The sequence below is a fragment of the Haliaeetus leucocephalus genome, unplaced genomic scaffold (assembly GCF_000737465.1).
Source record: "Haliaeetus leucocephalus isolate CR32 unplaced genomic scaffold, Haliaeetus_leucocephalus-4.0 Scaffold702, whole genome shotgun sequence".
NCBI classification, from domain to species: Eukaryota; Metazoa; Chordata; class Aves; order Accipitriformes; family Accipitridae; genus Haliaeetus; species Haliaeetus leucocephalus.
In genome coordinates, this window is record NW_010973138.1 from 3,576,040 (window position 1) to 3,720,218 (window position 144,179).

The 144,179-nt window shown below is 42.3% G+C and overlaps 2 protein-coding genes across 4 annotated transcripts; one reads left to right on the plus strand and one right to left on the minus strand.

The window, feature by feature from the left end:
• Positions 1 to 30,583: 30,583 nt before the first annotated feature.
• Positions 30,584 to 94,328, plus strand: ERG (v-ets avian erythroblastosis virus E26 oncogene homolog). Of its 3 annotated transcripts, XM_010580324.1 has the most exons (10): positions 30,584 to 30,655; positions 61,389 to 61,606; positions 75,746 to 75,897; positions 78,895 to 79,098; positions 80,062 to 80,142; positions 82,230 to 82,301; positions 88,107 to 88,175; positions 88,545 to 88,601; positions 90,466 to 90,513; positions 93,328 to 94,328. In XM_010580324.1, the coding sequence occupies exons 1-10, from the start codon at positions 30,638 to 30,640 to the stop codon at positions 93,846 to 93,848; spliced, it is 1,440 nt and encodes a 479-aa protein (XP_010578626.1). In that variant the 5' UTR covers positions 30,584 to 30,637; the 3' UTR covers positions 93,849 to 94,328. The 3 variants fall into 3 exon arrangements, with proteins under 3 accessions (XP_010578626.1, XP_010578627.1, XP_010578628.1); XM_010580325.1 differs by lacking the exon at positions 80,062 to 80,142 and having other exon boundaries at positions 30,608 to 30,655; XM_010580326.1 differs by lacking the exons at positions 30,584 to 30,655; positions 61,389 to 61,606; positions 82,230 to 82,301 and having other exon boundaries at positions 75,771 to 75,897.
• A 38,020-nt stretch (positions 94,329 to 132,348) lies between these two features.
• KCNJ15 (potassium inwardly-rectifying channel, subfamily J, member 15) lies at positions 132,349 to 133,887 on the minus strand. Its single transcript, XM_010580327.1, has 2 exons — positions 133,820 to 133,887; positions 132,349 to 133,495 (listed from the first exon to the last, which is right to left on the minus strand). The coding sequence occupies exons 1-2, from the start codon at positions 133,885 to 133,887 to the stop codon at positions 132,349 to 132,351; spliced, it is 1,215 nt and encodes a 404-aa protein (XP_010578629.1).
• Positions 133,888 to 144,179: the final 10,292 nt, after the last annotated feature.

Below are 144,179 nucleotides of genomic sequence, written 5' to 3' on the forward strand. Positions count from 1 at the left end.
GTCTTATTAAAGGAAGAAAAAAAAAAAGGAAAAGAAAAGGAGGGGACAGGGAGAAGGAGAGGGAGACAATGTGTCTGTCCTGAGAAGCAGCAAAGTAGCAGACACACTCCTCCACATGTGCGTAGTCTGTCAGCCTGGATTCTGTTATCCAGATGTTGGGGTGGATCCTATGGCAGGGACCACGAAGGAAAAGGCTTTTAAAAGAAATCATATTTCAGTAGTGAAATTAATGTTACCAGATTTTTCAAATGCAATCAGTAGTGTCATTTTTCAGAATGCTTTAGTAAAATAACAAATTCTAGATTTAATGCTTTTTACAGAATTACTTGGCAGTGCTTCTTCCAAACACAAGCGTACGTGTGTGAAACTTGTCAATGGCTTTTAGAACCAAGATGCCTTAGAGTAAACAGCATGTTAAAATTGTTCTCAAACCAGCCCTACTGAACTGAAAATTGTTTGTGGAGGGGTTCCCAAAGTCTGATGGGCCTTTCTCAAGGCCCCACCCTCAGCATCAAATCATTTGAGAGCTTTGGCCATCACATCAAAATGGTGCTTATGCATAACAAAAACATATATTTGCAGTGGCAATCAGAATACATCAGCATCAAATAAGATTTTTAAAAAATCCCAAATTTACTTTCCCAGGCGCAGCAGAAAAATAAATTACTTATGGCATTTTTTGGTATATTTGTAACTTGAAACTGATGGCTTCATGTTACTGGGCATAACGCGTGCAGCATATAAACAAACACTACATGAAAAGACAAGTCCCGGCTTTGTCTTTCTGACACTTTGCCTCTGTGACCGGGATTCCACAACGAACGCCACATGTGTATTTCTGCTGAGTTTGTGTTTACGTTGAGCTCAGCTCAGCCTTGTGCTGATCTTGCCTGTGCATGGCAGGATCAGGGCGTCTGATGGGAAACTGGGGTGTGGCGATAGGAGACGATGCGCATGCCTGACCAGCCACGGTCATCAGAAGGGGAAAGGGAGAGCATCTGTGAATAAACATTTATTTGAATGTGTTAAACAATGTGGTTGTTGTTCTTGCCTGTAAATTTTTCATGAGGCCTCAGGAATGCAACATTTACGTAAAAAGATGGTGATATGCAAATGTTACTAAACCTCATATTCATGACTGATAACGAGTCACTGCTTTCAGCTATTGCAGAAAGCAGAATGTGGATACGTGAAAACTTGAAGAGTGGAGTTGTGATTATGTTGCAAATAGAAACAAGGGAATTTTATATCAATATTAGTACAGTGCACTTTGGAAGCAGTCTGGATGTTTTCATACATAATTATGGCTTCAGTAAAATTGTAAATTTATAGAGACAGCTGGTGTATCTTTTCCCATGTTGGAACAGTATCAGCTGAGTAGGTCTTGCGAGAAATCTTCAGTTTGTAGTTTTGGTAAAAGCCAGACTCACAGATGTAGATTTCTTTGTGGCATTTCACCATTGGATATGATCTTGACTCTGCGGTGAATCTCAAAAGCCAGTGGATCTCTGCAGTTCAGTTTTGCATCTGTCACACAAAGTACATGGGGAGGAGCAGCACCACCTAACCGGGGTGAAGAAAAATAATATTTTCCTTCCTGATACAGCCAGGGTGTAGCTCTGAGTGCCCGGCAGAGATAACGAAGCTAGTCAAGGATGGGCCAGCTTTGGTGCTGCCCACAGCAGAGGCACACTGGCGTGACGCTGAGGGCTCGCGAGCTCACCCTGCTTGGCAGCTGCACTGTTTGGATTCAGCATCCCCTCTTGCACCAGGGGAGGGGAGGAAGGGGTCCGTGGCCCCCAGCCCCTGCCCTGCAGGGCCTCCAGGAGCCGAGTGTTATCTCAGACACCCATTAACCTCTCAGTCTGCCCCGGCGTTGAGCGCACGCCTCAGACGGGGCTGGGCTGAGAGCTGCTGGGGCTCTGTGGACGAGAGCTTTCAAGGCGAAGCGGCCCGTCATCGCACACTGCAGTTTGTCAGAGTGAAAGCCTTGGAGCCGGCAGGGTGTGATTCATCCATCCCGGCAAGGTCTCTGAGGCAACTGACATTATTCGGACTGATATCATTAATTAATGAGGGCCGAATGTTATTCTTAGACACTGGATTGAGTATTGGGTAGGGAAGCCTATGAAAGGGCTCTTTGATTTTGGAAAATTCCTGTGGCACTGTCAAATTTGCTAACAAAATTAAATCATCTGCCAACTTTCCAAGTTAAGGAGCACATCCCTTCTGGAGGCTTGACTGAGTCTTCTCACTGCCTTCTTGGGATCAAGGGATTATTTGATTTATATTAGTGCCAAACGAAAATTATAGATAGCCTCCAAAAACCAGTCATATTAAATCTATCAGGCGGGCTTTGGAGAAAGCATTTTTGTTTGCTTCAGCACAGGTTTGATCCTCCCCCACCTTTGTTTGGCCGTGTTTGGTTTAATGTGCTCAAGGTGGAAGGGAGCCAAAAATCAGAGTTTTGTGCAGCCTGGGGGTTGGTCCCCAGGTTGTGCCTGGGCTCTGCCGCTCTGCTGGGGTGACCCGCAGCCCCCCGCAGTGGGAGCGAGGACCTGTTTATGCAGTCATGGCTAACTCAAACAAACCCTAAATTTAATGAGGTTTGGGTCTGGTCCTGAAAAACGTCATGGTGTGCTCCAAAGCAAATGAAGAGAGCGGCTCCCCTCGCTCCCAGCACTTGCGTCCCGGGGGCTGGCACTCTCTCCCCTTCTCCCGACCCTTTTCCTCCCCAGAGCCGCCTCTTGCCCCGGTGCCGGCTGGCCGCCCGCTTCACGGACCTCGCAGGTGTCCAGAATTAGCAAAGCCTTTGCGGGCCTCTGGCGGCAGATATATAAATATAACGCTGTCATTTAAAACCCCAGCCCCGGCAGGGCTGGGAGCACGGGAAGCGCGGCGCACGTGTGGGCTGGCCGGCGATCACACATGGATCCCATTGCAGCCCTAATAACGCTGGGGTGGGGGGAGAAGGGCCGGGGGGATGCTGGCAGGTCAGCCCCCCCCCGGTTCGTCTGTCTCTGGGCTGCTCTTGGTCTTCGTGTAAACAAAGAGGTGCCCAAGCGCAACTGGTTCCTTGGTTTGCTTTTGACACGTTTTTTGGGCAAGGAGGTGGCATGCGTGGCCAGCTGGTCCGCCCAGGTGGCGGGGGCTCGTTGAGTAATTGCCGCGCTGAGCCCAATGCTTTGTGGTTGAATTAATGGGCATGTTATCTGAGGTAGGCACTTTTGGGATGATACCCACATAGTGACGGTAATCATGTCACCAAGCATTTGTCTGCAGTGTGGGTCAGGTTTGTCTTTCAGCTGTAGCACGTTGTCCTCAGGGCAACCGCTGCAATACATGTGCACGCGTGCGCGCACACACACAGCTGGGAGCAGACCGGCAGCCACCTTAGCCGATTAAAGCACACTTACTATTTGGGGGGGGAAAAAAAAAAAATCTGTTACAGATTGTGCTAGTTATAAAGAAGTTTGACGTGGTACCATACGTTCAGCAGCAGAAAGACCTGAGTTATTTGAATCCCCCGTTTGGTTTGGTGTGGCTTGTGTCCATGAACCAGGCTGTAATCTGTAATTCTGGCTGCTGGAGTGAGGATTTTTTTAGGGATGCGTGTGTGTGACTTGCTTTAGATATCTGCTCTAGAGGCGCCCTTAAAGCATTTTGCTTCCATTGCCAGGATCAACAGACGAGGTGCTGGAACAAACTGATAAATTAAATAGCAACAAGTTACCCAGACCTGATGGTATTAATCCAGGAGTTGTGAAAGGCCTGAAGAATGAAGTGCCTGAGCTGCTTACAACAGAAATGTAGGGACTCAAGGGAAGCGGAGAACTTAGGAGTGACAGTCTTTGTACTTACTTCTAAAAACAAACATGAGAGTGGTGCTGGGAAGCACCTCCAAGCCTTACTGCAGGGCAAAAATAACACCTAACTAGTTGCAATAATAAACAATGGTGAAATTATAAATACACCTTCTACATCAATGATATGAAAGAGACAAAGTGGGATGTATTTTCCAAAGGAAAATTGGAAGCCTTTGTTGTACCACAATTTTTAGAACGCACAAAAAAGTGGATTTGGAAGAACAGGTTAATTTTTTTTTTTAAAAGCTCAAGAAGTTTTCTTGTCAAGGGAAAAAGTGAAATTCAGTCACCCATTAAAAATGAATAGGAAAGAGAAAAAAAAGAAAATAGTAGTAAACATGCAGTTTTCGGCCTGGCACCCAAGATCAGCAGCAGGGTATCTCAGATTGCATCCTAAATCTGGCATTGTTTAATACATTTAGTAATCAGCTGGAAAACAGGAAGTGAGGCCCCAGTCAGATTGGAGATGATATGCATGTTCATGTATTTTTTAGGTTATTCAAGACAAGCTCAAGGAAATACAGAATGTTTCACCAAGCCAAGTAGAAAGCACTGTGCTATGACAAATCGATATGAAAATGCATATGAAAGAGTAATGTAGGTAGGAAAAAGCCCTGTGCCATTGAATAACTATGACTGCAATTAAATATACTGAATACTGCTTTTGAGACACACTGCATTAATCTTCTTCCATGCTGAAAACTGGTCTCCTACCCTTTGCTTATCAGTTTCTAATTTATGGCAAAATATGAACCTGCATCCTATGACAACTGTTCCTCTTAAAGTTATTCTGCAGAAAGTCCTGAGCTTCTGGTACCCTTGTATTCTGTCTGGACCAACCAGTGGTGCAATGGCTGACAAATGGCAGTGGCGGTAATTAATACCATAATCAGCTGCTGTAGCTGCTACGATGGGCCTCTCTGTGCTTGTGACTGAGCGTGGTGGCTGGGGTGGATGCAGGATTAATGTGTGTCCTGGTACTGCTTCTCCACAGAATCATTCTTAGTGCTGCTGCTGTTGGTTTTGGTACAGAGTTTGGTATCAGTGTATTTTTTTGAGATACCTGTATAAAATATTTTTAGCTGGCTTACATTTACTGTCTCTTGCAGTATAAAAATATTCATTTTGCAACTTGTATTAAGAGAAGTGAGAGAAGTTCAGCAATTTCAGGAATAGAGAAATGGAATGTGAATAAGAAATACAGAAGAGTTGGTGCTTAGTGACATATTAGAAACCCACTCTGTAGCTCTCCCCTGACCAAGGAAATCTCACTTGTTCTGAGACTGTAACACAAAAGGCCCTTGGCCATATTGTCAAGCGGTGTCCCTGGAAAAATGCTTTTAGTGAGCCTCAAGGTTATCTGTGGCCCCTGCAAGACGCTGTACTATTCTGCGAATTTTCTACTTGGGCATCACATCTGCACTTGCATGAGGATTGGGCACTGGGAAGGGACGGTGAGCCCTGATGACTGGTGACCCCTTTTGCCTGGGAGAACGGTACGGAGCCCGAGGGAGCTGGGTGAGCATCCTTCTGGTCACGTCAGTGCCTTCAGGCACGGCCTCAAACATTCACTTGCAAGATGAGAGAATGGTTTGGTCTCTGCCCCTCTAGGAAGCCTTCTCCTTTCCAGAGGAGACTGCCAAGGTTAATAGCCATGCATGGGTGTAACCTGAGGTGTGGTCAGCATCTTGTTTTTTGGGACCTGGATTAAAACCACCACTAAATAACCACCTGTCTGCTGGTGATGACTTCTGGTTGTTCCCGAGCTGAGCTGGATTTAAAATGGTAATGTGGATGACCCAATCCCTATTTACAGCTTCCTGAGCTCTCCCATGCTCCCAGATATATCTTTACTTGGGGAACTACATAAAACAGTTGCCACATACTTCTTTCAGAGTTTCCATTAGTATCAGTTCTTGCAGAGGGTGCCAAGTCCAGTTCTCGCTTATGTCAGTGAGATCCCAGTGCTCTTTGAGTTCCCTCAGTTCAGGGAGCTGCTGTGGCTGGCACTGGCTGCCCAGTACCATGCATTTTGTGGCAAGTGTTTTCTGCCTTACCATCTTCCACTATTTCTGTCTTCCTGATGTCCTGTAGGTAAGGTCTATGAAACCCTCCTCTGACTTACATGCCATGTCTTCATTACTTTATGTCACTAAGGTCAAGATTCATCTCACCTGACTTTACTCACCTGAAAACTAAACCTATCTTCAGAGCTAAGGAAATAGAGGCATATCCAGAGAGTACTTAATCCCATTTTAAAATAGATTTCAAAGCAGCCTAGGCAACTCTTTTAGTCTAGATGTCAAACTTTTGGGCAGCTAAGGTAAGGTAAAGATAATCTCGCTAAAGGATTTGCATTCATTGCTGCTTCTTGATTCTGTAGTGGAAAGGTGCATTCACAGGCTTGAAGAGTCTCCTTAAACTTAAAAATTAAAATCACATGCCAACTTTGTAACAAGGGATCAGATGGAAAGAAAGTTCTACCAAATATGTTTCAAACTGCTATCTTGGGTAGTTTTAGTACCCAGTTAAAGGTATCAGAGGTACAGGGATTAGCAATTTGGATTTACAAATTACTAAATTTTTTTATGGTTTCTGTGGGGGGTGGGAGGGCAAAAGTGGTTCATGGCCTCATGGGACTGTGCCTTTTTAAAGTTTCGTAACTCACTTTTGTATGTTAATTTTCCTTTCACCAACACTTGTAGGGTTACACATAATTTTAAAAGTATATTTAATCCTGTCTCTTCAGGAGTTTGGCGAAATATTTTGCTTTAATGTTTTGTGTCTGGTTGGCTCTGCCTAAAAATTAAATACACGCTAATCTTTATTCTTTACCTGCCCCAGAATGAGGTTCTTTTAAAATAGGTTCAAATGTACACCCCTGTTACCCAAGTTGATGGTATCGTTCCCAGCTAGGATCCCTGTGCCTCTTGCAGGTTTTAGCTTTTGCTGACAAGAAGGCACAGCATTCCCAGCTATTTGCACCATATGGTGAATAACTGCAGCTTTTATCGTGAAGGAATCACCAAGTGCTTTTCAAACGATTTTTACAGGAGTCACTTCACTCATCACTGAAGCGGAGCCAGTGCTGGGGTAAAACATGGCAACCATGCAGTGGTAACAAGTCTGCAGCATTTCGGAAAAACTGGGACCATTTTGCAAAATGTCAATATTTTTGACGACGTTGGTCATGGGAAGCCAGGTCCTCAGTATGAATAAATTAGAGCCTTGGCTTCACTGGTGTCTGCAGAGTTGCTGTGATTTCTCCCCATAGCAAAACTCGACCTGTCTGACTACTTTTCACTCTCTGAAGCCTCGATTTTACAAAAGCCACTTTTGTCTGATTTCCCAGTTTGTAAATCTTGAAGCAGCTGTCAGAGGAAGCGTCCAACGTTGTCTGGAGGGGACACCAGCATTGCCCCTCGCTGGTCCTCGCCCCTGCTGCTCCCTGATCTCCCCAAGCCTTTCGCAGAGCAATAAACAGCAGGAGGTGGAGGTCCTGCAGCCTTCTCGCTTCAGGATGATGGGAAGAAAAAACAGCCTTATCCTTGGTTTATCCTTATAGCCGACACCGGGTGGGGGTAACGACCCAGGTGGCCTCTCTTGATCTTCACACAGATTGGGCAGCTCTACCAGTTGCCTGCTCCATCCCAAGCATGGCATGAGGTCTTCCTCTGCTTCAGTCTCCTGCCATGCAGTGGGGAGATAGCATCTCACCAGCAACAAAGGAGGCAGCAGTATTTTCCCACTGCATGCATCTGTTATGAGGGTAAATTAATCAAGTAACACAGGGAAAGAGCTGCAAGGTGGATACATAAGTTAAAAACAAACAAACACCAGGTAAAATTCCTGAGGGGATGCCTAAAGCTAGAAATCATAACTTTGTGTCATCACTTAAGACAAATAAAATTAGAGATTTTCCCTATGAAAGTTTTTGAAAGGAAACTCTCTTCTCATGCAGTCAAAAGCCCCTCTTAAAATCTGGGGGCTGTTTGCTTGAGTCAGAGCCATAGGGTCTGGCCTAGTATGCATTGCACTTGCAAATGCAGTGGTCTTCATCAGAGGGAAATCTCACACTGAAGAAATGAAACAGCAGCTCCAAAACAATGGATTTTGTCTTTAAGATTTGCAGATTCTCATGATCTTATAAGTACATACCTTCTCTAGAGGCTCTCCAAGACAGGTTTAACGTGAACCCTGGGATCTGGTAATGCAGGACTTCCCACGGCATCAGCTGGGCTTTTCTGAAAAATATGATAAAAATGAGGGCCATGACATTATGGGTGGAGTTGTGTAGAAGAGAGCGTGTGTCTGACAGCATGTTTTCCAGGAAACTGGACAGTGGGCTTGTGATTTCAGATGCTTTACTAGATACTGCTGGTGATCTTGATGAGCAAACCAGGCTGCCTTTCTGCTGGGTGAGGTTCAGATAACGCCTAGCCCCACTGTTACATACTTTCATGTGGTTTAGATACAGAACATTTAAACATTTATATTGTTTTGAATGACATAGACTTTAATGAGAAGGCAGTTTTGGAAGTGCTGGCTGTAATAGCAGCACTGTTAATATTACTGGTTTTGGCATGGCAGACACAGGAAAAGTCTTTCTAGAGCCAGACATCTGACAGGCTTGACAGGGGGTAGCATCTCTTCTATCTGTCTCGCTCTGCATGTGGCTATAACTTGAAACCATTATTTCCTCTGTGACAGGCAAAAAATTTTGGCTAAAAATTTACTTGGATGTGGGAGACAAAGATCAGCTTCGCACATGTAGGCATAACCTCTTGCATGTCATCTTCCTCCCTCCTCCAGAGAAAAGGTGTGAGGGAGTTTCCTGAAATATTTCAGAGACAGGAGCACAAGACACTTTTTTTGTAAGGAGAGGTGCTTAAAAGGAAGGAATCTGTAATTACATAACTTTCATTTATGCCAACATCCATTTTTAATGATTTTTATTTTCAGGTAGCAAATCAGCAGTCCATTTTCACATAATCTGTTGGCTGCATTATTCTGAAGTATTAAAATGTTTCTGTATCCAATCCATGTATTGACATTTGAAAACAAAACTCCATAAGAAATATCTTTGTATTAGGGTTGGGTTTTTTTTTTTTGAAGCAGCAAAAAATGATAAATCATTTAGAAGGGATTGAGTATATGAATATTGCCATTTTGGAGCTATATATCACTGAACACATTGTCAGGAAAGCAATACAAAATGTTATAGTTTCCCGCGTTGAGGAGTTCTGCTCTCTGAAGGGAATAAAATTGAAGTAATGTGGAAGAATTACCTTGGAAGCGTATCAAGGAAATAAAAAAGATGTAAAATGACTTCACAATTCTTAATTCAAGTAGTGACACTTCACAAGAAGACAGTCACATACAATTTACTGTAATATTTCCAGTCTGCTTCCTTGCACACTGGCTAATTTTCATACTTTTGGGATGCAACCACAAAATGACCAAAAGCAGAGCTCCCTGGAGAGGCTGCCGAGTAAGAAGCAGGGGAGCTGGTCGGGTTGTGACCCATGTCAGCATCACCTCCACACACCCGCAGGGGAGCTCAGCACCGGCACGGCACGCAGCCCGTTTTGTGGCCACGGCCCAGGGGAACCGTCCCAAGGCTGCCTCTGACTGAACACTTTTAATGCCGAAGGCCACCCTCTTGGGTGCAAAGAGCTGATGTGAAGAAGCGGAGCTGGGCACGTAGCAGTGCCGTCGCAGGAGAGCAGGGAAGCAGTGGTGCTGGTGGGTGGCTGCCCCGCTCCAGGCAGAGGACCGTGCGCCCAGGCTGGTCTAAAGAAAAATGTTTCTTCTGGGAGAAGTTGCCTGACTTTAAACAGAGCCTCCTCCTCATGTCATTTAAGGGTGGGGGAAATAGTCTCCCGGCAGGCCTTGGTTGCTCACCGTTCTTTAAAATGAGGGCATTTAAGCATATATCTTACCTCCCCAGGACATTGTTCAAACCACAGGGTCACAGGAAAGCTTAGGATGTGGTGGAGAGCAAAGCAGGGTGACAGGGGACATGCTTTCCTTCCTGGTAAGATTGATCCTCCCTCTCATGCAGGGTTTATGGAGCCAGAAGGTTGGATCTAACCGATCTCAGTGCATCTTGAGGCAGAGATCAGCATCAACAGGTGCTGAATCTCAAAGATGAAATTTTGCGGCCAGTTTTACAAGGACAGAGAAACAGCCATTGTGGACGTGCCTCCAGGATCAGCAAAGTTTCGCAGTAAAGTTTCTACCAATAGGAAATGAAGAAAAAGTTCATATTTCATGGTGTAATTTGGTAATCATGGTAGTGAGGCATTTTTTCTACATGAAACTAGATCTTAAACCAAAATATATAGGCACATATATAGAAATAACTTCATTTTCTGAGTGAAAGTTGGTTACGTGGGTTGGTGGCCCTTGTCATTTTTTTAAATCTGGGCAGCCTGAAATTAACATCTGAAAAGATGACTCCAGAGGGACTCCACTGTCTTCAGAGGGAGCCAGTCTGACTAGTCTAGAGCTTTCAGATAGCTAGCATAAGCAGAAATGTATCCCCTGCTTAAACTCAGATTTAGCCTGGTAGGCCAAAAATTTCAAAGCTGCCAGAAGAAGTTTACTTTCATCACTGAGGCCGTTTTTAAATCTTCCCCCCTCACACACACATGTATTTTGGCTGCTATTTATCACTTTAAATTGTTCCCTATCGAGTATGAGAAGTGTTACAAGTAGCTAGGATGAAGTGCAGGCTCTAAGGAAGACAGTGACAAAACTCCCCTGGCTTCAACGAAGACAGGATTTAACCCTCACCATCATTTTTTTTTTTTTTTTAGCTGTATGTATATACTTTTACTGGTTATGAACTCTATCACTTTTTGCCATTTTATTTTGGCAGAGCTTAATGCCAGATAATAGTATGTAGGTTTTGTGAAGTCAAGTTGCTAGCTTTGTAAAAGGAAATTAAATAATCACTTTGTGGTGGGTTGACCTTGGCTGGATGCCAGGTGCCCACCAAGCTGCTCTATCACTCCCCTCCTCAGCAGGACAGGGGGGCAGAAAATAAGATGGAAAAAACTTCGTGGGTCAAGATAAAGGCAGTTTAATAAAGCAAAAGCAAAGGCCGCACACAGAAGCAAAGGAAAACAAAAGACTTATTCTCTCCTTCCCATCAGCAGGCAATGACCACCTACTTCCCAGGAAGTAGGGCTGCAGTGTGCGCAGTGGTTGCTCTGGAAGACAAGCATCATACTAACGAATCCCCGCCCCCCCCCCTTCATCTTAGCTTTTGTTGCTCAGCAGACATCATATGGTATACAATATCCCTTTGGTCAGTTTGGGTCAGCTGTCCTGGCTGTGTCCCCTCCCAAGATCTTACCCACACCCCAGCCTGCTGGTGAGAGGGGAATGTTGGTGAGACAGCCTTGATGCTGTGCAAGCACTGCTCAGCCATAGCCAAAACACTCGTGTATTATCAACGCCTTTCTAGCTACCAATACAGAGCACAGCACTATGAGGGCTGCTGTGGGGAGAATTAACTCCATCTCAGCCAGACCCAATACAGACTTTTAAGCATATTTAGTATGTTGGGGGGGAAAAGAAAAGGCCACATGTTTGTGTTAAAAACAGGAGACAGTAGAGCCATCCAGAGGGAAGTGACAAGGTAAACTGGTGACCATAGTTGTCCATGAGCAAAGAATTATTTTCTACACGTTGTATGCCCTTTGAAGTAATTCACACATTGCATCAATGCATTCAGGCTGTGGCTTGCTCACAAGCTGTGAATTCACTATGTTGATTTAAAAACTTATACTGGAACTGTATTACCAGTCCAGTCCCTGCATTTCCTGTAGTACATTTTCTGAATGGATAATAAAAACTATCTAAGCTACAGGGCCTGAAACAAATCTGGCAATGCTCAATTGTTTTTCACCAAAGTCATCCTTCAGTACAGAACTTCCATGAATAAAGACACAGTGGAAAGACACTTGTATGCATAGCTTCCAAAATGCCACAGTCTTGTCATAATTTCATGTCAGTGACTTCAAAGTGTGCCACATGGAAAACTGAAAATATGTAAATTTGCACAACTGTGGAATATATGGATTAGCAGTAGTTATTTCAGAAGGATTATGTAGCACACAGCCTGGTAATTCCTTTTCTCTATTGAGTTACAATTACAGTAACTAACAGTGCTACATTTTAAGGGAGTTTGTAGAAAATCCTACTGAATTTTTACCAGCAGTGATTATTGAATCTGAAAGATAAGTGATTAATAATGAGCTTGTGGAGTGCCAGAAGTGCCAAACAGTGAAGATTTTTTAAAAGTATGCAAATATTTGCAGCAATGCCTACATTAATACAAGTATTTTGACACACAATGAAAAAGCATTAGCATGAGGAATACTTTATAGAAACCCGTGATAATCACTGAGTTTCTATAACATTTTGATGACCTTCCAAAATCTAGCCAATATAAACTTTAAGCTAGTAGTAGCGATGGTGTATTTTGTCTTGTAAACATCTTGAGAGATTTGGATGAAAAAACATCAACCTCGGCGCTTGAGTTTTTTTAAACAAGCCACCAAAAAATGTACACAGAAAAGTCACATATCTCAGCTTTTTTGGTAGGCTTCATCTCACCTAACTTCAGACATCTGCAATGTCTACATTTAAGCTCTTTATCCAAAGCTCCCTTTACGTGAACGCTCCTCTCCAGTGGAAGGAAACCATCCTTTTTTAAAGGCAAAAATAATCTCAGCTGAAAGCAGTCACTGAAAGTTAACAAGAAAAAAAAAACAACCCTCATAGAGAACACAGTCCTCCCGATTCCCCCAACGGACGCTCTGGAAGTGGCGTCTCGCTGAAAGAGGAGACGTCTGCAGAAGGTGGGGAGGCCTTCAGGAGGAGAGCAGGGTTGTCCTCGGGCAGGTGTCCCCGGAGAAGCGGAGCTGTCCAGCAGCGCCGGCGCGGCGCACACCGAGCGAGCCGTCCTGGGGGTACGGCTGCTGCTCCGTCTGGCTGAGAGACAACACGCACGTGGGGAGAAAGTCCTACCTTTCCCTTCCACCAGCGAGCGAGCCCCACGCTGGCACGCCTTACAGCTGCAGCTAGTATCGCTTTTGAAGCCTCCTTGTTTGCAGGGACTGAGAAAGTACCGAATGTGTCTGACATCATCCACAAATGTTAAACACAAGTGTAGCTGGGTCGACGGAAGTTCTCCTTTGAAACAAACGCTGCAGTCTTCAAAGCTGGCTTACATGCCTTGTGCTGTGATACACAGCCTTTTGTTTTGCATAAGTGTTTGTTTTAATGAGGTAGTGCAATGCAGCTCATCAAAATCAAAAACATATGATGCACCCTAGGCAAGAGAAAGGCAATAACTATACAGATTTCTGAAGAGGGCTAGTCATACCACAGGCTACCATTATAACAGAAAAAACAACAAGAATTTTAATATAGCTGTCTGGCCAAATATATTAATTTAAATTGAATGGCTTTTTCTGATATTATAGCTGTGAGGCACAATGTTCTACTGGCAAGCATCTTCAAAACCTTTTTTAGAAGATTTGCTTCAAATTATTTCTGTGCACCAGATCTTGATGGTATGTACATTTGGGAGTCTAACCAAAGGAAAAAAGCTTTTGATTAAATCAATGACCTTTCCTGGAGGTTGAATGAAATGGAGATTGTAATACAAAAAGCTACCTCCTCCAAACAGTGTTTTCTTCAAAATATTTACTGTAAGCTCTCCTCCATTAACTTTGCCCTTTTTCACAAATGTTTGTATCCTTGTGCCAGCAGAGAAATATACTTTCCCATTAGCAAATCCTTTTAAATAAATTTTAGTCATTTCCATTATTATTTCCCCAAATGGCTTGCTAACCACCAATTTCCATTCTTTGCCAGAGAAGACTGCCGGGTGCCAGTTACTCTTGGAAACTTGGTCTTTGTTGTGCTCATGCTTTGTTGTGCTTCTTCAAAACCTGATAATACTTGTTTCCCTCAGCTAATTACATCTCTTCCCACATGGCAAACTGAAGACATTTTCCTGCTGATGTGTAGAAGAATGGGTGTGATCATTTCTTCAAAACTATTTTCTGTATTGATTTCACTTGATAAAAATGGTGTCATCTTACCCTGGCAAATATCTTTGCACTTTGTTATTATTCCATGAAGCAGAGCTCTGGGAACCCACCAAAGCAGAGAACAACATGCAACATCAACTGCTGGGGAGGCTGTTAATGAAAGTTGAGTCCCACAAGGAGACCAACAGCTTGTGTGGTATTAGGCCTCTTATTATTAGATTAGGCTTGCTACAAAGCCATCATTAATTTCACAAAAAAGCACAGGCTCAATAACAACAACTGTGCAGAGCTGGTGGAGGAAGATCACTTTCCTGCTCACCTGGGCGGCCTCATTTTCACTTGGTTGTGGGACAACCTACAGTCAGCCCTGACACAGCGTGAAGTGGTCTCTTAGGAGTTCTCCTCATGCTGTCCACGCGGATACTGATTCTCTGCCACCCAAATTGTCTTCTACAGCAAAAGGAATCTTCAGCGACCCCTTTAGGGAAGGCTTTTTGGTTTGGGATTTTTTTGGCCTGTGCATGTCTGATGCACCATAGATCACCTGATCAGGATTTGACAGTCTGGCTCTATGCTGATAATGCAAAGATTATTTTAGAACAGGAAACAAGTCTTTGCTATGTGCTTTTTAGAAAGAGTCTACTGGGTTTTTTTTTCATTCCCACAACACCACTGTTTTTCCAACATGCTTTCCATAATTTTGGAGCCATAAGACTGATTTAAAGCAACCCTGATAAAATCAGTTAAGGAAACAACCTTCTAACAACATTTCTCCCATCCTATTTGCATCACATGTTACAGTGTGCTGCAATTCTGAAAAGTTTCTGGGCAATTCTGAGCCCTTCACAGGAGGCAACAAAATTCTTCAAGACGTAAGAGAAAGCAAATTGCTGTCGCCTTATAAGACAACATCTCCTCTATCCAGAGGGTATGAAGATTGCTAATGGAAATATTAACTAATGTTAATTCCATGATAATAGCTCTGCTGCTCTGAAACACAAAGTAGTGGCCAATCTTTCTGCTAAGTGTGCCCTTCTCCCACCTTTAGCCTGTGGTACCTTTTCTGAAATCACCATGCAATCATCCTTTGCAGTTAATAGGAGTGCACCCCTGAGGCAGACCCAAGGGGCAGCATCCTCCTTCAGTGAGCAGCAGGGAAATAATTTTGGCCAGAGAATTTAGTGGTTCTGTCTTGGTTTCCAGGTTGCATCAGTTGTCTCCCCAGGAAGGTCTGGATGGAAATCTTGCTTGTGGAACACCACTCCTGACAGCAGCACGCAACACCAAGGCATGAAGGGAGTGTAGGCATAGCACTGCCGGGCTGACTATATGCCCCTCAGGCATATAGTTTCACACAGCTCAATAACAGTGCAGATTCACGCTGTTTTGTTTTGTTCTCAGTTACTTCCTTTGCCTTGAGATGTCTCCTTGGAGGCAGGTTACTGTCCACATTTATTTGTCTTGTGCCCAGATGAAAATTCAAGATCCATCAGTTAAACCAGGTTTTGTAAACTATGGGATTGAAGCAGAATTATGGTCAGTCCCCACAAAGACTTAAATGCCCACTCCAACTTAGTGGACTAGAAAGTCTGAATCTGGAACTCAGTGGCAATGCTCAAGACTGGTTCTTTCAGCTGCTCTCGCATATGGGCAGCACAGGGCCCTGATCAGTTACATACAGTCACACTTAGATAAAAGTGGTTCAAATAGGAACTTTTCTTCTCAAGAAGTAGTGCTATGATTTAGCATGATCAGCATTGTTTCATTAGCACAACTAGATAAACAACAGTTTCCTAAAATGATGTTTATTTCATTATCATGCTAAAATAACCTACTGCATATGCAATGACTCTTTTCATATCTAGACAATTTTTGGTGAATTTATCCACTTACCTGAATGCTTCTCTAAGTTTGACTCTACCGCTGGTCACCAGGTCTGGTATGGTTGGAGTTTGGCAAAGCTGTTTTTCTTCTGACTTACATGCATTTCATTACCTGATTTGCTGTTCTAAGTGTTGGAGAATGTCCAAGCCTGTGTCAGATTTGAGTATTTTCAGCAAAATGTTCTCATTTATAAGCCTGGCTTTTATGAAGCAGAGATGTATTTTTCTTTTATCAAGGCCCACAGCTGTTACTCTCCCAGGGCCAGACCTGGGGAGATGCTGGTGCCTCAGGTCACAGCCTGATTTCAGAGATGCCAGTCTCAGCACAGCTTGGGACTCAGCCTGCAGCGTGACGGCCCTTTTATCTCTGCTCAGAGGTGAAAGGGGCAATAAGCAACAGCTGATTGATGGGTGTGATCAGGTATCTCCCACGAATCACCTTGTGGCAGCGTGGTGTGTCTCTGTTCTTTTAATGCCACGTGCAGGGATGATGTTTGTGACTTTGGGTAGGAGACCACTTTCCTTCTAGTCCCGCTCACTAAGGTTTTCTTCCTAGTTTTCTAGAAACTTCCTTAATAATAATTGACACTGTATTAGCTCCCTATCTGTGTGGGTTTTTTTCTTCCACTAGTTTCTGCATTTACCAGTAGCAACGTACATTTCTACCTGCATTTGCCTACTGACCTTGGATTCAGGAAATTGCCTAAGTACATGCTTAACTTTGAGGATAAGCTTAAATTTCACCAATTTCAATGGGATTTAAGAAATGTGCTTAAAGTGATACCTAAAATTAAATGTTCTTCCTGAATAAGGATGTTGTCCTGAGTCAGACCCTGCATGCATTGCCTTAGAATAGATCCTGGCTGTCCCTTGTATATGTTAGACATGCCGGATGCTTTCAGAAGTGGTTAATCTGATGAAAGAATTCATCTCGGAGTCATAAAGAAACCACAAGTTTCCTTCACTTTCAGTCTGCTGCTTTGATATCGTTGGGTCAGCTGCTTGTGCTGCAAGAGCATTTGCGTGGAAAGTTCCATAGTCTTACAGTTGTATGGGTAAGAGATCCACCCGGCTGCTCACACACAAGAAGCAGGTGTGACTTTTATTGCTTAACTTCGTGCAGATAACCCCCTTTGTGAATAGAGGCTGGGCTTGTGTACTAGTATTTCAAAAGTAGAAGTTGTCAGATGAAGACCAAAACCTCCCAAGACTCAAGAAATAGGCACAAAATGATAAAACACGAATACTGCAAAACAAAAAGAGAACAAGAAGTGCAAGGGGCATGTACATCCCCATGACTCTTCTTCCTTGGACAGGCAACACACCAAAAACCTTGAAAAGGGAAGAAATAATGTCAATTCATGGCACACTACCATATAAATGTAATATGGGAGATAGTACCATTATTCCTGCTTGTGGCGCATTGTTGTAAATGGGACATAGCTCTCTGAGTATATAGAAACATTTTGTTTTAGAAATGTTGTACAATGTTTTGACATTTCCTAATTTTCTCACTTTTTTAATAATCCAAAGCAACTCATGGAATTAAACTCAAATTTGCAAATATTTCAGATGGCTCAGAACTGTATTTTGTAAGGGATATATTATTCACTTCTCCCCAAAATATGGGAACAATATCCCCATTATGTTTGCAGTTCTTCTCAAAAACCATTCTCCCCATAAAGTTCTACTCCCTAACGATCTGCTTTACTTAGCCTAATTTATCCAGTGCATAATGATGTTTGTCACCCTACCATATCCTTTGCATTTCCTTAGTACATTTTAAATATTTGGGGAAGGGGGTTCTTTCTACGTCTTGCCCAGGGAATCACCATGTAATGAATGAGATTGAAGCCCAAAACAGCATGGTAATTAGAGCATGAATTTATGTATATAATTTCCATAAGGTACTTTAATGCATGAGATTTATTTTAATCTGTAGGTGTTCCAGCTTGAAAATGGCAGGGTAACTTAAAATAAAAAAAAAACTGTAGGAAAATAAAACGCAGTAAGAAATTTAGCCTGAGGGAGAAAATCCTTCAAATGAAATTTCACCCATAGCAGCTGACTATTTTGTTAAGAGATGAACACACTAAAATCATCATAGTAATTGAAGAGTCAACTGTTTTGACTTCTTTTGTACAGTCTTTAAAATTAATAACATAAATTACTATGTATGAATCTGGATATTCATAGTACACAAAGTTCTGTTGTTTGGTATAGGAAGCCAGCAAAAGCAATCTACTTGTTTTCCAACCTTACTTGAACTAACATGTATAATTTTACTTGTTATCCACTTCAATTTTTTTTCAAAGGACAGTTTCTAGAATGACAGCTTAGTAACATCAGACTTGCTGTAACTTTTGCTTTTTAAATTTTTCTATTAGAAACTCAAGCCAGAAAAATATCTGACTTCTTGGCAGTTGATTAGAACCATTTACTATAATTTTTGATGCTGCAATTATATGGTTCTGTGTCAAATAATACATTCCAAATTCTTTCCTCATGGAGAGAGCTGTGTGGCTGCCAATATCTCGATGGACTTGCTTCGATCATACTTGTGATATTGGCAGATACACAGCTTTGGTTCTGCATATGCTTGGCTTGAACAAAGCCTACACAAACATAACGTTGAGAGAAATGCATTCTTCTATAACATTATTCTTGTGTGTTATTTGTATTCCAATGGCAAACAAAGCTTCTCCAACCCACAGATCCGGGGCTGCCGGTGTGCAGGACCCAGGAGGAGTTTATGATTGAAGGTCCTGATCCAAGAAAGCATCTGACCAAGTGTTGTATCGTAGTTCAGTTTCTTGTAATTCCTTCCGTCCCACTTTGCACGGGGCAATTAAAGAGCAAGAGAGGCCGAGCTGGCAAGTGAGTAACTGAACGATGAAGCTGCTGTCTTGGCAGGTGGCGAGTGCCTCTGGCGAGGGACGGGGGTGATCCGAGTGCTGTGCCTGGGCACGTGCTGGGCTACTGTGGAGAAAGGAGGGGGGCTTTCCCTCCTTGAAAACTTTGAGGATCATGCTCTTCCCTTCCTTTGCTTTCATGACAAGTGCCCTGAAAACATAGTGTTGAAACCACTCAAAATATCTGTTCAGGGGAATGTCCAATGTTTTCAGAGCCTGCTGTTATTTTTGTTCAGGCCAAAACTACTCAGCAAGTTTGTCCTGAACTAGCAAATGGCTTCAGCTGTCCCCAAACCGCATTCTTTGGCAAATAACTGCATCGCCCATAAATAAAAACAGTTTCACTGAACTGTGATGGAAATGATGCATATGGTAAGAGGTCTTTGCAAGGCTGGAATTGCAGCTTGGCCTTGGAGGGGAACAAACACTGTGCTTGAGTGCTAGGGTGTTACAACGCTTGGATATCTTCAATACCTGTGGCTAGTTGGCGAAGTAGGTTGATACGCTGAGTAACTCTTTATAAAGTACTGGCACTAATAGTAGTGTCAGCAGCTCAGGGTAGGAAGGTCAATCCATCTATACGGGATTGTTTTTCAAATGACATTTTTCTGTACTGTTGGTAAGCCCGTTATCAGTATCATGTCTAAAAACAGTCTTTTGAAGGCTATTTTCCACATCAGACAGGAAAGTCCAGGTTTTCTGAAAATTGCCTGCATTTTTTTCGCCTGCTGTTTCGGTCTCCTAAAACTCTGAACATCCGATTACACTGGTAAATCTTGCAGTTGACTGACCTACACTGGTCTTGCAAACCAGTGGCTTAAAGCATTTGTGCCTACGGTATGTGAAGGCATGAATAGAGGCTCAGTTATAGCTAGAATGAAACTTCTCAGAAAAAAGTCAAAATAAAAAAAAAGTCCCAAGCCTGCAAAACCACAGCCATAAATTTGTTTCTTACATTTTATGTAGTCTTCACTGAAGTCAATGAAAAGGTAGTGTTCAATTGTGTAAAGATAAGCCTGTATATAAGTTTTCGCAGGACTCAAGTTCACATCTGTGGTGTTATTTTCAAAACCAAAATGAGATCATTAAAAAGAAATCCAACAGTTACAGTTGCTAAGTGACAACAACGCAGGTACCAGTAGTGTCCTTTGTTGAACCTGAGAACTGAAAAGCTATGAAATACTAACACTTAAAGAAAACATAAATCTTGGTTACTTTGAAGTCTAAGGAGAATTTCCTACTTTCCCTTTCCTGTTCCCTTTTCCTTTTTTTTTTTAAGGCCAGATCATTAGAAAAAATGACACTGACATGAATAACATTTCTTCTCCCCTCTCCTCATAACCAATTTGCCATTTACCAGCCAAACAAAAATTTTACCTTGATTCTCTTGGTTGTTAAAATAGAATTGTGTATGGGATACTGGTTACAACTTTATGGGTGAAAAGAGGATTGCCCCTCCATCAAGGCAGCCATTCAGTGTAGGGACAGATTTGACTGGAGGGACAGTCTGGGACAGGCTTGCCTCAAGTAGATCCTGTCCAGATTTCATACGGAAACAGACCTTTCCGCCCATTCGATGGAAGGGTTGAGAGCTCAGAGATAATCAGCTTTCCATGAGGTTGTGTAGCTCAGTAGGGAGGTGAGGGGAAGAAGTCATCTGCCCACCAAGGGAAAGGCAGGAGTAGTGTTCTGTGCTGCACTGGGTGTTTTGCATTGCATTTGGCCGCAGCTGCCTGGCACATGGGCACCTGCACGGACCCAGACCGGCTACAGCACCCTGAGTCTTGCACAGCATCCATGGGTGACAGGAGGGAGCGGAGTCGTCCTTGGCAGTGGGGAGGAAAGATTAGGGGGCAAAGATGCAAAGGAAACCAAGGGGCCTTAATGCCACAGCGCCTTTTTGAGAAATGCAGTAGCACTTTAGATAGAAATGTTTTAACAAGGAACTTCTTCTGTAGACCAGTCGCAGTACATTGTGGGAAATATTGGGCTAATTCTAGAGTGAGTAAGATCGAGTGATTCAAAGTCAGATCCAGCCCAACAGAAGAAGGGATAGTTTAAACATTTATCTTTCAGTTGATGCAGTCTTTTGAGAAGATAGAGATGAAGAAGTAGACACCCCATGGAGTTGAGTGCCATGCACTGGAAAAGTTTGGCATCTTCTAGGGCCGGGCCCAAAACACAGATCCTTTTAGAATAAATGCCCCATTCTATGGGACTAATGCTGCATACAAAACTTCATTTCTGTTTTACTGGATCCCAGCTAATTGAGAATTGTTGTTGGGAAAGTCACAGGCCACCAAGGTAATTCAACACACATGTTTTAGCAAGTTTTTCACACATGTCTGGCAAGCCTTTCATAGTAGGAGAAGGCTTTAGGGATTCTTTCCCGGGCCTTAAATCATGCATTAAATCCTGTCAATTATTGCTTCCCTCCCTGTTTCCACTTCTGCTCATTTTTTGTTATTGGACAGTACTTTTTGTGTCTTGTAACATGACCTACTTAGAGCCCTTTGAAACTCAGAATTTCCAGTGTGCAGGAAACTGTGATAATGTGTGATTTTGTTTAATTCTCAATGGGTTGAGACCTTAGTCCCACTGAAGCGAAAGTTTTGCCATCCATGTCAGCGGAAGCAGGACATTGTCTTTATTTGATTTTTTCTTACAACACTGTGTAACCTACAAAGTGCTTTAGATACGGGTAAAAAGATTGTGGTGATGATGACAAATCCCAGGTCTGTAAATCTCAGAGTTAGAATTATCTTGGCTATTAACATTTTCAATGCTTTTTTCCAAAATGATAAGCATTTTATGCCCACAGTTTTTATCCATTAAAGTAATTGAGAACTTCTTTGCTCTCTTTCTTGCTGGTGTATTTAGTTCCCAAGAGAAAATATTTTGGTTTATCATTGCCAAGTCCTTTGATTTTACTGTAGTACTTTTAAGATAATAATCTAATTTTCTTGTATGTTGTTAGAAATGTCTTTCTCTAAACATACTGACCTTTAGAAATGTGGTCATATGGAAATCAGATCAGGTAGGACTTTATCAACGTGGCATTTCTTGGGTGTTGGAAATACGTGGTATTTGTCATCAAGCTTTACAGATCCGAGGTACACTATTACTCTTCAGAAGAGTTCACAGGCATTTTTCGTTCTGGTAGTGAAAATTTATTTTACAAACTGCTTGAATAATGCCAAAGGTAGCGAGTTGCCAACAGGCAGTTACTGGGATCACCCAGTTTCCAAACAAAAGTCCTTTCTCCTGCCCAGACAATCCTGTGTGACCACCACTGCAGCTACGGGGTAAAGCTCCCAGACATGGGATCTAGAAGAAGAGAGGAATGAGGGGTTTCATTGCTAGAGGAGTGAGTAAGCTATTTGTAGCATATCATCATGCTGTGATTTGAGACCTATCCTCTCTGCTCTTCAGAAAGCCACAAGAAAACTGCAGTCTCTACAGGCATCTTTGGCTGTTATTTCCTCTCAACATATTTGTTCTGCTCTTCAGAAAGGTGATAAATATATTTAGTTTAATTGTATATCTGAGATTCAAGATAGACCAGTGTTAATTAACTGTGATTTTTTTAAATTTTTTTTTTTTCTTACAAGGCAACTAATATTACTGGGTCTTAGAGAGAGCCAGAAATATCAGATGGTTACAGAAATGTGTGAATCTTATCCTTTTTGGACCACACAGCCTAGCCTTGAGAATATTCCTAGAAGATGTACTATCACATTTTCCAAGTGCTTAATTTCTATTTATTTTTTCAATCTTACTGCAAAATAATCTTTCAATGATTATTGTTTTCATGTTTTAAGTATTTTAAAGGGCAAACTAAATGTATTCTTCTGTCCTAGACAAAAAAGAAAATAAAAGAAAGCAAGTTACCAGTGCAGTGGAAGTAGTTTGCTTTTACTGTATATGTATGCAGCATGCATTTAGTGTTTGGAAACAATGATGGGAAAGGCATCTCCTGCAACCTGAATTTCTCCTTCATAATTTTGACAAAAGAAGAGTGTTCATGGAGGAATCCAATTAGCGCATTGCTCCATCAACCCTCACCCCATTGCTTTTCTAACCATGCCCTGTCACCCACAGCCGAGGGTGGCACCAGGCAAGGGGTCCCTCCTGCAGACAGGGCAATTATTTCAGTTTTAATGTAAGATACTGTCAGTTACTTGGCACGGATTGAGACAAACTAAGTAGACCAAAGTTATGTTTGTATGTCTATTGTTCCTTTTACATCTCCTCTCTTCCCCACTGTTGAAGAATTCACCTTTGGTAGAAGACAGCTGTCTAAATGGAGAGAGATGGATCAATACTGGGGAAAAAGATCAACAGGCAATCAATTTTTTTGCTGTTGTTCAAATCTTGAACTACATCTGAGTTCATAATTAGCGTAAGGATGTATAAAGCTCCTGAGGGTTTCTATTTGTGTCTGTCTGTCTGTCTGTCTGCTGGGGTGGGGGTGGGGATATTCCTGGGTGTTTGCATGTACCTCAAGGTGGTCAAAGGGTGGCAGATTTCAGTTATGAAGAATGATCTGGATTAGCCCTCGTCTTTCTGGGTCACTAAGTTTCAAACACAGATATTTCACATCTGTTTCTTGTTCACAGCCACTAACAAAGAAGTACAATACCAAAAGAGTCCCAATTTTGGATGCATGTCTGGTCCTTTAAGGAATTCAGCTACTTAGAGAAGAAAAAAAAGGCACAGCTATACCTCTTATTCAAATTTGCAGCTTAGGCAAAAGCCCAGAGGTGAAAGGTCAAATAAAACAGTTGAAAGCATTTTCTATAGACTTCCTGGTCGTGGAGGGAAAAAAAGAGTATGCAGTCCTCCAAAGCATGCTATAAAAGCCAGAAGAGTGTGAGAGACACTTTAATAGGTTCCATTCTTGATGAAAATCTGGAAACAGCCTCACTAATATGGTGTAGAAATCCAATATGCTAGACATATTTGCTGTGTGCAAGGCCCATCAATCTAGCGATGGTAGGACCTTGAAGGACAGTGTTCTGTAATAACTAGTTCAAACTATTGTGTAGTTCAGTTAAAATTACCAAAAACATTTGGAAGAAAGTGATGAAAAATGTTGGCCTTTGCCCTCACAGTTACTTCTTTTTTCCTTGCAGAGAAGTTGCTTTTTTAAAGTGTTTTGGTTTGGGGTTTTTTTTTTGTGTGTCCTGTGGTATCATTGTCACTTAACCAGCTTTAAATTAGCATCAAACATAAAACAAATAGCTTTCATATTGGTGGCAACTTTCAGCCGTATTTTCAGCACACTTTAATTATTAATCCATACACCACTCCTTTGGCATTTGGTGGTACAACTGTTAACATTTTGGAGATCGGAAGATTAAGGAGGAGTGAAAGGAAAGTTTAGTTGAGATTCATGTCATGTAAGCAGAGTTATCCAAAAGCTGGGTGTCTCAGGTAATCGTACAGGTTCCCTTTGCAGGTAATAGACAGAGAGTAGTAATTTAAAGGTGCTGTTCATCTCACCTCTTTTAAGTAGCTGTTGTAGGTGAGACTGAATGACATGATGAAGACAGTGGTATTGGGGACTGCAGAAGAAGTCTTGGAGAACTAGCTGAATCTTGACACCTACATTTAAGATCGTTGAAGCCTGATGAAGTGAATCCCATTTCAGCAGGTAGTGAATCAATTCCCTGTCTGCACATGAGCATGTCAGCACTTCCCTGTTATGAAGTACATGCGTTGACTATTGCAAGTAACTCCAGTGTCAATGTAATAGTGACTGTGTCAATGTAATACATGTAAACAGAGCTCCCATTTCATTTCCCATTCCTGTGGCATTTTTTTTTAATGTAGAGAGTATAGCTGGTCTCCAAAGATGATCAGAACAGAAAAGGTGGGCAAACAGTGGTGTAGTCACCAAAAGTATTTTGGCTGATAGAAGCCTAAATAGCTTGCGTCATAGTTAAGGACTCAGAGTTGGTAGTCCTTAGTAGAGTCAGTTTGACTTTCACTTTGAAAACTTCCAGCATTTCATTTCTGTAAAACTTTGTCCATTGGAAACCAATCCATTCTGGATTGCTGTTGTTCCATGAAGTAAAGTTAAAAAAACCATCGCGTTGCCCCCAAATCAGGCTCTCTCCCAACTTTTCAGCTCTGCCAGCGAGTGAAGTGAGTTCATTGCTATGACGGGCAGGAAGGAAGGTGGGGATGGCAGAAAGACGTGAAGGGACTAATTGGCCGAACGGGTTGGAGCAGCTGAAGATAGCGCGCGGGGTGATGGAAAGGGAGCAAAGACGGGAGAGTGGGAAGAAGCCGTTAAGTCGTAACCAGCCCTGACGGCGGCTTCGTGCAGGTCGTAACCGGTGGGTGCCACTGCAGCAGGAAGAGCTCTCTTTTATCTGGTTCTGTTAAAGACTCCCCTTCTCAAAAGAAGTCCTTTCTGACTTCGGAAAGAGCTCTTCACCGCGTGGAGTGGAGGAAAGGCTGGAGCCGGGCTCCCCGTTAGAGGGGCACGGAGCACCCTCTAGTGACGGCCGGCGCCCAGCTGCCCGCCGCTCCCGGGGGGGCTCCCGGCCCTCGCACCGGCGGGGAACGTCGCAGGGAGGAGGAAGAGGAGGAGGAGGAGGAGGAGGAGGAGGTGTTCCTCCTCCCTCCGCTGCGGTGCGAGGCCCGGCTCTGTGGGACATGCGCAGCGTTGGCAATACCGCTGGAGGAAAGGGTGCTTTCCGTGGGACGCGTGCTGCGTTGCCCCAGTGGCCAGGGAGTGATAACGAGTATTAATTATGCGGCTTTACCTGGGCTGCGTGCTTTGACGTAGCGGTTGGAGTTTGGCGAAAGCGGATGCCCCACGTCCCTCGGGGTAGCGCCTTTCTCCCAGAGCCGACCTCCACGTTTCCAGCAATGGGTCAACGGGCACGAGCCCACCCCAGAACTGGACCTCATTTCTCCCAGGAGGTAGTTTGTCCTGTGCCCTCAGACCTGGTGCTGCATCAGACCCACTCAGGTGTGGAAGCAAGAGGTCCCTTCAGAAGGCGCGGCAGTCGTGGGGATGGGGGACGAGAGTCCATCGTCCTGGAGAGCAGCGCCTGAGCTGCTGGCCCTGCAGCCCCTCGGGGCAGGTTGTGAAACTCTGTTCTTACCCCGAGCTCCCCTCTTTGTTCCCCTGCTAAAAGCCTATTTGTGAGAGCTTTCTTTGTGGTGAGGGGAGAGTTTCCCCCTCTGTGAGCAGATTTACTGATGTTTTCCTCTGAGCGAGCTGAAAGCTGTGAATTAAAGGGAGGAAGTCCTGCTGAAGGGCTTGCTGACAACTTGGTAAGAGTGTATTTGGCCCTCACACACCGAGCTGAGTATGGCCAAACTGATGTTTGCAGCTACATTTAAGCAAAATGCTACATCTTTTTGAGAGGACTAAGACCTTCACAGATGTATCTTCATGTGCCATGAAGTAGCATTAATTTGCCTGAATTTCTTAAAATCTGCTTCCAAAAACTGCAATGCAGTCTTTTACTGTATTCAAGTTTTTTGATTTGTAACCTGGTTCTACCTAGAGGAGAATCTCCTTTTTACCCTTAATGTTGGTAGAGGAACAGAGCTCACTTTGTCCTTTCCTTTCCTTTCCTTTCCTTTCCTTTCCTTTCCTTTCCTTTCCTTTCCTTTCCTTTCCTTTCTTTTTCCTTTCTTTCTCTCTACTTTTCTTTTAATACCCACAACTACAGACACTATATGTACGCATACTAAGCATAACACACAAGGTGAACGTGTCTCCAGTTTGCCCGATTATTTACTCATAGTTATTTATAATGCAGAGAAATCTGTACAGTTAAAGGGATGAAGGCCACATTATTAACAGTACTAACAACATTTGGAAAGTAAAAAGGAAAGAAGCTATCCGGGAAGGCTGCTGAACAAGCATTGTGAAAGTAAAAGACATAGTGGCAGTAGTGAGGATAACAGAGCACGCCTCCAGCCTCTTGGTCAGCCCGGGCTGAGCGCAGCGTTCTTGGTTTACCTCCCAGACAGCAAGATGGATTGCAGATCTGTTTACATAGGCAATATTGCAATATATTTCCTATGTCCTAACACTAGCAGATATGATATGAAAAAATCTGAGCACAGGATTGCTTTTTAGTTAGTAGTGGTGTTTCAAATAGCATGAGAAATGGTCCCTTTGGAAATATTTTACATGTGTTTAGGTGAGTACAACATGCATACTGAATATATTTCTAGCACATCCTAGAAAGGATGCAACAAGCAAAACAACTTTTTTCTTTGGAAATTCATCTTCTTTGTTTAGGACCCAGTCTAATCACTTCTTTTGCATGGTGAGACCAAACTTTAGGTCTGTGCAGGGCCCTGTTGGTTTAAGCAGGCTTAGATCAGCATAGATTGGATCCTTCGTCTCTAGTTTAGAAAGCTCTTCTCTAAAGAGGGAGCTCTTTAGTCCTAAAGGTAGAAGGCGCCTAAAGCAGTGTTCAAGCCTGTCTGTATTCAGGAAAGAACTTAAGCACAGCTGTAATTCTAGCATGTGCAAACCCCCTGTTTTGATCAAGAAATTTAAGCACATGTGTAATGGTAGTGTTTTGTTGCTCTGTGGTATTAAGATGCAGGCTTGAATGTAGAAGAAAATTCCAACAGAAAGGAGCCCAGACAAATTAGGGTGACAAGCCTGAGAGAGAAATTAAGGGGTAAGGGAGTGTTAGGTGACTTGTGTGGCTTTTTAATACTTTTTTGTGTTTTCATTCTCTTTGTTGACCAAGCCACATTTTTTCATACTCGCACAGCATTATTTCAGACAATAGCACAGAGTTGCCTAACATAACAAAAACGTATTTTCTTTCTATTTAACCTTAACAAAATGGAGAAGAGAGAAAAATAGTAGAAGTGTTTGTACTATTTTTCTTTTGCAACTGGATGGTGGTGATTTGATAACCCAATATTTTCCTTTCCTTACAATACCAAGGCTCTGTCTTGCAATTGGATCGACATAAGCGTAAGCACTCAGAAATCTGCCTGGGGGTATTAGTTTGAAAGTCAAATAAACTTCATTGAATTCTTTGGCCCAGAATATGTGCCAGTTCAAAATGGCAAAATCCTTACCAGCCTGTGGGCTCTGTAAAACTTACATAATATTAATAGAGCTCAGCAGAGTCTGATACTGCCTGTCTTATACTTCCAAAAGCCTTATATAAATCAAGAGGAGGTTTGTCTACATGGAGGTAGTCTGGAGAAGAATCATTACTAAAACCTGCTTGTGAATGAATTTGTTAGATCCCATCCACTGGAGAGCTGGAACTGATACTTCAAGCCGCTCAATATATTTGAGAAAAAACAAAATATCACGGGCTTAACTGGAGTGGAAGTCACCCAACTGAAACATTATACAACACTTTGAAATTTCAAGAAAAAGGTTCTAATCTTTTGGCTGTCTTGCTCATTGTTTGGAGATGAAAAGGGAGGAAATCAACATCTCCATGAAATACAATTACTGTAAATTGCTTTCTTTTCATACTGTTCATAATGAAAATAGGAAAGTTACCAGAAGTTACCTACTCTGCAGAAGCACAGTAATTCAGTGGCTGTAGACTGCAAGAAGACATTCAGCAGTGCAACACCAGATTTCTACATGAACCAACTAATGGAGAATGCAAACAATTGCATGGCAGTGCTGACTCTGGATTGCTCTGAAGCGACCAGAAGTCATCTTTACAGTGGAAGAAAACAGCACCCCGTAAAGTGAACTATAAAATCAAGCTAAACTTGTACAGGGAGTTGGTCCTGTGGCACCTCAGGATCCAGAGCGGGGAGGAGAAGCAGGGTGGGTGTCTGCTCTCCCCTTCCCAGTCTCTCTGTCAGGATCTGGAGTCGGCTGGAGGCTTGCTCAGCCCCTTGAGCTGGCCAGCGGGGCCCCGAGGCTTGTTTGTGAGGCAGCTGGAGAGGAGTTGGGACACGGGCTCAGCTGGGTGACACACCATCAAGCCTGAAACAGGGTCCTCCTGGGGGCAGCTCTGCCAGATCCCAGTTGCACCGGTCCTGTGTCACTCCATTGTGTCCAGGGATTTCCAGCTCTGCAGTCCCCATGGGGCACCTGGAAACGAGGATTTCCCGGGACCTCGTGGGTGGCAGAGCCATGTCCCTGAGCAGGGGCAGGTGGACAAGCCTTTCCTCTGCCCTGCCTTGGGGGAGATGGAGCGGCGCCTGCAGGACAAATGCCCGATGGCCAAGCAGGCAGCGCTTCATGTCGTCCGGGTGCATCTCTGGAAAAGTGCGTGGCCGCGTTTCACCTTCTTCGGGTCAGGATAGGAGGGGAAGAGTGAGCTGGGACTTGCCGCTGTCATTGTGTACCATTTGGAAAAAATGCATGCCGAATGCCAGCAGTCATCACCAGTTACAGAACAACGCTCAGATTTCCTTTTCTTTTCCTAAGGAGCAGGAGAGGAAGACGCTGGGAGAGGGTGAGGTCATCTGCTTCCAGTAAATAATGCTATGACAAGCCACCACTATTTCTTCTTCTTTTTATCACAGCAGAGTCCCTGGTCAGAGGGCAGGACCTTATGACAGCGAGAATTATCTACCCAGTGCTGCAGTGCTTTCAAGCAACATGTCCATGGTTTGATGTTGTTACAGGAAGCACTGAGAAATCATAAACCAGTTAGAGTAGGACCAGCTTTTAAAAATTACAAGATTATTAAAAAATTAATACATTCTGACTTCTTTTAATTCTTCCTTCAATTTTCGAGAGTCCTGTTTTCAAGCTTTTCTCTTCTAGCTGAAAGCTCAGAATCTCTTGACACCAAGAGCTGTCTTTTACAAAAACATAAAATGTTGCGAGACTCATAAGAGCAAGAGAGTTGTGCCAGCGCTGGAGCCTGAGTGGTTCTTTACGTGTGGACTTTACACTGGCTGGTACTGTGGAAACACTTTGCCTTTCTTATTCCCATCCATTTATTTTTTTCTTTTTTTTAGTTTAGCACTCCTAAGCAAGGGTCTGGGACAGGGACGGTATTTTGTTTGCACAGCTGGTAGTTTTGGCGTGCCCTGTGACTGCCAAATGCTACAAAAGGACAAATAAAAATATAACACTGAATAAAAAATGACTATCACACTCCAACTGGAAAGGGAATCACCAGTGAAACCACCTCATTTTCTTTCATGCATGCATAGAGCTGTGAAGTAAAAAAAGAGTGTGGAAAATTTAAGACTGTTTATGGCATTCAAGCATTTGCTTTTGAAATGTATGTCCTTTTGTGACTTCCTTTCCTCAGTAAGAAAGGGGCATCAAGAAGAAATGAATGTCTCCAATCTACTTGCTTCTTCTCTAAGAACAAAAAAAATGTGCTACATCAGATAGGCTAGAAAGTGTCAATAGCTCAAGAATTCAGGAATGAGGTTAATGGACAAATATAGATGCGGTGTAAGCGGGGCTAGACTTCATTAACATATTTGGAGTTACACCCGCTTATACCAAGTCTGGCTTTGGCCCTGAATCAGCAATTCCCCAGTGAATAGACTGCATGAAACTAGTGCCGAATTTGGCCCATTTCATCTGACATCTGCATCCTGCCTCAAAGTGGCATGTCACACTTACTGCACATCAGCTCACACCTGCCCAGGCAGTCACAGGCAATTGACTTTTTTGTAAAAAAAAAAAAAAAAAAAAAAAAAATAAAAAAATTCAGTCGCATATCATCAAGAAAAACAACATTGTTTTAGGACTCTTATCTCTTCACTCCCAAATATCCTGTTTCTTCGAGCTGCAGTGGCCAGGACCAATAGAAACCTCTTCCTGCCATTGGCTGACTTCATTTCCCAGAGTTAGCACAATCTCATCCGCTCTAAACAACCTCATCAAAACTTCTTTCTGGTCAGACCGAAGCAATAATTATTATTAGCAATTATTAGCAATCAATAATCTTGATCACATTATGGCAAGCACTATTAAGGTAAGAAAGGGGTACCTTTTTTGTTGGAATTTTTTTCAGTGGCGTGTTCTTTGGTTTCCTTTATCAACCTAGATAAGTTAGAATTGGGCAACACCCCCACTGCCACAATAGAGGACAACAAGATTTCCTTTGTACTGCCTAGTAAATTTCCTTTTTCCTACTCCAACCATCCGCAAGGCTTAAAAACTTCAAACTCGGAAAAAAAATTGGGTTTTTTAAATTCACTGTTCACTGCTGTGGATTGCATATGCGAAGCCCTTTTATGAGAGCTTCTGAAATTTCTTGTAGGTATCATTCTGGCAACTTGGATGTGTTTGCGGACTGCCATAAGGGGAGAGGGTGTGCACTGGAAGGAAAAAAAGGGGTTCCTAAGAGCACTAACCTTTTGGATACTTTTAAATGTTTCTGTTGTTGATGGGGACACAAATATTAGCAAGCGGGAATGAGACGCACCAGCTCTTGTTTCTCTCTCATGCAGGTGTTAATTATGTGCTTTTCTAGAAACTCTTATCCTTATACTCGGGACCTTTCTGAATGTTATTTTAATGGTGGCGGCAAGATCTCATGGGTGTGTTCTTTTTTGTTTTAATTTTTTGGACAATAAAATTCTCTTATTGCCTCATAAATTCACCTCAGTGCATGGTTTGTTTTTTTTAAGAATGACTTTGCTGAATTTTTCAGGTTGTGTCACTTAGAAAGTTGAATAAATCTATCTATCTATGTAGTTTTTGCTTCTCTTTATGTTGCAATAGATAGCAGTTACAGATATAGCAATAGCTGTGATTAATTGCAGAAGTATAACTGTAACTAATTGCTTTGTGATAGTGAAACTAATTTTCCGTAAAGAGCAAACCAGCATGTACAGTCAGGACTCTGCGGCGTTGTATTATCAGATTTGGGATCAAGGTAGTTGTTTTCTTCTTGGTATTGTGTATTTCTGTACTTTTCTTGTAATGCCAGAGATTTAGTAAGAGATACGGAATAGCAGCTGTGCCTGGCCATTAGCTAAGTGGATCTGCAGTTTGATTTCTCAGTAACTTCTGCTTAGATGTTTACATTTGAAAGATCATTTGATGCTTTTTGTTATGGTTTTTGAAATCTGAAAGTCTTGCCTGAAGACAATGTGATTAAAAAGACTAATGAACCTTCTCTTTTTGTAATCACTGATGCTTTCAAGAGGCTATCTGTAGAGACAAAGATCTGAATCGCCTGTGCATTGCTGGCCAGTATCTATTATATGCTAAATAGCTCTTGAAAGACTTGAATTCCCTTTGGTTTTGCTGTGCATTTCAGAGCACACAGGACATGATAGGCACTCTGAAAATCTTGAGGTTCAGAGAGTCAAGGTTTGCATTGCTAAAAGAAGGGCTATGTGCTGAGATAGTAATGCTGCTGTTGTGTCTATTAATCAGAATGCACTATCGATGTTGATGGGAAATTTTTTGTCAAAAATGATGGTACAGTGAGATTAAATGTTGTATGCATTTTGAGGAGCTCTTTATTATTTATTTTTGACATGTTGTATTGGCTGAATTATAATAGGGTAAATTATTGTAAACAATATCTCATCATTATTATTTTACCTCTACCTTACTCTTACAAAGGTGAGAAGAGACTGTGTGCAGCTGTGTATTATACAGCCTGGTAATGCAATGCAATCAGCAAAGCCTCCTGAGTGGAAAAACGTACATTTTTGTCTCCTCATCTGGAGCGTGAAACTTGCAGGGGGAAATATGCACCCCAAAACTTTGAGGATTTTGTGCCCAGGGTGCTGGGAAGTCCTTATATGCTGAAGCAAGGATTTTATTTATGCAAGTGCAAAATGTAAAATGAGTGGAAAGAAATGACAGGTGCTTTGCATTCCAGATGCAGGAAATGTACTCTGAGATGAAGCTAAGTCAGTCCAAAGATACATAAAGAAGTCAATTAACTGAGAGGATTCTGAAATAAAGAAATTCCATTTGAAGGCCAAATGGGTATTTGTGCTTTTGCTAAACAGTCGTTTAGTAAATGTTTTTTGCAATTTCAGTATAATGGCCTGTGTTGTCTGTTGGCAACAGGTAGCCCAGCTATCCCAACGCAGGTGACAGGAGGCTGTGGTCAAGGAAGGTGGAAAGCCTTATCTGGGATCTCTGTGCCGGGAATTTACTCTCTTCTTTAGGGAAGCTGTGGAGTCATTAAATGTCAAAATTGGGTTGCGAATGGCTATCTATTTGTTCATAACTGGGTAGAAGTTGCTCTAAATGTACACACATGCAAAGGTGGCCTTCCAGTAAGACTGTTTGATTCATCCTTTTCCCATCACAAACCTGCAGACAGACCCATGGGACACTCGGGGCTCATGAGAAATCAGGCTGGCTCAACTGGGGCTAATCAGTATCTATGAAGGCAAGCATTTGTGTAAGTTTTCTGGCACTGGGTTTGACGTCAGAAGCGTGGCTCTACTGGGAGATACATCTCTTCTCATCCCCTGCCCTCCTTCTGCTGCCCCCTTCTCCTTCTCCCCTGTGATGGGGAAGGCGCCGCAGTGGAAGGTTTCTTCTAAGAAGGACGATGCAGGAGTGCCTTTTTCTTAGGCTCTGACATGGATGGCTTACTTTAATTCTGACTTTTACACTGTAAGAGCGGCCGCCCTCGCTCAAGCCGGGGACCTCTCCCTCTGACCAGGAGCAGGGCTGGCTTCCATGGAGGGCTGCATAAGAAACTGTGGAGAAGAGAGTGGTGGGACAAGGTGTGCGCCTGCACAGCCAGGATTTGGGTTTCGGGACGCAGTCAGGGGGCTGATATTTCTAATGCATTCGCTTCCCTCTACCTGGTGTGTACGCAGCTAACCTCACTGTTACGTTTTTTGGCATTTGAAGGATAAAATACTTTTTTCAAGTAGAGAAAGCCTCCTAGCAGTCAGGATTTCAGTGCTAAGGTGACACGTTTCCTTCTGGCACAAGTAGTATCGGACAGATATGTGCAGTAGCACAATGGTGCAGAGCACTGAAGCTGAGGATTATCAAATCAATACAGCACTGCTAATTATAAGCGTCCCACTAGTTACTGTAAATACAATTTTAGAAAATATCAAAGGCTTTTGAATTAGGCATCTGGGTTTTTTGGTGGTTTTTTAATAGAATGGAGCAAAAATTACTTAAGTGTTACCTTGGGATAAAGTAATAATACTTACCCTGAAGGTCATTTTGGGTTTTTTCCCATTATCCTAGAGTGGAGGAAAGAACATTAAATAGAAAAATACAACCAGAATTCTACTTCCTTGCCATGTAGCAAGCCTTGTTATATTTCTCTCCCTGACTGCCAACGCAATTATACTTATTCTTAGAAAAACTCTTCGGTAAGTTACCTTGGCTTCACAATGACTTATTGATTACACTTGTGGATATTTCTTTTACTCTAATTTACTTCTAAATATGCGCATGTCCACTTTTTATTATTGAATTCTAATGTGCTATTCACATGGAAGCTATGATTTCTGGGAGAAAAAGTCTATGTATTTGATAAAGGACAGGAGAATCTTTGTGGTTTCTAAGGCTTGAAGAGTATGGATATACTGATTAAAGCAGTATATAGTGAAAAGATTTTTTTTTTTTTGTGAGGAATCTTAGTCTGTACTTATCTCTATAGTGTTACTTTTCTCCCACTTTCTTTTAGAAAACCTAAGTACTCACTCAAATACTTCTAAAGCCAAGGAAAGTTGGAGACAGTTAAAAAAAAAAATCTGTTCTTGGCGTATGGAAATGTTTAAGTCTTTGTTTAGAGGACTGCATCTGCACTGAATCCCACAGAACTAATACAGTAATTTGTACTTCTGTTCCTTGCATTAAAAAAATTATAAAGATTATTCTCTTTTCGTTCTCATCTCAGTCAGCAAATGATCCAATGGTATATTTAACTTTAAGCCTGTAAATACTTCCATTGGCTTTGGTGATATGACACAGCCCTCTGAAAGCTAAGCACACACCTGAGTGCTCTGGTGAATCAGAAGCAAGAACAGCAAGAGTGCCTTAAACCACTTAGCCTGATCTTGCACTCCCTAATTCAAAATTTCCACCAATTTAATGAAAATTGTGTTCCAATAAAGGCAGTAGAATCAGACTTATAATTATTTCCAGGTAAAACAGTATTTCTGACTCAAATACAAATGTACAATTTCAAGGAAGAAATAGTCATATAAGAACAGAAGAAGATATTTTTGGGATCTTTGTGTTGTTTTCTTTTGCTTTTAATCAGCAGTCATTTAACTCAATCTGGTTTGTGGCTACATATGCCAAAATGAAGTCAAATATAAGGATTTTGCTTTCTAGAATTAAGTCCCCAGGCAAAGAAGAACAGCTGGAAAATGCGTATGTTTGACTGAGTTGCTTTGTTTGTTTGTTTTTTCTTAACAAGAACTATATTATCTCTTAACAAAATGTTTTTCAGCAAGTTTCATGAGTTACAAAAGGCCTTTCAGAAATAATGTTAAAAGAATCAAGTGCTCTTGGAGAATGACTTGCTGAAAAATAAATACAGAAGTAGTTCTGAGAAATGTGAATGCCAAAAGAAGATACTTATTTTGCAAGTGACAGTTTATAATCCAGTAAAAATATATAATGCTGTTCACCCCAAAAGAAGTAGGCTTCATAATGCAAGTTTCTAAATCAAGCCAAAAGAATTATTTTTAAAATCAGCAAAGTGGAGAGAAGAAAAAGAAAAACTGGGTTGGTATCACTTGTATTATCAATTTTAACAAAGTAAAGGTGATACAGTAGAAAATATCACATGCAGTACCAAACCTTGTCAGGTTAACAAAGATCTTTTAATTGACTGCAATGTGGTTTCTATCAGATTCATCATTAACAATTAAAAAATTAATTTCTTTTGATAGATAATTATACAGCAGAGAAATATGAGCAGCTTTTCACATTGTCAGTAATGAAAAGCCAATGGTTGGTCAAAATGGCATGGGTTCTGCTAGTCATCCTGCTGTCTTTAATATATATTTGTGTGTTATAGAAGAAATGTTGACTGTGTTCAAAACACCAACAACGATCCAGAAACTTTTAAGCGCTTATATGAAAAAGGTATCAGTCCTCTCCTTAAAGGATGGATGTGTCTTTATGGTTGAAGGGGTTATTTTAAATGTTGTAACCAAGCCTGCCTGAGGTTGGCTAGTGCTGTGTCCCTCAATTTATTCCCTCCCCCTGCTCCCCTTAAAAGAAGGACTGTATAATCCTGTAAACAACTCATCACAGTGAACAGAGGGAGAAGTTTCAGGAAACGTGGTGAGATTCAGGCTGCAAACCTGTATCACAAGGAAGTTATCTCTCTCCTTGGCATGCATCCTTAGGCACCGGGTTACTGATTTTTACTGTGCACATAGTCATCCTATTAGAAAGATTAGACATTGCTTTCAGGAAAGGGATATTAGTGGGTAATAAACAGGTAATATTAGTAATGGTTTTTAATAACTACTGTGTACAAACCAGTGATTACCACTTCTGGTAATTATCATGTCATAAATTGAATTTGTTTCAAAGTAAAATGACAACTATTGTCATAAAAATATCATTGAAAATTAAAAGGTAAAAAAGAATCATGAGTAATAGCGATTTTTTAAGGCTAGTCTGAAGGACACACCAAGCAATCGCCCACATACAGTGGACCAGGCAAATGGTCTTTTGGAATGGTGGATTTTGGAAATTAATGAGTGGAAGGAATGGATATGATATGATGTCTCCCTTCACTTGCAATGTGTGTTTATTTGGAGTGTATATCTCAACTGATAGGTGGGAAATGGTGTCACTAGGCTGGTATAACCTTTTCACACTAGGAAAAGATCTGACTTGCTTAGTTAAATGTATGTGTTGCCAGGTTAAGTAGTGCCTGATAGATGGGAAGGAAATACAACAACAGATTACAAGGACTGGGTATATGCAAATACCTGCAGGAAGGGGTGGTGAATAACTATTTATGGGAAGTGGCAGAACTCTTCAAAATGACCTACCTGACTTAAGAGAGATGAGAGAGCGAGATACAGAGAAACAGTGCTATAACTGGGAAAAAAGCCACGGGAGACTGGAAATGTTTTGTTTGACAAACCCCTAATTACAGTTGTGCTGAGAGAAACAAGTAGCAGCATATTAATTCTACATGGAAGATTTTTGCAATGCTAGCCTGTAAGATTTTTTTTTTAACCTCATTCTTTGGAGTTGAAAAACATCTTTTTTTAGACATTATGTTTATTACCTTGATAAACAGTAAAATGCTGCCACAGCAATTACCTTGATGATAAAGAGTCTGTAGACAGATACTTCCTGCGTTCATTTCCTACCCAGATAAGTCGCCAAAATCAGGGACTACCAATACAGGAAATGCTTTCAATAGGGACTTCCTATCTGTTAATATCTAATTCACTGAAAAGATCTAAGACCTTCTTGTTTGATATAAAGGTAATGTTCTACCTGTTACCATTTAAACATTTAAGCCGCAGTACAACACATCTGTTTGTGTAAAAATTTAGGACCAATGCTGTTCCGTTGGACTGTGAAATATCAGGGATTTTCTCTGCAATGGTAGGAAAAGTGCCCCTGCATTTTACAATACTGCAAATCAGGATGCTTCAAAATACATTGTCATTCTGTCAGATGAAGAGCAAGCAACCTCCCTCCAACTCCTTGTTGCCTGCATCCTTTTCTTGTTTGTATGCATCACCAAAACACACGTTTCACTAGCCCTTGAGGTGGACTTCTCCAACAAATAGTTCAGAACATGTTCTGGATATATTAAAGAGTCACAGCCATCTCTTGCAATCCACAGTGACATACATATTCAACCGAAATGACCGAAATGGAAATTTTGCCTCACTCTACAGAGAAATTAAACCATGAGTAACCTGTACGTTTGAACTTCTACTAAGAAAAAGAGAAACCTAGAGCAAAAGAAAAGTAAACAAAGACAGAAAACCTCCATTGCTAATCATAACTGCAGAATAATTGCTTTCAGGCACATGAATAGAATGAATGAGGATTTATAAAACCTGAAGTGAAATTGGCCAAAATGAAGTCAAAAGTATTTGGCCAATGGCTTGACTGGGGCCAGGCTTTCACCCAAGTTTTTCAGGAGCTTAGTCCAAATTTTGTGTGTTGTTTTGCCAATGATTCCCCTGGAGTCATTCCAGGTTTCTGCCACTGTGACTGAGATTGGTATCTTGGCCTTTCCCCAGAGTTGAGTAGTCCCTTGCTATTGTGGCTTCATATATATTGGGCCTTTTCATCTTTGAGGAATAGACCAGTGTTCAGTTATCTCCTCAGACTACTGCGGGAAAGGCAGTTGTTTAAGTTCATGTTGTGGTCTAACCGGCTGGGAATCTGAGGTTGGATTTACAGACCCTTCTGGAGACTGCAGTGAACGCATTGCTTGGAGCACCAGCTGTCGGACAGGAGGGCCGGTCCTGGGGGGAGCTGACCCAAAAGCCCAGTTACTGCAGATGGGTTCTGCTAGTTGAAGTTAGTTTTGACAAGTAATTTCCACAAGGCCATGGGTGAAGAAGCTCTAGGAAGTTGCCCGTCGGTTTTGGGTTCAGAGGGGTGTTAGGGAAATACATGCTTCGTCCTGAAAGCAATGTTCCTCGGACATGGTTAGTCAGCTCTTATCTACTTGCATACATTTTTATTATTGTTAGTCTTTGGCATATTCACATCAGCTTCCCTCATGCGTAAGGTATTCCCTTGGAAGTGCTCAAAATTGTTGCTTTTTACTAATCAGATCAACTCACTGAAGTGGTGGCCAGAGACATTTTTCACATTATTTCCATATGGCCATTACCTTTAAAAAATTTTCCTGTGATTTGCCATCAAGGCACCGTTACGTGTCCCGTTTTCATGGAATACAGAATCTGATTGTTTAGTCTATGTAAAGGGGGAAAAAAGAGGGGGATCCTGTGCCTTTAATGTTGTTTATAACGGTTGGACAGAGCTTGTCAGGTGAAGGTTAATTGCTCTCCAGTTAAAGCAGTTCTCTGCACAGATGGGTTATCAGGGCTGAACACTCGTTACAAGATTAATCTCATTTCCGACAAGACTTCCCTTTCCTTCAACTGATTTTTGCTCAGCCATTGGACCTGTCACCAGCCGTTAAAAGAAGGGTGGGTTACCTCTGGGATATTAATGCTTGTGTGCAGTGAAACAATACAAAGTGTGTGTCATATCGGTGGGGAACATCTTTAGGAGACAGCACATTTCAGTGCTGTTCTGAAGGTCGAGATTCATAAACAACAGAAACAATCAGGAACATTTGTGTTAACCCTCTTAATGAACACAAACTCCAGCCGAACCATCCATAGGCTCATTTTTCATGTTGGTTCTCTTCTAAGTGTGGTATTTTTTAGTTCCAAAGGTGTATTTTTGTTGAGAATTTTAGTCAACAAAATAGGCACTCATGAGATGTGGAACCCAGGACTACGCTTCTGTCCAGTCGATTAACTGATGAATGTGGCCACTTCGGTTAATGCTTGTTTCAGCAAGAGGAAATATATCATGACGACCACTTGAACAAATTAAACCTTCAGGAGTTTTGTCTTGGGCTCAACAGTAAACCTGTTGTATTTTCCTCTTTCTCTAAGCTGGAGTAGATCAGAACTGGATCCACTATATCCAGTGGGCTACAGACAGATGTAAAGTCAGAGGAGAACCGGGCACAACATATTCTTAGCATAATATTGCCTTGCTAGCCAAAACTGCAGCAGATCTGCCAGTTCAGGCTGATCCTGAACTGTTGGATTGACTGAGTTCAAGGAGGCTATGGCATTGAACACAGAAGTCTCACTGGAGTTTTGGATTTATTTCAGGAGTTCTGTTACAACCAAAATAACGCAGCTTGGCAAAAGTCTCTGGCTGCCAGGTTTCTTCCATGCAGCTTTAGTCAGTAAATTCCAAAACACTAAACAAATATTCAAGGCAACAAACAGGGTAGCTCTTGTGTTTCCTCAGAGTTTCCTGTCCTGGCTTCCGATCAGCGTGGTCCTGTCGATGGTGCTGAGTCTTTCCATTGACTAAGGTGAACTTTGAATCAGGCTGAGTTGCCGCAGTCAAAAAAGCAAGCTCTGGAGGGTCGCAGGTGGCACAGTATTCATTGGAAGCTCGTTGTAGATGTGATCCATCAAACCATACAGATGTGTGCTGAACTGAAAGCATCTGAGCTGTTCCACTGATATTTTAGATTAAGAGTGTGCAAACGTGCATCATTGTGCTGGGCTCTGCAATGGCAAGATGATGTCCCCCACTTTCTTTTTATTGAATGAATAAGACAAATCCAGCACATTTTATACACCTGTAAGGACAGAGATGTCTGCACATGTACAGCATTAGACAGGTTAAGTAGTGAGAAGCAATGCTTTTGCATTTTGTTTTCTTACTTAGGATGGGAAGCTTTAGCTCCAGACATTCAAAATGGGATAGCAATGAACTATGAATTGCAAAACTGCATGGCAGGCAAGTGTGGTGCAGATTTGACAGCTGTTAAGTAGTGAGGAGATTTGCATCCAGGGAGACATCAGAAAATTATGTTATTTCTTCTGATTGGGAGCAAAAAAATAGGAAAAGGATACAGAGAGAAAGATCATCGTCTTTGTGTGATAGATGCACAACAAAAATTTGTCCTTGTTCCCATGTATGGGGCTTCTACATACTGAGAAGAACAAATTTGTATGCATTGTTAGTAATATTGGTCAAGAAACAGTTATTCTCCTGAAAATGTTTCGGTGAAGGTCTTTATTGAAACTGTTTATTTTGAATTTATGTTTTATAAACATTTAACAAAACCAACAAATTACATAAAAATTAGTTTTTGTTAGAAAACATCTATCTACAAGCTTCTGACAATTTCTTAATTTTCTTCTTTTTTTTAAATTATTAAAGTAGTCTAATAACCTCACTGCTGAATTCTTAGGGTTTTTTTAAATACTGGTAAGATTAAAAATAATTTTTCCTTTGATTAAAATCCGTGGGTTTTAAGGAAATGCACTCACTACAGTTATAAAGCTGAAACGAAAGGTAGACAGGAATGTAACCTCTGGATGTCATACTCTTCAGCAGTATGCATTCAGAGCCAGAGAAATTCAACTAAGTGGATTCCATTACTGGTTCTAATAAGATAGGAAAAGTGCATAGTAAATCTTTACAATCCCAACTAAATCATTGGTGCTTTATGCCAAAAGAGGCAACTTTAGTAGATAGTCTTTAAATGGACCAGGTTGATTTTTTTTTTTTAAAAAAAGGGTCCCTAAGGTTAGGTTGTTAAATCTCTGCTTAGAGCCCTGAATAAGGATCTTCATTTTTGAAGGTTCTGATCAACTTGAGAGTTCCCACTGTTTCTGCTGAGTGAGGCTTCAGATGGATTTTTGAAGATGGACTGCTTACACACAATTGGAAAGTGTTGTTAGGCCACTCTGCCTCCTTTCACTGATGTGAAAAAAACCCTACTTGTCAACACTACCTTCCTAGAAAAAATAAGGAAAATTGAAAGTGGTTAGATCTTTTTTTCCTAGGAAAAGTCTTTGTTTAGTAAAATAATTGAAAGTTGCAGAAAGACAGTTAGACAGGAGATGAATTTGGGCAAAGTGGCTTTGTTGTACTCTTCTTTCTTACACCTTCCTCCCAACCTGTAGTTTTAACCAGCTGAAATGCTAGAAAACTGCAGTTTTGCAAAACTTCTCCTCTATTTTCCCTCCCACCTTTTAATATACGAAACAGAGGTTGGTTTTGTTTTGCAAAGTAGTAACCATTCCCTTTTAAACTCTTCAAACCTTTAGTTTGGTGGTGGTGTGTTAGGTTTTTATTCACATGGGTATCAATACCATGCTTTTGGACAAAAAATTGCCACTAACTATTGCTACTCATGCGATGCTTTTGCATTTTGTTTTCTCACTTAGGATGGAAAGCTTTAACTTCAAACATTCAAAATGGGATAGCAATGAACTACGAATTGCAAAACTGCTTGGCGGGGAAGTGTGGTACAGATTTGACAAATACAACACCTTTTTTAAAAGATGCATTTAAATAAATGTTAACAATATTTTGAAGTAAAGCACAATCTATAAAATCTATGTGTAAATTGTTGACTTTTAACTCATTCTGCATTAATTTTTTCTCCATAATGGTGCCCAGATCCTTTCCAATATAGCATGAATGTTAAATCTTAGCTGTCTTCAGATTCACTTTTTTTTTTTCCATGTCCTCATCACATACTTAATCTAACCTTTTAGAACTCAGACCAAACCAAATTAAATTCCAGGGCTGTTTCTCTTCTGAGCTTGGGCCTTCGTAGTGCTGTTTACCTCTTTGATAGAGCTTTTGTTTGGCCTCAATCTCTGTCAGTCTCAGCTGCTTCTTGGAGAATGCAATTCTTGCCAACTCTCACAATTGTAATCAGGAGTCTTGTGATATTTAGCGGTTTTCTTAAAGGGCAGTTTCTTAAATGTATGAACACTTGAAGTCTTCAGTTTTCATTGACAAAACACTCTAGTACTGAAGAATCTACCCTAAAGGCTTAAAAGCCAGGAGGCAGATCCAAAGTGCATTGCTTTTGAGTACTCTATTTCTGAGGCCTGACTTAGAACTTTGAACACTTCATGTAACAGGGCTGAACTCAGCACAGGGCAGAGACCCTGCAGAAAAAATACACACACTGCCTGGACATTGCTTACCTGCTTCTTAAGGGGCTGCATGGGGTGTTAGTACCACTTAGGTCTTGACCTCGTGCTATGTGCAGAGGTAGATCTCACACAAAACGAGTACCTTGTCTAAGGGTCTGATGCAGATGAACACTCAGTAACATGGAATTTTAGGGTGCACTTTTTAATTAATAAAAATAATGAGTCAAGCACATTTCTGGTCATGCTTTTAGTCTGTAAACAGGGATTCAGATGGATTCTTGTTATCAGATGTCCAATATTAAGTCCTACTCCTGAAGCTGTAAAGAAATAAAGCTGGCAGTCTAACCTATTGTAGAAATGTATTTTCTGTATAGTAACTGACAAAAGCTTCAGCTCATTTTTTAAACTCTGAAAATATCCAATGTTTGTAATAACACAAGTAAAGATAATGCACCTCTATATATCTTAGTAGCAATTTTCTCTCCAAATAATTGCGATTTAGGGGGCCTGAAGGCTTTTGTGACACTGGAGAGGATTAATTAAGGGGGCTGGTACGTTGCTTGAGAAAGATCAGCTTTAAGTGAGGTGTCTGTGAGCCCCAAGGCTTTGTTTTCCTTTTTTTTTTTTCATAGCTGCTCCTCTGTTTCTTTCCTTAGTGAAAAGAGGAGGACTCAGAGAAATTCAGAAGGTTGAATAAGAAGATGAATTAAAATGTTGCAAAAGGTTCTATATGAAAGTTTCAAGGTGGAGGTAGAGAGCAGTGGGACGCGAGATTGAAATTAAGGTGACAATAAGGAATGTTATAATTTTTGTCAGAAAAAAATATAGAATTCAGAATTCATGAGATGATGACATGAGTTTAAAAATCATGGAATGTCAGGGAATAATATATGTTATATTGTTTAAACCTTGAAATTCATAATTTTTTAGCTGAAATGAAAACTAACAGTCTTAAGTTTTCAGCTGACTCTAGAATTTAGGTCCAAAGGAACCTAAGGTTCAGTAAGATCTTGAAAGTTGGCAACTAGTGCTGTTAAAAAGGAAGTTTGATAAATCCTCAGAATTAACTCTTTTAAAATCTTGGTTAGATAAGATAAAGTAAATAGTATTGGGATGATGCTGAAAATGATACTTCTAAGTTTGATAAAGACACTAAAACTAGATGCTGAGCAGAAGCGGGAACAATGCACTTCAAAATAATTTACAAACTACTGCTTAAGCAACTGAAGCAATAATAATCAGTGCCAGTCAGTGCTGAAAAAAACAAAATGAAAGGTGGGAGAACAAAATCTGTCAGGGAAGTACATTGAGTCATGAAGTATCCTAAGGACAAAGTTTTAGAGTTTTTGAAACTATCAGGTTAGTATACAAGGGACACTAGGAGAAAAGAAAAACAAAGTCATTATGCTCTGAGTTTTCATGACAGTGAGTATAAACTGTAATCTCCACTACTTCAGAGACCATTTGCAATTGCCAGACTTGTGTAAATAAATGAGAGTGTGGCCAAGCAAAGGAGAACAGAGGCCCAAACTTCCAAAAAAGTCTAGCTTTGCAAGCAAAGAAGTCCTATGCAAAACACCACCAAAATTTTCTGATTTTTCCTGAGTTAAGCAAATGCACAGAGAATCCAAAGCCCAAAGTACAAGCTAAAAATTTGCATTTGCTTTTACGGAACAGTGGGCAGTTGTAGAAGACGCTTTTTTTTGCAAAGATCTTCTTTTATTAAATGCGACTGGGGTCAAGCAGAGAGCTCTACTGCGCCCTTCAGCCGCAGCCCGGCAGATGCTGTGCAAAGGCATCCTCTGGGATGATCCTCTGGGAGATCACCACTGCTGGGTGTGCTGCCCTCTGCAAGGAGGAAATGCCTTACGTTCCAGCCAAGTTGTGTCAGGGCAAGGACAAACACTTCCCTACCTGCCTTGTAGTTGGCAGAGTGAGTCGTCTCTCAGTTCTAGGGGAGGTGATGCCTGTGGTGGTCCCAGCACAACTGTGGACACAAGGAGTCCTCAGTTCATACGTGTGAGTGCATTCTCCTTATCACACCTATCGGTTGCTGGGCAGAACATTTAGCAAAAGGCTTAGCATAACATGTCAGAGATTCATGTAAGACTATTTGTAAACTCAGCTGGCTCAGAAGGAAATTGCACTGTGATTCCCTAGTTTGTCCTACTGCTAAAAAGCCCCAGCAGAGCTGCTATGAAAAATGTATTCAACCAGCCACTGTGTTTTTCTAAGCTATATCTTCTGTATTTGTTGTAGTATGAACGTGTTAATATCTATCCATTCTATTCCAGTCTGTTAGCCAACATGTCCGCTAAATACCAAATGTTGATTCTATCTTCTTTTAGGTGATAGAGGACATTTAAAGCAGAAGCTCTCAATAGAAGTGTTCAATTCCCTGACCTTCAATATCTTTTTTTTCCTCCTTTTTCTCTTAGTATCCCTTTCTGATTCACTTTCTAAGCTTCCTAGAGCCTGTGGGTTTGCTGATCAAATGTCAAAACACATCTCTGAACTAAAATGAATATTTTTTTAAAGTTAGTTTTGTACACTGCTCAAAAAAAACCCACCTTATTTGTCTCCATATATTGAAGTCTTAAAATGCTAAGCGATGGACAGTCTGTCATATAAATTGTAACCACTGTGGATATCTTCAGCACACCAAAGCCCTCATGAACATTACCTCGATTGCTTCTGATTTTCTCAGTTCCTCTGGTTGACTTTGTTGTACTCCGTGCCTTCCCAGTGCTCCAGCCACCAGCAGAATCCTCCAGTCTCACAGACTTCAGCCTACTTTTTAATCATCCATATTCTTTCCTTCTCTATTTCTTTGATCTCCTTTAGGACTACTTCATCTCTTCCTCTGTTTTTCACTCAGATTGCAATTTCTCTGCTTTATGTAATCCTCAGTTTCCCTCAACTTCTAAACACACGTTTCTGAAGGACAGAGCTGGTTTCACACTGTCTGTCTCCTGCATCTTCACACAGACATCTTAGGCCCCTTTCCACCAGAAACATGGTTCACCTGCAAACTGTCTTGTTGAAAGGCTTGTAAGAGTAGCTTGCTCGTATGAGAAAATCTTTCCCTCTGAATAATGAAAATAAAGGGGCGAAAATGTCCAAAACCTTCCTATATGTATAATCAGTAGCCTGCTAATTACTCCTGTTGCTGCTTGCTAAGTACAGGACATTTTGCCTTTTTTAATTCCCATGTTGTAAGCCCAGTAGGAACAGTGAGTTATGTGACACCGATGAATCACAAGTTTTGTACATGCATGACCTGATGGCTAACGACTAGGGCAGAGGACTGGAAGGGAAGCTTTTCAGTTATATCCACAGATTCACAGTGTGACTTGAAAAAATCACTATGTATTTTCAGAAACAGATGCTTTTTTTCAAGTTCCCATCTGAGACATTTTCATTGTAATTTTCAGAGCTTCTCTATTTCCCACAGAATTGTTGTCATTACTAACTCTCTGCACTTTTAATCTGGCATCAAATGGGAGATTATACTACTCAGCTGCTAAAATTTCATAGGCTGCCACAAAGCTCAGTTAATGCTGAAGTTGTTCCAGTGCTTTGAGAAATATCTATACATTAAAGGCTGTTAGCTCTTATTTGCAAATAGTTCTATTTATGTCAATAGAAGTGCTCATATAAAAGATCAGCATGGAATGCAAAATTTTTACCTACCATGTTTTAAAATGAGTAGTGTAGTTTTCATTGCAAGAATTGATGACTTCACTGATACCTAAAAAATACTGAAAGAGTTAGAAAAATATCCTCAGGAATTTTACTAGAAATGCAGAATCAGTAGCTTTGGACATGGAAAACTGCATAAATAAGAACTGAATTTTCAGATAACTGATTAAAAAAATTATTTGTGCATGTGATAAATGTAATATTGAGTGTACTCAACATACAAAGCCTATTTGTAGAAAAAGTAGAATATAAGATGTGGCAGGAATTTTAAATGTTTCTAGCAAACATTTTCTCCACAGTCGTGACTGAAGTCTGAAGCTTCAGAGGGTAATAAACAGCTTTAAAACATGCCTGGTCAGTGATGAAATACTCAACATGAGGAAGCAAAAATCTTCCTGAAGCCTTAGATCTGTTTTCCATATTCTTACAAAAGAGCTGGTTTCTAAAGATCTGTTTTAGATTTCAGTCTTACTGAAAGTAGCTTATAAGAAAGCTTTTATATATTTAAAAGACATTCGGAAGAGTCAGTGTTCTCTTAGTAAAACCAATTATGTGTTTCTGTGAACTCTGATAGAGGAAAATTAGTTCGCATTGAACAATAATTTTGTTTTGATAGTATTAGTGGTTGAAATCCTCAGCAATCAGTTTGTATTTGGCTAGCTGCAGAATTACAGTCTTGAGAAGATCATTCTTTGAACAGATGCCTAGTTCAAACATGGATACCTGAGACTGGGCACCTACATGTATGTGTGCATTGTAATTATTTGCTTGACTTGCAAATGTATTGAACATCCACAACTACAAAAGCCTCATTAACTGGATGTGTTCCAGGTGAACTGAATGATATATTAAGAAAATCCTAAGACTTTCCTTGGTCAAATTCCAATCTTCAGTCTGTCAGGCTCTCAGAGGGAAAATAAAACATAAAAAGCCCACCTTCCTGCTCTCATGTCAAGTGCTCTTATTAACTTACTGCTGCCTTTGGCTTACCTCAGCTGGTGGCAGCTCCTGACATTATCAAAAGCCAAGTCCCAACATTGCAGTAGGGCAGGAGGATTCTGCGCACGAGGAGTGGGAGCCATCTTCCCTTTGGTGGGACGTGCTGTCTTAGGGAATTTGCCCCAGCAGGAGCCTGCAGGGCTATTCCCTCTCACCCTGCACAGGGATCTATAGCAAAGTGGGTTTGGGGCTGGCGGGGGAGCGCAGGAGGGCACCATCAGTATTGCACATTGCATTTGCTCCTGCATGTTCTCCCCACTGTGAGGTCCAAGGATGGTTCTGGGCAGTCAAAGGGCATCTAAAAGTGGAGCGATCCCTCCAGTTTCCCCCTTGCCACCATCGTGTTGACACAGAGAGGGAGATCAGCTAGAGCAGAGCCAAAGAAAGCAGCTGCAGAAGGAGCCCGGACAGGGATGAGTCATTTGTGTGGTGTTAGCTGGGTTTGCTCCAGACCGTGCTGAATAGCTCTTTGCTTTTCCGTCCCCCTTCCTCAGTCTTTTCTCTTCGCCTCCACTCCACTTCTTGCCTGCCATGCATAGTAGCCTTTCATTTTTTATTGTCTTCTGTGTAGCTCATTCAAATTGAAAAATAACCTCTGGCACAACTGACAGTCACACTAGCCACCCTATGCGCTTAACTTGTGCTTTGTATCTATTTCCCTCAACTTGTGTCCCTTCTGCGTTAGCTGCAAGTATTTTGTGACAAGGTCAATCTACTGCTTTGCCTCAGCTCTGTGCCCAAGATAGCAGAGCCCATTGCTTTCTTGCATCTAGCGCTGCATAACATTCATGGTTAGTAAATACTATTGAGGCATTTGAACGGTCCTTTTTGCTGCAGTACTATGACAGTTTAAAAGTCCACAGTAGGAAGTCAGCACATCGTGACATGAGTGTTGCCCCATATCTCCTTCTCTGTAAAGGACACCTTTCGTGGTAACGCCAGGTCTTGCTGACACATGGTAGTGCTTTGGACTGTGGGTTTTAATTGCAAGTGACTGCAGTCTGTGGTTTTGCGTCCTTTATCAACAGAAAAAGGAACTTAACCGCATTTTTTCACTGCAAAAGCAGTGTCTCCCTACCCAAAGATTTCAAAGCTGGTGAGATTCTTGATTTGGGGGAAAGCATTCCAGTTGTGTTGATTCTACAAATGTTTCTTTCTTACTTGCATAATTGTCACGGACAGCAAGGCTGAAATAATTAGTTCCTTACTTACTTTTATTCCTTCTTTCTGCTTTTATATCCTTGACAAGCCAAATATGGAAACAGGATTTTAAAATGGCACAGTGACATTTATCGTTGACTTTTATCACATGTGTCTCAATGAATGGTATGCATTATACCTATGGGAGTTTAGTGTATGAGTTTTCTTAGTTTACTGAATACCAGGAACTTTGGAAATTGCTCAGGTCAGCCAGGAACTAAATCAATATGATCTTCTGGTTTTCCCTTCTTACAGAATGACATGTATCATTTCGCTTTATTTAGTCCATGCTTTCATTTTATTAGATTGCAGAGAAGCATAAATGGTGTCTGTTTACGTTCCTCACTGATTCAACTTGAAATTATGACCAAGTATGGCTTGAGTAGTCTATAAAAAGATATGGCTCTCAGACATGTAAAGGTGTTCCTGGAAGCTCAAAACCCAGAGTGCAAATCAGTTAGCCTTCTCGATGATTTTGAAACCTCAAATCCTTTGAAATAGTTGGCAACTTGCCTGTTGCATATTTACAGTTACACAACTCTTCCTCTCTGTGACTTTTAAAAGTTCCTCCTTCCTTTTTTCTTTAAGTCCCTTGGCAGCATCAAAACAGCTTGTCTCTCTCTCCCCCCCCCCCAGTCCTCCCCCTCTAGCTCTCTCTCTCCTTGGTGTGGCACATTGTTCTGTGGAAATGGGTTGTTTTGAGTTCACACTTTGTTTTCCTGCTGTTTTTCTGGGAAGCTGGACGTGGCACAAAAGATGTGGGAACAGCTTGTAGGAAATGGGTTTGTTTGGGGAAACAATAAAAGAGAAACAGCCTGCATACCTCTCCTGTATGTTTGAAAGCATAGCATACAGTATATAAAGACATTTCAGGCGTCATTTTTCAATACAGTCCAAAGAAAAGTAAATAAAAATATTTTCTTTTATCATACCTTAAGCTTTGCATCCACGCAGCTTCATTTCATATAGCAATGCTTATTAGACACTTGGTCTTATTAGCGAGGTATGGGGAAAAGCGTCTTAATGGTTTTTATTGCTGTAGTAAATGCATATCTGAGGGTTCTGGACTTGAGATTGTCTTCAGTTGCATTGACTTTCTCAGTTTGCTTTTCATCAATGGCAGCAGGTGGTCTTTTTTGTCCTTCTGCAGCTAATGTTGGTGTCATTGAAAAATACAGTCAATATCAGGCTGCAGGGCATGGTTTTAGTAAGAGCCAAAGTGTTGGTATTCACTAGTTCAGAAGAGATACTGCTACAGGGTAAAACTGCAGGATTTTTCTTGTCGCCACATCAAAGATATCACCATGTGCATTTTCCTTTTCTTCTTCACATGTACAATTAAAAATGGGCCACAGCCTCTTTCTGCTGCATATGAGATTCAGCAGAAAGCATGGTCACGGAGCTACAAGTTGCATGATAAAGATAAAGGTTGAATTTGTGAGGTAGTTCTCCTAAAAAAGGGAAAAAGAATGAAAAAAGTTCAAAACTTTCTGAAGTAATTGTTTACATTTTGTGATTTTGGATTGGCAATTTTGGAAATGGAAAAAGACATAGCTTAAATTAAGTAATAGGAACTCAGTTTAAAAGCAAAACCACAGGCATAGTTGGGATTAAATTTTTTTTACTATCACAAAGCGAATTTTTTTTGTGTATGTGAGGGTTTCTTTTTGTGGTTGTTCTGTTTTGTTTTGTTTTGTGCGGGGACAAACAAAGTACATTGACTCCAACATTTGTCTGTCATAGGTATGAAACAACATTTTTCTTCTGATCCCTTGGTTTGGCTACCTCTAACTGCAATATATCAAAAACCATACCAGTCTCATTGACCGATCTCATAGTTAACGTTTGAGCTAAAACAACAATATCTTTATTTTATACTGGTTCAGCAGAGCAGGTTAAATATGCTTAAACATAAGCATGTGCTTAACTTTATTGTTATTTTACTAAGCACTCTCCTGTGTTAATCTTTGCACACACAGAAATGACTTAATACTGTGACATTTAACCCTGTATTAATTTCATTAGTCACGTTTTGTGGCAAATGACTAAAATAACGTGTGCTGAAGCATGAATCAAGATATTCATTATAAACAATTATAGGAAAGTATGTTAGGCTATACACTGTAAAGGTTATCATGACAGGAAGTCATATTTTACATACAGAGTGGGCATACTTGGAAAGTTCATTCTGAATTTAGAAAGATTACCCATCTGAGCAATATTCCATATGCTTGTAAGATGGGGAGTACTATGAGAAGCATATAAAACTATATATGTATATATTCAATGTATATATGGAAGATTCAGAATAAAAGGTGGCTGAGGAAAAGGAAGTGGGAATAATGTAAACAAAAGACTTTCTGTTACAAAGTTGTGCAAAAATGGAGAGCCCTCTTAATGTAGTGCATTTTTAAAAAGCAATAGCAATTTGCATTTTAATTCCAGTTATCTAATGCAGAGAAGTCAGTAAAAAATATCAAGTTAAACACATTCGGAAGTAAATAAAAACATCCGTACAAATAAAGATGGCTTAAGCAGTGTTTGCAAAAGCTGTCAAGCAAGGAAATTACTTTAATAAGTGTTGGATGTGATAAGTGTTCTCTAAATAGGAAGGTGAGAATTTTAAATGTGTATGAAGGTAAACACAGGGCAGCATCTGAGACCTTGTCGGCCTGATGCAGCAGGCAAGAGGATCTCCAGCTCCAGGGAGTCCCTGAGGAGGAAGCTGAGCTGCAGGAAAGCAGCTCTGCAGATGCCCAAGAACGGTTCCCCCTCCCTCTCTGTAGGCTGATGGCCATGCCTGGCTGCCGGTTTGAGAGGCCCAGCCAGACTTAACGGGTAACATGCCTAGTGGACACCCTTCTGTTTTCCCACAATCTCTTTGGGGTAGCTAATATTACATTTGGAGCGAAGACCCCCCCCTAACTGCAGTCTTTCCGACCAGAAAGTGAATGACCCACTCGTCACACCCACGTGCACACACACGCACACACGTGTGCGCACGTGCACAAACACCACACACAGAGGCACTACCGGGAAGTGATGGGTCACCTAGAACTTCAGTTCATGGCCATCGTCCAAGTGTTATTTCCCTAATGCTGTCAGGCATTCATAAAAACCAAAGGTTCATTGGAAAGGAAACTAATTTGGATGCTCTTTTCAGTTTTGCCCCTAATATTTAATTCTTTCATCAATGCAATGTCTGTAAAGGTCTCTTCATCCTTCCTATACATTTCTCATCACTTTGCTGATGAGTTTGTCTCTGGTACATACTATGCCTTAGAGAAAAGTATTTTAATGCCTGAATTATTTTTACTTTAAAATTTGTTCAGAGATTGAGGATAAGGTTATCTAAAAATGTGTGTGTGTACATGTACTTATGTGTATATACAAAATGGACATATATAATTACATATACAAATATGTATGTGGTGGATCAACCCCCCACAGTTAACAAATACTAAACTTACTATAAATGTAATGTATAATCTTGTAGTTTTGGCTAAATGGTAGGAAAAGGAGCTGCAAATGTTACCCTTTTGTGATAACACTGGACAAATCTTTTGAATAAGGCAGAAAAAAATCATGTGGTATCTTTATGTTAAGAACTTTCTCAATAGAGTTTCCAAAACCGGAGTACCAGGGCAGTTACCATGTTCAAGCAAAGCCTTTAGTTCTGGGCAGATGTCTAACTCCAACAAACACACAGTAATTCTTGAAGACATCCCATTCAAACTGCTGGGCTACCTGTGATGCCAAAGATTTTAAGAGAAAACATGGAAAGGATAGGATTGCATGCCTACAATGGGATTGGTGTCTTGGTTGGGGCAGCTTTTTTGGTCCCAAGACTCTTTCCCAATATCATGTTGATCTATTAGCAAAAGTTCATAGCAGTTGTGGCACGCAGCCTCAGTTCACTTCCGATTGGGCTGCGGGCCACTTTACAAACCTGCCACCTGTTCTGCCAAACAAATCTTAGCTTGAAAGATTGCCGAAAAAAACCCAGATGTTCATGGTTTTTAACAAAGTAGAGGGTTGGCTGCTCTTTCAGTTTGATAAAGTCCTATACTAGAAAAGCAAGGTAGAAGCAACAGGCTAGCGCTGGGCTGAGGCAGAAATGAAAAGGAGTTTTATATCCCAGTTTTCCCAGTTTTCTAGGCATTTTGAAGCCCTAGAAGCTAACAGCCAAGCATGAAGGAGGAAAAAACTTCAAGCTTTCAAAGTTCATAGTTGACAATACTATCAAGATGAAAAGGAAGAAAAGTCTATTGTATTGACTGAAAAAATAGTCATTCAAACTTCAGTGTTACAGCTCTTTATATGGATGGAAGTGCTAAAATAAGCATACAAAGCTACAGTTTCTTTAAAAATCAGTATACAATATACAATCTGCAGGATACAATTGTATTGTTTTTAGCACTGGTGAATTAAGGTTGACATAATCATTCAGAAATACGTATTCTGAGCCCAACCGATCATTGTGCTGCCCCAGCCCTGCAGCCACCTAACCCTGTTCATTCAGCTGCTGGTGCAGTAGATAAAACTTGGTGTTGCCTCAGCCTTTAAATAGTTTACCAGCACTCTGCTCATGCAGAAGGAAAACCAATACCAGACTCATCACTGTGTGGCACTAGATTGTCTGCTTTATTCCCTAGACTTTTTGATACGGTCTTGTGAATTTTGATGTCCACTTTCATTCAAAAGCCTGGTGCCATTCTTCGGTGGTTGTGCATGGGCAGAGCTGCTTCCAAGCATACTCCTCTTAAGTCACTCAGGCATTGAACATGCGCTGAAGCAGATGCAGGGTGGAGACCTTCATCACTGCTTTTGAACAAGCCCACTGCTTTGCTTAGATGGTGTCCATGGCAAGCGACGTGTATGAAAAAGTTTCCTGTTTCTATTTATTAACTCTTGGTTTGGGGTTAAACTATTAATTTGTATTTTACTGTAAGGTAAAGACTGCAGATGAAATAATTGATTGTGAAATGGCGGCTCTTTAAATCAGGTGCTCATGGACACTTCCTGATCTCTGGAAGTCAGTGGTTCATCAGCTCTACTCAGTGTGATAACTTTAGTGTGTGAGATGCAGGGTAGTCCCAAATATGGCATGGAGCTTGATGTGAGGGAGATATGTTTTCTAAGCCAACACCCATTTTTAGTCATTCTTACCAAAGTTTCCCCATCTGCAATAGTGGAATGGTGATTTTTTCTTATTTTATGAAGCCCTTGGAGACCTGGAGTTGAATGCCTTGTGCTAAAAATACTACCCCATGATGAAAGGAGGTGACAAAAATAGCTTGGGCAAGAATAGGGTTTGCTGGCATTTCAGCAATGACAGTGTATATATTAGAAATTATGATAGAGCACCACAGTCTACATTTGAATTTATAATGTTTCAGAATTTGTTCATTAAGGCACAAAATGTTAAACCTTTGGGCTTACCCATGAGGCCTCTGTTCATATTACTAGACCTAGCGAAGCCGGGAGAATGACTGACTTACACAGAGGGCTGCAGGATCAGTCCTTAAACATCTGCTATTGTTTCCCAGAAAGGAATCTAGCCTGCAATTTCATAACATCAATTTGATGGATGCTTGATTATTCCTTTTTTCAAGTGGGACTGCAGCAGTGGCTTTCCTTTGCTTCCAAACATTCTTTGTATTTTTCTCAGCAAGAGGTGAAGATATCAGATAAGTGGCAGCACGGGGCCTGTATTTGGATTAACATGGACTGTCCAAGTGCTCTTTGCAAATAGGTGGAGGATGTTAACTGAGCTGGCAATAAGATTCTCATGGGTGGAGGTGAGGACAACATCTGTCTTTCCTATCTTGTACTTGCCAAGGCTTTTTGTTGTTCCTGAACTCTCTCATGAATAGAATATGTGGATTTTTGTCTGATCTAATGAATCCAAGACTCAGAGATTTAGAAGGAAAACATATTCCAGATGTCTGCTGCAATTCCTGACTCAGGTGACTGCATTTTAAATAGTAACCTTTTCCAGTATGTTCCACACACCATATTGAATATCTTGAGAAACCACTTCTTTTGCGAATGGTCAGAAGAGAGTTGTAAGAGCATCATGATTAATAAGCTATAGCAAGGCTAAACCATCAGTCATTTGTCTTCTGTTTCACTGATTTTTGCTGGATGCAATGAATCCAAGGCTCAAAGACTTGGCTTTAAAGCAGGACTGCAAATTTAGGCTAGAAGCTCTTTAAGCAGTTCAACCACAGCTTGTTTTATCGTGCAGTGACGCCTGTTGCAGACGTGAGCAGAGTGGAGCAGAGTTTCAGACTGGAAGACCGCCTGCTGCTCTGCAAGGTTCTGGTGTCCAGCCTCGCGTGTGCTCTCTGTTCCAGCGTGGAAATGACATTCCTGGCCTGTTTGAAATTAGGCTTTCACTCCAGATAAACGGCTTCCTAGAGCATCAGAAGATGCAGCCTGAGGACGAATAGAAAGAAGAGTGGCAAGCGAGAAGAGTGACTTGGTAAAGCCTGGAGCGGCTGTACCAAGGTGCATACTGTGTGCTCGCTTGCACACTTTCACTTGTTCTTTCTTTCAGTTACAATTGTACGTAATCCGACTGCGCACATTTTCAGTAACAAATGTTATCGTGTATACAAGGGATACCGGGTGCAAAAAAGCATGGAAACACTTAATAGAGCTAATTGTATGGTCTTAATCGGAACGTTCTTCCCTCAGAAAATGCAGGTCCTCTCCAAATATAACTGTTTATTAGAATGTTTTAACATCTGCAAAACACACGCCAATGCATTACAGTTCATCCTTTTAATAAACTTTTTGGTGAAAGTTTTCATATAACAGCTTTTTGTCTCAATTAAAATGAAAATAAGTCCCAGTATGTCAGAATTCTTCACAGAACAGAGAATTAACTTTTCTGACCAACTGTAGACATCCAACAAGTGATAGGAAACAGCCTATGTCTGAATGGATTGTGGCTGTGAGAAGGTCTAAGCTTGTGCTTACATATATATTCTCATGAAATCAGATTAAAGAAGTAAAAGTTGTTTACATTAATGAGGAGAAATATCATAAAACTGGTGTCAAAATATAGATTATATAAATGCAGTGACATATGGCAGAGCTAATTAAAAGTTTTCAATTGCAGTGTTATCACAAGTCCCCCATAGTCAAGGGTAACAGGTCTGTTTTGGAGTGTGGGAGTGCTGACTCCAAAAGATGACTCCCCAAGCCATAAATTCATTTTACTGTCTGCAGCATCTCTCAATGTGCAATGAGGGTTGTTGCTGTATTTGTGTCTCCTCATGCATCCTCCTCTCTATGTGTAGTTCTTGCCCAGTGTCCTACTGGTTTGTGGCCAATGTTTTTCATCATACTGGTGTGCTGTTGCCTGTGAGGATTTTGACAGTGCTGGCCAGTAAGTTCTTGACTTTCAAAGTTCTTGAAGCATTTTTTTGAGCAGCAAATCACTTGACAGATTTTGGATAGCCAATGGGGATAAAAAAGGTCTGCTAAACCTTTTCTGTTATAGGGATAAAGCAATAAGCCATGGAAATATTTGAAGAAATGAAAAAAACAGAGCTGAATATTTTGAGATATACATATATACACACACATACAATGAGTGTACTACCTGGAGACATGATTCAATTTGATTGCCATACAAATGAATAGAAATGGTGTCATGTCTAAAGTGGAAGCTGGGTTGATGACATGGAGGCACAGTGCACTAATATATTTCACGCACAAGCCAGCACGTTCCCCAATCAGAATTACCTTGAGAAAAAGCATTGCCAGGTTAGAATGGCCTCCAAAGTCTTCTAAAATCCTGCTGCAGTATTTTTTCCCCAGTAGTCATCAGCACAAGCAAATTATGCTAGACAACTGCACACCTTATCATCTTCTTTAACCATTTCTTAAGTTTGATAAAGTTTTAGGAAAAAAAAATAATTTCCTTAGTTCCTGACATTGCATATAAAGGACCGGCCAGCTTGCATATACTTCTCATGATGGGAACTACTTCAATGACATTTCCTGTAACTTCATGTTTCTAGGCCAAGTAATCTTGCATTTGATTAAGTAAACACCTTTGTCCTAATGACTTTATGCCTACTTTAAAGGCGTTGCTGCACCTATTGTTCTACAAATTTGTCAGTCTGTTATTCTTTTTTTTTAAAAACTTATCAGTGAAGTATAAGTCAAAACCAAATAGAGAAGACATTTTGTTCTTTTATCATTAGTACGGAAAGTCCAAGTGAGAAGCCAGGTTTTTCATGGTACAAGTGATTAAAAAAAAAATCATAATGCAGGAACAGATTTTTATGTTTTGCTGATGATATCATGAGAGGAAGTACGTGGAGAAAGGAAGATGAAATAAAGAAAATCCATGTCCAATATTGACCTCAGATAATATTCCCCACAGCTCTACTTCACAGACTTGCATGAAGGACCTTTCCCACTTGCCACCTTAAGCAGTATGTGTTGCTTTCTTCATATTACATTACCCCAGACACTGGTTACTAGAAATGAAAGGCTTCATTTCCGAGATTTCATGAGAATATGTTATTGTCCTGTGAAATGGAGGAAGATGACCCATCCACTACTAAAATTATTTCCATAAAGGTACAAAACTTGGCAAGACTGAAAGGAGCCTTATAATGCATCTATTTTATATTTATTAAGGTTTACCTTGGTTTATCCCGCTTACTGTTTGATGTTGCCAGACGGCTTTAGAAACAGCATTAATATGGAAGTGAAAGAAAGATTAACATGTAAATGAGTAATGAGGAGCATTTAGTACAAATAGAACTGGCACCCATATGTATAAAAACCTTTGCCAAACATTGTCAGTATTAATAGTTTTGTCTGTGTCTGTATGTGGCCAGACCGTGCGGCTATTCTTCACGATGGTGAGAGCTGACAATTTTTGTATTACATTTGGTCCAGGAGCTTGCATTTAGAATTATAGCAGAAAGCACATTTTTAAGTCCCTGTATTTAAGAAGGAAATACGCACATTGCTTTCTGTCAGCTGTTCAGTAGTTTGCTGTTAGAGCCTTCCTTTCACAGCTTACGTAAGGTTAAGGCTTGAAGGCTTTAACTGGTAAAGAGAAAGCAAGGAAAAACAAGATGAAATGATGCAGGCAAGGAGCAGCTGAAGGACAATTTCTATCTGTTTTGGGGATACCAAATTATGCCAGTTATCGCACATTCTTGTATAGCTGAGAAATGCTTAGCATTTCTTGATGCTAGTTCTATGCTTTCCCACAGTATGAGTTTCACGTGAGGTTGTATCGGGTTGCACGAGCTGATTGTTCAGCATCACTGTGTCTTGCAAGGTCAGTGAATTCAGAATAAGATCACTGAGAGGAAGAAAGGCAGCAGTTGCCAACCCTGGACACACAACTCCCACCCGTGTGTTGCAGAAAACTTTTTCCTGTGTGTGAGGATATGCAAGGACCACATATGTCACCTGTAGTGGTTGCTGGTAAATTGACATCAATGGTCCTGGCTGCATTTGAAGGAGAGGACAGTAGGTATGACTGCCTGAGTCCTGGCTGACCGGAGGAGTAGCAGAACAGATGCTAAACATAGTTACCATGTTTTCCACACTGAAACCTCAATCTCACTTATGTGGAAGAGGAGAAAAAAGATGGTTAAAGAGGAAGTATGGCTTATTCTAGTTTAGACCATGCTCTTTAGTTATGCTGACTCCTCAAAATTATGCAAAAGCTTAGATGGCCAGTTCAGCTTTTTTAATGTGCTCAAGGGAGGGGTGATACATGTCCTACTATCCTTCAAGACAGGCCAGCAAAGATCAGTGAGGACTCAGAGTAAAATATCAGAGATACTCACTATCACAGAGTACACGTTAATAAGCCTTCCTCATAAGGACCAACCCAACAGTGTGCAAAGTTGGCAGAAACTCAGTTATTCCTACAGAGCCTTTACAGACCTGTCAGCGTGCACTAACTGATAACTAGCAGGATGGAGTACAGATGAGTGTTTGCTATTAAATCAGAACAAAACTCTAGCTGGCAAATTGACCTGTTTTTTTCCATGAATAACTAGGCATTTTTTCCTGAAATGTGAAGTCTGAGTCTGTCTCTTGAGTTCATTTATGCTTGTCTTGGTTTTGCCATAGTCTTTTAGATATTCACACAACCCTTATTAATTGGGCTCATATTTCCAGCGTTTGATGTCCTCCTCAGGAAGTTCAAATGTGTGTGATTTCCCTCTTTGTGCAACATAATAGGCATCCATAGCACAAGCAGTATTTACTGTCATTAGTAATGCCAATAAATAGAAAACCCATAATTTTTTTGTTTACATTTATACTTAACATAAGTATTCATAAATTAACTTACATTAGGTGGAGTCAAGTTTAATAGGAACCAGAATGAATTTGCTTTGTTTCACTTGTGTGTGGGAGGATGAGAAATATATCCATTATATAGTGTTTGATGCCTGTTTTGAAAAGGTCTATTTGTAAATGGTTTACAGAGTAAAATAATATTCTGCCTGTTGTATTTGCAATCTTGTACCTGCTTTCTCATACATAATTCACACTTTCATGTATTTACTGGAGCTAGCTCTTCCAAAATTAACATTTCATTACATGTTTTATGGTTCATGTATCAGCTCTACAGTGGGGCAGAAAAGAGGGAACTATTCAGTAAATAGTCCCAGGCGTGGGATGCATTGTGGTCGCCTGGCCAGGTTGTGTGTGTGTGTATACATGTGTGTATATATATTCATGAAAAACTCTCATGGAGTGCTGAGAAAGAACTTTTTATTTTCCTTCTAGTGTAACATTTTCTTTCTTTAGTTCTTGTGATATGATCCTTGCTACTTTACTATCCAAGCACAAAAAGTGCCCCTGCTGTCTCTCAGTGCAGCGTAGCCAGGGAGCAATCTTTGGGGAGCAAGAGACCAGCAGCCATCTCCCCCCGCACCTTCTTGAAAAGCAAGAGCTGTCCGCAGGCTTTCCCAGAAATGGCTCATCAGAAAAACTTCAGACCACCTACAGCAGCAGTTTTTAGCAGGCCGGAGACCCACAGGAGTCTGAGAGGCATGGCAAAAAGGAGAGATGTTATTCTGGCAACCTTCTGTCTCGCAGAAGCGTGTTCACACCCCCAGAGACCCAAGAAGCAGCAGTTTGGTAGCTGGGCACAGGTTGGCAGAAGAGCGTGGAAAGCAGGGGTGCTAACTGGGGAGTTAGTATTAATGGCGATAGCCTGGTGGTGACCTTTGCACTCAAATGACATCTGAAAAGCAGTAATGAAATGGTGTAGGTCGCTGTCTGAATTTTGCTTTCTGGCCTGTGCCGGAAAACGTTCGTGTTAGTGATTCAATCACGAGTTTTGTGGCATTTGGAGGGCTGCTTGAGATCCCATTTCCCAAGTCCAGAGATTAAGGAGTGATCTCAATTTTCATGAGAAGTAATAAGAAGAAAGTGATGTTCCAGCCCTTGCGGTTGCAGAGAAAACTATGAATATTAGCAGAGTGCACCCCGAGGGCTCACAAACGAGGCAAATAAAAAGAATGATAAATATATACTTCCTTAAAATGAACAGATGCAACTGCTGATCTTTAGGGCAGCATGCGACTGCCGGAGCTTGTGCAAAGCCCTCTTCCAGCAAAACCGGGGAAGGTAGCAGCCTGCAGGCAGCTGCCCGGCTTCCCGGAGCCGGAGGACTCCCATCTCTCTGTCACACGTCCTCCTCTGCTGACAGGGCCACGCGGTTTTATCGTCCTCCCGTCGGCCGTCAGCAGCAGGGCTGGCGGCAGAGCGGGCCCACACACGCTGCCTCTGCCTCGCCAGGGTGCGGTCGCATGCGGAGCACCCTGCCCCGAATCCTGCTCGGGCTCCCCCCCCGGCACTCCCAGCCTTGGCCCCCGCGCCTCCAGCCATCGCCAGCTGGCCGCCTCCGCCGCTGCTGTCATCTGGTGTGCCGCACGCCGAGCCTCCTCCGCCAGCCCCGGGCAGGGCCTCGCTCCCCGGCTCCCGGCGGGGCCCACCTGGAGGGGAGGCAGGTGCCCGGCTGCACGCCTGCTCCGTTTCCTCTCAGGGCAGAGCCGAAGTGCCCGGCTGGGAGGAGGGCGTCACGCTTCGGGTTACTGTCCCTTTACACCCCTGTGCCCCACCTTCACCCTAAGTAGCCCCTGGAGAGGGGGGCTTTCCTTGGAAGGCTGTTTTGGGAGGGGTGGTTCCCCGAGCCCGCAGCTTCCCTGACGTGCACGCTGTCTGCCCGAGCCAGGCCCGGGCACCACCTCGCTCCCATGAGTTGGGTGCAGATAACGCGGGGAAGGAACTGGTGTCAACGCGACTGCATGGCGGTGGGGAGAGAGGGTGGCCTTCACTCCCTCTGGCGCCTGTCTTGTCTCCAACCAGCCATGATGGCAGCCGCCCTGCCCCGTGATGGCAGGTGAACCCTGCCGCCCTCAAGGGCCGTAACCGAAGTACTGCCATGGCAAGGGAAGGTGGCCAGGGAAGCCCTTCCCACAGTGCCAGAGCGGGATGCCCGGCCAGGCAGCTGGCCAGAAAGGGTTGCCATGAGAGAGAGAGAGAGAGAGAGGCGGCTGGTGGGCCTGGCGTCCTCTTGGGGCCGGTGGCGGGCACCTCTGCCGAAGCTGTCGGCGGATGCTAGCAGAAAGAGCAGGGTCCCTGGACTGGAGGTTGTGCCCAGCTGTCACGGCTCCCTGTCCAGAACGGACTTGGCTTCGGTCCCAGAGGAAGGAAGAGGAGCTCCCAGTGAGTCAGCAGGGCCTGGCTTTCTGTCGCTCCTTGCAGGGGCAGTTAAAGCAGCCATGGCAGCTTGCTTACGCCCCTGGCAGATCTGGCCCTCTGCATCCCTACCTGGGACATGAGAGGCCCGAGCTTCGCTGCTCGTCCTGCCCTCTCCTCCCTCCGGGCTCCTGGCCGCTATTCCGAAGTGTTTGGTAGTGTGTGTTTGTGCATCTTCTCAGCCCATGGTGGGAAGGGTCTCCCCAGTGGAGAGGTTGTCCTCCCGCCATATGCTGACAGTGTGTCTGGCACCGTGGGTCCTCACCCCCACCAACAGCAGTGGCGTGCCTAGAAAGTAATGAGCATTTAAGCAAGTGACTGGCTGTTCATCAGCTCGTGAGATGGACAAGCCATGTTTTCCTTCGGGGATATTGTAATATCTGCTCTGAGACACGGTTGCGCTGACTTCTCTTCTCTGGTTTGCAGGAAGCGTTATCAGTGGTGAGTGAAGACCAGTCCTTGTTCGAGTGTGCCTACGGATCGCCCCACCTTGCGAAGACAGAGATGACAGCCTCCTCCTCCAGTGAATATGGGCAGACATCAAAGATGAGTCCACGTGTTCCCCAGCAAGACTGGTTATCGCAACCCCCAGCCAGAGTCACCATCAAGATGGAGTGTAACCCAAACCAGGTTAACGGGTCAAGGTAATAAGGCCAGTGTTACAGTGGCTCAAGTACACTTTTTCTTGTGACGGCTATAGCTCAGTTGTCTATATCTGTGAATCTAGCACCATTTTAGATGCCCCAAGATATCCCACCTGGCCACCAACTGCTGCCCCAGAAGCCTACAGGTCTCCTGTACATTGTGGGTCACACCTGCCAGCTACGTTCAGGTGTTACGGAGGGTCTCAAATGGTGCTACAGGCACAGTCTTCTCATGAGCTTGTGCAATACCTTTCTGTGTTTCCTCTGACTGTGGATAATTTTGGATGTGAACTTGCGTTGCACACTAGGCATATATTAAAGTTAGCAAAATGTGAGTTTGCTGTAGTCTGAAGCAGCACCATTGATCCATCTAGGGGTGTGGCATATGTGATCTAATACTCAGTGGAAGTTGTCAAAATACAGTAATGTGGGCAGTTGCCTTTGCTCTAAGTATAACCAAACAGAGAAGCATAGGAAGTAAATACTTGTAATGACAGAGGGAGTGAACTATTGATCTTTACTTTTATATTTACTGTAAACATAGTGCCAAAAAGCATAACCTTGGAGTTGGATTTAAGAAGAGCTCACACTGAAGAAACAGGATATGTATGGAGGCAAGCAGGGGAGTAGAAAGGAACAGGAGAAGAAATGTCTCAGCTCAACAGGCAGTAGCTACAGCATGTCAGTGCATTAATTATTGTCTTGGGACTTTTTTTTATGAATGTCACTGTGAAGGAGAATTGTATCGATTAAGTTGAAAGAGTAATGCAGTAGATTTGTGGATATTGACTGGTAGCTCTCCCAAGCATAGGACCACTCTATGGGATTTCTTCCATCTGAAAAAGCACAATGAAGATTTTTTTTTTCAAGGAAACTATCCAAACAAGTGCTTTCCTGTTTAAAATGCCTCACTGTCAAAACAGTTTTCCTTTGGTGTTGCTGAAGGGCAGAGGTCCAGAAAGTCGGTTGCTCACAATTGCTGATAATGTACCAGTGAAGACTGTGCTTCACATCTCTCTGTCACAAACACCTGCCTACTAATCTCATCTCCCAGGATCAGTTGTTTAGAAAAACCTCAGCCATGGGCACTGTGGTTACTGTTCACACTTGCTGCATTAATGTGATGAGCACCACAAGCAGGTCAAAGTGGTTTGACAGCTTATCACACCTACACCTTTCACTGGTAAGGATGGAAATTGTGCTGAAGTCAAATCAGAATTTCCAGTGAATAGTCAAAGATTTGAGATTCATCGAAATAAACAGTGAACTGAAGTTACAAAGAATCAGGGGAAGTCTATGTAAGCCTACTTATTCAGAACTTATTCACAATCCATTTCAGTGAGGGGTTTTTTCTTCTTTTTTTGTGCTAAGCAAATGCACAGACATAATCGCAAATGGAGTATTGATTCAAAACCAGTTTCCGCTGCTTTCTAAAATTACCTCTAAGTATTTGTGCTGGTATTTCTGTAAGACAACTTCTCACAGTTTTTCTCAGTGTAAATTCCATAAAGTGCATTAGAGTAGATAATTAGTGTTGTTACTGAGATTAGTGGTACTCCCAGATCTTAAGGAAGAGTCTGGATGATACAGATCATCATGGTTGGTCAATCACATTTTTTAAATAATCAAGACAGAATCCTGAATTTTTTGTCTTGGATTCCTGAAATACATAACTAGCCTGAATATTAGTGCTCAGTTTGTGAATCACAGGTATTTATTTGGCTGTTGCCATGATGGTTTAAGGACAAAATGGTAGGTAGTAATACCGTCTTTTATTCAGGCAAACCCATGTAGCCTGTGGGTGAGAGCACAGTGTAGAAAATGTGCTGTCACACACCAGCATACCCCAAACCGCTAGAGACTGGTAGGAGTCCTGATTTGGGAACACAGAAATCTCCAGGCACTAAAGCATCTGGCTCCTGCAGGGGCTGCCTTGGTCCACGGAGAACCAGGCATCCTGAGGGACCCCTGCTATTGCGGGGTGCCTGGGAAGGCAGACAAGCCCTGCCTCGATATCCAGAGTGGCCTGAAAAAGTTGTTGTGGATGGATGTGTGTTTGGGGCTGCAGCTGGGAGAGATCCTGGGCTCAGTGCACTTGCTTCTCTCCCAGAGGCTGTGCCATTGTTGGATAAAAACAGAAGTAACCCAGGGAGCGGTGAACCACGGTGCAGCCACCAGAGCAGAGTGTCCCAGCTGCAGGGCTGGAATTAGGCTCTCCATCTCTCGACTGAACCCGCAGTTCATGTGTTGCTGCCTGCCTGGCAGCCCAACTTCAGCAGGCAGGACGGAGCAGGCTCATGTTCAGCTTATTTTACAGCCTGGTGGTGGGGGGCATGCACTCGGGTTGCGGGGAGTGCTTACTACCCATGTCTCCCCAATCTAAGGTATGTTCACCTTGTATATGGGAACTCAAAAATACTTTCCAGGGATGGATAAGCATTCAGAAGCCTTGAATTAAACAGGTGATTTGGACATATCTTCATAGAGCATATCATTTCTCCTTCCTTTATGCTATTTTCTATTAGTGTGTGCATGCATTGAGTCATTTAGGGTGATACTCTGGCTACCTGCACAGTCAATAGTCAGGAACTGACTGCTGGTTTAGGCTGCCTGAGTTGTCCTTTGTGAAGAGAGCTATCTGCCCTTTCCTTCAGAGGTATGCTGGTCTCCACACTATCTGTGTAAAATGTTTGTGCATACGGTCTGCACTGTTACTGGCAGAACAGGCATCTACTTTTGCAAGGATATATAATCTGAGCATTGAGGAATTGTCTTGAAATCAATCTTTTTTGATTAGTCATGAGGCATAATTTTGACTCATACTTTTTCAGCAGAACTGTTAATTGTTGTAAAGATGTGACACCCAGGAGTTGCCAAGGTGTCTGGAACCCTAGTGACACACTTTTGCACCATCCTGACCACCTTTACCATCATTACAGAAATAAAGAGATGAAAAGAAGGAATTTTATGTACCTATTCTCTAAAAAAACATCATTAGGTCTACCTACTCCATCATTTGGACTTGGATCTTAGTGCAAATCAGCTGAGCAGCACATGAAGACTAAGTTCTTCATTTTTCTCTGGACAGCATCACTCAGAGGTGCTTAATGTGGCCATCATTAGAAAATGAACAGCTCAGCTCAGCAGTGACCGTTCTTTCCCAATATGAACCAGCGTGTGAGCTGGCACACGGGCTACGCTGCTGGAAGAGGCTGTACAGGTTACTACTCTGAACGTTTTTGATCAGAACACTGGTTTTCTAAGGGGCACATTCTGGCTGAAAATATAATGGGAAGAAATTGAATTCTTTTTATATTAAAAATAACCTGCAGCATTGGAAGCAGGGTTTCATTTATTAATCTTGAATTTGACAGCCTCCCCAACTGACAGAGCAATGCAGAGTTGCTAACTGGAGGAAACAAGGAAAATTCATACTTCACTGCAATTTCTAAGACATGACATGCTGAAAAAGAAACAAAAAAAAATCACTTACAGACTACCAAAAAAAGAATAGATTAACAGAACAAAAAAAAATTCATGCATATATTGCATGCTTATCCTTAACACACACACACACAAAATATTATTGTAATTAAAATACACTGTTTATTTCATCAGAGAACTGCTATGCTATAAGGCCTAACACATGCGTGAAAAAATAGATCTTAGTATTACACTTCTACTGGAGAACTAACATTGCCAAGTAACAAGTATAAATATGTTGTGGCATTTCTAAAATTCACATACATGTGTGTATGTAATACATATAGTGTTATTACACTTCAGGAACTGGAATGCTTCCTAGTATGTGATATTCCTGCCAGCTGTAGAAGAAAGTGCGTATCACTCAAGTCTTGCATAAACTGAAATTACTTATCAGTAATAAATTATTCCTAAATAATCATATCAAATATTCTGATATGATACTGGTTAGTACTGTCAATATGGAAGTCACTACAGGTCAATGCAATATATGCATCTCCTACAAATCTGAAACCCATTTGTTCCTTCCTCAAGTCCTGCTAGGCCTTTGCCATTTGTATGTTGGTGTTTCACTGGTTTCCTGACAGATTACCTGCTGCTCATCACATACATAATATTGGCCACACTATATATGCACAGATTAGCGGTAGCCCGCCATTCTGTAGGTTACTTTGCATTTTCTTTTCTGCAGAAGCCTTCCCCACCTTGCTCATTTGCAGTCCATAAATTTATTTCCTTAAATGAAAGGCTCCATTCTTAAAAATGCTTCATATGTTAAAAATTAACACATGCAGTAGCTACAGAGCTTGGAGCTGCTTTTCATTTTTAGTAAAACTGTACCTGCTCTGTTTACACCCACTTTAAAATCTGGGTTGTCCCAAAGGAGTCTAAAATACCACAGCCACATTACAGAGCTGCAGAATTGCTGCCCTTAGAATCTCCAGAGTATCCTCTGTAATCGTCTTCCTACGTGGGAGCCTGGGTTGGAATAATACGATGTAAAGAGGATGCAAAACAGGGTACCAGACCCCACAAAGTGGTAACCAGAGAATAGTTAGCATTGCAATTTTTTGCTGTCCAGCTCTCCCTTCTCACTGTGTTAGACTGCTTCCTGGCCATATATTCTGTCGTCTGGAAGGGGGTATAAAATTTTAGGAGCATACTGAACCCCTGACACATCAACAATTAAGTACCCACTCAGAACAGAAATGTACTCTCTCTGCTAGGACTTTCCCCAGACATACTTTGGCTGTAATTGCTCTACATTAAATGTCAAAACATAACAGTCTCAGAACTGGCATTCCTGTGAATACCAAAGAAATAACATTAGAATGAAATTAAAGGGTTATTTTCAGTGTGCTGCAGAGGGATTAGCTACACAGTTTTCTTTAACAGTAACAGTATTTTTAAAGCTAAACCCTGTGGCACAGCACCAGAAAATATAGCCTAAGGGCCTACCTTAAATTAAATAAAGAAAGAAATGTTTAAATTAAAGCTGTCATTTACCTTGCTGCTGTTGCATATATAATGCAGATTGTCACAGGTGGTATCAAATTGAGTTTCTTCAAACACATTGTGTTGGTACAGCCATTATATTTCTTCCAGGTACATAAATCTAATGAGACCTTTTGTGCCTCCACATAGTCAATCTTTCACCTGAATGCAATAATATCGTTTCCTGCTATTTATTGCTCTTGAGTCAGACCAAAAGATTCACCCTGTTATAGTAGGGCACTATAATATAAATCTGGAGATTGCATTTGTCATACTGTTACTTACTTTTCTGTTTATTGTTCTTTACATATTTTATCAAATTAAGTATGAGCAATTCCATTACAATGAATGAATGCAATTCATGCATTTAGGGTGACATTCACTCCTGTGAAAATGCTCTCATGAGGCCCTAGGTACTGCTTAAACAACATTTAAATCTGTGGATTGCTTAGTGGTCTCTGAATACACTCACCCACAGGACTCCACCATGCCCATGGGTGGGACTATACAAAGGTAGCTTGGAAGAGCTACGTTTACTGGTAGGTAATCAATCTTTTTAAGGGAGGCTGAAGTGGAACATAGAGTCTTATTGAGGCCACAGATAAATTTCACTTGCCGTGAGCAGTGTGGTGATTTCATTGAAAAAGCGTTTTGAAAGTTAGCTGCAGTGAAAGCACAGCAGAAGTTTTCCAGCATCAGCTTGGCTGATACAGAAGTTTTAAAGAAATGCCAGAAATAATTAGTCGTCATTAAGATTTAATCATGTGCAAAATATTGATTTAAGTGCTACCAACTGTTGCTTGAAAACCATTTGAGAATGAAATTATCACTTAATACATCGTTTGTGCTGGCTCTTTTGGGAAATACCATTTTTCTTTGCATGTTACTGTTCTAAATTTTCGTTAAATAGCCTGTGTATTAGCTGGGTTGAGTGCATCTGACACACAGGAGGACTTTTCAGACTCCAGAGTGACCTCAAGTTTTTGTTTGTTTTTTTGGTTGGGTTTTTTTTTCTTTTCCCCTTGATGTAATGTCTCCTAAGTGGTAGCTATTTTGTGCTATACAAATCAGTTAATTTGAATGGGTAGCACTTCAGGTATCTTGTGCAGTCTAGCCATGTGCCAGCTGATGTGCCCAGCCACTAAGGAGGGTGCATTCATCAATATGGGGGCTCTGTATTGCCACCACAACAGGACCATCATGCTCCTAGGATCCAGGCTGACGTGCATTAAGCTAGATGAGGCACCTCTGCATTATGCTTCTGTCTGTCGTATGATGCTGGTGGAGCTAGTTAGAGCATTTGCACACCTTGCCTTTGTCCAATACATGGAGAAACAGAGTTGGTCTTGCAGTAATTACCCTGACATCACTTGTTTTTCAAGGGCATGGCTTTTTCCATCGCTGGAGCACAACCCCGCGGCTGAGGCTAAGTGCCATCCCTTCCACATCTGGTGGTGTACCACCGGCATGCAGCCCTGGTATTCTTGGTAAACCTCAGCTCAGACTAAACAACAAGCGTGGTCCAAAACCCATGGCAGTCAATGGGTCTCTCTCCTCTGTCTCCAACGGGGCTTGAGTCAGCCCCTACGTCAGTCCACAGCAAAGCTGGGAGATCTGTCTTAAGAGGATGACTTTCCTAATGCAATTATTGGAGCTGCCTATATAAAGTAACATTAATATTGGGTAAAAAGATGTGGTGTTAGTTATCTCACACTGATAATCTTTTTTCCCATTCACTGGGTGGTTGGTGGAGTGGCTGCCTACCAAACTGGAAAAAATGCAAATTCAGGATCTTCTCCATGTAGGGCTTTATGTGTGACTACTTCAAGAAGTTCCTCTTCGCTCTGAAAATCCACCAGTTTAACATTAGTGAGTGTGTGTGTGTGTGTTTGTGTGTGGGTGCATGGTTTGGCTCTGTTCTTGAGGCAAACATGTTGTCAAGGAGAAAAACAAACCCAGCTCAGCACTACTATAGCTACCATTTTGCAGCTTTTTGGGGTGTGCTGGGCTGGCAGGTGCTAGCTAAGAAGCTTTTCACTCTAGGATAATGTGTTCATTCATAATTGGCATGGTTACATTTTGGATTGACCGCTGGTGCTTAAATTGCGTGTTTAGCTTCAGGAGTTTAAGAGGGAGGTGAGGATAGCCAGAATTTCAAAAGTGCTAAGCAACCAAAAGCTCTTGTATGGGTAGTGAAATATAAAATTAGTCTTCAAATAATGACATAGGACCCCACAAGAGTTATGATCACTGTCATTATTTATGACTATTGCTATCGTTACTGCTTTATTTCCAGTACAGTATTTACTGTGTCTAGAATGTTTAGAGCCAATGATTGTAGTGTTCCCCCGGGCTGGCACGGCACAGGCACTGTCAGTATGTAGGTTGTCTCTGACCCAGTGCATTTGCAGGTGAGTCTTCTCCTTTTCCCCCTTCATTAGTAGGTGTTTTATTTTGATCGGGGTAGTATCAGTGGGGCTGTTCAGTATTTAAAGTTTGAGAATAACATTTTAAGACAAAGCAGAAGGTAAGAAAAAAGAAAAGTGGCTAATAGTTGGCTTTACCATTTCACACTCGTCAGCCTCACAGCTCGATAATGCTAATCACGAAAATCAGCAGACATTCCACAGACACGGGGGATTATGGTTTCCATACAAGATGTCACTTCTGTTTATGCCTGGCATGCTCTACTTTGCTAACTTTCTATATGATCCCTGCCCACAAAAGAAGGCATATATGGTTTGGGAAGGGCCCTGCCTCCCGGTATTTCATATTTTATGAAACCACAAATACAACAGTCTTACAAGCTCTTGAAATAAAATACAATTTGAGAAATGTAATCCATTACCATTATAATAGAATTTCTATAAAAATAATAAAAGAAAAACAAGAGAAAATAGGTCCTGAAAGTTATAGGCCAACTGGGAAGTCATTGTGGCTTTGGCCTAGCTATCACCATGTCAGACTTCAGCCTTCTCCCAGGCAGCAATCTAATTGTAAATTATGTATATACAGAACATCATTTCTTAGCTTTGGCTTTTAGTGACCCCCTTCCCTTCTTTCCCTTTCTTCACTCCAACCTCACACATAAGAAATATTGAAGTGTTTGCACTAATGGAGAAATGACAACGTGCAGTCAAACTTAAACCAGCTGTTTCCCCACACTGTGAACACAAAGAGCCAGGCTGGTAATATTTATAGCTTGACTGGCCTCTAGTGAGCCAGACGCTGACTGCCTTAATTTGCCATGATGGCCTTAAGGCTTGAAGCAGCTGTGGACTTGCAAGATAGCTGGGGAAAGTTAAGCAAAAAAAAAAAAGAAAAGAAAAGAAAAGATTGTTTCAATTAGCAAAAGTTATTGTTTGATTGAAAATGAATGGCTGCTGCACATACAACTCAATAAACAAGCATCTTTTGTTTTGCTTACAGAAAGCCAGCAATGTTGCATGTGTTGGCATGTAGTGTTTGCTTTCTGCTTTCGCTGGAGGAAGGAACCGGAGGCACCTCTACGTGCCACGCTGTGACATCTCTGAGCGATCCCTGGGCCAGCCCCATGCAACCCTGAGCACCTACCGAGCCCGGGGCACCCCACACAGCAGTGTCTGCCCCTGTTTTGGACACTGTGGGCGTGCGTTAGCGTGGGGCTGCCCCAATCCCAGCCTCTCCGCAGCCCTGGTCTGTTGGGGCTGTTGAAGACCGTTTTGGTTGCCCCTGAGTAGCCCCACACGGAGCAGTGCACTCCCATGACGGCGTGGCTCAGTGAGGACTTCAGTTTTCCTTTTTTCTTCTTTTCTTTTGTCTTCTTAGGACTGCTTTTGACACTCACCTTATAGCAAAGCTAAACAGACTGTCACCATGGCTTCAGCGTCAGTTTAAGCCAGCTTTAGTCAGCGGTACAGGTCCCGAGGGGCTTCCCTCCCTTCCACAGACCTCGGCAGCTCGCTCCCACCCTGGCCATCCCTTTTCCTGTGGGCGAGCATCGCCTTCACACAGCCGCCCCATGTGGGTGGGGGAGTGACTCAGGTTATAGCTAAGCACTGAGTTACTTACCCACCCACCCATTTATTTACTTATTTGCATACTTGCTGGGGAAGCAGCTCCCCAGCCCAGTTCACTCAGCAGTTGTGTGAGAGCCTGTGTGAGCACCCTAGGGATATTTCAGACTTCTGGCATTTTAATGCCTCTGTTATGCTGGAGTCCTCTGCAGGGAATTTTGCACTGCTTTCACAAGAAGCCTTGGAAGGAAAAATAAAACCTGTTTTTCTTTCAGCAGGTTAAGTGTGGTGGTGCTCCCGCAGCAGGTTTAAGGGCAGGTGCCCGCACAGGAGCAGAGGGCTTGGTGCGCTTGCAGGGCTTGGCCCGGTGTATGCACAGAAGAAGCCGGGCAGCCGCCTCCAGCTGCGGTGCTGGGCGATGAGCGTGCGTGGTAGAAACTGAGCTCTGTCAAAACAAGCGTTGGGGCCTCTGATACCGCTTTTCAGAGTCTCACTTAGCACTCATGGGGATCACCATTGGTGCCAGGGAAGCAGCCCCTGGGGCTCTGCAAAGCTTCTGGTGCAGCCACGCTCCCGCTCCGGTGGCTGGGGAGCGTGGGCTCCTTCTCAGCAGAGAGGGTCGGGCTGTCCGCAGTGATTGCTGCCAAAGTGGAACCCAAAGGGTTCCCCGCAGGACCCCTCTTTGCATGTCAGTGCTGTGGCAGGTCTCAGCAGATGTGAATCCCACTGATTCAAGAAGAGGAAGAGGGTGTAGAGAGGGGCAGGGAAGAGAGTTTAGGGCTGCAGCTGTGTAACCCTTTGAGTTGATATTGTAGACTAAAGTATGTCAGGTGTGCTTTAAGAAACAGCAGTGTACATCAAAGTAAGAAATCTCAGGGAAGTTTTGGGTTTTCCTTCCTGGGCCACTTTTTCAGTGACAAGCCATTTTGGGGGGGGAAGTGCTGACCAAATCCACTACAACTTGAGTAGTTGCAGTGAATGGAGATGAGCCTGAGCATGCTTTGCAATACACTCAGTATGAGTGGACCTTTACGTGATGTCATTTTGGCTAAATATAAATTTACATATGTTGGTCCAAATTCTCTGAGGGAGCTGGCTTTGCAGAGTTCTCCCTCTTGTATGTAAGGACAGGGTGGGGACATCACAGCCCTGCTGGGGCCATTCCCCTCTTTCTCAGATCACTGGCATTACGAAATGGGAGAGGAGAGGTGAGGAGAGGAATCTGTATCCTGTAGGACAGTGTCATGGTTTGTTCTCCAGAGCCTCACAGAAGAGAAGTTCCTGGTAGCTCAGCGTGTCCTCTGACGTGACCAGCCACAGGCTGGATGGGGACCATGCACAGAAAACTCTTCACAGATATCCTTACACCACTCTACTCTCCTGAGACCTCTTTTCTATAAGTAGCCTCTGTAAGGAAGTTATCCAAGCTGTGCTTATTAAATAAGCTTATAAAGTTATGTAGATATTTGGAGAATACAATTTTTCTCATTTGTTTCCCTCTGAAATTCAGAAATATTAAATAGAGGGGTTTATATTATGGGAATGTCACAGAGATCATGTAAAATTTTGCTCATTCCTAATCTGTGTTTCTCTGGCACCTTGCATTTTAACACAGCACAGGTGTTTTATGTCACATGGGGAAAATAGTAGCATAGCAAAGAGGAAAAAATGTGTTTCATACACTTATTTATGAACTTACATCTGCTTTCATCAGAGTCAATGGTTGGCAAAACTCCAATCGGCTTCAGTAGGAGTGGGTGCTAAATTTAACCATCAAATCAGCTTGATTCTAAGTAAGTAACCCTGAATAAAGGTGAGGCTTCCAGGTCCAAGGACCCATGGAGAAATACTTTCTTCAATAGACATTTATCAGCAATCAGAGTTGAATCAGCTCAGGACTGGACAAAGTGCTCTTGGGTAGCATGATTGTAGTCTTTCCACTTTTATTTTTTTTTGGTAAATTCCAGGTGTAACACAGTATATTTACAAAGAGTAAAAATAACATGCAGCTGTGAAGAAAAACATCTCAGGTTTCATTTCAGACCTGGAGCTGAGGATGAATCACTGCAAAGCTGCACCCTTTACACTGGGCACACTTTCTGAAAGCTGCTTTTCCACTGCCCCTGCTCCCCCGGTGGTTCAGAAATAAAGCAGACTCACAGAAAGCGCCTAAAAAAAGCCTTTGCAGACAATCACTCTCTTGTTGTTCTGGGCACTAAAAATACCATTTTCTACTGTCTGCTTGCATTTTCAGTTTTGCTTTCTATACTGTAGAAGTCCGTTCCAGCCATTTGAATTAAGCCTTGGTTCAGTGGTATGCATAAACACACGCTCAATTTGAAGTACCTGAGTAGTCCTGTTAGCTCCCATGGAGCTGCTTACATGCTTGAAGTTAAGCATGGTCTTAGAAGATTTGCTGAACTGGGGATTTGCTTGTCCACCCAGTAAGCTAATGGGACAAAACCCTTGACCATCTGCTTCTGGAATTTAATGAAAAGTTATGACTTATTTATGATCTTCTTCCCCACCCCCGTCTGTTTATATTCAGATCAGAAAACCAGCTCAGAAGCCCTGTCAGATTGCCAAAAGCTGTGTGCTACTACTGGATCTTTCACATCATTTACTGTTCAGTGTTTACAAGAGTGTTTTTAATGCACAATTGCCCATAAAAGTGGTGTAGGCTAATACTGATGTGATATTTCACATCAGCAGCAAGACTTTAATGTCCCTATATCCCAAGTTCCTTTTCACAGAAAAACAAAATAAGGTAACTGTACCAGTTAGGCCAAAGGATGCTGCTAGCTCTCTGTTTCCCAAAAACATCCCTAAAAAGTCAGTGAATGGGCTAAATGGTTCTTTCTTTTGTCTTTGTAACATAACTGGCCTTGGGAGCCAGGGTGGGCATCTGCACAGGTACAAGGGCAGGAGTTGGATGATGTTTCCAAATATATGTGATTTAGTATGCAAACTCACTTATGCATATATGCCATTTGTATTTGTTAAAGGTAAACAGAAAAAGCCAAAGTTTTAGTCACAAGCAATCATCACAAAAGCTCTTTTTCAACATGTTTATATCTGAAAGAACAAGTTACTTTGTTTTGCTTAGCTCTGTTTACACAGAAATAAGCTGTATCCCAGAATTATATTTAGAGGTATGTAGAGGGATAGAAAAGTTAAACCTGAGAGAATAATGCTCAAGTATTTTGATTCTGAGAGGAAAGGCTAAATTCACCACCACTCAATGACAGGCAAGACCATGTGCTGACTATATCTTGCCTTGTGGTTATTATTCAGTCCTGTGGCTGAAAAAGCAGTTGTAGGACCTTTACACAAGGCAGGTTTTGTATGTGATATGTTACACGGCACCCAAGATGTTTTATACCTGAAAAAGGTATGTGAAGCCAATGTTTCCCAGGCAACATTCAAGGCCCTGTTTCTTCTCCTAAAGAAGATGACAGTACCCATTGAATGGTTTCTGTGATACATTTTATTTTTAAACTAAAAGCCATCAGCAGTTAATTTTTTTAAATATATACATTAACACAACATGATAAAATTAGTAGTAACACGGCACAGAAGAAACCCTATATACTTAAAATGTACTTCTAGTATTTAATATGTATACTAAATCTTTTTGGCTTTCCAAGTGCTAGTTATTTTTTAAACACACACATGTGAGAATTATAACTGCATTAGTTCCTGACCCATGGTAGAGCTGAGCAGTCAACTCAACTGAGTCACTTGGGCATTGGATAAAATACCTGCCACATCCTTTTGACATATGTTGAGCAGACAGTAGTCCAAACTGTATACTATTTTTCCTCTTTTGTCCTCAAAACAATAGCAAAACTCTTCTGGGAAAGCACCTGTATTCTGACTGCTGGTGGGCTTACAGTGACACTGCTGCCCAACACTTGCAGCAAGAGCTGGGATTTCTGAGCTGGGGAGAGCAAGAGGCCCTGGTGAAACACCTTCTTGAGGGGCAGGGAACAGATCCTGAAACAAGCTTCCAGGAGTCTGGGTTTAGGAGGGTCTCTTGGTTCTCTGGGCTGCAAATTAGTTGGTTTGCAAGGAACCAAAACGAAGCATCGCAACCTGACTTGCTGCTTGTTTAGTAAGACCATAGCACAGTTTCAGGAGTTAAATGGCAGAACTAAAAGAAAGTTGTTAGTAGTGTAGTATCACTAAAGAAACCAAAACCCAACCAACACCCTCCTTCCCTTGCCAAACAGCCTCTTTACATTTAAAGGTATTCCCTGTGGCTCTGTTCTTTATTTTGATTTTTGTAACAATTTTTCTCTCTCTGATGAAACACGTTGTAGACATTAAATTAAGGGACAAATATGTCTGTGTCTGCCAGAAAGAAAACTGTGATGCAATTAAAATGCCATTAGGGAACCCCCTGTGGGATGTTAAACCTAAAGACTCTATTCAGAAAGCAAAGCCAAAATTAAAGAGGTGTCTGGTTGCAGATCGTCTGCAGATTTCCATTTCTTGACTACAGTACCATGGAGACTGTGCTAGTCAGGAGCTGAAAGGTTTTTCCAGTCATGCGTGTGGTATTTTGTATCATGGCTTTGGCAAATGTTCCTTTTCTGTAAGCCGTACGTAGAAGTGTGTCTACATTGCATGACATAAAGTGCAACTGAGTGTGGCCCACATGAAACAATGACAGCAGTGGAGGTGGGAAGCTGTCCAAGCCTTGGAGAAGCCTTGTCCAATGCTTGGACAATGACAAATAGTGATAGTTTTCCCTCAGCAAATTTGCATTAAGTGCATCTCTGGGTTTGCTGAGTTGTCTGTGAGATATTTGGAGAGAGAAGTGCAGCTACTTGCAACCATCAGGCTTAGCAAGCTCATGAAAAAGCCTCCATTCTAGCCCAGTCTCTGGAAATAAATCGTTAGTGTTTATGTGTTTGGAGACATATAAGAGCATGATCCTTTGAAAATAAAAATAAATATATGGTCCATTGAGGCTGGTCATTTTTTCTGAGGCAACTGAAGGAATCAGCAGAGTTGTTGGGTGGTAGGTACTGGGTTTTCCAGTGACAGCCCAACGCTGGTGCTCAAGTCTCATTTTTTTCCATTTCATTCAGCATTACTCTTTGGTGAGGATATTAGTAGGGACTGGAATAATAATAGAAGCACATCTCTCTTCTCTGTCTAGGAATTCTCCTGATGACTGCAGCGTGGCAAAAGGAGGGAAAATGGTTAGCGGCTCAGACAATGTTGGGATGAACTATGGAAACTACATGGAAGAGAAGCACGTTCCACCCCCAAATATGACTACCAATGAACGAAGAGTCATTGTGCCAGCAGGTTAGACCCTCTACACAAAAATTTCAAGCAAAAAAATGCATTTCTCCTAAGTCTACTAACATTATTTAAGAAGATGTGGAGAAAAGTGGCAGTGTGATACAGGTGATCAGAAAGAAAAGAGCAGTAATTTCCCAGGGTTATTAAGAGAATGAGCTGGGAAATGTCATAGTGAAGCCACCTCCCCAACCTGTTCTTCCCATTTCAGCAGCAGAACTGGATGATTACAGGCACTCAGATCTTACCTGACTTCTCTAGCTCCTTTTGGAGTATTTCACCCTAAAGTGTGCAAAATGAAGAGCCATTTCCATTTCTTAACACCATGGACTAGCTGGGTGCAGAGTGTGTGGGAGAGAGAAGGGATCACTGTACCACATGATATCCCTGCAAATACCAAATGCACTCCAGCTCTCAACATGCTAAAAACACAGTAGCTTCTGTGAAATAAAACAGTGCATGAAAAGCATGTATCTAGGTTATCCCCTGAGTTTGGGCAGTGTAAAACATTTTAATAAGCAAACTGACAACTTCACTGCAATATAAGAGCACAATTGAGAAATTCTTGGTTAGTCTTGGCAAGCTTGGTTGTGGGATTCAGCAGTTAATTGAACAAGAAGGCATTCACTCCTGTGTGCCTTGTCCTCCAAACAAACCTCTGCTGGAAGGTTTATTGCCTCAGTTTGCAAAATAATTAGTATGCCTATTTCCGAAGTCAAAGCATTAGACCATCATGACATATGTGGGTGTTTATAAACCACTGGATATACACAGCATAGACACAACACCTGCAACCTGCAAATAAAGGATTTGCTGCTAGTTCCTCTCCAGCAGAGATGTGCCTATCTGAAACATTTCTGCTACTGCTATGTTGCTTAATATTCTTACAGTTTTTCAGTTGCTAAGATATGCAAGAGTACTAACTGTGGCCAATTTTGCAAGCTGTGATTATTTCAGTTATTTGTCAAGATACGTGTGGACAAATATGTTGCAGTATCCTTTGCAATGGTATTGACAGTTCTATTCTGAAGACAGAAGAGTGATGCACTGAATAATGAAGTGTCCTGCCAACTGGAAGCAGACCACACTGAAATTCATGACATTTTAATGTTCTTCTAGAATATTTGTCTTCTTGGTGTTTGGCACTTTTTTTTAGTCTTTTAGTAACCCTTACCATGGTTAGCTCAGCAAGATCTTTATTTCTCCATGTATTCCTGGAGGTGTGTTTTGAGGTGGATTTGAGTGACATTTGTGGAACAAGATGGTCACAGTCACAGCCTTGCTATTTTGAGGTCTCTAGAAGAAATGTATAGGTAAAAGTCAGTTGGTTTTGTTTGACTGCCGCATAGGCAGTGTGCAGCTCGTGTGGCAATGTTTAGGAATAAAAAAAGAAAAATTCACATTTCCAGCTGTGGTAACTTTCTAGTTATCATAAATAAGAAACCTTTAAAAAATATAGGCATAATCAAAATGTTTTGGTGAACTGGTGTTTGGTTCTTTACTTCAAATCAAACTGAATGTATATGTTGGAGTTCTTTGCTGTAGGTATGGGCAATCTCATCCAAACCCTAGGTTTACCACCAGACTTGCATCCCTCTAGTTTGCTACCTATTTCATACCAGATGGAGGGGTCCTTTTAAGTGTTTTTTGGTGCACTTCAGAGAACAGAGAAGCCCTCTGAAGCTCCAGAAGATTAAATATTCTGACTTGCAATGGCTTAAAATGCCAAGAGAAGCATCAGATAGCGGGAGGCTTTCATGAGTGAAGGATTGGGAGTGAGCTACAGCATAACAGACTCTGAATAGTTCCTAGCCTATGGAAAGAGGACCCCACCTCTTTCAGACCAGCCTGAACAACAATCAAAAGAGAGGGAATGGCACTGATGTTAAGCCACAGAAAAGCTATTTAGGCTGTCATTCGAGTCTCAGCCCTTCTACAGACTTTCATGTGATGGATTACAGCCATTTGATCTCTGTGTGCTCCATTCTTAGTCTTCAGGATATCACAGAATCACAGAGTCATTTAGGTTGGAAGGCACAAACTCTCAAGGAGTTTGTTTCCCCTTGGCTTTAATCATTTCTCTGCAAAAAGTATACATTCTTCGTGGTAGGAGCTGTCTTCCATTATGGGGATGTGCACTGCAGGTCCTTAGGGACCTTCATGTTGATGGGTGCTTACTGTAACTCAAGAATAGGGAAAAGTGGAATGGAAGAGAAACAGAAAAGGAGTAGTTTAGCGGCAAAAAAAGAAGTTCAATTTTTTAAATTCATTTAAAAATTATTTTTAATCAAGGATTCATTCAGAAACACAAGGTATTTAGCCTAATGTTTTGCTGAAGATCTAGACTAGTTCTTTTTTTTTCCCCAGATGGTTTTGCCAATACTTCATGTAGTAAGTAAAAATCCACACAGGTGTAGCAATGTACACAGGTACAGCACAGCAGTCTAGGAAATAAAGTGCAGAATATTTTCATATGACCCACTAGTTTATGAAATAACTAGTGAAATCTCTGAATGCTTACTGAGCCTATGCCCAAGAAACAGTACTTCTGACGTGGGTGGAAATTTCAATTGAATAAAGTTACAAATTCAACAGAGAGCTTTGAAAATTGTTCAGATATAAGTCGTAGTGCTGTTAGTGGGCTCTCTTAAATACTCTTCTTAAAGAGTATTCTCTGCATGAGGGCAGGAGCCTATGTTAATCTGTGGATAATAATGCATAAAAATTACAAGACAAAAGAACTAAATGTGAGAAGGACTTCAACAGCAGAGGGTTTGTTGTTAACAATCAGAGCTCACAGCTCTTCCCTAATAGTTTTTCACAGGCAGTTATTCTCCTTTGCACTCAACAGGCCAAATTAATTCCTCATGTATCTCCAGCAGTCGGTAAACAGGGGATTAAGGTCTCTCACAGTTTGACTGTGGTGTATGTCTATTTTGTACTGGTCCAGCACATCAACACTCTCCCCTCTCTGCCTAATTTTGTGCTTTGTGATACCACCAGATCCTACGTTATGGAGCACAGACCACGTACGCCAGTGGCTGGAATGGGCGGTGAAGGAGTATGGTCTCCCGGACGTAGACATCTTGTTGTTCCAGAACATCGATGGGAAGGAGCTGTGTAAAATGACCAAAGATGACTTCCAGAGACTCACCCCAAGCTACAATGCAGATATCCTCCTGTCACACTTACACTACCTCAGAGAGAGTAAGCTAGTTTTCTGTCATTATGGTTGTGGCTACAATCAAATCTGTGGTTGATATCAGTCTTAGATTTAATGATGTGGATACACTCAGCTGGGTTTTCAAATGTCTGTTGCAAATGTTGCTGTTCCTAAGAACGTAGTAGGGAGACTGATCCAAAGCCTTTTCAGTTTGATGGAAAGATTCCCATTAATTTCAGTTGGCTTTCACTCATGTTCATCAAAGACAAGAGTTAGGGAATATTTCTACATGTCCATCTCAGAAAAAAAAACAAATTGAAACCCAGCATATTCATCAGCGTACTATAGGAAGAAAATCATATGGGATTCAGTGCTAATGTTTTTTCTGGTCACATACTCATTTCTTTCCATTTTAATGATGAGAATGCTAAAAGAGAGTGCAAACATTGATTCATAAAGTGAATTCCAGGCATGATTATAAGGACTGACAGCAGTTTGCTCAATTCTGAATAGAATCATGAAGATTTCACTGAACTGCATAAAAGTTCTATAAATTCATGGAAAAAAGGAACAGTCCCTAAAGTCCAAATGCAAATTACTTGTAGTGCATGGCTAGCATTTCAAAGGGAAAGAAGGGACTAGTGAATTCCTGGCTTGAGGGCTTTCATCTAAGCTTGAGGAAATTTTGCAGGTTTGCCTCAGTTTAAAGAAGTTAAAGTAAACGTGGTTTTTAAAGAAAAAAGCAACAAGCATTGCAACACCAGTGCGGTGTAGTCTTCTCCACACGCACATGTCAATAATCAGTCAGAAATATTATGCATTCATAATGCTGAATAAATGAATGCCCTAGTTTAAGCTGTAGCGCACATGCCTCCCTCCAAACTGCAGACTGAAACTGACTGTTGGTAGACTCACGTTCAAACAATCCTGTCAGGGGAAAATATGGTTTAAAAAGATAATTCACAATTTTTTTTCATTTTGGTGTTGCTTTTTGTTTTGTTTTGTAGCTCCTCTTCCACATTTGACTTCAGATGATGTTGATAAGGCCTTACAAAACTCTCCACGGTTAATGCATGCTAGAAACACAGGTAATGCTGGCACTGCTCCCATTGCTATAGGTCATCTTCGAAAAGCACAGGATTCCTTTTTATGGGTTGCTTGCTAAAAATGGAAATGGTAAATCAGGAGGGAGACAAGCGTATCCTCTCCTTGCTGTGTGTGTGAGTTTTATGCACAGACACACAGAAAAAAGGTGAGATCACGCAGGGCCAGATGGTGGAAAAATGGTCTCCTTACTGGTAATTTCTTTTGTCCTACAAGAAAATGGGGTCCCTGACACATGATAAGCTGCAGGCTTGGGGCCTTTGTCTGTGAGGACTTTTTTTCTCATTCTGTCTCATTGTACTGTCAGATCTACTCCACGGATCCCTAGAACATTGGTGGAGCTCCTAAGTGCTTCAGCGCTTGCCTAAGTAAGTGCTGTGGGCTCTGGTGAATGGGGACTGTGTCCCCTCCCGTCCAGTATATATCATATAATTCAATAAAATTGCTATTTAGGCAGGTACCTCACCTCATTTGTCAGCTATATGGGACTTGAGCTGGAAACTCCACTAAGTTTGATGTTGTAATCTGCACTAAGTCTGATCTGAATGTAAAATACTTTTTGTTAATATTCACCCTTCTCTTAATTTGGCCTAGAACAGTATTGAGTGTAGGTAGGAGAATGATACAATACATGCCTCAAAAGCGTCTGTCTTTCAGAATGTGACTTAAAATATTTATGAAAATAATTCAGAATAAATTTTATCTTGCTCTAGCAATTGTGCAACAGAGGATGGCATGGAATTGTACACATAGTATGGCATACGTACTGATTGAAGATGTCTGGAATATTGCATGATCATGCCTGAGGGTATTAGTTACCTACAGTGACCAGAAATAACAAGTCTTTATGAGAAATGAAAAAGATAATACAAAGGATAATGCAAAAGAAAAAAAAAAAAAGAAAACCTTGGATAGTGATGCCTCTCTCATATTTCATTTAGTTTTTCACTGTGGTAAATAACAGTGAGTTTCCTAGCAAAACTGACAGATTAGAAGATCTCTCCCTGAGACTAGATGTTTGCCACTTGACATAAAGTCCTGTTGTGGGCTGTAGGCCTACTGCAAACCCCACCAAAAGCAACAAAGTTTTTTCCATTGACTTTGATGGGGTTTGGAATAAGCCTTGAGCCCTTTTTAAAAATAGATGGACTCGATGGTCTTTTCCATTTCTGGCTTTCCAGACTCTAATTTGCCAAGCAGTTTCCACATAGAGTTATCCAAGTGTTGTTCAGCAGTTCTATGTGTTATCTTTTTCTATATGTGTGCACTGACAATGATATTTTGAAATTCATTTCACCAAAATGAGATTGTCTGCATTTCTGTCATTGGGAGTGTGAATAATATCGTGCTGATCATCAGCATAAGGAAAATTAGTTGTTCTGTTGGCAGAAGAACTTTGGAGTGGGATTGTCAAAGGACCCCGAAAGAGTTAGAAACAAATTCTTACTGAAGTCAGCAGTAACTGCAGAAATCCTTATGACCCTTTTCATATTCCTAGAGATGGTCATTGAAGTCTGTTGATGTAGTTAGAGCAATTTCAATGCCTGAGATAAGTGAGATACCATTTTCTATATCAAGCTCAATATTTTTAATTTTTTCACTCTGTGAAGAGAATGAGATTTCTCAGGGTCTGACCCAAAGCCAACCAAAGTCTGTGAGAAGATTCCCACAGACACCAATAGGCTTTGGCCCAGGCCTACAGTCTCAGTTGAAATTATGAACCTGTTTGGGAAGTGCATGCACTAACAAAGAGAAGGCAAAGAAGTTTTATTTCAGAAGATATGAAACGACCTGCCCAGGTGGAGGTAATTGTGGTGAAGGTAGAAGGGATTTCCTGAACTTCACTGTCTTGTGCCTTAACATGGATTTTGCGCAGATTTTATCCAGTAATTTGAATGGATTTACACAGGTGCAAAGGCTATTGGAATTAACTTTTATATATAACAGTCCCAAGATAGAAATTACTTACTTGTAGTCTTCATTCAGACACACTACAAGAGGGAAAATAGTAGTGGACTTAGGGACTGTAAAAATGAATCTTTAGGTGTTATGTCTTCTTCTTTCTCTTTAGGAGGTGCCACTTTTATTTTTCCAAATACATCAGTTTATCCAGAAGCAACACAAAGAATTACAACCAGGCCAGGTATGAACAATGACCATCTTTTGTATGCTGTGATTTTACTAATTTCATCTCTTGAAGTATCTCACTCTTTTTCTTCAACTCTCTTTTCATAAATATGAGGCTATTTTTTTAATACACACACATATTATATACATATATTTTATATATATGTTGTGTATGTATCGTGTAGAGTGAGATGATTAAATAGAGCAGTTTAGTAAGTCTGTTTCTTCCACGTATCTCTGACTTTGAAGCAATGCTAGCTACTGTTTAAAGCACCAGAGAATCAGAAGACCTGAGCTTTATTCATTGGTTCTATTGCATTGTCCCAGCCCAGTCACTTTTCAATGTACTTCAGCTATCTGTCTGTAAAATAAGGCAAGAATGCCCTCTTTTATAACGCTATTTGAAGTACATTGGGGAAAAGTACTCTAAAAATGCAGGATGCTTGTTTCTCCTGCTATCAACTTTTTATTTATGTTTGAGGCAAACAAACCCCACAACATCTGATTGTGAGTTTAAGAGACTAAATAAGTAAAATCAAAACATAAGGAAATTCTTACTGCTCAAAAGTTTGAAGCCTGTGAAAGTATTGTGAGTGTGCTGGCTTGTGAAAGGCTAAAAGGAATAATTAAAGAAGATGAGGACATGGCTATGAAGCTAAAAATTTTGTTTGTATCACCCTTCACCACTAAAGATTCTGGAAAAATGCCTAATCTGGACATTTGCTTTCCCAGTAATAAGTGCAGAGTACTGTGAGACATCAAGAGGAGCTGCAGTAAAATACGAAATTTAAAGGAAATTCATTAGTGAGCCAGAGGCATGAATCCAAGTGTTCTGAAGGGACATACACTTGAATTGACTGAGTTCTTGTGGAAAGATACGTTCTCTCATTAAAAACAGAGGGGGTTTTTAGACAGCAAATATCTTATCTATCTTTTATCAATGCTTTAGGGTATAATCCAGGACAGTATATACAAGTAACTATTTTATATACACTTGTATACATATATATATGCATGTCTGTAGATGTGTTAACTGGTAATCAAAATAGATAGATAGGGAAACAGCTACCAGGCCATTATGTGATCAAATCCACCCTACTAAGTTTCTAGAACAAACTCTTCTGCTAGATCTATTTGTCTATAATAGTGAATAAAAAGGAAACCACTGATCCAATGCATATATTTGGCATTTGGCTTTCATAAGGCATTTACCGAAGTGCCCCACAACTATTTACAATAAAAGTTAAATCAGCATATCATAAGAAACAGATCAAGAACTGGCTAATTAACCTGTTACCAAGACTAAATAATGGACATCTTAAGTCACGGGTGCTTTAGCATTCTCTGCAATGATCTATAATTGTCAATAATTTGAAAAAGAACACAGTAAAATTTGGTATAAAACTTAGAGATGGCATGATTTTGTCATTACTTGAAACCAGAGATTCCTCTAAAGGATTCCTGCGTAGGCGCCCAGAAGTCTTATTAGAGAGAAACAAACTGGCAATATGTTAACAGCTGAAAATACAAGTTGATAAATACAGTATAAGACAAAAGTTGTTTGCATATCTTACTGATTTCAAATTAACCCTCTTCACTCATGAAAGAAGAACTTGACATAGGCATCTTTATTTATGGCACAGTGAAAGCCACTGCTCCAGTTGTTGGCCAAAGTGAAAAAAAAAGTAAAAAAATGAAGAAACACAGTGGAGGATCATATGGGAAATCTGACTATACCATTAAATAAATCAGCAGTGTAGCCTTGTACAGAAAGCTGTGTGAATCATCTCTTATCAAAGAGGCTATTTGCAGAATTAGAAGGCGCTTAGAGCAAGTCATGGGAATATGGAAAATCTTTTGAGCATGTTGAAAGATATGAAAGTTTCAAATTGTTCAACTCAGGGTTTGGGGATGAGGAAACATGATATAATTATCAAAATAAAGAGTGTCACAGAGTACCTGCTTAGTCTCAGTATTAGAAGAAAGGATATTCAAAAAAAAGATAGACATTTTCATGAAACATTAAAGCAGACTGTGGCCCTTGTGATCACAGGTTATTGTAGCACCCAGGAGCTTTGAATGGCATGGAGGAATGTGGACATGGATATGGATGAGAAGACAAAGCATAGCTGTAAAAAAAATTGCCAGCTATGCAATGTAAAACTGAATGCCCCAAACTCTTAGTAGTTTCCAATGAAAATGAACATGTAACATAAGACCAGAGGGACCTGGGTGTCCTGCAGGAAATAACCATGCCAATTGAGAGGATTTCAGGCAAAGGCTAGAATGAGTCTGCTGTGAAAGAATACTATTTCATGGGTATGTTTCCAGTGGACTTGAACAAAAACTGGATTTTTTTATCCCATGAGAAATTCTATGATTTCAATATTTGTTTTATCCTGACTTGTGATGGAAAAATAAAATACTAGTTTTCTCTGAAGTAGAAGGTTCTAAAAAAACACATATCAGACATAGTGGACTCCTTCATTTCAGCATTTTATCTAAATCACATTTACAATGACACTTACAAAACTGAATGCTTTATGTCAACATCTTCCTGTGTTTACACAATTACTTGTGGGAGTTGTATTTTGGATATAGGGTGTCTCTATTCTTCTGTGTAAACCCATGTATCCTAACTAAACATTTCCTACAACAAATTGTCATGTGATTTTGAAAGTATTATTTTATTTTATCTTTTACAATCCAAAGTTGACAAACATCTTTAAAATCAGAATTTTCATTTGGAAAGAAAAAATATTTTTTTGCACAAATTCAGTTTTCTCTCAAGAAACATTTTGTTGACTTATTCTGTGGTACTCCTTTTAGTTAAATGTCACATTTCAACTAGATGGCAAAGAAGCTTTTCCATAACAAAGCGTCCTTCATGTGAGAGCAATAGCAGACCTTGGGGACAATCACTTGATGACATGAAAAAGGTCAAAAATGGGGGGGGGAAGATAAATAATGTTAAATGGGAATTAGCCAAATCCTGGGGTGCAATTTTGGAGAAAGTAATTAAGCATTGCCATTGTTAAGGCACTACAATAGAAAATAGGAAATGTGCAGGGCTTGTAATGACCTGCAATGACAAAGTATTTCTTCAGTCACCTTTACAACAGAACATGAGGTTTCAGCAAGCTGAAAGTAATACAATGAAGCTATCAGGAGCTCAGAAAGACCTAATATGGGTTTGTCTACATGTCTCATCAAACAGGAGCATTCCCATCAAAGATCTGTCCAAGATAAGGACATGCTGTACTAATATCTCATGAATAAGAACAGATTTGCTTATCTAGGATAGCAACATGTTTATCAAGGCACAATACTGAACTAAGAATGAAGTTGGAATTTTGTGCTATTTCAAGAAAGGCTGATAACTGGATTTTTCTTTTAATGGAGAGGGTGTAGTCGGAAAACCATCTTATGATGTGTTGAGTTAAAAGGCAAACCAGTTTTCTCACAGTACTAAATTTGTACCAAATATATTTCAAGGTTGCAAGTGTCACTGAGTGCAAGCACACAGCATCACACAGCCCTCAGCGTACAGGTGTCTAATAATTTGGAGACACGCAAATAGGAGAGAGAGGCAAAGGAGGGGAGAGGAGAGGAGAGGAGAGGAGAGGAGAGGAGAGGAGAGGAGAGATTGTGGGATGAGTTGCACAGCCTAATGACAAGCACATACCTTCTATGTGATCTTTCTCCCCTGTTTGTCTGTAGTCTTTCTGGGCAGGGAATGGAAGAACTGGGGAAAAATTAGGTTCCTTATGTCACCAGAATCTCCCTGGTAAGGCTGCCATGGAGGTAGAGAACTGGCCAGGCAAGGCAGGATTGGACAAGATACATGCAAGCAGCCCATGGCTGAGCCCTGTCCCCCCTCTGTACAGACAGAACTCAGAACCCCCTGGAAACATGACCAGAGTCCTTCTGATTTTTTTTGCCAGATGATAAAGTCCTCAGGCCATGAGGTGTTTCTAACTACAAGAGTTAATAGTGTTGATCTCAACTTAGTTAGGACATCTGCATGTTACAGATTCACCTGCACACCAGTTTTCTGCTCAGAGATGAGCACTTGTACAATTCACGTTATTTACTCTGAGTTTCTGAAGGACAAGATTGTGGAACAGTTCTCAAGAAATCAGGGATAGAAGACCACAAGTTATTCAAATACAATACAAAGATAAATTGCATATCTCAGCAAAATCAAAGGTTTTGAAGTGTAAGATTCTGCGAGACAACAGTGCTGGTAGTGCCAGTCTGCTCCTCAAGCCAAACAGACTAAATAAATTACAGGCAATTTGGTTGTGAATTTCACATTACACTTTATTTCCATTCGATACTTCTGCTCATAGTGCTTGGAAATTGGCAGAGATACATCTGTTTTGCACAGAGACAATCTGTGACTGTTTCTTTAATTCCTAACTGGTTTCATTTCCAAACATCATTTTTAAAATAAAGCACAAGCACTGTTAAGAATCAAATCATCCACATCAACTTAGTTCACCCAGGTGGGTACTGCTATGTTCCTGAGATCGTGGGCAAGATAAGTGTCTGATTTTGACAGCAGTTTTAGCTAATGTGTTAAAGCCAGCCATAGAAAAGCACAGGCAACTGCAAAGATTTCAAAGGGTAAACCAAACATTTGAATTTGCTACCTATACTTTATGAAGAAAGCTTTTATGTTTTAGTTTCTTTCTTTTATATGCTAAAGCATTTAAATGAAATAGAAGTAATGACTAAATGAAGGAAAAAGCAAATGAAAATTAGATACATAAAGTTAAGGAGCTTGTCCCAAGAAGCAGAAAGGAATATTTAAATAGATAAAGCAGGAAAAAAAAGCTATCTACTTTTTGGAAGAGATATAACATGTATACATATGTATCTTTAACATTTAAGCATGTTCACTGTTTTCACATGTTAATGTTTCTAAAGATCTGTGAGGATCCTGGGGTGTGGAAAAATTATTAATAATTTGAAATTACTAGTAGAAGAGAAACAAGTGAGATTGGCAAAGTGCAGCAATCAGTTATCCCAAAAGGTTGGATTCTGAACTTGGAGTGAGACCAGAGCGTGTATCTGAGGAAGAGAGCGTTTGCAAGCATGAGGAATAATATCACAGGGAGATCATAATAACGTGCATGATGGCAATGAGAGCTATTGCAAATGTAAACATACAACAGTGGTTTAGAGGAATCTCCAACAGACAAAACCAAGACTTTATTGTCTCACAGATTTCTGCCTATGACCAGGTGGCAGAAGAGGGAGCTCTCAAACTCAACCTATAAGGTTTGATTAATCTCAAAGGCTGACAGCAACAGACTAGCAGAGAATGGCACATTAAATCAACTAAAGCCTATCTCTTAAAAGAAAATACTGTTACATGCTGAGAATGGGAGGGAGTGGTACACACTTTATGCTTAATCTGAGCTCTGACCTCTTGGGGGACTTCTCCTGCAAGACTCTAGCATAAATTGTCCATGATGTGCAGTGTGTGTCATTCCTTGGTGTTTTGGGCTGAGGAAGAGGACCAAAGGGAGTACTCTGAGCCTTTGGAAATGATGGACTCTATAGCATATTTGTACCAGCTATTTCAGCGCAGTTTGGACATCTAACAAGAATAAGCACCTCTAAAAAGAAATGCAGAGGGCAATGTGGTACTATTAGTTTTAGAGACAGTGAAGACGATAAAGGTTTTAACAAGGAGTATCCTTCTTATTTCAGTAATTTTTTCCAAGCCAGTGAGTCCCTTAGAAATGTGCCCCTTGTGGACATAAACACTTTATGCCATAGCTGCATGAATCGGTGTATTTTTCCTTTGCAGATCTGCCTTATGAGCAAGCCAGAAGATCAGCATGGACGAGTCACACCCACCCCAGTCCTCAGTCAAAAGGTAAAAGCATCTGCATATGTCTAGCCTGTGGGCCTAATGCACATCTGGTGCAACCTGCATAGACTCTGAAGTGAACTGATAGGAGCTACCTCAACATTCAGCTCCGGAGGATTCTTACCTGTGCCTTGGCTGGAAAGCCTGTTAGCTGTGTGTAGGCAATACTGGGTGGAGTCACTGGGGCAGCCACATCCTTACACGAACTCAGGCTTCATCAAGTCCATGACCATATATATAGTCTTATAAAGCTAAATCCTATTGTGACCATCATTGAGTGGTGAGCAGCAGGAGTCCCAGGCCTGTGATCTATCACAGGTTTGGTGACCAACTTCCGAACTGGAAAAATAACTACATGGGTTTTTCTGTTTTCAGCTACTCAGCCATCATCCTCAACAGTTCCCAAAACAGAAGACCAGCGTCCTCAGTTAGGTCAGTGTCATTTTGTTTGAATTATGCCTGGGTGTTATGGGGTTTGTTGAATATGATGAGAAGGACAGCTCTCACCCAGCAACCAGAAGCAAATTGCAAGATCTAATTGAGACCACTAATGAGATCTCCAGCTGGTGACCACTAAATCCCCAGACGTGTATGAGTTGGTTCTACAGCTGGATCTGAGACAAAGGCTCCCATGGCCACTCAAAATTGCTTTTAAAAATGTTTAGTGGCAGTGATGACCTTGCAGAGTGAAAAAAGCTGTTAAACAAAGTGCCTACGTACAGTTTAGGTACAAAGGTGGAAGGTAAGGATGTCAGAAGACCATATACTCCACAGTAGTTGAAATGCTAGCACTTGGAAAATGGGCATGGGGCAAAGAAATGAAAATGGATTACAGGGTACAGAAACCTGTTTGAATTTGGCCTCTGAAATTAAACAGGAAAATTAGAAGGATTCTCAGTCTATGGGGAAACTGAGGAGAAGGTAGAAGTTTATGAGTTTGTAGACTAGTGGTTTTGCAAAATGGGCACATTTTGTGTTTTCAGAGCAGCTAATCCATGAGGTAGGACCTAATCCCTTATTTTGCATTCGACTGTGTTTTGGACAGGTAGCTAGAAAGCACTACAGAGATTCTGAGTTAGTTATGGCTTTTGTTAACAGGAAAAGGGTAGAAGTAGGAAATAAAAGAGATTTGGAGGATATTCTTAGCTCAGAAGACTCTGAGCCTGTTTTTATCACATGGATTTCAAATCATTATTCTGTTTTTTGTTATAGCTAAATAAGACTGTGCACATGACTACATCTCATTAACTCATACACATGCTGCCTGGGAAGTATTATACTGCTTTTTGCCCAAATAGTGTTTTATCTAATCTGGCCTTCCAACCATGAGAATCTTTCAAGAACTATACTGCTGATTTATGTAAGTCCTTAGGACCATTTAATGGCTGTGTATGAGCTGCACAGATTATTTAAATGTATAAGGAATGTAACCTGATTATCTTCTTGGCTGTAAAACTGGCGGCCATTTGAGAGCAGCTGTCCGGAGACAAGGCAGTCCAGTGACGGGGTCATTCGGCGAAGGGCAAGGGGCTGTGCTTGCAGCCCATCACTTTGGCTTTTGTACTTCTGTCACTGCCTTCCCTTTTTCCTGCTGTATTTCAACTGAGGCCAAAATAAGTTTTCTTTTTCAGAGGGAATCCCTTGAGGAAAACACTGAGATACTACGGACATTGTGTGGCTGACACAGGCTCTTCTGAAAACCCTAGTTGCAAAATTAGTAGAGGGCATCCCTCACTGGACTTCAGTGACAAAGAATCGACCCAGCCACATAGCCTGGGTTCAGCCATGCACTCTCAGCCCTCTTCTGGAGACTCTTCTGGCACAGAAAGTGTTAGCAGTGGTGCACAAAAAACAAATGTGGCCTTACAAGAAAAAAGGCTGCTGTCCTTTGCAGAGGGGACTCTCGCCCCATGACCTGTCTGTGCCTGTGAGCCCTGACATACTGCAATGGTCAATAGTACCAAAGGATGCCTGTGTGTGTGTGTATGTGTACTTTATTTAAGTAGGAAACAGAATACTTCTGGGACAAATTTACAGTGTGTCTGAATATATGCTTGTGCACACTAGTACAGTACAAAAGGCAAATGTGTATCCTTGCAATTGTTCACTTCCACACCCAGTTTTAAGGGAAGACATGCAAATATTGTGATGCAGAGAAAGGAACTGCTTTCCCCAGTGTTGGACCTGCTGTCCCATCAGGCAGTATACACTGCCGCTTACTAGCTTAAAAAATAACACCTAAAATATTTGACATCATTGTTATATGATTTTAAATCTTTCTTTCACAATTTTGTAGATCCATATCAGATTCTTGGACCAACCAGCAGCCGACTTGCAAATCCAGGTGAGAAGGGATTTTGCTGATTTAGGAGGATTTCTTTTCACTGCTAGTGTCCCCACTTCAGGTTTAAGGCCAGACCTGGAAGGTGATGTGACCAATTTTACCGCTGTTCAGTATGTCTCAGTGGCAGCTGGTGATGCCCAGTGTGTTGCAGGATTAAGTTTCTAAATTACACAAGGGTGGGACTGAGGTTACAGATTAAGACACATATAGTCATGTATCTTAAGGTAGGTGTCTACATATAAGCTAGGTGTCTTATTTCCCATGATGTTCATTGGAGATGTAGTTAATATAGGTCTCTGTAGAGAGTTATTCAAATCATCCTAGAATAGATGGTTACATTCAGTCAAATACCTCATCAGAGGTATTTGAAGTCCTCATATCAATAGGAGTTCACTTCAGTTGCCTAAACTTCGGGATTTTGTTAAGTGTTGTAAGATACCCCATCTGGCCTCCAGGTACCCCTCCAGAAGGGCATGAGTCTCTTACCGATCCGCATCATATGTGTCCCAGAATCTGTTAATCCACACTACAATGCCATACTGACCTTGACAAATACAAAATTTTGGCATGAATAACTCAAACCAGCAAAAATACATAGGGAAAAAACAAGAAAGCATAATCTGTTTGCAAAGAATAATTGGGTTTAACACTTCAAAAATGTTCTTCCACTTTAAGAAGGCAGCAATGGGGTGCATTGTGGACAGGGATTTATAGCATATTTTAGCTAAAGACGAGGAACCTTCTTGGTGAGTTAATAACACTGATTGTGAACTGTGCAGATTTCACTGTTGCTGCTCTGAGTCTGCAGGACACACTGTGGCCATACACCACCATAATCAACATCATAATCTGCCACAATGGATTGACATTGTACATGCCACTTCCTATTTCCCTTGCTTTAACAGCCACAGGGCACAGTGTTCCTTGTTCCACACTGCAAGTCTCCTCAACCCCCAGTAACAGTGTTTCTTCTTACAATGATTGTATGGCTTTTCAAGGCATGAAATTGCCAAAAAACTGATCCATTTCCTTTCACTTTATCTCAAGTGACATCAAGCACAGTTCTAGATTAGCTTACTTTCTAAACAGTTTTGCATGGCATAAGAAAGCAATTAAGTAAGAATTAAGAATAGGATTTTCCAAATGGCCTAAGGCGGTGGGTTTCCAGGTGACACTGATCTTAACTGGAAGTGGGGGCCTACCTCCCTTTAATTTGTTCGTAAACCCCAGGTTTTACAATTGTGTCAAGCATCCATTTGGTAGACTTCATTACTGTGGAAGACACTCACATGGTCTGCACTGGGATACTTTTTTAACAGTTGGATATGGAATTCCTACACACCATCATTCCTGTGCTTTAACATGTTTTGTGTGTTTATAAATTGGTGGAATTACTCTCTCATTAAAAGGAAATTGACAGCAACCGTTTATTTTCATAGGACTATATATTACATTTGGAAGGCAAGTGTTTATGTTAGAACATATGTTGGATTGCTTATTCAAAAATTTGTGTTTTGTCCAGTGCTGAACTGTTTATTGATTTTCAAAGGCTAATCCTCTTGTTATGTTTCATGTACTAAAACTTGCATGCCTTGCTCATACCATGGATTCTTTTGTTTGTTTGTTTACTTAATGCATGTTAATGGAACAGAAGAAATTCATTAAGGACAGTTTGGATAAATATAATTTAAACGAATATGGGTTTCAGTTGCACTGAAGTATAAACTGCTAATGGATTTCAGATGCTACTCTAGCTTGATATTATAATTTGCTACTATAAGCTTTCTAAAGAAAAGCTTGTTTATTATACCCACATATCTGGTTTGGAAAAAAAAAAAAGAAACCCAAATGATTCCTGGTCAGAGATGTACTTAGAAGTTAGCACATACAAGCTGGTTGGCAAATTCTGCTGACATTGTGCTTGTGAAACAGATTGCCTTGCAAGCTGCTTCAGCTGTATTTTGCATCATTTCAGTGCTGCTTTATTAAGAAATGCTAAGCTTTTAACATGAATATCAGTGGCAAGGCCCTTTGAAATCTACTTTCAATTGCCTAAAATGGACAAATTTTGTTCCTATAACTCTGGGCAACACAATTCTGCAAAGTTGACAGCAGATTAATTTATTTTCTCTTTAAGATGAAATTGGCAGAGGAGTGCAAAAAACCCAACAACAACATTTTAAGTCTTAAATTCAATAATCATTTTAACTTGTTTGACACAGAACGATGACAAGAATGTATTCTATGGACCTTTTCACTGGTCTTGCAAATGTTTTGCCCTATGGTTGTATGCAGTGCAACAGCAAGCTAATAAGTTTCCGTTCTGCATTTCCCCAGATGCTGCAAATGGATGATATGGTTTGGCACAAGCCCAGCTTTCTCTAAACTTCTCCATTTTGTGTAGGCTTATTCCATAGCAGAGAACATTTAGTTGCAACATAATGCTGTGAGAACAAGCAAAATGTTACGCAAGTGAAAGCTGTTTGTCCTGAACTTTAGAGATTAGTTTCCTAAATGAGCGCTGTATTATTTCCCCATCAATTGTCTACACTGAATGACATTAGGTAACTATTAAATCTCCATGTAATGGCATTCTGCCACTCAGATGAAGGAAAACATGACACATTACCATTATCTCTGCTCTTTAGGATTTCATGAGACAGCGCTGGGAGAAAGGGGACTAGTTAAGAGTAAGAAGTAGGAACCGACATTGCAACATTTCCTAATAGGGTCCTATGTGAGAGCCTGGAAGAATTGATGTCTTAACGTTATTAGTCAGTAGTCCTGACATTTCTATTTCATTTCCCCCTGCAGGGAGTGGGCAGATACAGCTATGGCAGTTTCTGCTGGAGCTCCTCTCGGACAGCTCCAACTCCAACTGCATCACCTGGGAGGGCACCAACGGAGAATTCAAGATGACCGACCCCGACGAAGTGGCTCGGCGCTGGGGGGAGCGGAAAAGCAAGCCTAACATGAACTATGACAAACTCAGCCGTGCGCTTCGCTACTACTATGATAAAAATATTATGACTAAGGTTCATGGTAAGCGCTACGCCTACAAATTTGATTTCCACGGAATCGCTCAGGCTCTCCAGCCTCACCCCCCAGAGTCGTCCATGTACAAATACCCATCAGACCTCCCCTACATGAGCTCCTATCATGCACACCCTCAGAAGATGAACTTTGTAGCTCCCCACCCCCCTGCTTTGCCCGTAACATCGTCCAGCTTTTTTGCTGCCCCTAATCCATACTGGAATTCACCAACTGGAGGTATTTACCCCAATACCAGGCTGCCAGCTGCTCATATGCCTTCTCATCTTGGCACCTACTACTAAGTGGGGAAAAAAAGAAACACCAGAAAAAGCAAACAAAGACACTTCTCCCTGGGATACAGTCCCTGATGAATTGCAATGAACTCTATTGGAGTACACGAATGAAAAGTGCCTAAGAGACAAGTGAAGGTTTGGCTGGGAAAAAACACATTAAAAAATAGATGTCAAAAAGACTCTTTGTAGTAGGGATTTAAAGGAGATATTCAAGAAGTATTAAGATACTAAAATGTAATGTATATGGGCATCGACTCTGTGGACCAAACAACAATAGACTATTGTAGGTAAAAGCATGAAATGGTAAGGAAAACCTACGAAAGCTAGTGGTCTTAAAAAGTTGATAAGCTTATGTGTAAAGTTTGATATCTTGCTAGTGCAAAACTGGGACTATACTACAGCAATATAAGGATAAGTCTATAGTGACCTAACATACAATATATGAATCATTACAAAAGAGGGGGGAAAAGGGAAAAAAAAGGAAAAAGACCCTACCTGTATTTAAAAAATAGAAACATATCAACAAAAGAGACTGGTTTAGTGTGGAAGCTGATTTGGAATATAACAGCATTGTTTTAGTTGAAATCAAATGCGTTCCATTCATCAGAGTGTTATCAGCTACTCAAACTGTGAAGACAACCCAAACTTTAAGATTCCTTGACAGTATTACAGGAACCCTGAGCCAAGCATTGGAAATAAGAATGTGCTGAAGGGCAAGTGTATGACTGTGATCAGAGGCCTGTACCTGACAGAGGAAGCAGAAAGGAGAAAGAGGAGGACAAAGGTGGTGAGAATGGGAGAAAAGAAACTTCTTTACCAGTAGGACTGAAAAGACTCAAAACTTAGTAGCGTTGGGACTATGAAGAAACACTTGTTTGGACTTGTGAAACGTATTGCTCAGTATCATACCATTCCCAGTATTACAGGAGGAACAGACTTGATTTTATAGTAATAAAAAAAAGTGGAAAAAGGGAAAAGAAGAAGAATCCAGAAATCAGAGTATGCATCTCTTAAAAAAAAAAAAAAGTAAAACTGGAATTGTGTTTGATATTTAAAAGTTACCAGTTAGAACCTCATCATTATTAAGGGAGTTTGTTTTCTATTGGTTAAAGCAAGAGACAACCCCTGACTGCCAAAATCAGAAATCATCTAAGTATTTTTGTTAGGCGGGCGCCAGTTTTTCTTTATCGAGTCGCGAACGCTGTGCGTTTGTCAGAATGAAGTATACAAGTCAATGTTATTTTTTCCTTTTTATATAATTATTATATAACTTATGCATTTATACACTACGAGTTGATCTCGGCCAACCAAAGACACAAAAAAGGGACAATCAAAAATATTGTGGCCTTGAATTTTAACTCTGTATGCTTAATGTTTACATTATGAACATATTAGTACTTAGAATGCAGAATGTATGTAATAAAATAAGCTTGGCCTAGCATGGCAATTCAGATTGACACTGTAGTTTGCATTTGCATTTGCATTTTTAGTGCCTGACACGCCTATCAGATCTCCTACTCACCATGTTAAAATATGCTAGGCATTTTGTTTTAAATTTTTGTTTCGTGAAATCTGGCAATCTTGAAAATGTAGGACCAAATAGCAATGCTTAGCCTAAGTTCAAAGTGGACAGGTGCTGTATATCGTCTTTTCCAGACAGTTCTGCTAAAATACTTGCAGCCCTTCTTTAACAGTGCCTTGCCATTCCTGTCCTGAGCTCCTTTTTGCCCAGAGATTGCAACCATGCCCAATTCTTTGACAACATCATGGCCAAGATTGAAAATGAAGTCTAAAGGAGGCGCCTAAGGAAGAATACTGATACCCAGAAATTCTTTTGTTGCCATCTGATTCTGCAGCATAATCTCAGCCTAGATGTATTTTCATATGAGTCATATGTCAAATTACCATACCCCCTTGCTATTAATACATACTGTATCATTATTAGTAAATAAAGTGAATAATGAATAACTTCCATTATTCCTCCCTTTAGAATAGATTGTATGGTAGCTTATTAATTCGTCATTGCAGTCCATCCTGGCTGTTTACAAAGTGCAGGATGTTTTTTTCTCTTCTAGATTTAGAGGCTTCCTGCACTGTACCCCAGGCCCCAAAACTACATCTGGTGCCTAATGGCATGACTCCATTTTTTTGCAACACCAGCTGAAGAACTGGTCTGGAAAATCAGCACTGACATTTATGAGTGCCTCTCCCCAGCAGGGAGTGTTTACTGCAAAGACCCCAGTCAGCTTAGACCTCCAACTGTATCCCTCTTTTTTTCTGTTCTTTTGTCTCTTTTTCAGACAAAATGGGTGTGATTTCAGGTTTTATAGCAAATGTTCTGCATATCAGTTTTGTGGAGCATTAATTGGTGCTGTGGAATGGCAGCCTACTTGCCAGACTCCTGTTTATGGGTGTCTTGGTGGCAGTTTATAAGCACAGGATTATATTACTAATGTTTGAGACCTGAGCAGTGGCATCATAAGCCTTGTGATCATTTGGGAAATAAGCACTGTAAGTCTGTATCTCTTAAAAAATAAAAACTCAAGGAAAGGTTAGAAAAACGGAACTCTTGGAAAAGGTTAGTCACTCACAATTTTAGAAAGTTATGGAAGGCACACCTACGTGCTGACTATGAGAATAATAGTTTGCCTTTCAGTGGAAATAAATCTACAGATGCTTGCTATATCTACTTCATGTGTACTTCCAACTCAAAAAACGGTAAGTGTATTATTGAACCACCTTTTAATCAAACACTTAAAAATCCAGATAAAACAACCGTCTTTGTTTAGATTGGCAAGGTCATGCCTGGAGGCCTGCAAAGTGTCCCCAGCACTGACAGAGCTGCCTGCAGGATTTCCAGGTTGTGTTGCCTGGCTGCTATCATGTGCAATGGGAACAACATCCTGATATTAAAAGAAAGGGATCGAATCCTGGGACAGGGATGAAGTTACAGCAGATGGCATGATGGAGAACCCTCATGATGAAGAACAAAATCCTACAGTAGGCCATGAGTAACTCACTGGTGAACCAGTCCAGAACATCTGTCTTAGAGCTACACCTTTCCACACGACCAGCTCACAGCTTTCCGGGAGCCTTGGAAAACCTGGATTTTGCAACCCTGAGGATGAAGAGGAAAGTGAAGGATGGAGAAAGCCTACTGCTGCTGCACTGGGACGGGTCACTCTGCTACTTGCAGGGCCTCCCTACCCCAGGGGCAGCAGCTACCCCATGGGGGTCTTCCTGTTGGAGGGCAAGGCCAGCCCAGTGTCCCAGGGCACTGGCAGAGCCAAAACAGGCGGTGGACCCATGGTAGTGTCTCTGCTACTCACTGCCTGCTACCCGATCCAGCCCTGCTACTTGGAGCCAGGAAGACGGGAGTGAGGCCAGAGTTTTAGGGACTGGTTCTCAGTTCAGACCATGACAAAGGATGGGCCCAATACAGCCAAAATGCTCAGGGAAGCTGAGCATCTCTGCATCCATACTGTGAGAGACATTCACATGAGGCTCAGCCAGACCCCAAGACCTTGGCTGAACGTACCGTCTCTTTGCCATTTAAGCACCTGGAATCATGGACAACATGGCCCTGATGAGTCCACATTTGTACAAGTTGGTCATGTTGATAACTTTGGCCCTTTGTTTAGATTAGGACTTCTTTTAAAGTCAGTTGTCAGTCATCTCATACCTTATTACAGCACTCTGAGGACTCCTCTGAAAGTAGAAAATTTATATTTCCTGAAATTTAGAGATATACATGTGTGCTTATCTTTCACCAAGAAATACCCATCTGTCTGAGAAGCTACACTGTAACATGGGAAGTGGTGCTGAGAAAAGTTTTAAAACTAAAACTAGGAAGCTCAACTTTCACCATTCTTGATCAATATATTTCCCCTGATATTAAATTGGGTTTAGTGTGTACATAAAAAGAATCCGTTTGAAGGATGTATTTTACAGCACTTGTATTGTGAGTCTTAAGGGAAGATCAACAGAGGTTAGGACATGCTTTTTAAACTGCCCGCAGAAACGCAGGTATTATCCATGATTTAGAGTTTCTTCAGCAAACTCTTCTTGCTCAGGCTGTTTCTTACACCAGCTAAGATCTAATTTTAAAATAAATTTTTAATTACAGATGCATTAAAGAAAGGTAAAAACCCCACTCTACATTATATTATATGCTTAATGATGCCATGATCTTTTTCTGTGCCATCTTCTCAAGTTTTGGTCGCATCAGGGGAATGGCCCTGAGAATAGTCTCTGCTTACCTAAGTTGCCAGTAAGTAAGAATGGCACCTCAGCCATCCAAAGGATTCAGTTAACTCATGCCTGAATTTTAACTGCCTCCTGAAGCAATCCTGGTGCAACACAAGTGCTTAGTTCCCTGTCTGGTCAGTGGAGGGGGCCTTCAGATACCTTCACAGCAGATCCTGCCTGCCATTGGGGCCTATGTTAAGGAGATTAGGTGCTACCATGGAGGTTCACAGTGGACTGTGGCTAGTCCTTGGGCTTGGTTGGGACCTTGCTGACCATCAGCAAGACAAGCCCTTTCATGAGTGACAGGTAACAGAGTTATGTGGCAGCAACACCTGGTGGAAAAAACAGAGCTCCCTTGTGCTTTCTTGGTAAAGGTATTTCTTCTTTTTTGGCCCTCACTGGAGTTGTCACATCCCTTGCTGTGTTGGGCTGTTCAGAGATTCTTTTCCTCATCAGCGCTCAGCTGAGAGTTTGCAGCCCTTAGGGTCCAGAGGAGGCCACCTTTCAGCACTTGGCATTACACTGAGGGAGGCAAGGCCTAAGGAGTCCACGAAGCCTCCCCCGTGGTTAATTAGCCCTATGGCCCTCCTTCCATAATGACAGCTGCCTATACACACACCTGGTCAAGGCATGAAGCTCTTGGCTATGCACCGCATGCCTCGCACCTCCTGGTTATATCTTGACCTCCGTGCAGACCACACAGGTGGGTCACACCAGGATTTCAGCAAGAGAAAACATGAAAATGAAGTCTGGGTAAGCCACGCCATTTTCAGGAAGCACGTGAGGCTGCTCAGAAGGCTGTCCTGGCTCCCTGCTTGTTTCCAGGCTTCAGCTGCAACCTCCAAAGTGGCTTGGCTCCTACTGCTGCCCCTTCAGCAGTGTGACTGCTCCTTCAAGGCACTGGCAGCTAAGACTACAGATGCATGACCCATCATGCTTGAAGAAGGGGCACTACTTGGTGAGCTGGTTAATGAGGATATTAGGCCAACTGGAATGTGGAATATTGTTTCAAAATGTAATGGCCGTCATTGTTTCAAAAGGCACATATTTTCAAGAAAACTAAATAAAACAGCCAGGCTGGTTAGGCTAGGAATTGCCCTGAGATGTCCTTTTAACTCAGTGGAATGAGGACTTCTCAAAATCAAGTTCAGAGAATTTCTTGGGTTGTGTACCTGAATATTGGGCCATATATATTTTGTAAAAGAGTAAGGGGCAGAATAGTTTTCTGTGCATAATCCTAGACGTAGTGAGAAAGTGTAATTGGGAAACCCCATCCATCCCCCTCACTATTACAGAACTATTTTCTATTGTATACTTACTGATGTTTCCTTAACCTGCTTCTCATTTGAAAAGGTCTCAGCACCAGGGTATTTCTACCCATTCCCTTAACACAGAGGCTAATACATCCCATTGTTAACGTGGGGATTTTTTTTGTCTTCCTGATATTTTTGTATTTTGCAATTTCTTCTGATTATGCTCCCCATGCATCACACTCCGGAGTTCCTAGCCTGCCTCAATGTTTACGGCTTTCCAAATATTTGTAGTTTGTTATCATGCTCCCTTTGACTGGATGTTAGCCAAGCTTAGACATACTCCACTTCACAAACCTATCCCTCTTCTTCTCTGATAATTGTTAATGGGCCTTTCTTATTTTTCTTTCTTTTTTTTTTTTTAATTTTTTTTTCTGTTTCTGCACACGGGCAGGCCTGATGTCTCCTGCTGTCTAAGCCATTTCTATCTATGACTTCTCTGACTGCCACTTCCTTCCCACTGGACTCTGTGCCACTCTCCTCAGTCAAGCAGCTAATGTGCTTCTAGCCTCACCTGGCTGAAAGGTCTTCCTTGAGCAGCTAAAAGACCCTTCACCCCTTCAGCTCTGAATGGACTTTCATGTTCTTCTTTGTTTGGAGCTGTTTCTTTCTCATGAACTGAAAAACCTCCCTTCCTCAGATCTCTCCACCAACAGACCACTAGGAAGGTTTTTCCAAACTATTGTTGTGAACTTGCTGCACTAATTCCACCAGCTCATCTCGCCCAACTGTGCAGTGTTTATTTTGGCCCTCTTCTGTCTGTGTCCTGGCCAGGCTGAAAGCTGCTTCAGGCTGAAAATGCACATCCACAGAGCACCCAGCAGCGTGTTGCTGCTTAATACCAGATAATCATAAGTAACGTTGCCAAAAAAGTGCCTATACTTTTCCGATTTTCTTCATGATGAAGATGTCATTCTTCTCCACTGGAAACTTGAAAGCTGCTCTGCAGAAAATGGATACACAGTACTTAGAACAGGCACAGGCATTTGGGCTAAATGGTTGCCATGGTCCTTTTAGGCTTCAAAGCAGTCCTAAGAGCACATGAAAGACAAATTTTCAGTTTTAGACTCATCTTTCACTCAATTCTTTCATATATTTTTGCAAAATTACCAGTTTGTATCAGAAAACCAGCCATGTAGACCCCTTGGACACCTGAGACATGAGCACAGGACTGCCAGGAATGATACAGGGCTTCAAAGACTACCTTCCTGCACGCTCCTGGAGAAGAGCTGGAGGGATTGTGAAGCTCTCCAGAACATCTGCAACAGCACTGACCACTGAAATGGTCAATTTTTAAAATAATGTCCCTTTTCCCTTGTGGGTTGAGGAGGGGTATGTTGACTTGCATTACTGTATTCAAAATACAAGGGGAAGAAAAGAAAAAAAGGAAAGTAAAAATATTCATTTGTTTATGCTTGAAAAATCACCCCATGCTGTCTATTTCCCAGAAACACTGCTACATCAATATGTTTCAGTTTCCTGGGATGAGAATGGCATTCAGGTGACCCAGTCATGAGTCGGATCCTATTGTGCTGGTTGTGGTAAATACAGATCATGACTAACAGATGTTGCTTTTAAGTGCTCATATCTTTAAATACACAAGACTAATAAATGCTGGAAGAAGCTGTATTTACTACCAAGACTAGCTGAACATTTTCCATTTCAGGTCTTTCTTCAAGGAGGGAGGATGGGATTGTTTTTTTCTTCTAACATGCTCTGAGGATAAATCCAGGAAACGTGTAGAAGGTGCTTGGACATTGCAATGGGCTCGTATCCTCACATAGATAGACAGCTCACAGCCTGGCTCCCCAAGGGACTGAAGTGTCTGCTTCTTTCCCTCATGGTTACAGCTATGGAAAAGTTGTAAATGGCTCTGCATGGTTGTAAGCAAGTTGTAAACCTCCCACCATGAGTTTCCAAAGAAAAGATGGAAAATCAGGACTAAATCAAGTGGCACACAGCCTTTGGAGCAGAGCAGGGCTTGATCCTTAAAACAGTTGTGAAAATAAAGGTTGTTACCTTGGCTGTTCCTGGAAGATTGAAGTGAAGGAGGTGGCAGGAAAAGGGGCATAAAACCAAGGATGCATGGAAATGAAAAAGCTATTATCAGTTGGGCTTGGAAAGGGGAAGGAAAAATAGGAGGAGGAGGCCAAAATCAAGAGGGAATGAAGAAGAAAAAGAGTTATGAAGTGCTGTCAGAGGCGGTAGCAAAGTGTCATGACACTTGCCCGCTTATTAGCAATTTATGGAAGAAGATATAAGGGGACCTTTAAGACATTCTTGCAAGGATTACTCAGTGCTAAGTGTTAGACATGATTTGATGATAATGACAGGAGATCAGATCTGAGTTGTCAGTAAACAGAGAGCCAACCAGAGGATCAAAACATGGGCTGACAATGTGAAGGCAGCAATCAAGGAGGTTGACTTAGCTCAACCTCCCCTGCCTCTTAGGGAAAGGGGAATTGCATGTGGTCAGGGGGTGCCAGGAAGGCTTCAATACCTGGGGAAACCCAAACACATTATTTTCCTGTATAGGCATGGAAAGTGAAAGATGGATCTGAGGGATGTGGGGAAGGAAACAGCAACTGGATATCAAGAGGTTAATAGAAAGAGAGGTGCAAGTGGAAGGAGACCATAGACTGTAGAGAATTTAGAGGTTCAAGAGAACCAAAAAAGGCTTAAAAAGAAGATAAGGTCAGGTTTAATTCGAAGTACTGAGCCCAAAGGAGATGCTGGAGAGCAACTGTGATGTGCAGTTCGGTAGGAGGAGGCAGGTTAGCACATCTGGGGTGAAGTAACAGCTGAAGCCGCCTGAGCTGAGGAGACGGTGGAATTTGTAAATGTTATACTTCATTTCTCTTTCTACACTTACCACTTTAGTATATTTTCAGCTAACATTTCATTACCATTTCCACAAACATTTCATGTCACGACTTCATTACAATGTAGACAGCACACTGAACAGCTGTAAAATAGCCTTGCCAATGCTGGTAATTTGCACTGGGAATGTAATATCCAGTTCCAATCACTGATGAGTGCTATACAAAATGAGCTATCCAGCATTTTTCATTTCTTTAACCACTTACCTCAACAATTAAATGTATTATAATGCTAAATGTACAGTATGTAGTAAATCATTCCACTCTGTATAAAAGCATCAGCCAATACATCTCTGTTGTTTTGTCATAAGCTGTATGAAATGCTGGCTTAGCACTCTGTAAACGGCTTTGTTCACTCTTGTTATTTTAATTGTATACCAAAACCCAGTAAAGTTTCATGCATACAGTGTGTGTCTCCTGCTATGTGCCAAATCCAATATGCTCTCCTGTTCCTACCAGATGAAGATCATGGTGAAAGGTTTTAGCATAGCAGTCTATGAGGTGGGAAACCAGTCACAACTTTAACATTTTTGATGTTCCACTGTACCTACCTGAATAGCTTTTGAGCTCAGACATTGTAGGTGTTCCTAGTAACTGTTGCATTTCCATTTCCCTACTTTGGCTAAAAGCTGAGACGTTTGGTTTGTGGCTCAGTCATCTATTACTCAAAAATGTCTGGTGGGCTTTAGTGTAATTATAATTATGTTATAGAGAGTCATTGGGGTCTAACATGCCTTTTTTCTTCAATTTTCGCACAACACAACATAACAGTAGAAAAACTGGAAGAGGTAGAGCAGCTTTATTTGGTCAGAATACCTGGCGAAATGTAGTTAGTTGACTGATGATAAGGTTTCCAAAAGACCCAAAGTAGCTTAGGCTCTCAAATCTGATAGACTTGCAATGGGATTTGTGTCCCTCAGTCCCTCAGATGTTCCAGAAATCCTTCCCTGGTGCTTTGTCTTTTCACAAAGTCACATTCTTTTGGAAGGACTTGGAGATGAGTGCATAGCCCTGGGGGTGACCCACCCTCCAGCAAAGGCGGCCATCAGGGGGTAAAATGCCACCGTACAAAATGTTCACTGTTAAAGAAAAAGTAGTTCACTAAAGCACTTTTCAAAACTGTGTTTGATAGCTTTATGTCCCCATGGTGGGGCTTGGGGTGGTCTTGAAAAGAAAAACAGCTAGACAATGATGTAGATTTGGGACTGTGTTTGAGTACCCTTGACTATGAAGTCTACAGTCTTGGTCTGACACCTGCATCTTGTTGTGTAAATGTGTCCTTCTGTTCCCAACCAAGCTCTCCCACACAGACGGAAATAGGGGCCTTATGGCTCTTGGACCTCAACGAAAAATGCCCATGCATTTTCTAACCCCTTCTGTGGGGCTGCTGGGGCCCCTGAGGGCTTCAGGGTAGTATCAGCCAGCAAGCTCTGGGCAGTCACCTATTTCAAGGCTACGGAGCATCTGTAGAGAGAAGCACTCTCGCAGGCTGTGAAGGTGCTAATGAGTTTCCTGAAGAATAATGTAATATGAGGCACTAAGGAAGGTCTGCGTAATTGTGGCATTGTCTGACGGTCAAGTGATCTGGGCAGGGTTGTGGTTCATTGTGAACCATATGGAGAATTGACAGGCCTCCTGGGAAGGAGCAGTGCTCCCATACACCCGCTGGGCCTTGCATGGTTTGTGCAGTTAGCCTTATAATTAGGCTCCTGGAGACTCTCAGGCTTAGTCCCTCGCAACTCCTATAGAAAGAGGTGACCTGAACATTTTCTAGGAGTGGTATGGTTTGCTTGACTGTTGAAGTAAGTACAGGAGTGCACGCTGGGCTCAGCCTGCAAATACTTCATGCCTCCACTTTGACCCTGCCTCATGTTACACAGTGACTGAGTCAGCTCCTGCGACTCCTCCTGTCACTTGGCTCAGGCTTTGAGATGAAGAAACCATGGCTCCAGTGGCAGCTGGACACCCCGGCTGATCAGACCCTACAGGCAAGGCTGCTCACAGAGCTGTGCGTGTGCAAGGCATGGGGCATTCTTCTTCTCTTTAGCAAGAAAATCAAAAGATCTGTTTTAAAAAATATAGGAACAGGTAAGTGAATTTGAAACCCATGTGTTACTGGCAGCAGCGTGCCCAGGCTGGACAGCTGGGGCAGGGCTCCTCTGGCTGTGCTGCTGCAGAGCAGTGGACAGGGTGGGCTGCCAGGTTGGGACCAAACCCACTGCCACAGCCATGCCGGCAGCCCCAGCGTTTTCAGCTTCTCTGGGCTGTGGACAAAAGCTTTGTAAGCTACCGGTGCAGCCTATGTCAAGGGGTGCTTGGGGCAGAGGGATGCCAAGTCAAAACCTCCTGCTTTCTCATCCTGCATGGCCGCTGTGCTCCTCCTGTGGTGGGGTTCCTCCTGGGGCACGAACCTGTGGGGTTGGGGCTTTTGCAGGCAGTGATCCACCGAGCAGCCCAGGGTGTCCCCCGCCTGCCCCTGTCCCCCCCTTCCCCGCAGCCGTGGAGGGAGGGCTGGACACCCTCAGGCGTGGGTCAGGGCTTCCATCAGATGTCAGCAGAAGAGTGCGTGTGTGTGCGTGCGTGTGCGTGCGTGTAGTTTCCATGCCCATAATGCTCCCTGGTAAAGTCTCCCCGTGATCTCGTCATTCCCACAGCAGTGCTCAGTAGTACTGAGTGACGTGCAGGGTTTTGCCAAGTGGTTTATAACCGGCTTTTGAGGGCTATGTTTTGTGACACACATCATATTCAGTCTCTTTGCCCTCTCCCCTCATGTCTTTCCTCCTGGGCTACAGCTGGGTGGCTGGCAAGAGGTGAAGGCACAGGACATTTTTGGATGCCCTCTATTTCAGATGTTCCCTGAAGTTTCTGTTTGAAGGTCTGGGTTGTGCCCTTTTCCCCAACCTGGAGTAGGCCAATGTGCTGAGCCTGGTCTCCCCAGGCCAGCCAAAGGAGAGATGGAGGTGTGGGGGAGAGGGACATGAAGGCAACATGGGCTGGAAAGGTACTGCAGGCTGTGCTGTCCCTCCTCTGCTGCCCTGGACTGACTTTACGCTACAGCTGTACCACACCGCAGGTGCAATCCTGCTGTTCCTTCTGGGAAGAGCCTGCATGTTTCCCATCCCCTCAGCAGTTCCCTGTGGTGTGGGTGACAGTGTGCTCACCCCAAGGACAAGTGGTCCCCAGCCCAGTGCTCACCCCCTGCTGCAGTGCTGGCTGTGCCCCCCCCGCCCTGTAGCCACTGTTGAATGCCACACCGTCCTACTTGTCCTGGGATGTGGTCCTGCTCATGAAAGCCAGCCCTAGTTTGTCTCCTCAAGCTGCCGCAATAGCAAGGGACCCAGGAGACCTTGCACCTCCAGCCCTGCCCTGCAGGCACATCAGCCCCAGGGACACCCCGCTCCTCTGGGAGCCAGGCGCCCGCAGCAGGACAACCAGAGCTGCTCTCCTGAAATATGTCAGGGCATATTCACCGGTCAAGGCATATTCCTATTTCCCCCAAAAGATGGCACTAGGATTCACCAAAAGGGAACCACTCGGCATCCTGACTATTTTTACATCTGTGAAAAAAGCCACCAGGGCCCTCCACTGGGGTGCCCATGCCTCGCCTCCCATAACAGAGGGATGGTCCCTCCGGAGCATGCGGCCACCACCTCCCCAGGGCAGACCCTAACGGGCTTTAGGTGATGGGCAAGAACAGCAGAGTGAAAAACGCGTTGCCACCTGCTCAGAGTACGTAGCAGGAGGGGTTGTCTTTTGGTAGGATGAAAATATTCTCCCTACGTACATGCTGTGGTTTATTTCTAAGGCAATGAGAAAACCAAATATGCGATATTGGAATTAATCTTCTTGTATGCTGACACTATCTGCTGTAGCAGAATTGACATCATTAGGACTTTTACTGAGAAGTTAATTATTTTTTCATTTGAGCAACACTGCCCATAAACCTATGAATAGAGAGTCTGTCTGGTAATTTAGGCCACATTTTTAAGGTTTTTTTGAATGCAAATGCTTCTACATAATGATTATTATAGAAATATTTTCATGATTAAAAGAATAAAACTAATGAAAATAACTTTTAGCGAGATTATTTTTCCTTGCAGTTTTTATAACATATTGAAGAAAGCTTTTTATCTGTCAGTGAAACCTATTAGGTTTTTGCCTGAAAAACAATCCCCATTCCAAGATAATGGACTTTTTGTATTCATTAACATCTCTAATAGAGCTGTCACCTTAATAGCTGGAATTTTTCTTTTCATTAAAGAAAATGGTAGGAACCTAGCTCTATAAATGAAAAGAAGTTAAAGCATGCAGATGAAGAGTTTCTAAAGACTGCAGAACACCAAGGCTGAAAGTGCTGCCTCATTGCATTTAAAAATGAAGGGAGCACCTTGTCAGAGTGACTCACCTTTCTGGGCAGCTCAGCAGCCTCCAAGGACTATTGGGTCCCACAATTGCCCAAGCAAGTAATATTCATTAGCAATAGCAAGTTCAGCAGTGACACTTCTTGCAAGAAGGTCTTTGTTTTGCAAATGCTGGTGTCTCCTGAAAGATAGAAGTCTGATTCCCACGTGCTTCCAACTTTTTTTGGACCAGAGGTTAGCATACAGTGATTCCTACTGCTAGCAGCCAGAAAGATGCTTTTTTCCTCTGCATGTTACTGCCACTAAAGCATGATTGAAAACCCAAGTGTGAAGGGCAGTCTGAAGGCTGTACTTACCCCTGAGCTGAAGAGCCCGTGTGATAGACCTGGGGAAGGTGAGGTCCTTGCAATGCAGATGTTATTCTAAGTAAATAAGCGTGGAGGTGTCTATTGAACACATTACTGTTGCTGAGTGTTACCCTATTTTAACAGTGTGAAGTATGATCTGTATGTCCCGCTTATTGCATTGCCCAATCCTTTTGTTGTGCTTAGCAATACACTTTCGCTATTCATGTCTTTGGGTAGAAAGCTGGTCTGTTCAGTGTCTCCAAATTGCCATGCACTGTTACAGCACAACTCCTAATGAAATAATAGTGAAGTGGTAACACAGTCTCAGAGGAGAGGACTGCTCCAGGCTGGATTCACCCATAGGCTTTCTGGAGTTTGCTTCAGTTTGCTGCCTTTTATAAACTCAGGAGACCTTGGACAAAAAAAAAAAAAAAACAAAAAAAAAAAAAAAAAACAAACCCCCAAAGCAAAAAACAACACCCAAAACTTTACAAAGCAGACCCTGATTGTGGAAATGCACTGTGTAAAGAGTCTATATTTAGGATGCTATAGAACAAAACGCGTGGGCATGGGGGAATGGAGTGTTTTAAAATGTCCTGACACTAGATGGTGCGGTGGATTAGAGCAATGCCCTCTCTGCCGGAGGCCCCGTTTGGAGCACTTTTCAGGCCCGTCCCGGGGTTTGGCAGGACCATGCATGTTTGTCAGCCTCCGCTCAAGAGGCGCCGGGGTCTGGAGGAGCCGTGTGGTTTGGGGTCAGGAGGCAGAGAGGTGCTCAGCTGTTTGCAGCTCTGCCAGCCCGCTCTCACCCCAGTTCCGCTTCTCCTTCGCTCGCTTTCATTGACAGCACCGTTGCCCAGAAATTACAGAAAAAGCAAAGCTAATTACCAAAATTAATCATCCCCAAAAGGCCGAGAGCTCACCTCTAGAGCCAAAATAGGCACTGGATTGAGTCTAGCTCTGCTGCAGGGACTGTTTCCCCGCAGCCCATAAGCACGTGTCCAGCTCGTAGCGACACTGGCGGGGCTGGCCGTGGGAGCAGAATTCGGCATGTGTGCATGTGCGCTGCCAGACCAGGGCATCGGTGCTTCATCTGGCAAGTGCTGAGTTGCCACGGGGAGCCGTGGGCGCTCGCTGATGTCAACGGCAGCAAATGGGATTCGGTGCTTTGAGGATGGCTTGGCACCTCGCAGGCAGAAGGCTTTAATGTGGTTTCTTGGGTGTAACTGCAAGCAGCTTTTGGCCCAAGGGAATGAATATTTTTTGCCTTTGTATATTCCCTGATTTTTGTAATCATGCTGTTAAATATGTCTTCTGGAGAGCGGTAATTAACAGAGGATACATTTTAGTTACTTCTTCAGAAGCTGTTGAGTATGGTTGTTTAAGGCGTGATTTTTTCCTCTTCTGAATAGATGATTTTCTTTTCATCAACATACGTGCCGGCAGCATACTGGGGGTCAGAAGAAAGACTTCTGGGAGGATTTCCTTCATGATGCTGTGGATTAGGCACATGAAATCCTACTGACCTGTGCTGAACTCTGTGATCTTGAGCAACTTCAGCAGTTTTGATCACCTTCCCACTACCCAAAGAAATATTCTGAATGCAGTTTAAACCTGTCCTGGTGTTTGGTACTTACCTATTTTTATTAGACCCTTCTTCAGTTATACGCATATAGTGATCAAAACTGGGACATGATGAAAGCGCAAAAGGTGCCTCCAATTGAGGCATTGCTTTATAATTAATGAAGAACTGAAAAGGAAGAAAATGTGATGCATTACAAAAACTGAGTAAGGCTTTCAGCACAATCCATCATAACTGTTGTTCCTTAAAAGTCTCTTTCCGTGGTCCTTGCAATGTAAACCTGAGCTTAGCTTCCCAGAAGAACAAAGTTTCTTTTAGCATGCGAAAGAGTTTTTCAAGCTTGAGTTTTTAAAGCTTATGGAAAACAGGCATTGAAATGATGCAGGAAAATAATAAGCTTGGGGAGGGAAAGAGGTATAAGATAATGATCGCAATAAAATGGTTACAAGCGTGATTTCACTGTCAGGAATGCTGCAGCAGGAATTTGAGATTTTTTTATCATTCGTCAAGAGGGACAAAACCTAAACAATTGGCTCAGAAATATTTTTTATGAACAAACAAGGCAAGTTTAGTTTGCTGTGTCTCCTGGATTCTGTTTTGAGGTGAACAGGTAACCATTTGCTTATCTTGCCTGACCTCCTTCATTAGCAGAAGCCACACAAATTCATGCAGCTACTCCTGTAATGAACTTGACACTAGGGGAATAGGTTCTCTATTTTTCAATAATGTCCAGGCAGAACTTCAAGAATTCTGTCACTTTCATCAGTTTTAGCACAAATTCTGCCAAACATTCAGCCACTACTGTGTTTGTTGCTCTTTAGTTCCTTTATTTGTTTACTGTCTATAGCAAATATTATGTTCTCCCATGTATAAGTGCCCACACGTCAGTCAGGGAATAAGAAACAATCCCACATCCCTGAGGTGACTCACACACCTCGTGGATACTGAATCACCATTAAGATGAGGTGAACATGTGGTGTGCAAAGCGGAGGCTGGAACGTTTTCAGCCAAAACATTCAGAAAATACTGGTACACATGGAGGAATTCACAGGAGGGGAAGAGGAGCAGCTTGTGAATGATTATTTACAACCCAAAGCGCTACACTAACAATTCCCAAATGCTTCTGGCTGTCACCCCCAATACAGACCATTCATATTGTGTAACACCAAAACCAGAGAGAAATATAGAAAATTCAGCAGAACTTTGTCTCCTCTAGTCCACAACCCCCCCTCAGCAGTCCCCATTCCAAGTTTGGGCACTATTGGACTAAATTATTGTTTGCTTAGGACTATGAGTACTAGCAATACAGTGGTACACTGTCATACACCATACACCACCCAAAACTCCCTTTATGGACTGAAAATGAGGCTCTGCTGTCCCTGCCATCCTCAAGAGGGCTGGAATCAGTGGCACCAGCTCCCCAGAAGAAGATGCTGCTGATCTGTGATGGGCCTCGTCCTTCAGAGTTTCTACTCACGTCCAGGTTGAGAAGGAATGAGGATGATCCTCAACAGCTCTCAGGCAGACTCTTCCCCTGCCTGGGCATGGGGCAAGTGGAAGTCATGTGTGCATGATCATCGTGGTGCCAAGCAAAACCAGCTACTCACGGGGGTCTCGGCATGTGAGCTTGGAGGCAATGTCATGTTGAGACAACTGCTGGGCCCCCAGCAGCACTGAGCACAGGCAAAGCTCGCTTGCAGCAGCACGGCACAACGTAGGCACCCCGCAAGGGCTTTTGAAACTCCATTCTTGAGTGACCTGGCCAAGGCTATACTGGAAGCACACTGAAATTGTAGGAACTGAGTCACAGATCCCAGCACACGCATTCGCGTTGGGTGCTTTTATAGGCTAAAAGTAAATCCTCTTCAAGAGGCTTTTTTTTTTTCCCCATATGAAGGTAATTTGGGGTGACTGTTTTGTTCAGAGTTGGATGCATGATGTTTTGTTGTTGCTTGAACTGAGAAGTTCATATGTTAAACACTGTTCCAGAGCTGTACCCGATTGTGTCCAGGTTAATAGACGAGCCTTTGTCAAGGACATTGTGCAAACACATTTCCACAAGACATTATTGTCTGGACACATGAGCAAATATTTGCCTAAAAAGTGTAATTGACTATTGTTCAAGAACTGCCACCTGCCCCTTGGTTTTTTGGCACTCTCGTAGAAGGGACTACACTTCACAGCATTGACTTCAGCCAACATTTCCATGGGAGCCAACTCTTGACCAACAATTAAGTAAACATCCAGCTTGCTGCCGTTTTTTTTTTTTTTTTCCTCCCTCCCAAGGCTGCATAACCCTTTTATAATAACGGAAGTGTTACGAAGAAAAGGAGAAAAGGCAACCAGCCTTGCTTCAGCAATGGCACTATGGGGAAATGATATACACGGGGAATGGTAGTCTAACATGAGGGACATGCTGGAGTAGTCAGAGACGAGACCAAGCAGCAACACAAAGGACAAGCTCATCTGTGTTGTCAAGTTCATTATGTCAGCTGAATCTATGAGAAGTGATGACAGTCACGATGCCAGGGGATGGATGGACAAAAGGAGACTGTGCAGCTGTCCTGTAATATGCGGTGCGTGACATGCCAGGCGGTTTGAGAAAGAGCTCTGCAACCTCCTTTTGCATCTCCAGTAAAGCTGCCCCAAACTGCAAATAAATTACTTCAGAGATAAACACTTGCCCACCTGCCCTAATCATAAAGATATATTTATAGAGAGATATATTTTTGAAAGCTACACTCAATTTCAAAGCAGAAAACCAAATATTTCCGTTTGAGAGTCTTGAATTTAAATATTTTGTTGGCTAACCATTGCCTTCTCAGCCCTTTCTGGTTGAAGTAGTTCAATGAATTTGATGGAAATTCACCAAAATATTTGGTCATTTAAAACAGATATTTTTCTGATTTAAGCCCTTTTGTTCAAAATGGTTTCATTCAGTTCCACTCATGAAAACGGTATGATTGTCCAAACTGATATTTTCTTCATATTTATATCACCTTTATTTCAAATTTCTTCTCCCAAAACCAAATTATGTTACAGCCAGGCTAAGCTGTGCTACAGGTTTTGTGCAGGTAGTGACTGGCTAGAAATATGTAATTGCAATAGATGCATTCCCTTTTGGTTTGCTCAGTGTAACAAAACATTTTGCTATTAGTTAGCAGAAACTAGTATTTCTTTCTACTTCTATCAGATTTCCCAGCTGACTGGCCTCTGCCACCCTGGCTGTTGCAATTCTGCTGGCCTTAGAGCTCACTGAATGAGTTTCTTTGACTCCTCCTTTGTTTCTTCCTCTCAGACCCCCACTACCAGCTGAAATGGTCCTGTCTTTTCAGATCTTCACCAGAATTGTCCTAATCTTGACCCTTATATTCCCACTTGTCCTTGTCTCATTGCAGAAAATATGGCTCATGAAATCCCTGCTCTGTTAAGACCTGACTGAACCACTGAAATAGCTTGACTTCACCCTGTACTCTTTCTTGTGCATTGTTACTGCAACCTCCCCCCAACTATCACAGCTCTTCAGAGACATAGTCCATGCATGGTATTATATAAGTGAGGATTTGTGGCGTCTCTGTGCTCATCATCTCCATCCTTGCTCAGAAAACATGATTGTCAGGTGAGGGACAGTTGGCCTTATCTGAGGATGACAAGAGTTGAGTGGAGATACCTGTGTTTGCATGGTGGGACATGCATACTGACCTGAGGTCCTTAACTACCATCATTTTTTCCCTTTGATCTGTCACTGTACTTGTGTTATGGTAACCATCGATGCTGTTGACAAGAAGAGTAAAATAATGTTACCAAAACTTCCCCAAAATAACCTCCTCCTCTCCATCACTCGAGAAGCCCTTTTTCAACACCAGCTGTCAACTGCCCACAGCAGGAAATGCTTCCTCCGGTGTGTTTTCCTCCTGAGGGACTATTAGCTCTGAAACATGCCATTGTGCAGAACATGGATTCAATACACAAAAGGCTAAAAACTGCACAGCATCCTGTCCTTGCTATTCATAAAGTGGAATCCTTCTCTCTCTCTGCAACACGGTGAGGGGCCAGAAAGAAAACCACAGGTGCCTAACCCAGTAACACCGTTGTCATAGCAGTGTCACATCCCTGAAGGCTGAGTCCTATACCAGAGATGAACACGCTGAAAACAGAGTAATGGTTAGAGGGCTGATGTGCCCGTCACTGCCTGGAAAGAGAGGGAAATGAGACGATGAACTATTTCCTTGCACAAGGACTGCACGACCTGTTAAGCTGAAGGGAGGAGATGTGCTGATGAGTTATAGTGATTTCTACTAGCAGATTGCCACCATTACCTTGCCTACCTTCTGAAAAAAATAATCACACTTGTCCTTCAAGCTGCTTTACTGGCATAGCGCTCTAGGTTTGGTACGGCAAAGGCTTTGGCAATGTCTCTGCTGTCCAACTCTTTTGGAGAAGGGAGCAGAGGTGAGTGAAGGTGGGCCACAACAAATTGGCATTGAGCCGTCAAGAGTGTGAATGGCCTAAATGCCAAAAAATGTCCTCCCGCTGCTTACATTTAATCACCGATGAGGCTGCACTGGCCCATAGCATGCTGTGCCCTCTCTTGAGCCAAGGTAAATCCAACAGTGTCTTTCCTGCCAGCTCAGGAGCCGGGGGAGGCTTGTGCAAAGGTTTCACTGATGAAAGAGGAAATCATTTCTTGATGCACGCCAAGGTTATAATCGGGGGGATTTGCGCAACTGGGAAAAACCTAGACTTTTCTTCATCCCTCATGAGGAAATTGAGAAGCTCGGTCGCCAAATATCTGTTGGGAGAATCAAGAGGAAGCAGAGGTGTTTATTCGCTGGAGGAAATGGGAGGGCTCAGTGGCTGCAGCAGTGACATTATTCGAGCGCGGGGCATGCACGGGGCCGTGCTGGGACTCTCATCCTGTTGCCTTGGTGGAGCAGGAAGCGATCAGCCCTGAGCCCTCCGTCCTGCTGGTGCCCACGCTACACTGAACCTCAGGGGGGGCATGAGCCCTGTGGGATTTTTTATTTTAACTTCTGCTTCAAAGAGCACGTGTTTTTCTGTGTGTGTGTGTGAGAGAGAGACTTGCTTCTCATCCGTGCCCTCCTCAGCGCTCTTAATTAGCTTTTCCTATTGACCAAAGGTTTGATTCCACTCTGGAGGAAAAAAATCACCAGAAATGCCTCTCTGTGCATCTCACCCATCCTCTACTTCAGCTTAATGGAAATGACTCTGTGAATTTAGTGAACAGTGCTGTTCAGGCTGTTCTACTGTCCATAGTTTGGGGTTTTTTTTATTATACTGCTTTTGTCTTCCCAGGAGCTGTACATGATTCCAGTAGTACATTATATCACATGATTAGCATATGGTGCGTGTGGTTTGGTTTTCCTTTCCCAGAGGAAAATTTACTTGTACAATGTTGTGTTTGATTTATTGCTTTCAGGGTTTTTAGGATGCACTTTTTTTTATTATTCTCATTCCTCTGTGTATGTGTATTAGAGGGTGACAAGGGCTGAGATTACCCACAGTTTCTGTGGGCAGATGATTTCATGGTCCAGGACCAGCTTTCAAAGCAACCTTTTCTCCTGAACAGAAGAATATTAAATTTATGGGCGGAAGTTATTGGCAGCGGCAAAGTCATTCTCCACCTCAAAGCTTGAGGCAGGTTTTCAGAAATGCTGGGCTCAGTCCCGTGGCATGTCTGTGGCAGCCGGTATTGCAAAGCAGAGCTGCCACAGCTTTCTCGTGCAGTTAGTGTTCCCATGGGCTGATGGCTTTATGGTTTTGCTGTGGTCTGCATGATAAATGAGGAATCCAAGGGAGTGCAAATGGCCATGTCAGAAAAGAATGGCAGTTCCTAGACAATGGGTGTTGACCGACAGTGCTGTTTATTGGTACCATCGAGCATTACTTAACAGACATGGAGGACCCGGGACCTCCCTGAAGCTGCAGGCTAAATTAATCTGCTGCAGTTCTGTAGATTGAACCCCAAGCGGCTGCAGTAGAGCTGCAAACTCTTCTAACCGTTGCCCTTGGCCATCCAGAAACACCTTCACCCTCCACTTTGGCATTGGGTCAGAAATTGTGCTTTTCCCTTGGTTATACCTGCCCATCTGATCTAAAGAACAACAATGCTTATACATCATTGGGACCCCTCAAAGGTCTGTTGAATAATATGTAAATGTTAAAGAAAAGACAGCAATCTGGCATTTTTTGTTGGCCTAATGCTCCTCTGGGAAATGTCAGTGCTCTGTGAGGACAGAAAGGGAAAAGGTGAGCTTATGGGGTGTAATAACCCTCCTCCTGAATGGGGAACTACAATGACAAAGCCTCTGTGATACTGGAGGTCTAGGACACATCATGAAATTGCTGCAGATGCAGCAATTGTTTTTCACTTTTTTCCTGGGCCATTCCAGTCTTTGAAACCCATGAAACAACACAGAGATGGTGCTCACAGAGATCAGCCTGGGATGGTGTGTGAGCTGCACCAGGTCCTTGAGGCGATTCCTGCCAGGCCAGCCCAGCTGAGCAGTGCCAACTTCAGCAGAGGGAAAAAAGCCAACAAAAGCAGCCTGTGCATTTACACCCCTGTATGGGGCTGAACCACTGCCTGGTGCAGCCAGTGGGTTGCTCAGCCATGAGCTGTGTACATTTCAGACAAGGCTCAGGGTGCTCTGGATCAGAGACCTTTTTCTTCATGTGTGCATGTAAGATGTGTTGCCCTCCATCAGCTGGCCCATGCCCACTCCTGCAGAGCCTTTCTAGGAGAATCAAAACTGGCTTTTAAAGTATCTGCCCATTTTACTGCCCATAGTAAAAACAGATGACATTATCGTAGCTCCTATCAAAGTCCAGGGAGTATGTCCACAAAGCAGCATGACCTGGCCTTTAAACAGGAGCCTTCTTACTAAATTGAACAATGCTGTAAAGACAAAGTCTGTTGTAAATAATTTATTTTACTTGGGTAACCATGGGAAAGGAGAGAGCAGAGCAGGAAGGAAAGGGTACCTGCATTTGCAGCCAGCAAGATTAGTATCAGCCCTGGAAAAATATCTGAGTAGGGATCAGAGAAAAACTGACAAAGATTGTCCTTTGTGTGTGATCTGCAATAACGAAAGGGGTTGTAAATGCCTTCCAAAGTAAACAGCAAACCTTCTCTCTTCTTTCAAGACACAGAGCCCTGTGACCGGTGATGGCAGTAGCTTGTGCCTGGGATGGTGGCGAGGAGAGGAGGCGTGGGTGAAGCCGTGCGGCTGCCAAGGCCCAGCCATAGCTGCCGTGTTGACGGGGACAGCCCAGCCCCCAGAGCTGCCATGGCAGGAGCAGGTCCGTGTCTGGGTGCAGGGCAACAAGGACCACACTTTGGCCCATGAGATGCATCTGGAATAGGAATATTTTTCAGTACAGCTCCGTTGCTGCCAGAGTTAGCTAACAACCGACCTCTCTGACCCAGAGAGATCCACACGCTCTCTGAACCCCTGTCCCATGCTCTGACCCCCCAGCCCGCCCTGTGCTGGGGGAGGCATCCCCCAGGTCTCCCCAGGTCCGCAGGCACTGCCAGCTGCAGTTCAACGTACTTTCTGCATTGCCCACATCCCTCCAGCCAGCTGGGCTTGTTTGTGTCAGCCACTCTGACTTCAGTCCCGCCAGGGCAGTGAGGGTCGTGGTCAGTAGCAGGCACAATCTTCAGAGCCAATGACTTTTACTTAAATCAAATCCACTTCAGAGAAAAGAAAAACCAGAAAACCTGATTCTAGCCCCTTCCTGAGGCTTGGCTCTTCCCTGCTCCTGGAGAGGCGCATCCCACCTCCTTCCTTTGCAAAAGCAAAGATGTCGCTTGCTTGTGCTTACCCATCCTTTTACCTCCCCGCAGAAAGGCTTTTAAGTTCTGTAATCTCCTTTTGATCCCAAGCTCCACCAATACATAATTTTCAATGCACTGGAGACAAGACCTCTGAACCCAACAGCACTGCTTACTGTCTGTTGATATAACCTTAAATCACCTTCTACAGAAAACTGGTAGGTTACTTCCCTGTTTATGTTTTCCAGAGACTCCTTTAAATTAAAACATGCAACAGCTATTCCTGCATGCTGATACAGTTTATATGGATTCTCTTAATAACCTTCATAAAGTCATTAAGTTTATTACCTAATAATATATAGTTGGGAGTCATAAAATTTATTTACATTAGATAGTTTTCCAGGTATGTGGAAGGTAATTCAGCACTCCCAGCCTGTGTTCTGATAAGGTCAGTCGGATTCCTTAAAATAGAGGAAGTTTACCAGCAAACCAATTTTTTTTATCAAAGTAATATTCCTGCCAGCTCTGAGATATTTCTCCGTAATGTGTTGACTTTCAAGAATAGCTTACTTTGTTCCTTTGTTCCTGTCATGCTACAGTAAGTGAAACTGTTCATGTTTTCCTTTCCTTTTGGACCAAAATGAGCCACCTGAGAGCCAGCAGCTGGGCATCGCCTCGGACGGTGCAGGGTGCCCTTGGGAGGATGGGGGTGACCAAGCACTGCAGTTCGCACTGTGCATCGGCACCGGTGCTGCCTCCCCATGCTGTGTGTCAGGACAAGTCCTGAAGTCACCCTCAGGTCACAGGTCACCTGCCAGGGTCTGTGCTGCAGAAACATGCTCTTCGGCACCTGGGGACACCCAAGGAGGGACCTCCCCTTGCCCCAAGAGGGACTCCAACCACCCTGGGTGCCTCTCCTGCACAGGCAGTGGTGGCTGGTAGGGGAGGCAAAGCGGAACCTGATGACAGTTCATCTGGTAGTGGCTTGCCTCAGGTTGCTGCCTGAGTGTTACTGCTCTCATTTCTTTAGCTTTTGGTGGAAAGGAAGGCTTTGCAAATAAGGCAGTCTCCTGGAAATCAGAGTCTAGGTTCAGTTTTGAGCTCTGCTATGGACTTCCTGAGATAGCGTGGGAAAGTCACTCCATCTCGCCACGCTGCACAGTGTCTGTCCGTGAAGGGGGGAGGGAGAGATAATCTCTCATTTCTTCCTCCCTTTGTTCATCTTGTCCTTTAAGAAGGCTGTAGCTTCTGAGGTTAATGGCTGCTTCTCATAGAGTGTATGAGTACCCTGAGTTTGGCCAGGGGCCATAGGTGTTACTCTAATATAGACAATAAACAGTAATAAAAGTAGCCATGAAATTGCTGTCACCAGATATGAACCAAAAAGAAGGGAAATAAACAGCATGCAGCCGAGCTTCTATGCCAGTAGAAACTTTGCTAGTTGTCTCGGTTATATGAGCTCCTGTGGCAGGTCAATGTGGCAGGTTCTTATAATGGCACTAGAAGTCTCCCAATATTTGAGTTTTTCTGAAAACTTCATGTCCTAGAGTCAGGTGGTTACAGCTGAGTCTCAGCTTCCAATGAAAAACAAGTTTCCCTACCTATAATGGTCCAGAGAAAAGCTTTAAAATATTACTCCTGGAGGAAGAGAGGTGGAGAGCAGGAGAGAAATAGAAGCGGGGGAGAAGGAGAGAGGGAAAGAGAGGAAGAGAAAAAGAAAGGGAAAGAGATAAACAGAAGGAAAAAAAGAAGGAAATAATCCATATTTTCTTGGTTTTTAAGGTCTCATGATGTTTATGCCAGTCTTAAGATCTCTAGTGGCCTGATTCGCGGTTTCTGAATGGGTATCTTTGGCAGCACAGAAATCTCATTTAAGACTTTAAATAATTACGTTCTCAGAGTCTCCAAATAAAATGCTTGTGCTTTAACAACAGTGGAAAAGTGAAAGGTTTGGCTTCTTTCCCTTTTGGATCAGCAATGGAATGAATGGAAAACTGGTGCTGTGTGCTGCACTGATAAAAGAGCAAACAGATTTGTTCCTAACGGTAGAGGAGCACATCAGCTAGGAGGACCTGACGCATATTTCATTTGACTCTTCTGGTGTGGACAGGTTGTGTTGTTCCTGCCAAAAAAGTGTGTTTCTTCTATAAGCTAAGAGAGATGTTACCCTCCGCAGTTTCGAAGACCCCACCTTCTTTTTGAGCGAGTTGTCAGATGTAGTGTTGTAAGATGTTGGGGAAGGAGGTCTCCCAGAAATGAATAAAAAACTCTGATAATAAGCATCTTCTATTAAGCCCTGATACTGCGGAATCAAGTTCAAAGAGTAAGCAGCAATGCATATTTATGGTACGAATCTGCCAGCCGACACATGTCCCTTAACCCTCCCTTAGCCCAATCCCCGTGCCCTGGCCAGTGCAGCAAGTATACTCACCTCCACAGCCATAGCAGTGGAGGTACACTCCCCCCCAGCTAGATTAGGACAAAGCCTAGTCCTATGATGTTAGAAGTCGCAGTATCTTTCGAATATCCAGGACTTTGATCCCCACAAGCAAACCTGCTTCAGTGGATACTGTTTAGCATAAGAATCTGAAAATCATAAGGCTCACATAGGCTGGTTTTAGGGTTTGAATCTTCTGGTCATACCATGGAAATCAGTGGATGCTGAGGGGATACTTTATGTCCTGCTCTGCTTCATGTGTGCCCCAAATCCAATGATAGCAGCTGTTTTGGTAAGAATCCTCATCAGATGAATCCATGAGTTTTCCACTCCTCAATTATGAGTATGAACTCTAGTCCAGGGTCAGCTTCGAGCCACAAACCAAATCTAAACTTAATCTGGATGCAGACCCAGCCCCTTCGCCCGTTCAAAACACGCAGGAATTCCAAGGGCAAATTTTGGAATTTTCCATGGTTTGTGATAGTCTCTGTGGAGCAGCATGTGGGCAAAGCAAGCACGTAACATGGCTATTGAGAGCCAGATGAGTGGAAACAGTTGTTTGCTTTGTGGGTAATACCTTGGAAGTCAATGAGGCTGCTCTCTAGGGAAAACATGGGAAATCAATGGCAGAATCTGCTCTGTGTCTGTAACCTTCTGTAGCTACAGGGTTCAGCAAATATGCAAGACCAGAGCTAGCAGGGAGCACTAGGGGAGCTGCTGCTAGCCCACTGCAGATCTGTTTTCTCCAGGTTTGAAATCTGAGGTAGGAAAAAAGAAAGGGAGTGTTAACAATTTCTGTCTAAGATTCCCATCCTTTGCATTGTATGCCTCTAAGAGAATTTGCCCAGTGAACATCCGCCAAAGCGGAGCAAACTATTCAAAGTGGGTAAAAACTCTGTCCTGTTCAGAGGGTTTACACAAAAGCCTTACCCAGGCCCTGAAGCTCAGCGAGTCCCTGTACTTGAGCCCTACTAGGCGGGCTGAGTGACTGGTTGGGTGGGCACAGGGCTGCCTCAGTGTTCAGGAAAGCCTGTTACCTGAATTCTCAGCCGTTTGTAACCTAAATGCCACTTAGAGTGTTTTTTCCCAAACTTATTTTGCAAAACTGTCAAACTGCAGACATGCAAGCATGTACGAAACCCAGTGGCGGAGTTTGTTTGGGAAGCACTGGGTGAGTTTGCCTCGGAAATGTTTCAGACATATATTCCAGTTAGACAGCAAAAATGTTCGAATTCCTTGGCTGCTTTCTGGAGTCCCAGGTCTTAATCTTGGCTTCAGATCTGGATCAGACCAGAACTGCTTGGGAGTGATTTTCCTTTATCAGCTACTTTACAGATAATTTACTAGCAGTCCAAGCTGCATTTACTTGGAAGAGCAGAAACTTCATCCTTCAGATAAGATTACTCTCCTACTAGTAAATATTGGGCAGAACACAAGGAAGGGATGAAAACTGCAGACAGAATGAAAAGGAAATGACTGATCAGGCTATTAGATAGTTAGTTCAGGTTGAAGTACCTTCAGAATGGCTCAGAAAGGAGATTAGAGGGGAAAACAGTTCATGGCTTTGTAGGATCAAGTGCAATGCTCTACATTGGCTTGTGATCCTTGCAAAATATTCACCTGGCAAGTTCAGTAGATGTAGACACTGAAAGTTAATTCAGAAAAAGTCTGAAGAGCTAGTATAAATACTATTCAGCTAAATGTGGCTGTTCACTGTAGCAGTCAAAGTCTGTTGCATGCTAGCCCAAACTCTTGAACATGAAAATTAAAGCCCTGCCTAAAAGCCATTTCTCTGTGGAGGGGATGCTGCACTGCAGGGCAGCAGGTGCCAGGCTTGCCCACCATTGCCATGAGGGAGCTTTTGGAGGAGCGAACTTTTGTAACAAGCTCTTTCGGAGTGAATGCCGTGGGAAGCATGCCAGGGTGGGGAACCTGGGAGAGAGACAAAACGATGACGAGCTGCATCAGCTGCAAACCTGGGTGCCGCGTTTCCATGTGGTGCTTGGCTACCCTGGTGACAGACACGTTATAAATACCTCAAGACAGACCCATTTTGGAGGGGTGCCTGCAGCTGTGGGGAAGCTGCAGATTAGAAATTCCAACTGACTCGTCACAGGCACGAAAAATATTTCCCAATGCTGCTTTGTGCTTGGGGGGCTTTTCTGAAGCAGATGAGACTTCACCAGCCTCATCGAACTGCTGTTAGAAAGGCTTGTGAGAGCTGCATTCAGCCCAAAAACTGATTACTGCTGTTGTCAAAGCCAGTATGATGTAATGCTTGCCCTTGGAGCAAAATAACAAGACTAGTGCAGAACTGATTGTGGTTTAAGAGGTGAAGGCTCGAGCTGGCTGTTTAATGCCATCATTGGATTGTGAAATGGAGGGGCCAGTAGCAAGACCCCACATGCGCACCTAGCCACCAAAATGTGCTTGTAGGGCTTATGTTGCCCATGTGATGTCAGCCAGCAGAAGACTGCAGGCAGGATTATGTCACTACTCCTATCCCAACCTATATTCAGAGAGACATAGGTGTCCACCTTCAGTAGCATGCTTTAAATTACTTTTGACATTTAGTACAATGTCCGAACCATCCCCACCCATTTGTTCCTGTGCTTTGCACTCCTGAAGAAGTGACCATCACACAAAATCTGCCTCATGGTAGCTTGTCCATGTAGGTGCTTACCTCATGGGTGACAGAAATGTTGACAGAACGGTTTACCACATAGGTGAAATGTGAGACAGATTTTACCCTCAATTATGAATCTCCCAGATCTAAAACCTTTCCAGGAGAGACCCTTATTGCTACAAATGCAATTGTGAAGACTCTTAATAGTCTGAAAGCATTGTCACTTTTGAAAGATAAGCATTTGTCATTCTGGTGTTCTAGCGAGCTCAGTTCCAGGCAGTACAATACCCAGGACACAATCGAGGCCTCGCTCCTGCGCAAACGGGAAGCAGAGGAAATGATGCAAAGCCACACTGGAGCATCCACCTTCCCCTTCATGAAGACATGAATAAGAAATCACCAGGCTGAATCATTTCTTTCTGAAAAATGACTGTGTATTAATTAAACCTAATCACTCTAGTGTAGCTCCTTATACGGCTGCTAAATTGTTACCAGCTTACTGATGATCATGTTTACGAAAAGTAATTGGGCTACCTTTTTATTGGCATTACCAGAGATTTCCACCCATCACTAACTTGTTCCTTCCTCCACCACAGATCCCTTAGATGTGCCAAATGCCAGATTAACTATTTATGGAGCTGTTGTCTGCCCAAAGGGGAAGAAATCTGCAAACTGAAGAAGGAGGCAGGTGCAATAAGCATTTTTAACAGGGTTTTTCCTCCTCATTGGTCACTGGCGGTGCTTATAAGGACAAATGAACAAACAAGAATGACATGGTGCAATATCCCTTTGCTTCCCTGTAAGTGCTATTTTTCTGCACTACCACAAAATTCCTCCTGCCCAGACTGATATTAACATAAGGCTTGTATGTGCTCTTGGGGCCCTGATTCCATTCACTGTCTCCCCTTGCCAACATGTAATGTATATTTTTTTTCATATATGTTTTATATGTTCATAAAAAGCTATACCCCACTTGACATCTGTTATCTGGATTAAGGCTGCCCATTCAGCTGGCCAAAAAGGGATGGAAATCTGTGGAGTGTTTCAGTTGCCACAATACACAGATGATGGTCATTTTTCAGGTTGCTGACATGAACAAATCCAATAAAACTAGTAATCAGCCTATGGACTTAAATAAAACAACAGAAAGGGGAATAAATATCAGGGCCTCCTCCATAATGCTCTCTTATTTATTATTTTTGTCTGTGTGGTCTTGCGATCATAAATGTTGCCATTACAGTCTACATGACTTTCTTGCATGTACCACGGAGCAAAGGATTTATCACCAAGACCTAGTAAAGAGAAGACAAAATGCAACGCTTTGAAGGTCTCCTCTGAATTCAAACGCCTAAATTGAAAATGGCCAGTACTGAGCCAGCTCAGAATTACTGCTACATTTACTAGATCTAGTAATGTCCAGAGTTATTTCCGCTCTGCTTTTTTACAAGTCATGTGATTTCATTTCTCCTCTATCAACAGTCCAGTAAATGAAAACCAGACTCATAATCATACAATCAATTTTATTACATTGCCACTGCGTGAAAAGGAAAGCTTCAAAGATGAAGCAGCATTTTAGATAAAGAGAGTGAGCAAACCATGACTGCTTCAACAACAACAAAGAGGGAGCATTTAAATAAATGATTATGGAAAAGAACTATTTCATATAGTCAAAATGTAATTGGGTACATAACATGGCCGATATGCTGATGGCCATGAAAATTTAATTACCTTCCAAACCACTGAATGAATTATGTAGCCTCTGATTGCTGCAGAACAAAGTTTATAGGCCAGATTCACTGTTGGCAGAAGCAGAGTTACATTGGCTTCCATGGAGTTGTCATCATTTGTTCCACTGGTGAGCTTGGCTCGCCATCCCTGCAGCGCGGATCCAGAGTCCTTTGAAGTCAATGGAAAGGGCCCTTGACTTCAAGGGACTTTGGATCATGTCTGGTGTACCATGTGGTTTGCCAGCAAGTGAATAAGTTATACTGCAGATCACCATGTACATACGTATTCAGTGTCGTGACACGTACTGATCTGGGAGTGGGACTGAAAATGCATCCCTAGCAGCAAATACTCTATTTCTGTAACCCAAGCCTGCATTTGGAGCTGGTCTCTTCACATTTAGAATATTTCCACTTAGTGCCCAGCCCCTCCGTTTGTTTGCAGTTTAATTCCTTCTAGCATGTTATTCCATCACCCCCTCAAATCGCTCAGTAACTGCCTGAAAAATGAAGCTATTTTAGATGAAGCTTCATCGGAAAAGATGTGGTTATAAGCTAACATATTCTTGCCCTGCACCAGCTGTCTGTTCTCTAAACCTAGCTGTGAACATAATTTTCCCAAGAAAGCTCTCTGGCAGAAGTTAGGTAGGAGAAGGATGACGGAGAGCAAGATCCAGTTAGTAGTGATAAGTTGCAGAGCTTGCTCTTGTCAAATACGGTCCAACCTGGGTAGAGAAGCTACATGTAAGCAATGCAGTGACTCCAGTCATCACATAACTAAAGAAATGCAGAGAAAGTCCAGTGAAACATGAAGCTCTTCATGGGCTCTGCTTCCCAATGACTTGGTGGGGTGCCTCAGATGGCATCTCCGGACAGGCTCAGGATGCATCACCTGGGTGGCCCTCAGTCAGACCTGTGTCCTGTCTGTCCTGGGCCTTTAGATCGAGCCACAGGTCTCAGCAGTGGCACTCCACCTTTCCTATTGAAAGCCTGAGGGAGTAAATGGATTTTTACTTGTCCATCTCAGCACAACAAATGTTTGTGAGAGAAGGCAGCCATGGAGAGATGGAGACAGAGCAGACACACAGAAAAATAACCAGAGAGGCTGTCCTAACAGGCAGGAATGGCAGCACAGGCTGAGCAAGAGAACTGAGGAGAACAAAAACTGTGCCAGTAACAGTGGTGTTTATCTCAATGGACAAACATCAGTGTGAATTTGAACTATCTCTTGGATGATAGGAGGATGAGATAGAAAATCTGACACACCCACTTCTCAGGTAGCATCAAATGTATTAAAAATATTTACGTGCCTAATGTGACCGTATTGCAACCTCACTGAACTAAAAATCAGGTCTCCAGCTTTGACACCTGGTATTGACATCTCCAGCTTTGACCTGCTGGGTTACCCTTGCTGGTTTGGTATTCTGTGCCACAGCTTCCCAGCTATGGAGAGGAATGACAGTAAATCACGTTGATTGCTTTAATAAAGCACTATCGGACTTCCTGCTCTAAAGAGGAGCAAAAGCAAAATAGGCAGAGTTACTATTATTTAGCAGCTGTATTCAGGTATGACATGGATACTTGGTAATGGGATGGTGATATCAGATTGCAGGTTTAAAATAGACATTTTCAGAATATAAAAGTCCACAGATGAACTTGTGAAATACCAGTTCAATCACTGACCATGGATTAGCAATGAAGTCTAAGTTCAAATTCCAGCTAAAAAGCCAAATGTATGGCGGTAAAATATAATGTTTAAACAAACCTGTATCTAACACCAACTGATCTTCACAAAACAGAATTACAGCTGGCTACAATCCTTCTAGGTTAGCATGAAACTACTAGAAGTTTAAAGCTTTTTCATGTTTTGTCACAATCTTGATAATGGGCTTATTATGAGGGTTGTAAAATTTCATTACAGCACATTCATTTCTTGAACAAAATGAGGCTCATTTTTCCAGTGGAAATAGCCTGCTCTTGACGATGCTTCTCTCTGCGCCAGAGAAAAGGTTCAGCTGGCTTCTTGGATCAGCTTTACCGCCTCTTTGCAACGCCAGGCTGCTGCAGAAAGGGGAACTGCGGAGCCAAGAATTTGGCCTCTGGATTTCAGTGACATTAACACCCAGCAAGAATTCCTGGGAAGGACCACTTCCATGAGCGAAACTGGAGCCATTCCTCGCAGTCTGGGGCTTGTCTGCACATGCAAATAAATGCATCTGGAATAAGAGAAGCTGTAAATTTGAAGTGGGAGAGTGGTAAAATGGAGCAAGTCATGTGGCAATGTGATTATTTCTTTTTTATTTCTGATGGAATCGGTCGTGAAAGTCAGTGAAGTTGGTACATAGAATGACACCCACATTCCAGTCTCATAGCGTCCACGTGTACTATCACTCCGGACTGAGTTACTTGGAGTTGTTAAATGATTGCGCTGGAATAACTCCATGTGCAGACAAGCTCTCATTTTTCTGTAGAACAGGGGAATGGCAGAAGTCTATCAGGGAATAAATTCAGCTTGCTTATTTCCTCTCAGGATGAAACATTTGCCCATGTTTGTGAGGTTAGTGTAAATAAAATTGCCAGAATAAAGCAATCAGTGTTTTGTTAATTGACATTTCACAGCTGAGTAAACTTTTTTCAACGTATCAGCTGGAAGACTCAGCCATTTCTGGTTTTGGAAACATCAGTTTTGAGTGTCTGTTCTAGCTTTCAAGCACTTTGGTTGAAGGAGAAAAGATCAGCTATCATACTCACCCAGATATAAGTCAAAATATGGTTTTAGGGCAATTTTCTAGAAAAGAAAAACAACTTGCCTTATACTTAGGTGCAGCTTGAAGAGGAAAGCGAGTCTCAGTTCTGAAGTGCTACACACTTAGAGAAGGTATTTATCTGTTCCTCTTTTTCTTGCCTGTCTTTCGGTAAGCATTTTCCCTATTTTTTTGCCAGACATGAACTGTCATAATATGCACCCAAGTTTGCAGCTTTTAGAGATGCTTCATGTTTATACAGAACTTGTAGGGATGCCATTTGTTATTCATTGCTATTTCAGGGCACTTGGTGTACAGAACAGATCCTCTCAAAATGAGTTCATGGAATAGAGCAGAGGAGAGAGGGAAGGAGGAAGAAACATGGGGATCTCATTAGGAATTACACTTAACCTCCATTCTGACCTTCCCCAGACACCTGATGGTACCACACTGAGACTGAAGTGAGTGATTCTGTCACATGAGTTGGACATGCTTTGGGAGAAGAACATACCCTAAACCGTTGTTTCTCACAGGAAAGCAGCTATACGTCTGCAGCTTTACAATGAAAAACTATCCTGACTTACAACAAGCATCTTTCATAGGCTACTATGGTATATACTGTTCTTTCCGAACTTTGTCTTCCATCAGGATAGCATTTATGATACTTTTTTCTGAAAATAACAATCTGGTTTTTTCCAATAACTAGCAAGATTGGCCATTTAGCATGAATCACCTAATTTGTTCCAGATCTTGGACTTTGATATTTATTTTGAGACATTTCTTATTTTGGAGCACAGCAAAGGGTACATTTCACAGACCATTTTACCAATTTCATTGGGTAAAGAATGAATAATAATTCCCTAACTTGAAAATTGTTGTTTAACCGCAGTTGTTAAGTGAAATCTTACTCTGCTTATGATTTAAGTATATATCTTTGTTGCGAAGGAAAGATAAATAAATTATGATTCTAACCAGCTTCAGATAATTAGATGCTTAATATGAGCAGTAGAAGGGAAAAGACGTTGAAATAGGTCTATGGGAGGTGAACAATTTGTACTGCAAAAGCCATTAATGAGTACTGGAGCCATCTGACCTCTGATAAGTCTTCCTCAGACACCTCAGCCCTTTTGAATGTATAGCAACTCAGACTCACCACTTTGTAGTTTGAGGCTGGTGTGTTCCCAAGAGAGAGTAGGTATACAGTGAGGGTGGCCAAAGACATCTTTACGTTGCTGCCCCCATCGGGCACTTTTGCTCTGCATGAAAGTCAGAAGAACAAAACGCACGTCTTGCACCTCCACAGTGCAGGATCTTAGCACCAACTAAGATCTCTCCATGAGCTGGTTTTGGTTTCAGCAGAGCCTGCCATACATTTGAATCTCAGCCGGAGCCTCAGTAGTGCCAGGCAATGCTCCATTCTGCTGTTGGTCCTGAGGATGCTGATCTTGGGGACAGGACAGGAGCAGGCAGGTAGAGCAGTACAGTCTTTGTCTGCTATGAAAGACTCATGCCAATGTGTCTGTCAGAGTCATAAATCCTATGTCCTTAAACACTTTCCTCTTCTCAGTATCACTAATGTCAGTCATCATGTCATATTTGGTCTTGATAAACATTTACAGGGCATAGTAAGGAATGAATTTAATGGTCATGCAATATGGTGAGGTGCACAGTGACCATTGTGGAGTTTATTGTTAAGAGGAGATACAAAAAGAATATGTATGTTGTGCTACTTGTGGAATTATGTTATTTTGCTGCGTGTAATGTGTGCTAATGCAGGACGGGGCAGATCTGAGCAGTCTCTGCTGAGGGAATACATGACATCCTGGAAATGCTCCAAAAGCTCTTTCAAGCCATTTGTGTACAGGATGTTCAATCAGTACCTATTGCATTAAAAGGGCTCTGTTCTGGTAATCTAATATTTGCAGAGAGTATCTGCTGAAAGCTGAGCAGGCAAGTCAGGGTAACATTCCTTTATTCATGTAATCCCAACAACATGAGGGTGACCAGGACATGACTGCTTTGCAGCCAAACAGTATATTAGCAATGAATAAGCAAGAGCTAGAGCATACACTATGCTTTTTTTAAGCTTCTCTTCATCACGGATTTGATAGTCATCACAGAGTCTTACCCGTTCTCTTTCAAGATCAGGCTGTCATCAGACTAACACTGAGCAAACATATTCAGAAGTCATCAGGAACTTTTGCTCAAATACAGAACTTGCATTCACTTTTCCCAGTCCTTTGAGTCATCTCAGCAAATCTGAGAGTAGGGGTTTTTTTAGCCTGGCATCCTATGGAAGTGGCAAATGTTCAGTCATACGGATCAGTATGAGTGTGCATGATTGGGGGTTTTTTTCTCTCTGTTTTTCCATTCTGCATCCCCTCACCCAGTATCTTTTAGACCTAACGGCTATTTGCCCTCCTACCTCTATTCAGAAAATTAGAGAACCACATTTTTCTGGAGACCACTATGCTCCCCTGTCAAGTTCTTGGCTTTCCCCAAGCATTGTCATCAGTTTGGAAGATGAAGTGAAACATTTGTGAAGGATGGTGGATCTGACTCTGGCACAGTCAGCCTGCAGTCGCTTGGGGTTCATTTCTTCCCTTCCTAAGTCATTCCAAGGAAGCAACAGCAGTGAAATTATGCTTCTTCAATCACCTACCTCCACAGAAAAAAAAATCAAAATGAGGAAAAAAAAAAAGAATAATGAAGTATTGAAGCCAAAGCCAAAGCAAATAGTTCAGAAGCAGTCCATGAGCTGAAATAAGTTCCCATTCAGCTGTGTGCTGTACAAGTCCAAATAATTAAAATGACTCTAAAAATGTTCTGCTCACTGATAACTCATGAATAAAAGAAAGACAAATATGTCATATTCCTCAGTAAATTTAAAAAGGTAGATTTAATTTACCATGGCTATTTCCTTCTGAATGATCTAGTGACTGGGATGGAGGATTTACTTGATGGACATACTCATGCACTTAGTGCATACAGGGACATGGGGCTCCGCTGCTTTCTTTAGTCCCTGAAACTTTAAATATAGATTTAATTTAAATTTATTCGTAAAGTTAGTACATTTTAGAGACTAGTATAATCATCCAACTCAGTGGTTCCTAAAGTAGTATCTTCTATTTGTGGGGCAGGGAGAGGAGTGAGAAGGTGCTGCTGCCAGCTGTGTAGGGACCTGACCTGCTAGAACTGTGGATGTTCTGCTCCAACACCCTTGGGACAAGCAGTCGGCAGACAAGAAGGCTCTCACACCCTCAGTCACCAGGTGGGCAGGACAGTCCTTACTCATGGGTAAGGCAGCTTTGGGACGGCCATGGAAGTTTTACTTTCTGGTTCTCCATCCTGTCAGCCGAGGTAAATCACTATAGCTGTGTTTATACAACCAGAAGAGCTTACCACGAGCAGTGAGAGGTTGTGGTTTGCTGGTGATTCATATCAGATTCACATGCTGTGATATTTTTCTACTGCAGTTCAGTACTCTGCAGCTAAGCATGCTGCTCCAAGGCCACTTCTGCTCTTCTTAACTTGCAGATAGAGCAATGGAAGTTGTGCTTGCACAAAAGCATGAAGGCAAAGTACAGCTTGTTGCAGAGTAAGACTGTGTTCTGAAGCTGGAATGGATGAATAGCAATGCATTTTATATTATACAAATGTATGTATATAATACTACTGTACAGGCTCTCACTAGCTGATGAAGGTTTGCTTTGACTTTGCCAAAGTTTTCTAGTGTTTTCCTTTTCTTTTCTTTTCTTTTTTTTTTTTTTAAGACTTGTAGGACTGAAATTTCAGACAAAATAATTTCTGTGATGCTTTTTTTCTTTCCAAGGCTTTTGCTCATGATGTTTTTTCTTCAGAATAACCTAATGACTGGAATGGCCTAGTGAACATAGCGACTGAACCTTGGTATTGATATACACAAGGACTTAGGTGTCTACCTACTTGCTTAGCTCCCAAAGCGAAGCCTGGAGCAGCCTGGTCTCTAGGCTCCTAAATGGCTGCCACAGAAGTCCCCACACAAGTACATTGCTGCAGCTGGGTACCCACAGGACTTCCTAGATCTGACACTCAAGAAACACGTAGGCCCACTGGGACTTGGCATGTGTGTACCCTACAGGGCTCAATGCCCTAGAATTTCTTAAGATACAAGCAAGAAAGTGCGATAACAAGTTTATTGAAACCAATGGAGTGCTCACCTGAAGGATACAAATTGACATGTCTGTCTTTGTTTCCAGGGATGGGAAGAGGATGGGAGGAAGGGGATCAGTTCATCATCAGGTACTTCTGGAGAAGAACCAGCTCACCTGCTGTTGGTGAAGCTCTTTTACAGTCCATACACAGGCAATTACTTTAGGAATGATCTGAGCACTTACCCAGATAAGAAAAAATTGGAGTGTATGTCTGATTATCAAAACACGGAGGCTAAGGCTTGGCAGAAGTAGGGTTAAGACACCTGCGCACTTTCACCTCAGCATCCCAAAACACTGTTCTTTCTTTGAGTTGTAGGACATGAACCTCAGGTCTACAAAGTGACTGCAAAAATTTATGGAGCATACATGTTTCCTTGCAATGAAACAAGTGATCAGACAAAGTGAAGGAAAATTGAAAATTAACAATCAATAATTTAAACATTAACATCCTCTATATGTGGTTGCAAATGAAACCTGTGTGATAACACAGCATAATACCACCTGGGAATTCTTTCTAAAAATGCTAGGCGGGCCCTGTAATTACAATGGTTTGAGAAACCTTGCTTGTATTGTTGTGGGTAGGGAGCCTTCTTTGATTAATTTGAGTCTCTCTCTTCAGACAATTACTTGGATCTCTGACTTCTCACACAGAAGAGCTAACCATTTACATGAGCAGTTTTAAGCCTCTCATGGTCCCCCTTACTACCGTCCTACCCCCCCTTCTTCTTGACATTCATTCGTGGTGCCATGGGCATCTCTGCGCTCAACTTGCTGCGTGCCTCTTTAGGCACCAAGCTAGATTAATTTATTGTATAGAGTATTGTACGGCAGACTGCAGGACCACTTTCCACTAGGCCACACGGTGCCGGGAAGCTAAGCACAGTAACAGTAATTGTAATGATGCCAAAAGTCCTTTCATCACTGCAGGCCTTGGTGGCTCTCAGGCCAAGACCTGGCCCACAGGCCCAAAACTCGTACTTAATACAGCTTTTCCTTGCCAAAGCTTTAGAGGAGCAAAATCTCTAGAACTCAGAAAGCTGCCAAAGTGATATCAGTCAGAAATAATTTCTAAGTCCCGTTAAAAAAGCTGAGTTATGCATACTAGGCATGCTACGTGGACACCACTGCTACCTGGTTTGCTACCCATAACCTGACCGCCGTAGTGATCTGCTGAGTCCCTGGGTTCTGTGCGGGATGCAACTGCCTACGCCAAGCACTCGGCTTTTTCTCCATGGTACCACACCCTCTCCCCGTGCCACAAAGAGATCAGGAGCTGCTCAAATTAAATTCCTTTATTAATGGAATGGTTTTAATAGACCAAAAATGAAATGGATGAAAGGAATGCTTGTCCTTTATGGTTGCCAAAGAAAGTAAATGTTGTCTACAGACATTATACAGCTTTCTTTTAACCAAAATTAAATACGGTCCATAGCAAAGCAAGCAATCTGTAGAAATGTATTGTTATGCTGCTATTGCAAACTACTTACATTGGATAAAAAACAGGTGTCTCAAAGCCAGCTTTAACCTTAGTTGATTACTGTAATGATTCTGTGTATCTTGCCCTCATCTCCCCTTTTTGCTATTATACATAAATCGGGCATTAACAAGGTTAAAAAAGTGAGTGATCACAAAACAATCACAAAACGAGCTCTGAGTAGCAGAGACAGAGAGCGAGCTCCCTTCCTCACCACCCAGCACGACTACTCTGTCACCCTCCTTCAAGATTTAAGAAGGAGTTTATAACCTCCCTAGAGGCTCTTCCCACATCCAACCATTTGTGTATCCAATCAATTTACTTTCAGTGCCAGGAATCCCCACTAAGGCAATACCTGGTATGAGAATACACATTTTAAATATACATATTTTAAAGGAGCATATTTTCTTATAGCAGTACGGTGTGCTGTCTCTGTGAATCCGTGTTCACAGTAAAACCATGTCAAATAAATATTTGAAGGAATCAGCACAGTGCATCCAGTTTCACTTTCCAAACGGAAAGTGGTGTGTCTGCTTTTAGTGGTGGTATAAGGCAGAGACTTAATACAAATCCAACTTTGCTAAGTCACGATCATGAACAAAGAAATCCTGCCTAATTACAAAATACTTGATTAACAACTCAGCCAAACAAAGGGATAGGTTTACTATACACCAAATCTATTTGCTGAAAAGGACTTCACTGCCAGTTTCATAGCAGACATACAGCACAGAGATTATGTTTTTTCAGTTTGCGAAAAGAATTAGTCAGAATAGTTTGTCCATTCAGTCAAACATTGCTCTGCTGCAACAACATCGTTCTCAGTTCCCTTTCTCTTTGATCCTCCTGCCTGTATTTCTCCTCTAGTTTTTGTTTTTCAGAGTCCATACTATAAAAAGTGGAATCTGTGCTTCTCCTAATCTTCTCAAACTGACTGAAATCCGCAACGTACTTTCCATTTGGAGAGAGAGAAACCACAGGCACGAACTCGTAGCCCCAGTGGATCTCCTCGGGGATGTAGGAAGTCCTGCTTTGGCAGACAGCGCTGGTGGACTCCACCGTGGCGTTCAGGAGCACCACAAGCTCAAAGTCCTTCTCCTTGAGATTTTGAGGTGTGAGATCTCTTAAAGGGCTGCTCTCATCCAAAATATGGTAGAAGGTTAAAGGCAAAATGAGAAATGGACTTTCTGAAGAGGAGTCAACATTGAACTTGACACTGGCTTGATTCAGCAGGATCCGCTCCCCTTCTTTGGTTTCATATGTTTGAAGAAGCTTCCCAGACAGCTGACACTGTATCAGAAGGCTCTTCCTCATATTTGCTACTCTGATCACTAGGCAAAGTTCTCCATTGTGTTTAGTAATGACGGCACAGTGGCTGAATTTAATAGTCTCTGCCCTTTTTTTAGGTCTTGCAATTTTGGCCAGAAAGGTACCTGTGATGAAGATTTCAATCAAGGTGGTGATGACCAGTTGGGCCACAAGTAAGAAAATGGCATGAGGACACTCCTCTGTAATGAAACGAAATCCATAGCCAATGGTTGTCTGTGACTCCAGGGAGAAGAGGAATGCCCCAGTCAGAGAGTCTACGTTCTTGACACATGGCTCACGCTTTGGGGTGAACTTGTTTATTTCTAAATCACCATGAAGGAATGCAATGGCATAGTAGATAACTCCAAAGAGGAACCAGGTCATAACAAAAGTAGCAGCAAATAAGGTGAGTTTGTACCTCCACTTCATGTCTATAACTGTAGTCCACAAATCTTGAAGGTAGAGTAGGTAAATGCCATCGACTTTGTCTATCCGCACATTGCTGTGACCACTTTTGGACATCACACGGGGTTTGTGTGCCTTAAGCATGGCAGTGTCAATGCCTCCGTTAACCAGTGGGACGCGGGACATATTAATCTTTGTGGTTTCCATCCTCACTGCTTCAGTCCTAAGGAGAGAACAAAAGAAGATTGTTACTTAATGAAATCAAAGCACATAACTGATTCTGAAAAGCATTTGATGGAAAGAAGGCACAAACATAATCTGAACACAGCAGCAGTGAATAAAAACAATTGGAAATCAAAGTTACCATCATACAATATCTGACATTACAAATAATTTGGGAAAAAAAAAAATCATTCTTTGATTCTGGTGACTGCCAGATATGGAAAAGTAAGTTTCTTTTATGATAGCCTGCAAAAGAAATTTGACAAAGCTGAAATTTTATATTAGCACTTTATTTCTGTAAAATGCATTAAATTTTTTTTCTTACGTTTCTCTAGAGAAGAGGCTCTTTTTGATTACTGAGCAGGTTTTCTTTAATGCCCTGAAGAGAGACATCTGATCAAAATTAAAGTCGCGTCAATGCTTGGTTTAGAACGCAGATCCAGCACACCACCTCTGTCTCTTCCTGCGACGGAGACAAAATGAGCCAGACCAGCTTTCACTGTGAACAATTAACTTCCACAAGTGATTTACTCAGTCGGATCTGGCTCTTTGTTACAAACTTACAACTAACCTAGAGGGAAACAAAGCAGACCTGAACACATCAAAGTCGAGATTTGGAAAGGAATATTTACACCTGAAAACACTTCGAAGATGTTTGCACTGTACAGCACTCCGATTTTAAGCCGTCTAAGGAAAAAAAAAGGAGGCAATTCACAAAGTCAGCATTCTAGCCATGGGCCCTGACCTGCGCGAACCCAGCAATCATTGGACCACCCGACTCTTGAAGTTTGTTTACTGTGCATCAGTCCGGATGGAGAATAAGTGTGCAGACACTCAGGACTGAACAAAGCCCACAGAGTGAAGCAGAACAGTGCCTGTGCCAGTTTGATGAGGCAAGTAACAAGACCCGGCTTGCAGGACTAGACAGTGATTACGTAGAGCGAGGACAGTGCATGTTATAGTCGTTTCCAACAACAAAACTTCCTGCTGACAAAAACAACAAAGAAAGAAAACATCCCATGCATCCTTTGTGCTTTGGCAGGTCGTACAAAAAGCATTGTTTTGTTCCATTGTTTTCCTCAAAAAGAGCCTTAAGTAAGTGATTCGTTTTCGTGAACCACTGAAAAAAAAAAAAAAGAAGAAGAACGTCTTCCTTATAGCTACTTAAAAGAATTTTGCAGGAAGTACAAGATATATTTGTGGTACACACATGTGCCAGTCCAGGACATCAGCATAATTGCTCACTGAAGTACCTTTCCTGTTATGTCAATTAAGGAGAATTTTATTTTATGACTATACCCATCACACTGTTGCAGGCTCTCTGGGAAAGGGTAATTAAACTTAACTCCCATTAACACCTGTAGCTCATTCCAATTTTGGTTTAATCACCAACATTTCTCTTCCATAGCCAAGGAGCCATTGCCATATATATATATATATAAAAGAAAGGAGTGCATCAATGATCCCAGTAGGAGATTCCTTATGTGACAGTCAAATCAACCCACAGTGCGCAGCATGTCCGGATAATAAACAGGAAAAAACCTTCAAGTGATCTGAAAAAGAACAACGGGAGGAAATGGGGGGGTGGGAAGGAGCATACATGCAACTGCTCTTTAGGCAAACTCAAAATCAAGCGCTACTGTCAGTGCGTGTTAAATACAGGCAACCTCTCATGGGAAAGCTTTTAGAAAAATGCATACCACTTAGTCAAGAGGCTCCATTCGCCACACCGAACCTCACCCTGCATAAGCTATAGATATAAAATGTATGCAAAAATCTGTCCCGAAATAAGTACGCTTCTTCTGAAGCACACTTCCCTTTAGCTACTACTTTCAGGCACAAACATTACGTTGTCAGAACAAATTTCCCTGCCACGGATTGCTAGGCCAGGAGATAGCTGGCGTTTCCAATCCAGCCCCATCCCATGCCCCTGCTCAGCCTACCTGGACGCCTGCTCCTGGGAGCAGCTCCCCAGGGCTGCCGGCTCCTCCTCCTCTGGAGGCCACCAGGATAGAGACGGACAAGGCTCCACCTTCCCTCCTTGGTACTCTGGCTGGTGGGCTTTTGCTGGTGGGGCAGGAGTCTTTTGCTGGTGGGGCAGGCAAAGAGCAGACTTACCTGCTCAGGGTCAGGGGTGGCCCAAGGCGAGGGACGCGTGGACAGTCGGCACAGCACACTCGCCGTGGCTTTACCATGCCCAAGAAACACCGGCTTCTGCACAAGTGGTCGGCATATGTGCGGTAAATATTGCATGTTTGGGATGCACTGGGCATGCTGTGCGGAGCAGCTCTGCCCCACATGCACTGTGGCTCTGGTACTTCCTTCACATGCCAGACTTGGTACGTGTACACTGCACCATTCGTCTGCAGCACCAGCCGGGTCCACAGTTTCAACCGGCACAAGGGCCTGGTAAGAGTTCTTGCCCCTGCCTCTGCTCTGCCCTGAAATACATTGTTCCCTGTCCGGGAGAAACAGAGAAAATCCTCACACTGCTACCTGCTGCATTTTGAGACCTGGTGGAGGACACCTAACATCACAGACACACTGACATGCCGTAGCAGAAGAGATCCCCCCACAAGATGGGAGGTAGGAAGATAGTTGCAAGGCACAATGTCTTCCCTGGGCTACGCCAACGGAGGGACAGCCACAAAATTTGCCATTTGAGGCTTAATCTGAGACATAAAGTTTTGCTGCAGCCCTGGGCAATGTCTGGCACGCTCCAGACTGTTTCATCTCACAACCAAAGCCGCTTCTCACTGTGCCTCTCTACTGTTCGCATATGTAAAGTTCATCTCCGCATGTGAGGTCAGCATGGCAGAGCTGTTAGTTTTGGAGTCCGCCATAGATGAAAGGGGCTGTATCAGAGCTCCCCTGTCACCTTTTGTGTCCTCCCTTGATTTGTATTTCTGTATGTGACAAAGTTACTCAGCTTTACAGTGATTTCCTGAAATGGATCCCAGCCAATTTCTGGTGCTTTTTTTGGTGGTAGGGTATTTTTTGTGTTGATTTGCTTCCTATTTTTTTCTCTTACATCACTTTTTCCTGTGTGATCCTGAATTCCTCTAGTGCTCTTTTCCTCTCCAGGGAAATTCATCTTGGTTTCCTTTCCCTGCAGAAATACTTCCTTTCTTCTCTGCCACACCGATACGGGAAGAGAGGATCTGTCATGCCGCCTTGGAGCAGCACTGCCTCTGCTCCCCTCCCTTATTGCTGGCAGCAGCCAGCAGCAGTCATCTGGGAGAAGAAACTCTGATGAAACCAACAGCGGAACAAAACTGGGCTTCAGAGGAGAGTTTTCCCCTGCCCTCCACTTCCCCACTGTTTCCTGAGTGAAGTGACCAGTACAATATCCCACAGTAAATCAGTAAATGATTTGTTGGTGTCCGTATGTATAAACCCCATGTTATAACATCTGCATTACTATTTCCTTATACCTTATATAGGCACCTCAGATGCTCTACGCCTTGACAACCATCCCCAGCACCTCAGCCAAAAGATTTTGGTTTGTTTGGTTCCTACTCCTTTCCTGCTAAATCAGAAAGCACATCTACCACAGTACATTAATATAAGCAAACAAGCCTGAGTAATAATAGTATACATTTTTAAATTAAAAGAACATCTACTGTCCATTAGCTAACTGATTTTACACTGATAAAGTATTTTTTATTACTGTAAAAAACCCTCTACTCAAACTGTAGCTGCAAATAGAAGTGAACTGAAGTACAGTTAAGGAAACAGATACTTCAAAAGGGAAGAAAATGAAATTGTCTCAGACTTGTCTAGCACTCTAATGTCCTATGAATTACCTCCTTTCCTCACCAGCCCTTTGGAACAGCCAGAGGAGACTGCCCATCAGAGCACATGCTGGTAAGGAAGTTTAGTGCAGACAAAGTCAATAAAACATAGAGCTACATACCAAACCACCAACCATGAATACCTTGATGTTAAGGTAATTCCAGCAGCCAGGGATATAACAAGCACATTAACACTGCTTCCAGAGACCACATTATCAAGAAGTCGAAGCCAGCTTGCATACATGCAAAAATGTTCCTGTTGCATGAAGCCAGATTTGCTTGTGCAAGATCTCTTTTGGCAGACACAACTGATTAAAAGCGTACAGGAGCATGACTTGTTCAAATGGCTTCAGCTGTTTGCTTTTTTTCAAATCAGATATCCTTTGCCACTTGAGCAAACCCTCATGCACACTTCACTACTACTCTGATACAGGGGCAAAACTTGAACTGTTTTTTCAACCAGCATAAACCATTAGCAGGCTTGGCATTAAAAAAATGCAGGGCTGTGAAAGAAAACATTGAAAAGAACTACATAATCTTTAGATCTTTCCTAGGACTGATGTGGTTCAGTAGGTTGTAAAAGTCCCTCCTGAATTCTCAGTGCTCTGCCTAGCATGAACACCCTCGTCCCTTTGGGCAATGCACCAGGTTATGCCGCACAATTATCAACCAGCAAAAACCTCCTCTGTAGCCGAGTTATGGAATAGAAAAGCAGAGAGCAAAGGTAGAGGGAGGGAAGCAGTGGTTGCAAAAAGATGCTTCATCTCGGTCACACGCTGCAGTACGCAGTCATACAGCTGGACGCTGCTACCCTGGACTTCATAAAAGAGTCCTTCAGTGCTAGGACTGATCAGCGTTGAGAGTGGTGATAGGCAGGCTGGCAGTCAGTCATTTTGTGAAAGATGCTGCCTTTAAGAACTAAATGAACACCTTTTTATTTTATTTCACAAAAGGACTGAGCCAAGAGAACTGTAAATACGCCCTCAAGTCAAAATCTGTTCCCAAAGCTGTGCCTTCAGCTTCCCATCCCTCCGTAGAGCCACCCATCAGCGCAGGGCAGCCCAGAGAATGGTGACTCTCCCCGGGCTCGGGCACGCATGAGCGGGTGGAAGCAGAGGCACGGCCGAGCCCGCAGGCAGGATAGCGTCCGGGGGCTGCAGAACTGGCGGCGTCGGAGCTGGGGGTGAGCAGCGCGGTGCGGGAGCTAGCGGCGTGTTTTTCATCACTCACGGCAAGGCCAGGGCAACAACCGTTTCCAGACCAGTGTTAAGAAAGTGAAAACCCAAATCCATCTTTGTCTGTCCTAGGCTGCCTGCCTGACATCTGGCCATGGAAGATGAATTAAAGCTGGAGAAGTGTCATGGTGCATTGTTTCTAAGGGAGTTCTGTTCAGGAATCTTGTTCTTTCCAAGGGCAGGATGTAAGGTTTTGCAGTAACTGTTGATTTACGTAGATGAGCCTTGGAAACTACACTGATGCAAGCAAATAGAAAAACAACCAAGCAGGCAGAGAGAAGGCAAAAGATGACTCAAAGCTTATTGAGGTTAATGGAGAAGCTCCCAGTGATTTCACAGGTCTCTGGATCAGGCCTTCAAGTGGAGAAAAAGCACATACTGCTAGCATCTGAACAGCTAACACTCTGCAAGTGAGCTGTCTGTCCTTCGAAAAACCTGCCCGCCAGCCTCTGCCCTGGGGTTTGTGGGTGAACAGAGCACTGGGTCGTGCAGAGCCTTCAGTCTGGGAACCTTCAAATATGCCAAAGTCTTCTTTCAGAAAGAAGTAAGTAAACTGATCAGTTTCTGAAACTGTCCTTTTTGTGTTCGGTAATATGGTTTATACAATGCTGCTGGAAAAGAGAGAAAGGTTCCCCAGAAACCTGTTCTCCTCTTTTATTTTTACGAATAGCTTTTCTTCAGCAGTACAACATTCAATACCTTTGAATGTCTCCCTTGCTGGGGTATTGTTGCTTCAAACTCTATTCTATTTCAAACACTTCATTAGCACAGTTAAGCATTTAAAACCTGCCTCTGCTGTGATGCTTTTCCCACCCACTAACCCTTTCCTCATTCTTGCTGTGCAAACCTTAGCTGTCTCTTTCTACCCGGGCAAGTCTAAACAGACTCTCGAGAGCCTGTCCTTTCTGTTTCTGAGGAGCTGGGTGCCAGAACTGCTCTGCAAGGCTGAAAGGGACATTATTGTTGCATTATGCGTATCAAGCTCATACCCTGTACCTCCACTTTCATTTACATCTTTGACCTTCTGTAGGAACCTTAGTGACCCCTTACAGTAGGCCTCCAGCACAGGCAAACATCTCAGCAACACCACAGAGAAGGAACTGAGCTAAGGGAGGGTGGGAGTGATGTCCTATCCCAGTCGATCTTAGCAGTCAATAGTAAGGCCAGCACTAGACTTTTAGAGAGCTTAACACCTACTGCTGTCCTGTTTCGCAGTCACTGCCACTATTTCTTCACTCTTCCCTTCTAGGATGCCTTTGGGGGCTTTCAGGAGCTACATCCTGTCCTTCTTTCTCCCTGAGGTGTTTCTTTTTTCCATGAGGGTATCTATCCTTATCCTGTTTTCCCTCATTAGAAGCCCATTCCTTTCTTCTTTCCCACTCTCTGCGAATCAAAAGATACAAACTAGTTGTTGTGCTTACACCACCACCAGAGGAGCATGTAGCCGTAGCAGCAGAGCTGTTTCTCACAAGACTGCACTCTGTTTTATGTTCTGCAAGTATCTTACCGTAGGTTTACAGCACCTATTCCTGACCCCTCCATCATATGACTCTGTTTTCAATGGTTTCAAATTTTGCAAGGCTTCAATCCTTTGGGCTGAGGTTTTCCTCAAGACTGGTCACAAGTGAACACACTTTTTTATTCATTGTTTACTTAATGTGTCAGTCAAAACAAAATAGCCATTTCCAAAATCAAAGCCAAGAAAATATGTTTTGGGATGTTTCTGTGTCCATGTTAAGACAGTTTTGGTGTCTTTTCCTTCAGGAAGGCAGAGTGTAAATGCATAAGCAATTCTTGGTGCAGAGACGGAAGCTCACACTCCCCATGGCCAGCTGAGCACCCTAACAGCTTGGCCATAGAGTAATGTCAATGTCTTCTTGCTTTCTGGCCTTATAAATCCTCATCCATACAGCGATGCAGCTTCATTAGGAAGTGCAGAGTCTCCCCTCCCTATCTACCCAGTTCCTTATTAGTGAACTTCCCTGCAAGGGTGGAAATGTGGGAACAAATTGCCTCAGACACAGGGAGGAGTCTCACCTCCACCTCCTTCGATGGTCAGATTTGGGAACACAAGTGGCAGCAGACACACAGTTCTGGGAGACTTGCTATGCAGGGAGGAGATGGAGAAGTAGAGAAGGGGGTATGTTGGGAGAAGATTGAAGAAAAGCCAAGGAATGCCTCATTTCTGGCTCTTCTTGCTTAGACGCAAGATAAACTAATCCATTTGGTGCCTTACAGGGTGTTTTGTGGCATGCCCAAATGCAGAGCTGCTGGGTGCCCAGCAAAATGAGGGTCAGAAATGGAGAAACCTGTACATGTCGAGCACTTCCAGCACAAAACAGAAGCTGGGCAGGGATTTTCTGCAAAATAGTTTTTCATTGAGTCAACTAAGGCCTACCTAAGTCCTACTTAAGTACTTAACTGCCTTTTGGGGAACGGGCCTTCTGCCAGCCAGCTGCTCCAGCTGCTGTGAGAGTGTGCTTTCACACAGCCCCCACTGCCTTCCCCATCCCAGTGTGAGGACAGGCCACCTCGCTGGAGCACGGCTCCCAGGGGAGCACCAGCAGGCAAAGGCACCCAGAGTGGCCCTCTGATTTCAGGGCTGGGGCTCAAGGTGGTTGAGTTGTTTGCCCAGAGGCATATTTTACCTCTCTTTATGCTTATTTATATACTGCCTGGTATAAATCACCTGGCTATAATCTGACCGCACGAGCTCATGTGCCAAGACAGTTTCATGTTTCTGTACACAACCAAGGGATGACTATATTTCCTTCTAGTGGTGGCAGCTTTTATAATGATATAGAAAATAATGAGTTTGAACCCATCTACTGCTTAGTTCCTAGGGAAGGGAGTCCCCTCCCAGGTCAGCGCAGAGCACAAATGTACCAGACTGAGCTGCTGCCTAAGTTTGCTGTTACTGTGGTTCCTTGCTCCCTGTAGCTTGGCTGTACCCTTGTTTTCCTTTCTTTCACAGCAGGTAAAGGACAGCACCTTGGGTTTAACCTCTCCAGTACTCACCCATCACTTCACAAGCTGGTAGTCGTGTACTCTACCACTGAATACTAATACTAATGCTAATACTAATACTAATAAAGTTAAACTCAGAGCAAGTGATTTGCCAATCTGCAGTTAGTTTGAAATTTGCTGCTTTTGTTTCAGACCTGAAGGGTTAGTGGGACAGAAAGCTTGTGTGGTTTCTTTTCTTGTTTGTTTGCTTTTCTCTCCAAATTCATTTCTTGGTCTAATAAAAATCTGGTTTCATTTAAAAACAAACAAGCAAACAAAACCAAAACCAGACACTTACTCTAGATTTTTAATTTAAATTGTCAGCAGGTGGCTGAAAATGAATAGTAATGTGCCTAGTCATGGTTATGCAAGAGGCAGGGAGAAAATTTAGCACTTTGCTGATAGTTCATGAAAGCTGGCTAAAACGTCTGCAGTCTGCCTTCCCCAGGGCCTCTTCTTCTCCCTGTTTCTCAGCTACCATGGCTGGTACATGAAAGATACTTATCAGGCAGCAGTGGGGTATTTCAAATCATTTAGAGTGGTTTGTGCCCCTCTTCCCCTTCTTGGACTACAGATACCCTGAGCCTCAAACCCAACATTGGACACCAGGTCCCAGCACCAGCCTTGTCTTCGCTCTGATGAGCAGGGCCATCGCATCCTACCTGTATGTTAACTGTACAAGCACGAATACATCCAGTGGCTCAGCAGCTCTCTTTTTAATTACCATTTGTCATGCCAATTCATCGCATGATGCATGCACTGTATCCCAGTCAAGTTGGGGTTTGTTTTTTAATTAGTCATTGCGCACCGGGGCTCTCATAGCTCACTGTAGGTGTGGCTGAGAGGTGAGGCTCCCTGCAGGGTGTCAGGCTTCTGCTGTGGCAGATTGTTTAATGTGATCTCTCCATATGAAAGCTGCATTTCCTGTAAATCACAGCACTCCTTTAGCCCATACCACGAGACATTACGTTGGTGGAGGAATGACCTTAGCACCCCACAAATATCCCACTGCATGTACACACTCACAAACACTGCCGAAATAAACATGTTTATAATTTTCCATCTCTATGCAGTCAGTAAGTCTCAAAAATGAAATACCAGTCTCTGAAAAGAATTTTCCACCAAAAAATGTCTGCGCCTTTTAAATATGTAAAAACCTCAATAGTATTGAAAATAATGGTAGGGCTGCAAAAGGCAAGGAAACTAGCAAGGGAAAAAAGCATTTTATTTAAAGATCTGTATATTGGTAACCTTTTGTTTATCTAGTGCCTAATGTAGAAGGAATCAAATCTAACTGGGGAAACGGCACATTTTGACCCAGCAGGAAGATGGACCCTCTTACAGCAGTAAAGCTTTTCCTCTGTAACAGTTGCCAGGTCTCTCCTACCTGTATGGTGTAGCTGCTTTGCACTGCTTCATCTAGGCAGAGTAACAATAAATGCAGAGTAACCTGCTAATTAAGCCATATTCATGGCTTCTATGCATGTCTAGGACATACCAGTGAAGTTGGCTGTGTGATTTTTGCAATACTACAAAGCACATTTCCAAGAAAGAAGGATGGGTTTGGCATGGTTTCATCTTAAAACTTGTTACAAGCTGATTTTCTCAGGAAGTTATTTGGTTATGAAGAATTGCCTTACCTGTGTGAACAAGTTCATACTGTGGAAAATGTTTTCAAAAAGTGACTCTTTCATGCTAGCAAAATGCAGCCTGTGAGACAAAGTATCCACTTCCCTCACCCAAACCTAATGATTTTTAAATTGGATGTCTTTCTCTCTTAGGTAAAGCACAGATGGTGCTACTGACACAGCAGAGATACATATAGATTACTTACTTAGTTTTGGATAATGAATTAGTTTATTGTGAATTACAGAGTAAGTGTGGCCAGTATTCTCTTTGAGGGACACAACAGCTTCAAAAATGTTCATTCCTCCTCTGTTTTCTCTGCACTACAAAGATTTCAAATTGCACCAAGCACCCATTTCCCTTGATTGTCCAGGTCCGATAAACAGAGAACAAGTTCTACTTGATCTCAAACAAACATTTGGTAGCTACTTAACAAAAACAAAATATTAAAACTTTTAAATGCTGGAAAGAAAATTCAATAGTGTCCAATAAAATCGGGACATGATATTTCACAGGTGAACATATATATGCATTTACATAGAAATCATAGGTTCATTTTTACTATTCAAAATATTGCTTCATGGTATGTGTGTTTTCATAAATGAGGCATTGCCTATTCTGTAAAGCACAAGCAGTTGCAAATATCAAGTATCAATGTGGGAGATTTTGGTGTATCTAGAGTCAGTTGTGAATGCATCGTCTTTTACATATGTTTCCCTTTGTGCCATTATTACCCTTAATAAAGTCTCTAGGTCTTGACACAAAATAATTTTCTCAAACAGCAAGTCTCGGACACATCCACAATGCCCAGTAACCGCAACCTGTGACTATGGTCTCGGAGCAAAGTCTTCACCCAGTCAAGTCTCCCCTTGAGCTTTGCCAAAGCACTGCCCAAACAGTCACAACGCAGTCCCCAGGGGCCACTGGTGTCACCCTGGGGCTCATGCAACCTGTCCCCGTCCTCATCTCTATCCCTGGCCCCACTCCCGTCCTGGACCTGCTGCTGCCCCAGCCAGGCATTGCC

Excerpts from the sequence above, each read along its gene's own strand:
- ERG (XM_010580324.1), top strand. Across the intron at positions 88,176-88,544 it reads CCCCAGTCCTCAGTCAAAAG|CTACTCAGCCATCATCCTCA; the intron begins GTAAAAGCATCT and ends TTCTGTTTTCAG. Across the intron at positions 90,514-93,327 it reads CAGCCGACTTGCAAATCCAG|GGAGTGGGCAGATACAGCTA; the intron begins GTGAGAAGGGAT and ends TTCCCCCTGCAG.
- KCNJ15 (XM_010580327.1), bottom strand. The coding sequence starts at position 133,887 with ATGTCTCTCTTCAGGGCATTAAAGAAAACCTGCTCAGTAATCAAAAAG. Across the intron at positions 133,496-133,819 it reads AGCCTCTTCTCTAGAGAAAC|GACTGAAGCAGTGAGGATGG; the intron begins GTAAGAAAAAAA and ends TTCTCTCCTTAG.